Source organism: Furipterus horrens, unplaced genomic scaffold (assembly GCF_987537825.1).
Source record: "Furipterus horrens unplaced genomic scaffold, mFurHor1.1.pri manual_scaffold_3, whole genome shotgun sequence".
NCBI classification, from domain to species: domain Eukaryota; kingdom Metazoa; phylum Chordata; class Mammalia; order Chiroptera; family Furipteridae; genus Furipterus; species Furipterus horrens.
Genome location: NW_028327173.1, coordinates 35230378 through 35360038, shown reverse-complemented (window position 1 = coordinate 35360038; position 129661 = coordinate 35230378). Strand labels below are relative to the sequence as shown.

At 43.3% G+C, this 129661-nt stretch overlaps 2 protein-coding genes and 1 non-coding gene across 5 annotated transcripts; 2 read left to right on the top strand and 1 right to left on the bottom strand.

Annotated features, from left to right (window-relative positions):
* Positions 1–9823: 9823 nt before the first annotated feature.
* TTC39A (tetratricopeptide repeat domain 39A) lies at positions 9824–57491 on the top strand. Of its 3 annotated transcripts, XM_090269438.1 has the most exons (18): positions 18149–18283; positions 27335–27439; positions 34738–34869; positions 35729–35805; positions 37059–37126; positions 38819–38883; positions 40834–40933; positions 42507–42572; positions 44388–44496; positions 45354–45421; positions 45502–45561; positions 46413–46574; positions 51257–51348; positions 53248–53368; positions 54891–55002; positions 55400–55514; positions 56597–56713; positions 57235–57491. In XM_090269438.1, exons 1-18 carry the CDS (start codon positions 18246–18248, stop codon positions 57356–57358), a joined length of 1731 nt encoding a protein of 576 aa, XP_090125564.1. In that variant the 5' UTR covers positions 18149–18245; the 3' UTR covers positions 57359–57491. The 3 variants fall into 3 exon arrangements, with proteins under 3 accessions (XP_090125562.1, XP_090125563.1, XP_090125564.1); XM_090269436.1 differs by lacking the exons at positions 18149–18283; positions 57235–57491 and adding an exon at positions 9824–9915 and having other exon boundaries at positions 42504–42572; positions 56597–56749; XM_090269437.1 differs by lacking the exons at positions 18149–18283; positions 42507–42572; positions 57235–57491 and adding an exon at positions 9824–9915 and having other exon boundaries at positions 56597–56749.
* Positions 21607–21770, top strand: LOC150014885 (U1 spliceosomal RNA). Its single transcript, XR_016510255.1, has one exon. It is a non-coding gene; the product is annotated as a U1 spliceosomal RNA (small nuclear RNA).
* Positions 57492–68318: 10827 nt separating the features above from the next.
* On the bottom strand, positions 68319–113285 carry RNF11 (ring finger protein 11). The gene is made up of 3 exons (XM_090269435.1): positions 112890–113285; positions 70820–70989; positions 68319–69189 (listed from the first exon to the last, which is right to left on the bottom strand). The coding sequence occupies exons 1-3, from the start codon at positions 113010–113012 to the stop codon at positions 69018–69020; spliced, it is 465 nt and encodes a 154-aa protein (XP_090125561.1). The 5' UTR covers positions 113013–113285; the 3' UTR covers positions 68319–69017.
* Between the last annotated feature and the right edge of the window lie 16376 nt (positions 113286–129661).

Genomic DNA, 129661 nt, shown 5'->3' with positions numbered 1-129661 from the left:
TGCTGTCCCACATACACAGAAAACAGGGATACTTGGTGTATCTGCGCTGCTGACCAAGAAGGAAGCAGACTATTTTAAGGTCAACACAGATGATCCAATTGTGCTTGTGATATTGCAACAGATCGATGACTCTCTTTATGTCTTCATATTCTTGTCGAAAACAAACTGAATGGGCAATTGGGACTTCACCAAATAAATTGCCTTTGTGGAGGAGGACACACTTCAAGTTCCACTTTGAGCTATCGATGAACAGTCGCCATTCAGTTGTGCTCTAGATTAGAATTCCCAGTTCCTCCATTAAACCATTTATGTTACGGCAATACAAAAGCCACCATCACTTTGAAAGTACTGTGGAAATGCACTTTCTCTTGATCGAAAGTAGGATACCTTTGCTGCTTTTTCAAGCAAATTTTTCTCATGCCATCTTGATGCTAGGAGTTCTGAAGCCTCTTTGGATAGTCCCAAATCTCATGCCAAATCATTCAACTCATGCTGATCAAATCCCTTATAAACTGAGTCATCTTCAATTTCAAAATCTTCATCGTTGCTGTCAGTTCTTCACCATACTGCTGTTTTTCGAAAGAGGGTAGTTCAGTGAACACTGGCGCTGGGATTTCAGCTGAATGAGGCACTGGATGTATAGCTGATGGTAGACTAGGATACTCTATTTTACATTTATTTTTCTTGTTTTATCCTGACGTTTTCACTATACAAAAGTAACAGTCACTTGAATAATCTCTGGGCTCTCGCCTAACCATAGGTATACCAAATGGCAATTTATCACGTGTTCCCTTTGTCCACATCCGTAAACTCAAAACACTGCTTGCACACCTTGTGAGGGGCCCAAGACTTTCTCGATCACCAAGTTTTACTTTAAAAAATATGCAAAATAGGGTTGCCTGACAAATGCGCTGATGTTTGTCCTTTGACTGGGAATGGTGAAACTGCCACAGCTACAACAAAATGAATCAGGGTTGTTTAGGCACTTACGACGAGAAATAGCAGAGGCAGACATGATCTGAAGGAAAGGAAATAAGTATGTAAATAAAAAAGTAAATTTGCTAACTCCTTGTATACAGACAAGAACTCGGACTACACTTTGGAATATGATTCACTATATAGAGCGGCATACAACCTCTCACCACACTCTCATGTGTAACTGAATAGACAAGTATGAACCTGTCACTGGTCTCCAAGGTCGTCCCCTACTCCTCCCCACTCAAGGGAGGTTTGCTCTCAGCCAGTAGGAGAGCACTAGTGCTTCCCTCTATCCAGGCTGGATCCAGCCTAGAGTGGTTGCATTAAGATAAGCTGGAGAGAAAAACTTGATGTGATAGAAGAAAACTAACTGCAGTTTTGAAATCAGCATGCCTATTTAAAACAGCTGAAAATCGAACTCAACAGGAATTATGTTAAAAATTGTTCTCCTGTGTATTTCTCTTCCTCTCTTTCTCCCTTCCCCTCTCTCTGATAATAAATAAATAAAATCTTTAAAATAAATTAAAAATCTTAAAAAAAAGAAAAAAAGATCTGGTAGAGTAATAGAAAGTTCCATTGGCCAGGTGGCCCATTGAAATTTATTAGGAATTACAGAAGGCACTGAGTATGGGCAAGTCTTTTAAGACAGTATGGTTCTTGGCCCTGGGAAGCCTAGAAACCCTTTTAGAATACCCTGAGGTGAAAAATTAAAACTATTGTGTCACAGCCTTTTTCACCCTCGAAGTAGGTTTTCTGACTACATAGCTAAATGAACAGAATTAGGAGCCCATGAGAACCTAGATGCCTTTTATTAAAGTTCCATTTCTAATGTATTCATGAACTACAATAAAGATGACTCTATACAAAAAATATGTAAAAAGGTAGACAAAGAGTAGATTTTAAAGAGTTTGCCTCAGGCATTCTAGGCAGAGGGCAGGGTTGTGTACAGACAAATGGGTAGGACAGGGATTGTGTGCTAGCAAAGCAGCAAGAATTTAGTGTGTGGCAAAAGAGTACAGTATCTGTGTTTGTGTGTGTAAGAAAGATCTCATTGGTAGTGATTTGGAGGATTGCTTTAGGAGGAAACCAGGTAAGGCAGGGAGAGCAGATGAAGGGTCTTGCATTAATTCAGGTGAGATGGTAAGGCCCAAAGTCACTGTGGCTGGGGCCTGCGGCTGATTTAGGAGAGTTACCAGCCCATGGAGTGATGTAGGTGGTGAGGGGGAAGAAGTGGATTGCAGACTGGAGCAAACATCAGGATCACCTGGAGGGCTTCTTAAAATACAGATTTTGGGTCCCATCCCCCAAGTTTCTGATTTCAGTAGGTATAGAGTGGGACAGAAAAAAGTGAGTTTCTAACAAGTTCTCAGATGATGGTACAGTTGCTAGCCCAGGGATCTCACTTTGAGAACCAAGTCTCTTTTTTTCTTCTGTGAGTTTTATTAAATCTACTCCTTTAGTTTGCAGGGCTGTTGATCTGCTTGTTCTATACTTGACTTGTGGGTTCTGCCTCATAGTGTAAAGCACTTCTAATCTTTTTTGTGAATAGAATTTTAAAAATAATAATTGCAAGCTAAAAGCCCTTTCTGTGTGCCAGTACTATTTGAAACATTTTTATATAGTGATTCATTTAAATCTTTATAACAGTCCTTTAAGTTAGGTATTGTTATTATTATCAGTTTACAAATGAGAAAGCTGATGTACAAAAAGTTTAAATAATTTCTCCAAGATCACAGAGCTAAAAATTGCCAGAGCTAGGATTCAAACCCAGGCAGCTGGCTCCAGAACCTATGCTCAGTCACTCTGGCTGAAAACAAAAACAAAAACAAAAAACTTACATTAAAAATACTTCTGATGCATGGATCTACAGTACACCTGTTACTCTCAGAAAGCTCTATACTGTGAGCACAGTGAGAAAATCATTGTTATTCCTGTTCCCCTTTGCTACAGTGTATGGTGTCCCGGGTACTGGGCTGGGCCGGGAACAAGGGAAGACTCATTTAACGGCCTTGCCGACAGCTGTGTGGAGGGGAGCTAGAATCTGCTTACGGTTAACTTCACAACATTGCTCACTGAGGATTATGGTAGGGGTGCTGTGACACTGGGAGGAAGGAGAGAACAGTTCTTGCCTAGAGGATTGGGGAAGGCTTCCCAGAGGATGTTTCCAGGACACATTTTTCTGCTCCTAGCGTTAGTAAAAGCATGGATGGTGACTGTCGAAATAAAAATAAAAAGCACAGTGCTCACAGGCCACCGTTTGATGCCAGGGCTCTGTTAACTGAGAAAGGCAGACAGGCTCCCAGGAAGCCTCATTTAGGGATTCAGTCCTTTAGTGAATCCAGCTGGGTCCAAGGTCTGACCTTCAAGTTTAGAAACCTAATTTCCATCAGTAAAACAGAGGTCCCATTAAGGAAGTTCACAGGGACTAATGTAGAGACCAGAAAGTCAGTTTCTAGTCAAAGTTGCCACAGGGTTTGGAGCTCCCACAATGGGTTGAAGGAGACATACACCTTCTCCCTTGCCAGGGCCTGGATGCCTCCTGCCTGAGGCACCTCGCTCTCTGCAGCCAGCGCTGCCTGGGTCCCTGGATGAACACAGCTTTTAGATTAATATGCTTAATCAGGTTACAATCTGGTTCAGCTGGTTGTGTAGCTGTAACTTCTCTTTGGAGTCATTTTGCTTATCTTTGCTTTTATCCACCGTACGTGAACTCCAGCATTTAACTCCTTCTAAGGCAGACTTTCCTCAGTTTCTGAGTTCTTAGTGAAGCATCTCAGCTGCTGGGCTCTGATTCCACCCTTTCATTGATTGTATTGTTCACTGAGTATATATGTGCCGGGCTTTTTCCCTCCCTCATCCTCCCCCAATGATCAATGTCTTAGCAGTTCTGCCTTGAAATCTCTCTCAAATTGGCTTTTTTATATCCAGTCAGTGCCACTGGCCCAGTTCCGGTCTTCATCGTCTTTTTTTCTTTTTTCTTTTTTTAGGCTTTGGCCAATCTTTCTAGTCTCCTCGCCACGATCTCTGTTCTTCTCTCTGCTTCCAAACCATCCTCCATGCTGCAGTCAGATTCTTCTAGAATCAAAATCTATCCCTGTCATTCCTACAATAAATATGCCACTGATACCCATCACACTCAGGTTAAAATCCTAACCCCTTAGAAGGTTTTCCCTTTATAGCTTTAATTTGTGATTGGTGTTTAATCAGTAATGGCTTGACCATGCAAATTGGTTTTATTCCCTTTAAACAAATATGAGAAAATGCCACTTGAAGGAAATAAAGGTACCCCTAATCTGATTGTAGAATATGAAATCCTTTTAAAATGTCCAAAACTTGACTCTTTATCTTGATATTTTTCAAACTGCAGGTTGTAACACATTAGTTGGGTCATGAAATCAGTTCAGTGAATAAGCAGCATGGAAAAAAATAAAAATAACAGTATAGCAGAATGAACTCCTGTGTACCAATAATCAGTTTCGATAATTACCAGTCTGTAGTCAATGTTATATAATCTGTAGTCCTACTCACTTAACTTTCTCAGCATTTTAATGAGTAGCATTTTCAAAATCATGAAGTAGAATTTGTTATTGGATATGTTTTGGCCACAAGATAAAATGTTTGAAAGATGCTGATTTTTTAAACATCCCTTTTCAAGTAAGAAATGTTACATATCCAGGGCCTAATGTTATATGTCTAGGTTAATATCATGAAAAATTATCTCATGGAGGGGAAGGCCGTGTCTTTGCCAAATACCCCGGCCCATATTTCTTTCCCACCTCACATTAAGTGTGCGGAATGTGTTCAGCTGCCCAAGACGTGAGGGCTTGGTTTCAGCCTCTCCTTTCTATTCTCTGGACTCAGAACTTGGGAGGACTGAGTTAGTCATGAGCCACTTAATGACAGGGATACACTCTAAGAAACACATCATTGCATGATTTCATCATTGCACGAACTTTGTAGAATGCATTTACACAAGCCTAGATGGTACAGCTTCCTGCACAGCGAGGCTCTATGCTATAGCTTATTGATACTAAGCTACAAACCTGAACTGTATACTGTAGGCAATTGTACCAAAATGGTAAGTATTTAAATGTGTTTAAACATAGAAAAGGTACAGTAAAACTTTGGTATAAAAGAGTAAAAATGGTGCACTGTGTAGGGTGCTTACCGTGAATGGAGCTTGCAGGACAGAAAGTTGCTCGGGTGAGTCAGTGAGTGAGTGCCGCGTGAGTGTGAAGGCCCAGGACATCACTGTATATGACTGCAGACTATAAATACAGTCCCACAAGCCCTCTCCCTTCTTCTGACAGGGTCAGCAACAGAACATCAGAGCTCTTAGTGCTGTTCCATGAATAGGGATGTTGGCTGGACTCATTGGAAATAATGAGGAGAAACCAGCTGTGTAAGGCATAGATAGATCATCATAATAGTGACTGACAGGAGGGAGTGAAAGGCAGCCTGAGGACCAGTAGGAATAAGAAATCAGAATGGAGGCCCTGGCTGGGTAGGTCAGTTGGTTAGAGCATTGTCCTGATACACCAAGGTTGCAGGTTCAATCCCCAGTCAGGGCACATACAAGCGTCAACCAATGAATGAAGAAAGTGATATTTCTCTCTCTCTCTCCCCCACTCCTTCCTCTCTCTTTCTCTAGAATCAATAAATTTAAAAAAAAAAATTTTTTTTTAAGAAATCAGAATGGAGGGAGCCCAGGCTGGTGTGGCTCAGTGGACTGAGCACCGGACTATGAACCAAAGGTTGCCAGTTCAATTCCCAGTCAGGGCACATGCCTGGGTTGCAGGCCAGGTCCCAGGTTGGGGGCATGTGAGTGGCAACCACACTCACTAAATATAAATAAATTCTAAAGGAAAATAAAAGAAATCAGGATGGGGAGATAAAGGAACATAGGGATGGTCATGGCAATGTGATTTTGGCTAGTACATGTTGGTGCAGTGATCAGATTAAGAAACTTAAAAAAAAGAGGGTGTTTAACATGGAGAGGGTATAGAACTGAAAGCTCAGTGTTTTGACATTGGAAATTTGTTTTTGGTTCCATTGACCCTATCCAGCACAAAAGACTGACATTGAGTCAGTGGAAGAAATAAAACTCACCTGTGCTTTACGTCATTACAATCTGAAAATATTTCCAAATTAAGTGACAAGCTGGGTCCACATGACCATAGAAGGCTTTTACTAAAGTGGCTGTGGCATTTACTACCTGTTAGGGTAGCTCCTGTGGACCTGTGTCCTTGTATAGGACCTTAGGTCCTCCACAAAGAATGTACAGCAATGTACTCTGAAGATCATCAAGCTAGATCTAGGAGGGCTGCAGCACCCTCTGAATATGTAGTATTCAGGGGAGCAGGCTCCTTTGTGCTGAACAGGTCAGTGACTGATTAGTATATAATGTGTGCACTCAAAATTGAGGTGCTATAAGTGACAGAGATTCTGTTGCCAAGCCCCATAGATACGCTCCCATCAGATAAAAAAAAATTCCCCCTGAACTACATACACTTCCCTTTCTTACAGGAAATTCAGCTCCATTATTATGGGATCATTGCCATATATGCAGCATTGACCAAAACATCAGTGAGTGGTGCATGATTGTATTTTGTGGAAAGGAAGCGACAAGGAAAAGTAGCTGACACTTACTGAGGAAATTCTCTGAGCCTGGCTCTAAGGCTCTTGATATACCCCATTTAATCCTCACAACACTGAAAACAGAAAACATGGTGTATAAAGATGGAAGTGATTTGGCGAGGACCCTCCAACCTAGTAGAGATCAAGCCAGTTTCCAGCCCAGCTGCCTCAGCCCTGAGACCTGCTTGTCCACCACACCAGGCTGCCTTTTGCACACCCTAAAGAGACGAAGAGCAACAGAGATCAAACACAACCACCCTGGGCCCTAAGCCAGAACTGATGTTCTCAAGGAAAACCCTGGTTCATCGCAGCTTCTTGAGAAGGTTTCCTACCTCATAGAAAGAGCCCAGACCTTGGAGTCTGATAAACAGGGGTCTGAATTCTGGCCTTACCATTTTCTAGCTATGTGACTTTGGTTTTGGTCTTCAGTGGGGATCACAGTTACTTCACAGGGTTGTGAAGATTAAAGATGATAGATATAAAGTCTTTGTTCCTGTTACATGGCAGATAGTCACTAAGAGCTGTCACGTCTGTGTTTAAGAAGACAGAAACCTAAAAATACATTTTAGGAAAATGTCTATTATTAAAGGGAATCAACATTGGTCATCTTGAAAGCTGATTGATGCAGAACACTTCATTACCCACTGATAGTGGATAAAACTATCACATAGTAGGAGGTGCACATAACACATTATGTGTCCAGCATTGTTCTGTGTTGTTTACATTAACTCATTTAGTTCTCACAACAGCCCTTTTGATAGGTGCTATTATTCCCATTATAAAGATGGGAAAGCAGAGGTTACATAATGCCTAAAGTCACACACAGCTATCAAGTGGTGAGGCCAAGATTCCAACCAAGGCAGTCTGCTTCGAGAGCAAGGGCAAAAATAAAGCCTTGGTGTTGACATGACATTCAAAATAAGATAAGCTTTGGTAAAGTGACTCATAAATGCTCTATGCATTCTGAGAGCTTTTGTGGCAGACAGACTGGGGCTGGGGTTAAACTACAAACTCGAGAGTCTGGCTACTTGGGTTGAGTCCTAGCCCTGCCTCTTACCTAGCTTTTGTGATCTTAAGCAAATTACTAAATCCTCTGCCTTGCTTTCTCAACTATAGAAATTGGGATTGTAAAAAGAAATACCTGATAGAGTTGTTCTGTGGATGAAACACATGCAAAGGGTTACCATAATGCCTAACGTAGTTTTAAACAAATGATGGTGATAATGAAGAAGATAAAGGAAAAAGGGGGAGGAAGAACAGGAAACAAGCTTTGAAGTTTGAAATCCTTGGGACAAAATCCCAGCTCCTAATCTGATCTCAGGAACATTTCTAAACTTCTGACTCAAATAGTCTCAAAACAGAGTTCAGATTAGAGGTAGTATATATGAAGGCCCTCAGTGCAGTGCCTGCCACTGAGTAGAAATGGTAAATCTTAGTTCCCTCTTTACTACTCAACACTGAGCACCTGCTATCTGCAGCAATGGTGCTAGGGTCCATGGAAGACACAGATATGAGACAGCAATGAAGAGTGAGACTAATATGGTCATTAATAACTAATATAAGGATTAAAAAATGTATTGCTAAATCCTGTGTGAAAGATAAAAATGTAACCTCCAAAGAGTGATTCTTCTACTGGGGAGATACAGGAGGGCTTCCTAGAAGAAATTGTGTTGGCTGTGGGCTTACAGGTTGGTTAGGACTTTAATCCCACCTTGGGTAAGACTGGGCTCTGGGCCTTTAAGAGGCCAGGCGTCTGAGGCCCTGTGGTATTCGTGCCTGTGATCTGGCTTTCTGCAGTGCCCAGTGCTGGACAAGGTTCCGGACTGAGGGGTTTGGGCCCGTGGGTGCACTGTAACTGGAATTTCCAGATCTGGAAGCTCTAGGTTTGTGGTCAGATAGGCAGCATTCTTGGGCCCTTGTTGATCCAAGACTATGACATGAGTGCTCAGAGAAAGGGGGAAAGGTTGTATTTTCTCTGCTGACTACCAAGGAAAAGGGAGAGATGCTGCGCTGATGATCTTTGTGGCTTCTGCCCTCTGCTCTGCCCAGGCCTCCCACTCCACGCCCAACCCACCTGTGGGTGGCAGGCAGGGCCTGGGGAAGAACCAGATGGTGCAGACAGACCTGGGTGTAAGACCCACGTAACTTGGTCTTGGGGAAATCGGTTAAGCCCCCTGAACTTTAGTTTCATCAACTGTAAAAACGAGGTATTTCATAAGATGAAATTAACAATTTGGGCAAAACACCTGGCTTGGGGCTTGGTGCATTAGAAAATGTCTCCTACTTGTCAGAATCAGTCACCATTTATTAGACACACGATTTGTACCTAGGATACAGACCCAGCCCAAAAAGGAGACAGAAACGGTCCCTGCCTGGTGTTCAGCCCCCCATCCCTCTCTCACTGAGGCAAGTCTCCAGGGGTCTCTAAATCCATCCTTTATGCTAGGCTGGAGTGATCCTTCTCACATCCCTCCTCAAGGTGCTCTCCTGCTCCTTGTCCTTAATTGAGCCTCCCACGGAAGCGGGCTGGACCGAACTGGCAGGGGCTCACCTTACTCCAGAGCTGATTCTTCTACTTGTTAGCAGTTATTTAAATTACAAATTTTAAATGCATATAACCTAAGACAAAATATGGGATTTCAAAGAAAGTTTGTACTGGACACCAGTTGTGGCTCCTTCTCCTCTGACCACCAGCTCCCCCGGGGGTCCGTGAACAGGGACATGACCCAGTGCCCAGACAGCAGCCTCCACTCTGGGCGCCTGCCCGCCCCGCCACTCCTGCTCTGTACCCGGCACCTGCAGCAGCTCCAAGACCCTGACTCTTCAGGTGCAGCCCTGGCAAGCAGGTTCTGTACTTAGGCAGAAGGAAAAGGCATTGGTGACATCATCGTTCATCTGTATAAGGGACAAGCTCTAGACTGGGAATGGAGAGGCCTGGGGTAGTCCTGGCGCTTCCCCCACAGACCCTCTCTGTGACCTTGAGCAAATCCATGGCCGTCCTGGGCCTCATTTTTTTCTTGTGACTAATGACGGGTCTTGATGGCTCTCGATGGAAGTGGTCTTGCCCTGGGACCCCAGGCCTGCGCGTGGGAGGGGACACTGACTCCCTTGCCAGCAGGAAGGCGCGGGGCCGGACCAGGGAGGAGCCTCCGCGCAGACGCCGCCCGCCCCGTCCAGGAGCGGCTGCCGGAGCGCAAGGGCAGCCACGAGGGGCCGCCAGCGTCCCCGCTGAGTCCGGCCTCTGTCCATGGCCTTTCTGACCGCCTGGAAGGGAGCGGCCTCTGGGAAAAGCGACCGCAGGTACCAGGCGGGGCGGGGACTCGGCGAGAGGCGAGGATGGGACCGAGGGGCGGGAGGGACAGCTGAGGGGGCACAGCTGGAGACAGGTGTGGGGGCTGCTGGGCTCAGGTAAGGGCCCGCGGGCCCGGGGTGGGGCAGTGCAGCCCCTCTCACCCCTCCACGTGCCCGCTGCTTGCGTGTTACGGCCCCCATCCCGATCCCACTCCAGCCGGGCTTCCCCTGCTCAGCCTGTGGGCCACCTGCAAGGGCAGCTCAAGTGAGCTGGACCTCGGGCGGGCTGGGAGCCAGGCTCGGCGCCGCGGAGCCGCTCAGGGGCGCCCCTCACGCACCTGGTTCTCCCCACAGAAGCCTGAGTGGAGATGTGGGGTCCCTGTGTGCCCAGACAGGTGAGAGCAGGCACACTATCCCCCTGAGGGATTGTTCACATCTGGGGGTAGCAGAGTGGGGGAAAATCCTGGGTCCCAGTTCTGGTACCTGGTGGAAATACAGGCACCACAGGTACCTCAAGGTCAACTCTTCAGAGATCTGTCAATGCCTCCTGTGTGTCACCTCCCCCTCCCCAGTCGACCCCACCTCCGGAATGAGTTGGTGTCTCTAGATGTGTTCCCATGAAAGAGGGAAGAGGGGACCGCCTGACTTGTGTTGACCCCCACTTCCTTTCCTTCACATATTTAAAGTTTGCTTGGAGAAAGACAGTCTGATTGCCCCTCACCGATGCCTCCATCTGACTATCGTATGAACACCTCAAACTCGGCAAGCCCTAAATCACTCTTTGCCTCTTGGGCCCCAAACCTGTTCCTCCTCCTGTTTTCCCATCTCAGAAAATGGCACAGTCATCCACCCAGTTGCCCAAGCCTGGAACCTGGGAGTGATCCCTCTCCTCCCTCATCTCCACCCCAGTCTCCAAGTTCTGCTGGTTTTACCTCCTGGGTGTCCCTCAAAGATGTTCATTGCCCGTGGACTGTTGCATCCGCCCCTAACTTTCCCACCTCCTCCAGACTCCTCCTCCCCATGCATCCTTCAGACCGGTCTCTTCTAAAACACAAACCAGCCCATGTCACTCTTCTCCTTTAAACCCCTTCCATAGCTCTCTATCACCTAGAGGTTCAAGTTCAAGGTTCTCAAGGTGGAAGGCTGTGGCCTGCCCAGGCCCATTTCCCATCACTGCCTGACCCTCACTCTGTCCTGCAACGCCAGCGGGCTTTGTAGTCCTGCCGGGAATGCTGTCCTCTGCCCCTGACTTTCACCAAGTAAGACTCAGCTTTAGCTGACTTTTTTTTAGAGAGGCTTTCTGACTCCGCCCCTGAGTCAGGCTCAGGGACTTTCAGGGCTCCAGCATCTCTGCTTCCCTCTCATGGCTCCCATTCAGTCTTTCGACAAACATTGTTGAGCATTTTCCATGTTCCAGGCGATTGTACGAGGTGCTGCAGATATGATATTATTTCACATATACAAGTCCTTACTCTCAGGAGACCATGTCCTAGTGGGAAAGCCAGACTAACTAGTAGGCAAATAAACAAGTGAACATCAGATAGATGCTGTGTAAGGCTTAAAATGGGGTGATGTGGGTAAAATCAACCATGCCCAGAGCATTCCTGGCAGAGGGGACAGCTCATGTCAAAGCCTGAGGGGCGTCTGAGGAGCAGAAAAAGGGGGTGGATTGTTGAGGATCAGTGCCTGATGGGATCCTGGAAGCAGGCTGCCCAGAACAAGCAGAAATCTCATGGTGTGTTGGAAAAGCCACTAGAGGGCGGTAGGGAGGGGATTTACATATTTAAGGATGACCCTGATGCACCACGGAGGAAGGATTTTGTGCACAGACGATTTCAACACTGAGTCACAGTCACCCTTTTCTGTCTCCCCATTATTCATGGAGAGAGGACAGTGTTCATCTGTCCCCATGTCCCAGGACCCCAGCACAGAACGGGGCTTAGAGTATCCTTCAGCTTTGCTGAGGACATGGGGGAATGATTTTTGAGGATGAGTTTCCCTGACTACGGTGGTGAGGAGTGGCTGCGTCCAGAGGGATTTCTTGCCCAGGGCCTCTCCTGCCTGTAAGAATCCAGTTGTGCTCTGTCCTGTAGGCACCAGGGAGTCTTGTGGATTTCAAATGTATATATCCTGCTGAGGTCACAGTGTGGTTGGAGGCAGGGAGATCAGAGGGGAGGCTGGTGTGATGATCCAGGATAGACGTGGGGTGTGGATTAGTAGAATAGAGGGAATGGGGGGAGAGAAACTAAGAAGGAGGAAGTGAGAAGTGGTGAATGGACAAGCTGGGGGGTGAGATCCAGAATCACTAGGGTTGGGAGGGAGGTGAGAGACAGTGAGGAAGAGGGGGAGGAGAGGGACTGTGGCCAAGTAGAGTCTGCTACATCCCTCCAAGGGCCTGTGTAAGGAAGATGCATGGAGGCCTAAACACATGTGCCTTTAAACTTCAAGAAACTGGCTGGACACAAATGCTCAGAAAATTATTTGCTCCCAGTTGCCCCCACAAGGACTCACACATGAGGCACTAACCCAGGTGCCCATTCTCCCAGCTTAGGACCTGTGACTTCTCCACCTCACTCCTCAGCCACCATGCTGCCTTGTCTCCCACAGCCAGGCCAAAGGGTGGAGAGCTTGGAAGAGTATTCAGACCCTATTCTGGTACTTACTTATTGGCTCTCTGACCTTGATCCAGTTACTTGACCTGTAAGAACCTCAGTTTACTGAGCTGAAAAATAATAGCTACTCATTGAGTAGTGGGAAGACTTGGTGAAGTCATTTTGGTAAAAGACCTAATAGACAGCCACTGGGAAATATTTGGTTAGTGTTCTATAAATGCAAGTTCACTACCTTCTTGCACTGATATGAGGAAAACTTTCTCAGAGATATTTGCATTGAACAGAGGGGATTCTGAGAGGTTTGGGAGCCTATCATGGGATTCCTGGCACCAGGATTAGGTGGTGGGAACTGAAGGTTGTTGGCATCAATTTGACACCAACAGGAATCCCCCAACTGGGGTGTGGTGAAAAAGGAAACTTCATTCAGGGCCAATAGCTCACTTGCGAAAACAGCACCGCCCTGAAAAACAGCACGATGTCAGATATCAACTGCTATGGAAAAAATAATGCAGGAGAAAGAAATTCAAAGTATGAGGGCAACAGTTCCATTTTCAATAGAATGGTCAGGGAAGGCCTTACAGAGAAGGTGAAATTTGAGCTGAGGTCTGGAGGAGGTGAGGGGGTAATCATGTGAGTATTTGGGGGAAGAACATTTTAGTGCCAAGGACCTGAGGTGGGAGCATGCTGGCTATTTAGAGAAGAGCAAGGAGGCCAGCCTTGCTGAATAAGAGAGAGAAAAAAGGGAGGTGATATCAGGGAGAGGTGTGGGGTGCAGGTCACGCAGGGCCTCATGGTCACGTGAAGACTTTAGCTTTTGTACTAAGAAACATAGCGAGCAGGGTTTTGAACAGAAGAGTGACATGATCTGATCAAATGGGTCTGGTGCTGTGTGGAGAAAGGACAATAATGGGACAGGGCCAGGAGCAGAGAAACTAGTTAGGAGACAGTGTAGTAATCCAGGCAAATAAATTATCTATAAACAAAATTTAAATATCTGTAAGTAGTTCAACCGACAAATTCACTATAATCCATTAAACTAATTCTTTATGGATGGGCATTTTGGTTATTTCCAGCTGTGTCTTTATTATAAAAAACACTCTGATGAATATCTTTGTGCCACAAATCTTTGTGTCAGACACATTTGGTGTCGACATGTTAGTAGATCATCTTTCTAAGGCTTGCTTTCTCCGTAGTTCTCGTTGCCCATAGAAAGAGGGTGCCACTTCCTGCTGCCACAGGAAGTGTGTGATACATCACATCTGCCCTGAACGTATATAATAGGTGTCCAAGGAGTGTTGCTCCATCCTCGTGGTCCTAGCCAGGTCTGGATACACATCTTGGGGGAAATCCCTCTTTTTTGGACAGACTTACATGGTTCCAAAGCTCTTTCGAGTCCACTTATTTATTTAATGCTCACAGCAGTCCTGTTGTCCCTGCTCTATAGGTCAGGAAACTAAAGCTCAAAGAATAATGATAAGGCCCTATTCCAAGTACCTTATGGATATCACCTCATTTAATCCTTGCAACAACCCAGTGAGGTGGGTGCCATCAATATCCTCATTTCAGAGATGAAGCCACTGAGCCAGAGTGTCAGAGCGAGGGTGTGAGCCCTGGCTTGCCAACCTGCTGTCCGAACCACTCCCTGCCCTGCTTCGAGCTAGCAGGGTGACTTGCTTGGGGCTGCACAGGTAGACATGGCGGGCCAGGAACCAGCCAGATCTTCCTGGCTCTGGAGCCCAAGTTCTAACCCCCGACAAGATGCCACTCAATGTCAGAAATCCCTCGTTAGAGCTCTGCTTCTTTTTCCCACCAAAACTGTTCTTGGTCCCTTGTGTCTGACTGGGTCTCCTTCCTTAAACCCACCGTTGGCAGCTCCTGGAGACAGGACTTTGGTAGAAGAGCTCAGATACCAGAATGGAGAACATCAGAGCAGAGAGGGCCCTTGAGCTCCTGGTTCAGGCTCCTTTCCTCTCTATACTGAACAGGAAGAGGCAAACTAAGGGCCAGAGAGGGGTGGTCACTTGCCCAAGGTTACACACCTAGGGGGAGTCCGAGTCCATGGGGTGAGAGGGGGCCAGCCCAAGGAGCAGGCCTAGGTCCTCCCCGAAGGTCCCTCTCCAGGGGATGTTTAAGAGCCGTGACTGGTACATCCCTCTTCAGGAGCCCTTGTTGGCGAGCCTGTTTACTTGTGAATTATTAATGAGACCAAACCTGTAACCTGCTGGGTGGGACTCACTCACTTTAAGACAAACCAGTTTAATAGTCACCCTGTCCTCTGGAGTCTGAGGGCTCTGGGGGTTCTGAGCTGGTAGGGACAGCGGGGTGGGGGCAAGAAGGTGGGGATAATGGTGTGTCAGGCCAGGGAAAGCCTTGAAGGAAGGGACTGTGAAGGGGAAAGGGGCCAAGAGGTCACCCACATCATGCTCAAGTAAGCCTTGCAGTATCCCTGAGAGGCTGGGACATTTGTTCCAGGTTTACAGATGGGAAGACTGAGGTTCAGAGAGGGGAGGCAGGGCTGAGTGCACAGCTTAAGCTCTTTCTACAACAATGGCGCCACTGTTCACCTGCTCGTGCCCCCATTTCTGTGACTGTCATTTCCAGACACTCTCCCCACAGGATAAATTGTCAAGACCGGAGTTGATGCTATGGCTAGACCTGAGTCCAAGTCCCACTTGGTCTAAGCCTCCAGTGGGATGGGACAGAGCTTTCTGGAGCATTCTGAGGAGGTTTCACTAAACAAATGTTTATGAAGGGCCTTCTTAAGCTGAGAGATGGTATAGGTGAAAGCAGTCCATGCAAGGTCCTCAGGGCCATCAAAAAGTGCGGTGGTTTGCTCTTGCAGGTTGGGGAGAAAATGAGGGAGGAAAGCAGGCCTCGTGTCTCCCAGGCACAGAGCACCAGGAAACAGGTCCCCTGGCAGGAAAGGAAGGGACTCAGGACATTCTCCTGGTCCCAAGGGCTTGGCTGTCAGCCCAAGTTGGGGATGGGCAGGTGACCTGAGCAGGGCCACCTGGGTTGGGAGGTGGAAGTAATGGTGACTCACAGGCTCCTTCCTCAGTGTTGGAACTGGGCTAGAGTTCCTGGGCAGAGCCCTCCCGAGGGGTGGACCACTCTGATGCTCTGAGTCACCAGGTGAGTGGCTCTAGTATCACTGTCATTGCCGCGGTGTGGGGAGAGTTACAGCTCCAAAGGCAGCTTGGCTGCTCATCTTTCTGAGCCTCAGCTATCACCTGTAGAAGGGGGAGAATAACAGCATCTACCGTACCACCACTGCCACCTCATCAGAGTCCCTACACAGCACTGTGCTACAGGCCAGGCACTATTCTGCACATTTTATAAACATGAATCTTGATCCTCGCCGTGCCCCTTTGCGGTAGGCAGTGTTAGTGTTTTCATTTTACTGATGAGGTAACTGAGGCTCAGAGAGGTGGGTAAAAGTGAGCATTAAATGAGATAATCTTTGTTATACACTTAACTAATGTGTGACACACAATAAGCCTCTGATGAACGTCAGTGATTATTATAATCATTATTACCTCAGAGGGAAATGGTCAAGTGCTGGACCCAATATTAGTGTTTAGTGATCCATCAGGCACTGACACAGCTGCCTGTCCAGGCCTGAGTCTCCAGAAGCTCCCAGTCTGATGGTAGAGATGGTCACATACAAACCTCACTCCACCACCACCACACACAGACTTTGTCAGCCCAGGGTGAGTAGGGCAGGTCAGAGGGGATTAGGCCAGTGTGTGCCCAGGAAGCCTCCGAACCACTCAGGGAGAAGGGGCCTCCTGGAAGAGGCAGTTTGTGAACTAAAACCTGCAGGGCAAGCAGGAGTTTTGGAATACGGCAGGTTCTTAATAAACATTAATTGAATACAGTGAAAATTTACCTTGAAGTTAATGTAGCATAAGGAACCTCTCTCAATCACCTGGTCCCTCCCAAAGCTCTGGAGGAAACCTTTCCATTGTAAACTTGTGGACTGACCCATGGTTAAATGAATGAATAATAAGTGTCAAGGGAGGAAGGTGTGTTCCAGGCAGAGGGAACAGCATGTGCAAATGCCTAGAGATTTGAAAGTGCGTGGCATGTGATAGCCTCCACCGACCCACCCCCGCCAGCCACATCCCCCAGGCCCCTCTTACACATGTTGCTGGTCTTCTCACCAGCTTGGTAAACTCCAGCTGTCACCCATGTGCCTTTGCCCAACCTCCATGCTTTCATCCACGCTGTTCTCCCCTCTGGTGCACCCTTGCCATGACTTAACTGTATATAAATAATCTAAACTTCAAGGGTCAGTTCTGTGCCCACCTTTTCCCGGAAGCCACCCAGACCCTTCCAGCCTATGTAGCACTTCCCTTATCTGGACTTCTAGAGCCCATGGTGGTCATCATAGTCTGCTTCTTGTAGTAGTTAATTATCTTTTCGTGCCTGTGTCTGAGAAACCCAGAGGGGCATAGAACCTTGCAGGTGAGCATCCAGCCTCTGCTCATATGTGGGCAGGATTGGAGCTCGCTCCCTTTGCACATAGCCTGCTTAGATTTAAACAGCACTCCGCTCTGTGAACCTCTCCCCTCTGAGACCAGGCCCTATCAGCCTGGCTTTCCCTGGACTGCATCCAAGCCCTTCTCTCACCACAGCTGCTTCTGCAAGCTCCTCCTTTTCCTCTTCTGACATCCTAGAGCTCAGGGCTGATCCACGGGTGCTAGAGTCCCTCCTCCTTCTGTCCCCTGCCTCTGTAAAGGGACAGCTCTAATAGCAGCCACATTGTCTGATGAGTCATGGTTAAGAGCATCTGAGGCCCGGGTGGTGGAGGGTGGTTAACTCCTCATGGGCCAGTGGTTCTTTCTGCCAGGAGACTAGGTGGGCTTCAACCCTGGCCCTAGACATATACCTCAGGGCTGGGCACACAGTGGGCATCTGAGGAGTTATAGGTGACCTCCCATATGCACAGGGGATTCAGAGGAGGAGGACCCACGGGGGCAGGAGGCAAGAATGTGAACTTTGTAGTCAGGAGGACTGGTTAGAATTACAACTTGCCATTTATTAGGCGAGTGGCCTTGAGCTAGTCACATGAACTCTGTGCCTCGGTTTCCCCATCTGTAAAATGGCAGTTATGGGAGTTACTTGAGAAGGCAGGTGTGACCTGTTGGCTAGCAGTGAGCGCTAGACCACATTATTTTCCGCCTTCTTGTCTCCTTGAACACAGTCACCAGTGGGCAAATGGGTGGGATCGAAATCCAGGCCTGATTCTGGAGCACGGGACTTTCTCTGCATGAATGTCCCCCAGTCAATGCAATGGGATGATGAAGGTCTCAGGTCCCGGAGCTTTGAGGCGGAAGCTGTGGAGAAAAGAAGAGTGGCAGATCTAGGTGAAGAACTTTCTGGTGCCTAATAAGTGGGTCTGCGTGAGGAAGGGGTGAGCTCTCGGTCCCTGGGGGCTGCGCACAGAGGGCACCCGAACATGGGCCTTGCAAGCCGCGGGCGCTCGGGGCTCTCACCTTCGGAGCCGGAGGGAGGGGTGCACGCAGCAGGCGAGCCGCGGCCCCACTGCGCCGGTGGGCAGCCCGAGGCCCAGCCCGGCCCCGCCGCCTTCCCCGCCCCCGGCGCGCCCCTCCCCGGCTGCCGCGTCCGTGGCTCCGCGGCACAGCGCCCGGCTCGGAGTTCCGGCGGCAACACCTGGGCCGCAGCTGGCGTCCGGCGGGGGCACGCTGCCTGCCCCCCTCCGCGATGACCACAGCCGGCGCCCCGGGCGACCTGCCCGCCGGGTAAGTGCGCGGCGGGGATGGCTTGGGGGGGCGCGGGCCAGTCTGGGCCCGGGCGTGGGGCGAGCGCCTGGCTGGCCTCCCCGGCGGCCCCTACCCGGCGGCCCGCACTGCACTGCGGCTTCGAGCCCCTGCCTGGCGGCACCTAGCCCCCACACCGTCGGCCTCTGGGTGCTGCCGCTGCCAGGAGGAGGGGGGGGGGGGCTGCGGAAACTCGCGCGAGGAGACTGGAGACGCGGACGATGCTGGCTTGTCACTCCTCTCTGGGTCCCAACTTTCTCATCAGTAGTAACAGGCCATTACTACATTCAAAGCTGCCCTTCCTCCCCTAGTGGCGTTTACACCTGTGGGTGGACAGATTATCTCCTCCATTACAGAGGAGGAAACTGAGGCACGGCTCTTAAGTAACTTGTCTTAGGTCACCCAGGAGCTGAGGGGTGGGTCTGGGTTTTGAACCCAGCTGCATTTGATGCCAGAGCCCCCACCCGCAGGCCACACTAGCTCATCTTCAGAGCGTTTTGGTGGAGTTAAAAGGCTACGAAATGAACCAGCCGAGCCCATTGGGTGTAGCAGGAACCGGGGTAGTAAAGGTGCATGTTGTCACTTTCAACGTGGCTCTCCTGTCCAGCCCACTGAGAAACCCTGTAGGACCCCTACTCTGCCCCTGGAGCAGTGACAGCTATTAACTGCTGGGAGATAAGGAGCAGCTCTGCCTTTCCTGGGCACCAGTGGTTAGGGGGCTGCTGCTGGGAGCCTGGAGTGCTGGGAGGTTGCTGGGTGGAGATCCGGCCCAGGTGAGCTGGGAGGGGTGCCGCCCTGCCTGGAGCCTCACCACCCGGGACAATATTTGCCAAGGACCTCAGGACTAACACATGAACAGGGAGGTGACAAGGCTGGTGCCAGCAGTCAGCTGGGATCCTCTACAGGGCCTAAGTGTGTTCCTCATTGAGGGCTTGGAGATTGGGTGGCTGGGGGACACCCAGGACTGTGGGAGGGTTGACTGGTGAGTCTTGAGTTTTTGTATGACTTTGGCCAAGTCCTTTATCCTCCCTTGACTTCTTTTTCTTTCTTTTTTTCTTTCTTCCTCCATCCCATCCTCTCTCTCTCCCTCCTGCCCTCCTTTCCTTCCTTCCTCTTTCTTTTTTCTTTCTTTTCTTTCTTTCTTTCTTTCTTTCTTCCTTCCTTTCTTTCTTTCTTTCTTTCTTTCTTTCTTTCTTTCTTTCTTTCTTTCTTATATTATTGGGGTGACACTGGTTAATAAAATTATATAGGTTTTAGGTGTACAATTCTATAATACAGCACCTGTATATTGTATTGTGTTCACCACCCCAAGTGAAGACCCCTTCCATCACCATTTATTCCCCCTATACACTCTCCTATCTCTCCCCACCCCACTTCCACTCTGGTAATCCATGCTGTTACCTATGAGATTTTTGTTTTTGTTTTGCTTACTCCCTCCACCTTTTTCACCCAAGGCCCCAACCCTCTTCCTCTGACAGCTGTCAGTCTGTTCTCTGTGTCTATGAGTCTGTTACTATTTTGTTTGTTAGTTTATTTTGTTCATTAGATTTAACATATAAGTGAAATCATATGGTATTTGTCTTTCTCTGACTGGCTTATTTCATTTAGCATAATACTCTGCAGGTCTATACTACCCGAAGCAATCTATAAATTCAATGTAATTCCTATCAAGATACCAATGGCATATTTCACAGAAGTAGAACAAATATTCCAAAATTTTACATGGAACCACCAAAGACCTCTAATAGCCACAGCAATCTTGGAGGAATCACACTGCCTGATATCAAACTATGCTACATGGCCATTGTAATCAAAACAGCATGGTACTGGCATAAAAACAGACACAGAGATCAGTGGAACAACATAGAGATCCCAGAAATAAGCCCATGCCTTTATGGTCAATTAATACTTGACAAAGGAGGCAAGAACATACAATAGGATAACGATAGTCTATTCAATAAATGGTGTTGGGAAGATTGGACAGATATCTGCAAAAAATGAAACTAGATCACCTTCTTACACCATACACAAGAATAAAATCAAAATGGATTAAAGACTTAAATGTTAGATTTGAAACCATAAATATCCTAGAAAAGAACATAGGCAGTAAAATCTCAGACATTTCTCATAGCAATATTTTGTAATATGTCTCCTTGACAAGAGAAACAAAAGAAATAAACAAATGAGACTACATCAAACTGAAAAGTTTTTGCACAGCAAAGGAAACCATCAGTAAGATGAAAAGACAACTCACTAAATGGGAGAACACATTTGCAGGAAATATATCTGGTAAGGAGTCAATATCCAAAATTTATTAAAAAACTCATACAACTCAACATGAAAAAGACAAATAATCCTATTAAAATGGGCAAAGGACCTGAGTAGACACTTCTCCAAAGAGGACATACAGGTGGCCAGTAGACATATGAAAAGATGCTCAATGTCACTAATCATCAGAGAGATGCAAAGTAAAACCACAATGAGGTATCACCTCACACCTGTCAGAATAGCTATTATCACTGAATCAACAAACAAGTGTTGGAGAGGATGTGAAGAAAAAGGAAACCCTAGTGAGCGGTTGGTGGGAATGTAGGTTGGTGCAGCCACTGTGGAAGGCAGTATGGAGTTACCTCAAAAGATTAAAAATGGAACTGTCTTATGACCCAGCGATTCCACTTCTGGGACTTTATCCAAAGAAGCTTGAAACACTGATTCAAAAGAATACATGCATCCTAACATTCATTGCTCCCTAGACTCCTTGTCCCTCCTTTGGAAAATATAGGGAGGCTGGGCAGCTGCTGCCTTCCTGCTCTGGGCCGATCTTTGTAAATCTGCAGAGTTCCTTCTGCTGAGCCCTGACTGAGTACAGCCCCACTGGGTTCAAAAAAGTGGTTTCCAGATCAGAAGGCAGCCAGAACGGGGCACCTATCAGAGAGTTCTGAACTCCCTCTTCCTTGCACACTCAGATTCTAGCCTGTACCCTCTCTGCAACTCCAGGCTCCCCGGGCCCCTCATGCACCTCCAGGTCAGTGAGCTCACTCTTCTAGCACTGGTGGGTCTTCCTCATACTGAAGTATACCTGACCTCTGTATGCCCTCCAGGTCCCACTTTTCTTTGAGGCTACATAGGTCCATGGGCTTCTGTCCCTTCCTCTGGTCAGTGTCATCCTGGTGGGGTCTGAGCAGAGCAGACCTTCACTATAGACGCTCATTCAGTCATTCAACAAACACCTCTGAGGCCTGTTCTGGGAGTGGAGAACAAACGAAGCTTTCAATCTGCACCACTTTAAAAATCTTGAAATATATATACTTACCTGGCAGGGGAGACAGCATGATCACGAAGGTGGTTTTCCCAGGGCGAGGCTTATCCATTGCACTCCGGATGTACTGACCCGTGCAATTTCCCCAAGTGTGGGAAACTCGACTGCATAATTTGTGGTAGCGGGGGACTGTGTTCGTGATCTCCCCTGCCCACCCCCCAAATCATGAAATATTTTTAAGCATTCAGGAAAACATAGCAAATAGTAAAGAAAACTCCATGCCCTTGCCACCCAGCTTTTCTAGATAACTTAATGCCCCATTTATTTCATAGCCTTCTTTTTAAGAAAGGAACTGTGGCAGAGACTGTGGAAGCCTCTTGTGGACCTCTTCCCCACCTACCTCTACAGAGATAATTGCCATTCTGAGTTTTGGTTTTATAATTTTTTAAATCTGTTTTTATCCTTTTGCTGAGTGTGTGTAAGTCTAAAAAAATACATAGTTCTTTGACATTTTTATACAAATGGAGTCACACAGTGTGAATCATTCTGTGGCTTGCTTTTTCTCACTCAGCTTCAGGGTTCTGAGATTTAGCCTTCTAAATCCTTGTGGCTCTGGTCCCCACTTGCCCTGAAGTGTGATGCACCCCTCCCTGTGACCCCCCTATTGGCTTATTTATCCAGCCTTCTTGATAATCATTGAGGTGGTCCCCAGTGTCTTGGTATTCAAACAATGAATATTCTCATACGATTGTCCTTTGCATGTACGGTACGCAAGTGTCCTTCTAGGTTGCCCTGTAAGAGTAGAATCACAGGGTCATAGGATGTGTATACTCAATCTTTTAAAGTTATCTGGTTTCATTATAAAAGCAGAGCTGTTCAATAAGAGAAACGATGGAAATACACAATCTTAGGAAAAGTATCAACCACTGACATGTCCTGAGCACTGCTTCTTGTGCTTTACACTGTCCCAGTTGTTCTTCACAGCAACCCTGGGAGGGAGGGGTGTTCCTCACCTCCCATTTCATTGATGGGAACACTGAGGCTCGTAGAGGTTAAAGCACTTTACATGGTTTCTTCAGCAAGTAATTGCTGAGCTGCAGCTTGAGTCCAGGGTTGTCTGCTTTCAAAACTCTCGAAGGCCGAGGTGCACTAGGCCATGCCACCTCATGCCGTGCCACACGATACTTGCTTTATGCAGCGCTAAGGGGGATTCTTTGGAAGTAGAGTCACAATCACATTTGCAATTTAGAAAGGTCACTTTGGAAGGGCTAGGTCTCTATAGACACATTGTTTTACCCTCTGAGCCAAGTTCCCCCTGAATGGTGAAGCAGGAAGAAAAAAGCCAGCTCAGACCCCGATCTGCTCCCTAAATAATGTCCTTGCCCTTCCTCCACTGTCCCACACCCACTTCACCCTGAAAGGGGTCAGGGAAGGGGAGTTTTCTGTCCCCTGCAGGGCTTAGGGTCCCCCCAGCTGTACCTAGCCCTGCCCATCAGGCACTAAGGTGGCAGCTTCCAGGGAGACTAAAGCAGGGAGGTGGGAGGCGAAGGAAGAGTGGGACGGCTCCAGCTCCCTTCTCACCTTGAACTCCAGCGCCCGCCCCGCCCCACCATGCCAACGCTCCTGGCATTGGTCACCATCCAGCTTAGTGCCCCCTCCAATCCTCGGCTTCCCCAAGGCCCAGTGGAGAGGCCACCATCACCACTTGGGAGCTCAAGAATATTTTGCCTGGTGGCTTGGAGCAGAAAGACCTTTCCAGTGGGAAAGCTGGTGGACAAGTGGGGACCTCAGTCATCCAGGAGAGGAGAAAAGTTTGGCGACATTGCTTTTGCAGAAAGCATTTCTGTCCTTCCAGGCTCCTGGGAGCAGCAGACTAGGTTCCAGTTTCCACTTCCTTATCTTTCAAATGGAGATAAGAGCCTGCCTGCCTCTCCAGGCTGGTGGGAGGATTGAGTGAACAAATTAGTCATCAATTTAGATAACTCGAAGTGATAATTTGGTGGTGGTGATGGGGTGGTTGTTAATGCTGTTATTAAGTCAGTGGGCCCAATGTCCCTGACCTTCCTGAGCTCCCCAGCCCCTCCTTCCCCCAGCAGGCCTTCCAGAGCCTGACTCCCTGCCCTGCTCTGTTGCTTGGGCCACCTCCTAACTATGGATGGTGTCCTGCCTCCAGCCCTTTGCTCACACTCTTTCCCCTTCTTGGACTTCTTTCTCCATCTTGTCCTCAATTCAGTGCCATCTTTTACAGAAAGCTTCCTTGCATGCCCCGTCCTCACTCTGGGGCTCCTCATCCCCAGCGATTCCCGTGAGGGCTCTGGCTGTCCTTGCCTCTGCCCACATCTGTTGCATCTGTCCTTCCGCAAACACAGGCCCAGGCCTGGGTCTGCTTGTGTCCCCAGGCCTGGCCTGGAGCTGGAGATTAAGGGTATTTTTGGGAGGGAAGGTGGGAGGGGTCCCCTCAGACCCACCTCACTATAGTTAAGTGGAAGAGGTGCTGGGGCTGCTTGGGGAGGGAATCTGTGTCTCGGTGTTGTGTGTCCATCTGTCTGTGCCTCCTCCTCTCCAGGTTATCCAAACAGGTAGAACCTCTTCCTTGGTCGGGGGTGAAGCTAGTGGTTGTTGGTGGGGGAGAGGGGAGTTTCACAGACTTGGGAGGCAGGCTCTTGGCTCTGGAATTGTGTAGAGATGGGCTTAGCCAGGACAATGGACTTGACTCCTTTGGGCTGAGCTGGTGGGCATGGGCTCAGGCAGAAACTTGAGTTAGAACCCATGTTTGGACATGCGACCTTGGCCAAGTCACTTCTCCTCTGTGCCTCAGTCTCCTCTGCAGTGTGGTAATGACTCACTTCACAGGGCTTGGTGAGGGCTCAAGGAGAGAACACCAGTTAAATACCTGGGGCCGTGAGTACTCACTGCCTCTTCATTGATTCGTCCAACTGAGATGCATGGACAGAATATCAGGCTCAGTCCTGGGCACAGAGGAAGACACTGTTCCTGCCTCATGAAGAGAAGGACAGGGCTGCTTCTGGTGGGACCTTTTTGGCTATGGAAAGGAACTTGGTCTTTATCATAAGAGTAGTGAGAAGGCAGTGAAGGAGTGCAAGTCTGAAAGTGTGACATTGTTATATTTGGATTAAAAAAATAATAACTGGCTATTATGAAAGGGACAGATTAGAGAGAATAACACTTCTAACATTCTCCTTTTTAAACAACAATTTTATTTATTTATTTTCACAGAGAGGGTAAGGGAGGGAGAAAAAGAGAGAGAGAAACATCAATTGGTTGCCTCTCTCACACCCCCAACTGGGGACCTGGCCTGCAACCCAGGCATGTGCCCTGACAGGGAATCAAACCAGCGACCTTTCAGTTTGCAGGCTGGCACTTAATCCACTGAGCCACACCGGCCAAAGATCTAACATTCTCCTTAAAAAAAAACAACAACAACATAAAAACCACCTAGCGTCTGAATGAGTTAAAACAAACATCCTTTGAAATACATTCCTGAGCTTCCACAGAAGTAACAGAAATCCTCTCAAGCCAAGAATAAAGAGAACGCTGTAATTAGGCTGGTAAGTGAGATGTAGCCACAGCAACCTGGGGGTATTTACAAATTCCAGAAACTCAGAGCCTTGAGTTTTCATAGTCACTCAAGGGATGGGAAATAAGGTCCTGGGCCTGAGGCCACAGAGTGAGGAGTTGGAACATAGCGTCCCTGCACCAACCACATGAATCTTGGACCTTCCAAGGTCTTTAGCAAATAGGGACATCGACTAGAGAAAAAAACCTACCCACCTGCAAAGGGAGACAGTAGTTCTGGTAGGGACAGAAAGGTTCCTTAGACAATTATATTCCCCTCACACAAATTTTGGGTTTGAATACATACTGTCTTGGTCACCCCAAAAATGCTAAACTAAAAAAGTAACTAAAGTGGTCTCAGGGCAGCAGTGACCCAGCAAACCTGGTGAAGTGAATGAACATCCTTCCTGGAGGAACGTGTCCTCATCCCAAGGGGTCCCATCAAATAGGAGCTCAGGATAAAATTACAAAACACATGAGGAAGCAAGTTACTCCACAAGTTCTGGAGCGAAAGGCACCAGAAGCAAGAAATAGCACAATTAGTTTTTCTGGGAGTCTAAGATGCTAGAATTATGATGTACAGAATATAAATAGTTGTGTTTTAAATGTGTAAAAAAAAAATGGACTTGAAACAATAAGCAGGGAAGCAAATACTGCCCAAAATGGCCAACCAGAGTTCTAAAAGAGCAAAATTGAATTTCTGGATGTGATAAGTGTAACTATTGAAATGAAGAGAATTAGTGAAATGGAAGAGTGGAAGAAATTACTCAGACTCTTAACAGGGAGAGTCAAAGAGGTAGCAAAGAAGGGAGTAAAGAGACATGAAATATAGAATAAAATGATCTAACAGAGAGAGAGAGAGAGAGAGAGAGAGAGAGAGAGAGAGAGAAGGAGTGAGGGGGTAGGGAGTAGAAGGGGTAGTCTCCCATCAGACCTGGCTAAAGATGCTAGTGGCCTGCACTGGAGGGCAGGGGCATTGAAGGGAGTGGGTTAAGAGATGTTCAGGAGGAAGATACTGATAGGTCTTGGTGACGGAGTAGATGACAGAGGCCAGACAGAGGAATGTGTTAAGGATGACTGAAATTTTGGGCTTGAGGAGCTGGGTAGAGGAGTGTCATTTATTAAAGACTTGGGGAGAACAGATTTGGGAGAACAAGCAAGAGTCCACTTTTGAACGAGACATGTTTCACTTTGCCTGGGAAGATCTGCTGATGCATCACAGAGTAGGAAACATTAGAGCTGGGCCTTGAGGTTTATGTAGGAGAAGGGACTTTTTCTTAACTTTTGGGGGAAAGGATCTCCTTTAAGCAAGATCACGGAGGCCTGTTTTGAAACCTTGTCCCGCTCTAAAAAGACCCCTTGAGAAAAGACATTCTCAAAATTATCAGATAGGACTTTGAGATCTTCCAATTTCATCTCTCAATTTTCAAATGGGGAAGGTGAGGCCCAGAAAGGCCAGAGATTTGCTCTCTGAGCCTTGCTCTTCATTCACTCACTTACGTAGCAGATATTTATCAAAAACTCATTTTGTATCAGATATTAGATGCTGGGGATATAGCAGGAAACAAAACAAAGATTCCTGCCCTCAGGAGGCGTATACTTTAGTGGAGAGAGATAAACTATAAACAGAAAAATGAGTAAATATTATCTGTCTGAAGGTGGATATGGAGACGCGTACGGACTGGAAAATAGTGGCGATGCTATTGGGAAGGTGAGCCTTGAGTGTAAAAGGCCCTGGGCAGCTCTTACAGGTCCGCTGCCCGTTCAGCCCATTGTGACAGTGTCCCTGGGGTTCTAGAGTGCAGGCCTGAGGGGGGCAGAAGAAGGCCTATGGAAGGAGGAAGAAAAGGACTGAAGTGGAATTTAGTGGGTGGGCTGCGCCCCCCCCAGGGGGCGCAGAAAAGCCCAATGGGTCAGAAGGGCCACAAAGATTCCCTTTACACTTGTGAGGGGTAAGATCAGTTTCTGAGTCCTCCTTGCCCCCCTGTCCTCAACCCCACTCAACCCTCCCCACCACCTCTCAGATGTCCCCCATTCCACCCTCCTCCCACCTTTAAGAACATTTAGAAGTGGGTCGCCTGGAGGAGCTCGGGACAGGCATCCAAAGCCCACCAGGGAGGTCAGGTGGGTGCTGCGGGGCTGTCTGGCCAGGGGTGGGGTTGAAGTCTCCCTTATCACACCCGCGTGTCTCTCCTCAGGACTCCTGCAAGCAACCTCCATGAGGCCCTGGACCAGTGCATGATCGCCCTGGACCTCTTCCTCACCAACCAGTTCTCAGAAGCACTCAGCTACCTCAAGCCCAGGTGAGTCTTAAGCCCAGGTCGGGGGTAGGAGGTGTGCATGTATGTGCACTTGTGTGAGCCCACATGTGAGTGTATGGATGGGAGTTGTGGGTCATGGAAAACCAGAGGCCTTCTGTGAGAGGATCCCTAGTAACTGAATGCCTTCAGCCTTCTGGGTCACAACGACCCCCGAAGAGTCCCATAAAAATGGCTCAGGCTCCCCATTCCGCAGCTGTGTGCAGCCAGGCCCTCCCCAAGGTCACTGTGACTTCTTTTCTCTTGGATTCTTCTGTTCTTTTCTACTTCCATTTCTTGTTCTGACTGAATCCACTGGGGGTTTCTCCCCCATCAGTTAACACAGCCCCTTTTCTTTGTTGTTTTCCAAAGTGCTAAAGACTAGAGTTGCCTTTACTCAAGCCTTTTAGGGTAATAATGAGAGTCATTTAGCTAATTCTTCTAGTGTTTACTGCCTTATTTCTAAATAATATGTTTATACTGTTCTTTTTTACTTACTTATTTGCAGTTTTTCAGAAACTGAAATTGAGATAAAATTCAGATACCATAAAATTCTCTCTTTTGTTACTTTTTACTTTTAAACATTGTCTATTGGTAAACAAGAAGTGAGCTTTCCTGCACCTCTGCCCCACCTCCCTCTTCTCATTATATCACACTATTTGGCTAAATCAACAATATGTTTACATTATTATAACTATGTAGTTAATGCTCACCACAGAGACAAGTCACACATTGTAAGACTACGTTTCCTTTCTGAAGTTAATAATTGCCTCACTTTTTCATTTGCCTACTTTACTATACATTGCTCCTGAACTCACTATAACCACTCCATCAGATCATACTCTTAGGAGTTTCCTGCTAAATGCTCAGACACATCAGATAGGCACTCAGGCCCTCCTTTTCTGGAAACCCGTCCCCTGCCACCTCCCAGCTGTCTCTTGGAACGCCTTGTGCTTGATCCTGGCTTTTGTCTCTCTTGTATCCTCCCTCGTTTTACCAGAGCATGTCCTCTAGAAGTTTCCTAAGAAATTGTTGCGTGAATTTAATTTTTCCTCACCAGAATATCCAAGCTATTGTGCCTTGTGTCCTAGTCTCAGCTATAGCTGTGAGGTCCTTCATTCTTCTCACTTTGCCTGGGACCTGTATTCCCTGCGAGTTGGCAATCTCACCATGACGTGCTGGAATGTAGGTTGTTTTTATTTGGTACATTTAATTTGAGACTCTGTGTTTCAGTTCTAGGAAATCCTCTGGTATGATCTCTCTATGTTCTATTTCTCTTTCCTGAGCTTCTTTTAAGTAAGATATTAGAGTTCCTGGATAAGTCCTCTTCTAAGCTTCTTGTCTTCCCCTGCCCCCAGTTCAAAATTCTTTATCTTTTTCTTTTTTCTCTGATTTGTGGGAGATCTGTTCAATCTTATCATTAAGTACTTCTATTGGCTTTTCTGTATCTTGTAGTCATATTATTTCCTAGCACTCCTCATTGTTCTCTGAATGTCCTCTATTCTTTGTGTCTACATGTGGAATATGAGAGTCCTTAGTACAGAGTCCGGCATGTAGCAAGCACTCGAATAAGTACTTATTGTTGTTATTATCTGTTTTTTAAATGTTTTATTCTTTTCCTGCATAATCGTAGCCTTCTCTAGGTTCCCTATTTCTGTTTAATAGGAGGAATCCTCTTCTTGTGGGGGGCTTGCTTAATGCCTGCTGTTCCCTGGCTGTCTATTTGGTCATATTTAGGAACAAGTTTCTCAAAAGGCCAACTATAAAGTTCAGGCCAAGCAGCATTATGACTGGTGGCATCGACTTCAGATGACCTGGCCAAGAGCTGGCCCCAGATTTTAGCTTCTCCAGAGAAGACTCCTCCATTCCTCGGCCTGGACAGAGAACCCCTGCCTGCCTGCCCGCTAGGATTGGGGTGGGTGGGGGTGAGGGATCTAATCATGTCTACGACCAGCTTACATTTAATGCCCCCTTTTCAGCTCTAGGCTGTCTTCCACCACACCTGGTTCCCCAAGTTCCTAGGAAAAGCAAAGAGTGAGGCAAGGGGACTCCCTTTCCTAAGTCTCCAAGCCTGACCTGTTCAATTTCTCTAGTCTTGAATGACCCATTCACTGTTCTGCTGAGGTCAATGGCTCAGATTCTGCGGGGCAGGGGTTCCAAGGTGTGATGATCATGATGAGTCTGACAACAGTGGCTCTGGGAGCAGCGCCCCCTCCTCATCCCCAGCCTCTGAGGGGCTCTGGGCCTGAGGTGGGGCAGGTTTAGGCAGGCAGGGTCTACAGCAAGTATGGTCATCATGTGAGTCAGGGCAAGCCTCTTCCTGCTCCACCACCAAACATCCAGGCTCCCCTTCCAGTGTTTTGGGAAGGCTTCCAACTTTACTTCCATCCTGGTCCTTACCTGTCCCTTACTCGGCCCTGAACCCCAGACTATGGCTACCTTCCCTCACTGGCCAGGCTGCCCAGGGCACAGCTGCTCAGCCTGTCCTACTCCATTTCAGGCTCAGTTACTGGCCTGTATCTTTAGCCCCTAAAGTCCAGCGAAGACCAGCCCATAACTTGGTCTCACCCTAAACTGTCTTGCAGACATGGGGTCAACAGGAGAGGGTCAGAGCCCAGAGGAAACGGTTAAAACCAGATGCCGTGCTTTACCCAGTCCCTCAAGCTGTACCCACCACAGAGTCCCTAAGTGACCCCGGCCCCCCATAGCCTCTCCTCATTGAGCACCTGCCTCACCTTCCCTCATCCTAAAGTTGGCACCACAGAGAAACAGTCTTCCCATGAGACCATGTTTTACCACACATGGAAGACAGTGGAGCTTCTCTTTATCTTAAATCCTCCCCATTCCAGAAAAGGATCTTTCCTTTCTTTTTGAATTTAAGAGTTTTCCCCCTAAACAGTGATGTCAGTAGCACACTCCCCATGCCCCTTGGGACAACCAGAAAATGTTTCCAGATATAGCCAAATGTGTAGGGACAGCAAAAATACCTCTCCACCTTTGATGAGAACCACTGGTCTACAGAAAACAACTCTTTCTCAAAATAGCCTCCCCTCCCCAGTCATAGCCACTGAAGCTTGAAAAGATGTTGGGGTTCAGTTTCATTCATTGTTGTATACCAAGTGTCTCATTTAATTGTCCCAATCCCATGCAGTGGGGACGTTACCCCCCTTTTGCCTTCAGAGAGCTCCTGCTTCCCCCGCTCCTTCTGTTTGTCACCTGTTTGAGTAGTGTTATCTTGGCTTCAAGTTTATTTCACTTGAACACTGTCTCTGGAACATGATAGCTACTCCGTCCCGGTCTTCTTGATGAAAAAATGATCACGGCTGATAAGCTTCGGAGTCAGGATTCAAATCCAGGCCCACGAAGCTTGCAACCCCCGGCCTCTGGGGCAGTCTCACTCAGATCTCCAGCAGGTGGAGGAGTTTACTTTGGATGGGAGGCCTCCTGCCTGCCTCCTCCACCGTGAGGGAGGGAGGCAGAGCTGGTGTGTGCTGGGTGCGGGAAGTTCAGAGCGTGTCCAGGCCATGCCCTGGGGTCCCGCTGAGGAAAGAGGCAAAGCCCCTTGCTGAGAGTGAGGGGGCAGGCTGCTGTTGGGGGTGAGGGGAGAGGGGAAAAGTTTCTGTGTGACATGCCTGGCTGGGGTGAGTGGCCTCCACTCAGGGTCCCTGTGTGTGTGGCTGGTGGCTTCCCTCCGGGTTGGTTGGGGGCATAGTGGGCAGTTGCGTGGCCATGGCTCCCACCCAGGTGCAGTAGGAGGTTGGGAGGCTCAGCAGTGACTATGTCATGAGAAAGTGGCTGGTATGAAGAAGTAAGCTGAGACATCAGGAAGAGAAGACAGGTTGGAGGTGGGGGAGGGGCAGGGGGCGTTCTGAGCCAAAGTGGGAAGGTGGGGAAGTTGTGGGGAGGGTAGGTGGCATCATTTAAGACTCCAGAGGTAGACCATTCTGTGGGGTGATGATGAGGTCAGGGTGTAATCCCTAGGGAGGGGTGATTAGGCACCTGTTCCTGGTTCATTCAGCAAAACCTCATGGGTGCTCCCATGTGCCCAGAAGCATGATGGGTTCTGGGGCTGCAGTACTGAGCAAGGCATGGACTGTTCTCAGTGAGACAAGCAATAAGGGATGCCAGGAGTTATACCTGGACCCCAAACTCATGTAGGAAAGGACTAGTCAGGAAGGCTTTAGGACTGGCCACATAATTTCTGGGGCTCATTGCAAGATGAAAATATGGGGTCCTATTAAGAAATTATTAAGGATTTCAAGACAGCAATAGCAGAACATTAAACCAAGCAAGCATAGGGCCTTTTCAGCACAGGGCCCATCATAACTGCACAGATCCCACCATGAAGCCAGTCCTGGATGGCTTCCTGGAGGAAGTGAAATTTAAGCTGAGATGGGCTGGATGAGAAGGAGTCAGTCAGATGAAGAACATTTCTAGGCAGAGGGAACAGATTGTGCAAAGGCCTGACTGTGGTGGAGGGAAGGTCTAGTGTATTTGAGGAACAGACACTTGGCCTGGTTGGAGTGAGGAGAGCTGAATGAAGCAGGTCCCAGAAGGGAGGGGGCTGGGCAATGGAAGGTGGGCTGGGGGTATGAGTCCTCTAGAAGGTGCTTGGCTGGAGAGGTGGGGTCTGAGAGGACCAGGAAGGACAGTGGGGTGGGGGGAGGCTTTAATGATGGCGAAGTAAATAGAGAGGCTTGGAAGCAAGGGGCAGCTTCTGCCTTCCATCCTAGAGCAGCGTGCCAGAGAGGCCCTCGGAAGCGGCACCTTGGGCTGGGACCGAGTGGGTGCCCAGGAAGGATCAGTGGGGGTTGGCTCAGAGTTGGGAGACCCAGATGATGGGGACAAGGATGGCTGACGAGTAGCTGACAAGGACCTGAGCCTTGGCCACTGCGGAGGAGGGAAGGGCCAGAGGCCACAGGGCATAGCTGACCTCCAGGTGCCGTGGAGTCCCTGGTTGCAACACCAGCTCTTCTGAGGGCTCTTCCAGTGCCCTCTCCCGTCTTGATAGTTGGTCCAAGCCCAGAAGGTGAGACCCCAGTGGGCATCATGTTCCGTAACTGGGTCTAGCTCAGAGGTGAGGGGGCTGTTGCTCCCAGGGGCCTGGACGCTGTATGTGCAGGCAAGAACTTTGTGGTGTACAAACTAAACTTGGAGTGTTTGAGGTCAGGGAGGTTGTCATCCCTCTGTCTCCCAAAGCCCAGTACATACATAGTTGGGGAGCTTCCAGGGGCCTGGGGAAGAGCCAGGAGCATGCTGTGGCCTTGGACCTCAGACTGGAAATTCCACTTTGCCTGCCAGCTGCTGGGGTGGGGGTGGGGGTGGGCAGCCTATGCTTCCCTGTGGGCCCAGCACCAGACTGGGCTCAGTAGAGGGGGTTGAGTGGGTGGAGCTGAGTCCCTGGCCTCAGTCTGGTGGAGTGGGGGTTCGGGGAGAGAGGAGGAGAAAGGCAGGGGTTTGAGAATTAAAGAGGCCTGGTGGTGGTGGTGGGGATTATCTGTGTGTGCTACAGAAGAGACCCTTCTCCAAGGAGAAAGCTTTTATCCAGGGTAATGACTCAACCCCGGGAGGACACAAAGGGATTCACATTTATGGATCTTTCGCTGTATGGCATCCTATTTAAGCCACCCAAAGTCTTGGGAGACAAGGTTTATTGTATCCATTTTACAGAGTAGAAACTTGAGGTTCAGAGAGGCTACAAGACTCACCAGAAACCACACAGCTGGTAACTAGCAAAGCCAAGATTCCAATCTGTGTCCGAGGGACTCTGAAGCAGGAATTCTGCCCCCTCCTTTCCACAGGCCACTGCCCTCAGATTAAACAGTTCTAGCAAAGTACTGGGAGGTGTCCCAACAGGGCTGGTGAGGGGTGGACCAGCCATTGATTTCCTTCCAAAACCTTTGACTTCCAAGGATAATATTACTGAGGGTTACCCAGAATTTTAAAAAGGCAGCTTAATTTACTGAGGTATTTTGTGAATGAGAGAAACAAGAAAATGGGTAAAGTCATATGATTTTACAATAGAAAACAGTCTATAAAGCCTAGTCATCTGTTTTTGCTCTGAAGTTAGGAGTTTCATAAATAATTAATGAGGGGGTGTAGAGAAGGAAGCGAAACCACTGCCGCACCTGCTGTGTGCCAGGTAGCGGTACTCCGAAGCCAACCCCATAAGGAGCTGGGCAGGCAGCATTCTTGTCCCCATTTTGCAAAAGCATAAATCAAGGCCCAGACACATTATGACTTCCTCAAGTACAGAGAGGGCCTGGCATTGTTCTCGTCCCTCCCTGCTTGCTGCTGTTTTCATGTGTTAGACTAAATATCCCCCAGCCCCAACACACCCTTTAGCTGAGGAGGCTGGAGGGGAAGGCCTCGTGCCTGAGGTAGGCTCTTTTGGTTCTATACATTGGTGCTGAGGACAGAGAGGTGTCCCATACAAGCTCTGTCCCTGAGCTGCCCACAGTCTGGGGAGAGAGCTGTGCTTCTGCTGATGTAAGTTCAGTGTGAGCCTTGCTGCAGTTACAGACACGTCCTCCCCGAGGAGGGTGCCCTGGATGCCCAGTGGCCTTTGAGGTATTTGAAGGCCTTGACATGAGGGTGGGGGAAGGGCATTTCAAGCTGAGGAAACAGCATGTGCAAAGACCTGGGAGGAGGGAGAGCGTGGGATTTTCTTGAGGAGAGCATGTGTGGTTCAGTCTTGAGTGTGACCAGATCACAGTGCAGAAGCAGAAGGGACAAGAGGGCCAGGCTGGAAAGGTGGGCAGGGCCCGCATTGTGTGGAGCCTCCGACCCAAGTGTTACCTCACGGGATGTGGAAGCTACAACGAGTTTAACCAGAGAGAGACAGGATCAGATTGATGGTGAAATGGGAAGAGGCAGGAGGTGGGAGGCCAGTGAGGAGGTCGAGGAAGTAAGCACCGGACAAGCCCAGAGGCGGGGCTCGAGGACAGAAGCGCCCTCACAGACAGGACCTGGGCTCAGCCTCTGGGAGGCAGGGTGGAAGGCTGGAGGCAGGTCCTGGCTGAGTGCAGGGAAGTGCGGCCCTCAGGCCAGTTTGGAGTCTTCACAGCAGCCTTGTGGCTGCTATCTGTAGGGAATAGAAGAGAAACCGAGGCTCAGATTGGGAAAGCCACTTAAAGCCACTCAGCTGGGATTTGAGGTCTTTAGACCCTGGGCAAGTCTCTTCCCCTCCCTGGGTCCCCTCTGTCCCCATGCAGAACGGGAGAGGGATTGGTGGGTGGTTGACACAGCTAGCTGTCTCTGCAGTTCTAGGAACTGGGGGCTCTCATGTCCTTTCTCTCTGGCAGAATCAAGGAGAGCATGTACCACTCGCTGACATATGCCACCATCCTGGAGATGCAGGCCATGATGACCTTTGACCCTCAGGACATCCTGTTTGCTGGCAACATGATGAAGGAGGCGCAGTTGCTGTGTCAGAGGTCGGGCCATGGGGCAGGCAGGGCTGAGGGGTCATGAGGCCCACCCTTCCGTCACGCTGGCCTGTCCCAGCGCCTACAATGCCATGATGAATGCTGCTCCTTTTGGCTAAAAGGATGTGTCCCCAAGTGCTAACACTGTCCCTGTCAGCACTGCCTCAGAAACCTGTTGTCTGAGCCACTTGCTGAGAGGCTCCCAGGGACCAGGCCTGACTGGGAGGAGATGAATTCTGGCTGTCATGTAATAACTCTGGCCTTGGGCAATCCCTCTGGGGACTCAGCTTTCCCTGTCTATAAAGTGGGTGTGATGATAGGATTGTCATGGGGGCTGAATGAAAATACCAGTCACAGGACCTGGTGTTCAGTATATGTTAACTGCTTAAATTAATAAACAGATAGACCCCGAGGGAGCACCTGTGGTCAGCATTCCGTGGGCACACACTCATGCTTGCCCCAGGCTGGGCCCTGTGCTGGGTCCTGGCCACCCAGGGAATCATCAGACCTGCCTTATTTGACACTCACACTGCCTGGTAGGAAGACAGGCATAAACAGTGACATCCCAGCACGATGTTCAAGGGGTTGTGGGGTTCAGCAGGAGGAGCAGGAAAGGCTTCCTGAAGGAGGTGATGCCAGAGCTGGTCGGTGAAGGATGGCTAGGAGCAGAGAGGGAGGGAGGGGGCGGGGCTCCAAGCAGAGGTAAGAGCAGGGGCACCAGTATGAGAAAGCCCTAGATTTGGGGGAATTGCCAGGAGTTCAGTGAGTGTGTGTGGGGGCCCTATGGGAGGGGCAGATGTGGTCAGAGCCCAGCTGGGACCCACACTCACCTTCCCTGAATGATCAGAGGCCCCTTTTTTCTCTTTAGGTACCGGAAGAAGTCCTCTGTAACAGACTCTTTCAGCAACCTTGTGCACCGCCCCACTATGGATCAGTTCACGGAAGGTGTGGCATCCAGGATGTCCTCAAGCCCGCTGGCCCCAGGCAGCCGGTTCCAGGCTGGGAGGGGCAGGAAGGGACAGTTATCCTCCCAGTCTCACTGAGGGGGCGGGGCCCGGTCTGGCCTGTGCTGGGACACACATGGGTCAACCCTGGGCCACCTGAGGAGTGGCTCTCCGGTGAAGGGAGAGCAAATAAGACTCACTTCCCTGACAGCATTACCTGCTAAGGGCCTGGGATCCAGGAAAGAAAATGCTGTCATAAAGTCTACATGCTTTGCTCCTCGGGCCAGGGTGGGCTTAGCGTCGCATGTGCAGTAGGGTTACTGCTTTAATTGCAGGAGCGACGGATCTCACGTGCCCCAGGGGGAGTGTGGTTTTAGGAGCTGGCATGTGGGAGGCGAGAGCTGAAAGCAGTGGGGAGGTGGTCTGGGCTGCCAGCGCCTATGCGGCGTCTTTGTGCCACACGTGGTCGTTCTGCAGGTCCCAGCAGCCACCCACGAGCCACTTGGGCTCTTCAGTTTAGGGGCAAATGTCCTTCCCCACCTCGAGAGCTCTAGAAGATTCCAGCAAGAAACAGTGCATGTGACAGTGCTGTTCCCTCCTTCATGCTGTCCATGGCTCCCTGCCGCCCACAGGACCACACCTGTAACCCTCCAGCAGGGTTCAGAGCCCTCGTGGCACATGGTCCGCTGCCCCTCCCCGCTTTCTTTCCTCACCTCACCCCATTTTAACCTTCTGTGCCACAGCTGTCCCCCAACATCTCAGTTGTTTGGCTCTCCTGGGCCTCTTCCTAGAAAGCTTTTCCTGCTTCATTTTTCATTCCTTTTTCAACTCCAATGCCCTTGCTTCTGGAAATCTTCCCTGGCTCCTGGGCTGTGCTGGGTCTCCTTCCCTTACTCTCATGGCTTCTTTGTCCATCACTCAGCCAGTGCCTTCTCCTCGCCGACACCGAGAGGGTATTAGTGCATGGCTACCTTGATGCTTGGGGAACAGGGAGCAGGCTGAGGGCCCTGTGCTGCTGCTCCAGCTGGTGGGGTGGGGGACCCAGGGGCAAGACAAGGCGGCAGGAACTGTAAGCTAATTCAGAACAGTGGTGAGGATTGAACAGCCTGACCTGGGTGATGGGGTGGAAGAGGGCAGGGAGAGTGCTGACTCAGGCTCCCTTTGCTTTCTGGGACGTGGGGGTGGGGAGAACTTGGCCTATGCCCCCTGCCAAGAGTCCCAGGAAGCCACAGGGCTTTGGTTTTCTCCCTGCAGAGGAAATCCACGCTGAGGTCTGCTACGCAGAGTGCCTGCTGCAGAGAGCAGCCCTGACTTTCCTGCAGGTAGGAGCCTTCTACTTGTACAAGCAGCCTGGGGATTTCAGAAGATGGATCAGCATGTCCAGTACAGAAGGGTCTATAGCAGCCAGGAGCAGCCCCCTTGTGTTTGAAGCGGCACTCCCAGCCCTGGCCAGGCCCAGTGGCAGAATCACCTGCTCCACACTGAGCACATGAGTTCCATCCACTATCAGGATGTGCTTCCACCTTGTGACTGCTGCTTTCCTGCTAAGGGTCACATGGGATACAGGCATTGTCACAAAGCCTGCTTTACACCTGATTTATTCAACCAACAAGTTGATACGTAGTGTCTATGACATACCAGACTTTGTGCATACATTACAGGTGTGTAGTTTTTACATACCTTACACATGCTGCATGTTTGTGTTGATGTACATTTACATATATTTTTTAATCTTCATCTCACAGGCCTGCCACGGGGAGGCCCTGAAGGGAGGAGCCACTTTCCAAAGGTCACATGGTTAGCAAACAGCGGAGCTGGGATATGGACCCAGCTCTGGCCATGAGGAGCCTATGCTCTGTACCACACAGTGGTAGCTTTGAGAACCATCACCTCATGATTTTACCAAAAAGTTGGGTTATAATGATCACATATAATCATCATGTAAATATGTATATTAGGGTGGAAAAGCACATATAAAATTTATTGTTGGGGTGCTATTTATTTTTGTTTGCTATTTTTCTATATTTTTGGATCTCTGGTGATTAGAATTGGATTAATCCTAATCCTTCATTAGGATCACTGTAATAATTGCACCATGAATGGTCTTTTAATTTCTTTTTTTATTCTAATATTACACATAATAACTAAACAAATGTTCACGTCCCCCCCTCTCCCAATCAGAGAACGGAACATTGCCAGCAAGTCTCCTTGCTCTCTGGGCCCCTCTGCACCCTGTTCCCTGCCTCCCTCCACAGGGGGAAACCACTGGCTAGAGTTTATGTTTATCATCCCCCACTCTATTTTTTAAAAATAGCTTTTTCATTTTCTGATTCATGTCTGAGCAGCATATTATGTTTTCATTGGCTTCAAGCTATTTGGGACTTGCTTTCTTCTCCAGTCCTATGTGGCTGTGTAATGTGCCTCCTGTGAATATACCAGTTTGTTTATTCATTCTCCTGCTGAAGGGTATTTGGGTTGTTTCTGGTTCTTGGCTGCTGTGAACATTCCTGAAGGTGACTTCTGCAGCCCATGTTCATCACTTCTCTTGGGTGTAAACTCAGGAGTGGAACTGCTGGGGGCGCTGTAAGTGTTAGTGCTTTAAATTAACAAATGTGATAAATACCAGCTTGTAAAAAACAAACAATCTAAAACTGGGCGTCCCTCTTCCTTTCCACATCCTGTCCTCCATCTAGAGGAGGCACCGTGAAGCACGGGGGAGTTGTGGGGAGTGTCTCCTCCAGGCCTTTCTCCAAGCCCATGGTACCTGTGCAAAACTGGTGAAGAGGGTGGTGGTCAAACTCGGGGCATTTTGGAGGTCCTGTTTGGTTAGCAAGACCCTCATCTCAAGTCCCAAACGTAGGAGCCTAGTTTGGCTGACCTCTGACCCCATGCCTCCAGGGCCCCTCAAGAGCTGGACCCCGGAGGGAAAGGCAGAGCCCAGAGCCTTGTATGATCTTTCTTAAGCCTCTGGCTACCCACCTAGACCCAGCTCTTGGCATCTCTCCCTTCTGCAGGATGAGAACATGGTGAGCTTCTTCAAGGGCGGCATCAAAGTCCGAAACAGCTATCAGACCTACAAGTGAGTGGGGCTGGCCTGGCGGGCTGGGGGGCCCTGGGGCACAGCATGGGCTACCCTGTGCCTCTTGGGCTGCTTTGTGGGAGCTGGAGAGCACTGGCTGGAGGCAGGACGCCTAGAATGCTGGGTGACCTCAGGCAGCTTTCTGCACCCTCAGGACCTCAGTTTTCTGGAATATTAGTCCCCTGGTTTTCCTGGGGGTGTCTGTTGGTTCCCCTGAGTGCTTATTCTGTGCTTGACCTTGAAACTGCGGAATGCAAGACACAGATTCTGCACATACTGCTTGGGCTGGTGGGGGTAACGGGAAGGAGGTGGGAGTTTTGAGAGTAGCGGCAGAACTCCTACCCATCCCTTAAGGCCCAGTCCAAATGCCACCTTCCCCATGAAGCCTTCCTTGACCTCTCCAGGGCATAGGGATGGGGTCCACACACACCCCAGCCCCTGCCCCCCAATATGGGAGCTACCCGAGGGCCAGATCATTTCTGTGCCATTTCAGCACTGGGCAAGGCGTAAGCTATGTTTATGGATGAAAGAATGAAGACTCCACACAGAGCACTTTTATCTAATATGGTACCGCAAACATCTACTATTCCAAAACCAAAAAAGATCTGAAAGCACACCTCCCTTCCACCCCACTGCCTCCTTCCTATCTGGCATTGAAAAATCATTTTCTATTACAAGTCGACTTGACTTGACTTGAGGCTATTTATCATCTCTAATTCCCCCATTTAATGTGACTGTTTCCCTGCAGAGCTATTCTGAGTTTGGTTGCAAGGTATTGCTGGTATGACACACCATGCAGTTGGTGGGTGCCATGTGCTCTGTGGGTCTGTCTGGGGCTGTGTGAGGGAAACCAGACAAGTGCGCTGGCTCCTCCGTCTCCCCGCCGGCTGCCACAGTGATGTTTCCAAAGCACAAACCTTGTCAGATCGCCCTCTGCCAAGTCATTTCTGAGAGCCCCCTGCCCTCCCTGCCACTTCTCCCACCTCACTGCGCCTCAGACAGTCAGGCACTCCTTCAGCTCCTCAAACCTGCCAAGTTCATTCCTACCTCACAGACTTTGGACATGTTGTCCTCTCTACCAGGAACATTCCTTCTGTGCCAGTCTTATCCCTCCTCATCCCTCAGTTTTCAGCTCGAATATCAGCGCCCCAAGGTTCTCCTTTGAGGCCTTCCTTATCTTCACAGATGACTCGATGGGGGTCTGTCCTCTAGAGAGGGAGACTCGTGAGGGCAGCAGGTTGGTGGCTTTGCTCCCTGCTGTCCTTCAGTGTCTGGCACAGAGAGGCTGCAGTCAGTGTTTGCTGATTAAAGACCCTCAAGGTGCTCATGACCAGGAAAAAGGCAGACACATTTTCAAAGCCTCTGTCCTGTCCCAGGCAGGCTGGGACATGGACTTTGTCCAGTTGGTGGCCAAGGGAAAGAGGGTTGGATTCTAACCAAGAGACTCCAGGAGACTTCCTGAAAGAGCAGATAATAGAATTAGCCTAGTGGTTCTCAATGGGGGGTAATTTTGCCCCCTGCCCCACAAGACATTTGACAATGTCTGGAGGCATTTTGGTTGTCACAACTGGCATCTAGTGGGTGGAGGCCAGGGATGCTGCTAAACATCCTATGATGCACATTCCCCCCAAAAGGATTACCCAGCCTAAAATGTCAGTAGGGCCGAGGTTGAGAAAGTGTTTCAGACAAAATGCAGAGCACAAGCAAATGCCTAGATGTTGGACAAGGGAGGTGTGCTATGGCTGATATGGCTGAAATCTAGGGGCAAGGAGTGTGTTATTACAGTGGGAGATGTGGTGGGAGACCCCTTGGGTATCAGCTTTCTGGATTGCCAGAACTGATATAAATCTACCACCAGTGAGTTCTGAGGTCATCTGGGAACAGGGGCAAAATTAGGCCCGGCTGGAATGAGCCCCAGTCCCCACGGTGTGACTCTTCTTCCCTCTGCAGGGAGCTGGACAGCCTCATGCAGTCCTCACAATACTGCAAGGGAGAGAACCACAGGCACTTTGTAGGGGGCGTGAAGCTTGGCATGGGTGCCTTCAACCTGGTGAGTGGGGTGCCCTCCCCATGCCCAAGTGTCTGGGCTCCAGAGGAACCTCCCCTGCACATCCCAGCCACACACCTCTTCTTTGCTGGGCTCCTGTGCGGGGCCCTGTGCCTAGGACCCAGCGATATGCAGATGTATTGCAGCCTGGGGGTTCACAGCTGGGGTGGGGGTGGAGGTGGGTGCTGGCACTGGCTCCAGAGTCCCTTCTGTGCATTCCTTCCCAGGTCAAGTTGAAAGTTTGAAATCTTTTCACAGTGGCAGTATTTATAGCACCAAAAATTAACAAACAGTAAGTCAGGGCCTTTTCAGCCCTGGAGAGCTGGTGGTTCTACCTTGTCCAGTGGCAGGGAAGGAGACAGGCCCAGAACCAGTGAATGACCTGCAGGGACTGGAGAGCCACACTCCTTTCTTGAGGAGTTGGAGAAGGCTTCCTTCCTGGAGGGGTAGTATTTGAGCTGGATCTTGGATGACCCATAGGTGTGGGAAGTTTTCTAGGCAGAAGGAACAGTGTGAGTTGAGGCAGGGAGGATCAGAGAGCTGTGCCTGCCCCTGGGAGGAACTGCTCATGGAAAATTTAGGCTCTTGTCCTGGGGACCATTCCAGAAGAGAAGAGAGAGAGAGAGAGAGAGAGAGATCGAGTGGGGGTAGTGGTAGCAGATAGGGTGTGGGAGCGGCTCTTTCCACTTCAGGTCAGGCAAAGCCTGTTCCAAGGGCAGGATCCCCGCCCCACTCTGAGCTCGTTTCCTCATATGTAAAACGGGAGCAGTGATCCTAGGCCAAGTGCTGAGAAATACAAGCTGCAAAATGCACTGGATGCAGGTTATAACTAGATTATCCTGGGTTCAAGGACTGGCTCCACCTCTGATGAGCTTTGGGGCCTTGGACATGTCCTGTCACTTACCTGTGCCTCTGTAGCCCCATCTGTCAAAAGGGGCAGTAATCTCTTCTGTGCAGGACTGTTTTAAGGGTCAAATGCAATGACAGAGCCCCTGATACCAAGTAGGGATTCAGTGTAGTAACAGCTACAGTAGCTAATTATTATGTGCAGGCCCCCCTTGTATGTGCTTTACACGTATTAATTTGACCCATCTGCACAGTACCCCTATGAGGTAGGGGCTGTTATTGTTCCCGTTTTACAGATGAGGAAACTGAGGCATAGAGAGGATGTGTAATTTACCCAAGGTGACCCAGCTGGGAGTGGCGAGACTGGCATTTGGGTGCAGGCTGCTACTGTCACGCTGTAATACTTCTCTGGGGAAGCTAGCTTTCCAGGGAATCGAGGGGCGTTACAGACACAGGGCTGGCACCCCCAGGGTTACAGACACAGGACCGATACCCCCAGGGTTACAGACACAGGACCGATACCCCCAGGGTTACAGGCACAGGACCGATACCCCCAGGGTTACAGGCACAGGACCGATACCCCCAGGGTTACAGGCACAGGACCGATACCCCCAGGGTTACAGGCACAGGACCGATACCCCCAGGGTTACAGGCACAGGACCGATACCCCCAGGGTTACAGGCACAGGGCCTGCACCCCTGCATGTGCCTACCTGCCTCTGTACCAGCAGATGCTGTCCATGCTTCCTACTAGGATCCTGCGACTGCTGGAGTTTGTGGGATTTTCAGGGAACAAGGTAACTACCTGCTTTCTGGGACCCCTGACCCACTTAGCCCCAGGACTAGAACTCAGCTGGATGAGGTGGGACTGAGGGCCTGCAGGGCCTGGGTGCTGGTTCTGGCTCATCTACCCTTAGTGTGTGGCCTTAGACAAGGCCCAAACCTCTCTGGGCCTCAGTCTACCCTCTAGTAAAGTGGGGCCAGTGAGCCCTGCCTGGTTCCTCACAGGGTAGGGGCTCTGGGGTGGGTGTGGGTGTGAAGGGCAGCTCTGGGCAGGGGCCTGGGGTCATGTTCTCTGAGCCTCACAGGTGTCAGGAACTTGGTTCTTCTCCTCCCCAAAGACATGGAGCAACTCCTTTCCCCTGGGACCATCTTCTGGTCTGGGACATGCCCTAGGGAAGCCCTACTATGCATCAGGCCTAGAGGGCAGAAACCTGAATACCAGGTAGCAGATCAGTGAGGGCTTCCTGGTGGAGGAGGCCTGGTGTGATGGAAGGAGCATTGGCCTAGAAGGCATCCCCTTCTCCTGGTGACTCTGAGCCTCTTTTCAGTAAAATAAGGGGCTTTTTTTTTTTTTTTAAAAACCAGGTCAATGTTTCTCAAACCTGAACTTTTTCTGGCCCTTGTTGATTTTTGCCATGTCCATGGACCTCTATATAATTATTATTTATATATTATTTTTCTCAAAAGTGGCTCATAATTTTTACTTAAATTTATTTAAAGATAAATAAACTACACAGAACACCTATATTATTTGGCATGATAAGAGCATAATCATAACAATAAATACTACGAGGCCCAAATAATCTTACGAGAGCGCAGCCAGGCTGTGTGGTCTGCCAAGGCTGTTGGAGAAAGGGAGTTTAGAGAGCGAGTGATGTTGCACACACACACCAGCACGGGGCCTCGGTTCTCCTGGATGCCATCAGACGGACACACAGTGAACTGAGAACTTGCATGCGACTCTGCTTCCGTGCCTGCCCACGGACCTCTGACATCTTGGTTGCCACCTGGGGTCCATGCCCCATGTGGGGAAACACTGACCGGAGGCTCTGAAGGTCCCTTTCAGTTTTGTTTTCTTAAGGAGGCGCTTGGGTCATGAGTAGGCTTTCAGAATGCTGATGGGAAGGAAGAGCATGAGAAAGACTGAGAGGTGGGACAGTGTGGCTGCCTGGCTAGGAAGAGAGGGTGACCAGGCCAGAACGGAGAGATGCCCAGCACAGTGCCAGCTCCGTCTTTATCCTGAAAGCAGGGGAGCCATGGAGGGTTTGAGGCGGGGAGAGGCAGGTCAGATTTGTATATTAGAAAGAACAAGAACACCCTGGAGGATAGACTAAGAGGCAGAAACTGCAGACAGGGATACAAGTGGGGTCTGGCTTCTTGCTCCTCCCCAGTCAGGCCCTGGAGACTTCTCCTCCAGGAAGGCTTCCCATACCACAGTCCTCGTGGTCCCATCTGTGCCCTGAGCCTGTGGTTGGGATTATCTGCCTCCTTGACATTCCTTTGTCAGATCTGGGGCTGCTCAGGGCCTCAGCACCCACCACAGGCCAAGCAGGTGAATAAAGGGAGGAATGGGTGAGAGGCTGTGGAGGAGGCGGCCTTGGCAGCAGTGTACACTGCCCCCAGCAAGCAGCTAAGACTCCAAGAGGGGCAACCCCTTGTCCAGGGTTGCATAGCCTGGGAGTCTAGTGCTCTCCCACCCTCCCCCGAGCTCCAGCAGCAGCCTTCACAGCTGTCTGGTGACCTCCAGACCCCTGTCCCTCCTTGGGTCCCACGGTGGGCCCAGGGGAGCTTGGGCTTTGCTGGCTTCAGCCTGTCCCCTTGTCCTCCAGGACTATGGGCTGCTGGAGCTGAAGGAGGGCGCCTCAGGGCACAGCTTCCGGGCTGTGCTCTGCGTCATGCTGTTGCTGTGCTACCACACCTTCCTCACCTTTGTGCTAGGTAGGAGGGCCCTTGGGGCCAGTGCGGGCAGGGGTGGGGTGGGGTTGGAGCTGGTGGGGAGGGGTGAGGGCAGGGTGGCTCTGGCGTGTGGTTGGCTCTAAGGCAGTGGTTCTCAACCTTCCTAATGCCGCGACCCTTTAATACAGTTCTTCATGTTGTGGTGACCCCCAACCATAAAATTATTTTCGTTTCTACTTAATAATTATAATTTTGCTACTGTTATGAATCGTAATGTAAATATCTGATATGCAGGATGTATTTTCATTGTTACAAATTGAACATAATTAAAGCACAGTGATTAATCAGAAAAACAATATGTAATTATATTTGTGTTTTTCGATGGTCTTAGGTGACCCCTGTGAAAGGGTTGTTTGACCCCCAAAGGAGTCGCGACCCACAGGTTGAGAACCGCTGCTCTAAGGGAAGGGGTCAAGAGGGTGAAGGGCTACATGCTCTGGTTGGACCCAAGACTGGGGATGGGGCACTAAAACCACAGACAACAGAGCTACATCACCTGTCTGGGGCCTGGCCCCCTGACCACTCACTTCCTCATAGTTTGATTGGGTTCTGCCTCTGTTTTCTCATCTGTGAAATGGCGATGCTCTTGCTCCCCTTGTAGAGGGTGTGAGGACACTGGAGGCAGCTCCTTGGGACTCTGGGAGCGACCTTGGTGGGCATTGACTCTTGGTTATTGAGACCTGTGATATGCTGGGGATGACATCTGTGCTATCTTATTTACTCCTCGTATCACTTGGAGATAGAATATTATCCCCATTTCACAGAGGGGAAAACAGAGGCTGGGGGATCACAAGAGCCTGTGGTGGTGGTGACATGTATTATACCTCTACCTCCTTCAGGCACTGGGAATGTCAACATTGAGGAAGCAGAGAGGCTCTTGAAGCCTTACCTGAAGCGATATCCTAAGGTGAGCTCCACCTCCTGCCAGATACCCCAGCCCACGTGTGCCACATGGGCCCACCTGGACCCACATGTGTGTGTTTGCAGGGCGCTATCTTCCTGTTCTTTGCTGGGCGGATTGAAGCAATTAAAGGCAATGTTGACACAGTGAGTAATGGCATCCAGCCTGGTGCTGAGGACCCCTTGGGGACTCCCAGGCCAGCAAGAAGTCAGACACACAGAGATAATATACTCAGGGACAGGGCCCACTGGGAGGAGTGCCCCCCAGAGAGAACCAACAAGTGAGCAGGAGTGGGAGAGGCACTTTCAAGGCAGTCTGGGAAGCTAAGGGAGGAGGAGGTGGCACTTGTGGGGTAGGGTTTTGACAGGGAAATTAGGACTTCAGCATTCCTGAAGAGGGAGATGCTTGAGTAAGGCAGGGACAGGAGTAAACGTACTTATTCAGGGCACGGGGATAGGCTGGAACCTGGTGAGTGCAGGGGCAGTGGTGAGGGAGCCATCACAGGGGTTAGAGAGGGGAGATCGCAGTCCCGGCGGAGACCCCAGCACTAAGCCAAGGCCTGGGATGAACTCTGCAGTGTGGACTTCTGGGGTCTCCCGCTGGCCCTGGCTATGAGTCTTCAGGCATCAGGACAGATGGCCCCAGTCCAGGTCACTTCATAGGAGCTATAGAAATCTTTGGTGTTTGCTCTGAGGCACAGATATTATTCTATCACTTTCATATTGGCACTGTCCTCTGCCTGTTATCCCTCCATTATAGCTGTATCCTGTCCTTTCACTTTATGACTTATAGAGCCCCAGGAAGGGGCAGTCACTGGGTCTAAGGTCATGTAAGGCTCAGGGGTTATGATCAGGACCGGAGGCCAGTCTCCTGGCACGGGGCTGGACCGCCGTGTGCTGGAGGAGTCTGGGCCTACAGTGGAGTCGGGTAGGTGCAGAGGGTGGGGTGGGCTTGGCCCGGGGGCCCCAGCCGAGGCTGACCGGCAGGTACCCCACAGGCTATCCGGCGGTTCGAGGAGTGTTGCGAGGCCCAGCAGCACTGGAAGCAGTTCCACCACATGTGCTACTGGGAGCTCATGTGGTGCTTCACCTACAAGGGCCAGTGGAAGATGGCCTACTTCTACGCCGACCTGCTCAGCAAGGAGAACTCCTGGTCCAAGGTGGGCTCTCACCAAGTGCTGGGGGGCATTGGGGACCCAGACCAGCCCTGATTAGCCATGTGCCTCCAGGCCAAGGGTGAAACAACCAAACACAGATGTCTCAGCTGGAACTTAAACAGAACCATAACTTCTAATAGGACTCAGGGCTGGAAGGAACTAAAGACCATGAGGACCTACAGAACTATAATGAGTCAGTCAAAATTTTTATTTGCAAGGAACAGAAACATGGCTTCCACTGTCTAGGTGAGTGCTGGCCAGTTGTGGTGGAAATGTTCTCTCCCTGCACCATCCACTGTGGGGGCACCAGCCACGTGTACACACTGAGCACCTGAATATTCCTAGTGCACTGGGAAACTGGATGTTTTTTATTTTATTTATTTTTAATTCAAGTTTAAATTTAAAAGTCACATGGACTAGTGTCCACTGTATTGGACTATGTGGGTCTAAAACACACAAGGCTCATTAATTCATATAAAAAAATTCTAGGCAAACTGACTTCAGGTAGGTTTGGACCCAGGAATTCAAATTATGTCATCTGGGCTTGGATTTTCCATCTGTGGCTGTGCTCTGCTCTATGACATCTTTGTTGTGTAGGCAGGTTCTCTCCATGTGACAGGCAGGGTGGCCGTGGGCTGCCTGCCCCGAACTCACATCTTCCCTTTGGTTTCAGCCGCAGTCCCACAGCTGAGTCTCATTAGTCTGGCACTGAGACTGTCAGTGCCTGGAAAGAGAGGGGTGGGAAGACTAATGGATGGGGAGTAGAAAAGGGCTGATGCCCCATAAGAAAAGTGAGGTGATGTCCTCCAAAGCAGCATTGCAGGGCATTAAAGAGGTGCCGTGTAGGCAAAACAAAGCAAAACAGGTGCCCACTATAGGTGAAAACTTAGAACATCAAGATAAGGGGTGAAATAAGTATTAGGCATTATCATTGTGGTAATGATAGCACAAAATTCTGAACAAAGAGTTTAAGAATCATTTAGATCATCAGAGAGCATAATACACATCACTGTGTCTCAGTGACTTTAAAGTCCCTGTCGCTCGTTCCTCCCCACCTCTATGTGGAAGTCCTTTTCCAGTAGCCCTGCCTGGGGACCAAGCTGGAAGGGAATTCTCTGGGTCTGGGCAGGTGGGGCTGGGAGAAAGGCGGGCTTCCACTGAGCTTTCAGTGTGCGCCCAGCACTTGCATTTCCTCTACACTACATCCAATGAGGCAGGAGTTATCTCCATAGGCACACAAGGGCCACTGAGGCTAAGAGAAGGTATGTGACTTTGCTTGCCCACATAGCTGTTGGTGCCGACACTGGATGTGAAGACAGCTCTGTGGGACTCAAAGGCCTCTGCTTTTCCCAGCTTGCCCTGAGGCCACCCTGCTGTTACAGGTGCTTCCTCAGGCCCATCCCCTTTGGGCCTGGCATTCATTCTTTATCACTTCCCACTCCCAGTAAGAGCAGAGACTTGGGGAACTTACCGAACCAGTGACCCAGAAGCCTTCCCGTGGAGTAAGCCGAGCAGCTGGGTCCACTGCCATGGGGAAGGAGAGGCGTGGGGGGTGCACACAGCTGCTGTGAGGAGCAGGGGCAGGAAATCTGGCTGTGAGTCAGCTCAGTCTCCAGCTCTCCCTGTGACTTTGGGGTGGTTAACCTCCCCCCCTCCAGGGCTTTCCTCAGAAGGGTTTCCTGTGAAAGTGGGGGTTCTAGCACCTGAGTTCTGGAGCCTCATTTATTCCTAACCTCCAGTCCTTGGCCACCACGGAGTCTACCAACTTTCAGCTCTAGGGATTTGGCCTGTGGCCATTGCACCTCTCTCTGCCTGGACTGCACATCCCTGTGGGGCCTTCATGTTTCCCTCAGCTTCAGATGGCCAGAAACTAGGTGGTGAACTGTGTGTTTAGCGCTGTAACAGGGGAAACTGAGGAGAGCTCAGAGGCAGTATTGGCAGCCCAGCCAAGAAGACAAGGGAAGCTTCTGCAACAGGAGACATCTGAGCTGAGTTTTGAAGGAGGAGAAATGTGGGGGAGAGTGGAGGAGGTGAGAGGACACTCCAAGCCAAGAGAACAGCAAGGACAAAGGCTTGAAAGCCAGGGTGCTGCTAGGAGGTTCTGTGTCGCCAGGTGAAGGGTTGTGGGTAGAAGTGTGGGGGACTATGGGGAGACCACCCCCGTTGTCAGTTGCTGTAGCTTCTTGAGGACAAGGACTATATCTGACTGCACAGACCCTGGTAGAGTACAGGAAAACAAGTGGAATCAATGGGCAAACAGTCAGATAACTCAGGGGAGACGGGACTCCCATCAGAGAAGGAGACTGCTGCTTTCCAGCAATGTGGCCCCATAATATCCCTTGATAACTTGATGTCCATGGGTGTCACAACTCTAGGTCACTGCATCCACCCTGCCTCCTGGTGACTCAAGGGGGTGAGCTATCCAGAGGGGAGTAGGACAGGAGGCTCCTAGAGGAAGCCATTGGTAAGCCTGGCAGAAAAGGAACAACAACATCCTAGGCAGAGGAAAGACACAGGCAAAGGCCAGGGGTGAGTTTAAAGAGTGATGGGGAATAACTGGCAGAAGAGGAGCCAGAAAAGCAGGTCACGAAGCCCTGAGTGGCTGTTTGGGTTTTAGTCTGACAGGGAAGGAGCCCTTGATGCTTGTGGCTTAGATTTGAGCTGTAAGAAACCTCTCCTGCAGTTGCTGGGCAGCACTACCCAGCAGAGTGCCTCCGATGCATTCTGGGAAGGGCCCGGAGGCCAGTGTGGTTAGAATGACAGGAGGGAGGGGGAACAGTGGGAGATGACATTGGAGAGGAAACCGAGGGAAACTGGATGGGGTCTTGCAGGCCATGAGAGGGGGTCTGGGTTTTACCCTAAGTGTGGTGGGATATCATGAGAACATTTTAAGGACAAACTGATGTAATTTGACCTAAAAAGATCTGCCTGGGATGGTGTGGGAAATAGCTTGTGACGGGAGTGGGAGCAGGAAGATTAGTTAGGAGACCGTATGATCTAGGGCAGCAGAAAGACATCCCTGGTGGCCTGGAGCAGGGAGCTGGTGTATAGGCTGGTGCAATAACAGGTGAGTGAAAGGGTCAGTGGGATTCAAGAACTAGATGGGAGGTAAAATCATGAGGACCTAGTGACTCAGTGCCAGGATGGGGAAGAGGGCAAAGGAAAGGGTGACACCAGGAAGCTGAAGATGGGATAGGGAACATGTTTCAGCAAGGGGAGATTTTTCCCACCACACCCCACAAAAACCAGCTTTTCCTCATTTTGTGAAGGGCAGCCTGAGGTGCTTCAGCATGGGTGGGGCTGCCAGGTGGAGGCTGCTTTCCGCCTTCTCCAGAGACTAGACTCCAGGATGTCCTGCTCCCTTCCTCCTCCACCCACTTCTGGGCTAATGGCAGGTAGTTCCTTGGCAGCAGCCCCAGGTGGCAGGAGCTGTGGTTCAAGCCTCGACCACTGGAGGGCAGCACAGAGCCAGGCTCCCCGGGCACTGGACTTAAGGGGAAGGGGCTCAGCTTACAGGATGGATATCTGGGAGGAGGAAGGGGGGTCTGCACAGCCGCACCTTCCCTCCCTGTGGACAAGGCCCTTAAAACCACACAAATCTGGCGTCACTCCAAGCTCTGCCTCCAGCAGCGCTGAGGTCCTAGGAAGCCGAAGGTGGGTACAGGTTCCCTTCTGCATTGTCTTTGGGATCAAGTGAGGTGACGTATGTAAAGTGCCTCGCACACAGTAAGGCAGGTGCACCAAAGGATCCTGGACTGAGCCGTGACCCAGGGTCATGCTCACTCTTCTGGCTTCACACCTCTTCTTTTATGCTGCCTGTATTTTATGCTACCTATTTATATCTTTGCCATACACCAGTGGTTCTCAACCTTCCTAATGCCGTGACCCTTTAATACAGTTCCTCATGTTGTGGTGACCCCCAACCATAAAATTATTTTTGTTGCTACTTCATAACTGTAATTTTGCTACTGTTATGAATCGTAATGTAAATATCTGATATGCAGGATGTATTTTCATTGTCACAAATTGAACATAAAGCATAGTGATTAATCACAAAAACAATATGTAATTATATATATGTTTTCCGATGGTCTTAGGCGACCCCTGTGAAAGGGTCATTCGACCCCCAAAGGAGTCGTGACCCACAGGTTGAGAACCGCCGCTATACACAGTCTGCTCAGGCTGTTCCCCTTGCTTGGAAGGTCCATTCTCGGCATCTCTATGAATTTCCCTATTGGCCTTCAAGGGCCCAGTCTGAAGTAACTGCTTCCCAGAACCCCCTGCTGCCCTGTCTTCATGTCTCCATCCTAGCTTCAGGACTGCCTGTGCATCCCCTAGTTGCTGGAGCTGTTCTCTCCATTGTTTCACAGTGGAGAAGTGGCAGCAGCTTTGACATGGGCCCATCCCTGATTTAACTCCCAGCTCAAGTCCTCAAATTGCTTCAGCTCCCTCAGTTTTTCCCCTGGGGCTTGGGGATAATGTTAGCTATTAAGTGAGATATTTGCACCAAATGAGGTCCCAATGAGTTGCCATGGGAGCTGTGCCCTCCTCAGCCGTTTCCAAGGGCAGAGTAAAATGTGGTATGCAACTGGCGAGCCTCCACAGCTGGGGCCTCACCCACGCAGCCTGCAGCTGTGGCTGGAAGATGGGTTGCTCACACCTGACTCTTGCTCTGCCTCTCACAGGCTACCTACATCTACATGAAGGCTGCCTACCTCAGCATGTTTGGGAAGGACGACTACAAGCCGTTTGGGGATGACGAAGTGGAGTTGTTTAGGTGAGCCCTACCACTGCGCCCCCATTGTAGGCCTCAGCCAGGCTCTGTCCAGGGGACCAGGAGGAGGTGCTGGGGTTGTCATCACCCCTGGCCCTCCCCAAGGATTGCCCCACATGCCTGTCATTCCCGTCCATCACCACCTTCTCCTGCTGCTGCTTTTAGAGCCAGTTGAATCTGTTCAGAGGCTTTTTTTCACCAATGTGGTTTTGTCAACATCCTTTCTACTGAGCCTTTTTCATCAGGTCAGCAGGACAGATGTGGACACTGAGGTCGAGAAGTCCCTTCTGCTGGATTAACCTGATATACTCAGAGAAGCACAGTAGAGAGCCAAAGAGTCAGATCAAATAAACAGGATTAAATCCAGCCTTTGCCATTTCTTAGCTGTGCCACTGTGGACAATTTCAGCATCTATAAAATGGGAATAACCTCTGCCTTGCAGCATTGTGTTGTGAATCAAATAGAGGATATATTTATAGAGTCTGGAGCCACTAAACTGTGGCGGTTTTTATTAGTATTTGTAGGGCCCTGTTTGCCTTTGCAAAGGCTCTAGAGCAGGGCTCAGCCGTGGCAGGTTGTGATTTGAGCCCAGGGCCTTCCTCCAGTTGTAGTGAGGGTTGGCCTTGAGGTGGGGGTAACCTAGCTTCCTGAGCTACCAATGCCTGAGTCATAGGGCGTTCATCATTTACTGAGTGCCTCTGCCCCTACATTTCACGTAACTCTCAGAGAAAGCCTTTAAGGGAAAGTGTCTGAGGGGGAGGAAGATAATTTTCCCTCTATTCTTCTAGGTTTTTGGCTGAGGGCTCCACATTCCCCGTAAGAAAAGATTAACAGGAGAAAAACAAAGAGAAGTTTAATAACGTATGCCTCCTATATTACCTTAAATACCATCTCCAACGAAAGACAGAACATGTTGGGTGGGGAGCCAGTTACAGGTTTTCAAAGCACAGTAAAGGAGGGTATGATTGTTATGCAAATTTAAGTCTCTACCTTCTCTATGGTAAGAGTTTCTAGAGATTTTTGTCACCCTCCTCTTCCTATTATAGAGAGGGAGATACCCTTATAAATATAAATGTCTCTCACAAAAGGTAACTTCTAGGTTTTCAAGAGTTTTTCCTGTGCCTGCTATTTCTTAAAAATAACTTGCCTAAAATAATCTTTATGCCAAGGAAGCAGGTTGTGGGGTGACAAATTCTACTCCCCTTCATATCATTATCTCCATTTTAGGAATGAGGAAACAGGCCCAGAGAGGTTTCACAGTGAATAAGCAGGGGAGGCTTCTGGTTGCGGGACCTCACAACTAGGTCCAGTTGTTTCCTGGGTTTGGGCGGCTCAGGTTTGAGGGTCACAGCCACACCCTGTGAATGTGGCAGAAATCAGAGGGTAGGATGGAGCTGGGTGGGTGAGGCCCCAGCTGTGGAGGCTCACCCAGTTGAATACCACATTTTACTCTGACCTTGGAAACAGCTGAGGAGGCCCCAACTCCCTCCGCATGAGGTAATTAAAGGTTCCAGCTGTGAGGTCTTAGGCAGGTCCCTCCCTCCCTTTCTCCAGGTGCTTGTTTCCCCTGTGAAATGGGGTCAGACTTCCACTGGGCCTTTTGGAAATGGGGTGTGGGCGTGGAGGAGAGACAGCCTGGGGTGTCTGTGTGTAGCCTCACCTCTGCCGGCTGGAGAGGAGGAGCCCCTTGCCTAGCCACAGGAAGTGGTCAGGTCTGGGGACAGGGCCTGTGAAGTAAGGCCATAGCCATAGGCTATGAATCCAACACTGTTCTCATATAGAGGAGGAAACTGAAGCCCAGAGAGGTGCCCAGCAGACACTAGGCAGTCTGGGGACTCTCAGTTCTCTCCCGCTTTTTCTCACCCTGCCCCCCTCCTCCACCCCCGCCCCAATCTCTTGCAGAGCCGTGCCAGGCCTGAAACTCAAGATTGCTGGGAAATCACTACCCACGGAGAAGTTTGCTATCCGGAAGTCCAGGCGCTACCTCTCCCCCAAACCTGTTTCATTGCCAATCCCTGCTCTGGTGGGTAGGAGAGTCTTGACTGGCTCTGCACGCCAGTTTGGAATTGTAGGGGTTAGCTGAAAGCCAGGGATACAACCAAGGACTCAGGGAAGTGGGTGAGGGAGAAAGACCTTCATGCCTCAAGGGCCTGGAGAGGATTTCACAATTCACCTGGGGCTGGGGGGTGAGCAGATGAGTCTGAGCCAGCCCTTGCCTTGAGAAAGTGCTGGTCTACTTCGGTGGGGATGGGAGGGGGGAGACAAAAGAGCAGCCCTCCTAGACAGCTCCACACACCTGTCCCCAGGCAGAAGCATCACTCAGCTGTTTGTGTTCCTACCCTGATTGTTTCAGTCTTGTCACATGATTGTAATCGTTGTTTACACTATTCCCTTCAAGGGCCCTAGCTTTTCTGAGGCCTGGGACCCTGTAGTATTCAACTCTGAAATAACAATAATAGCTGACATTATTATTGGGCACTTGATGTGTTTAAGGTTCCTTATGCCTGTTGCCTATGGCCTCATTTGATCCTCACAATAACCCTGTGAGCAGGTACTGATGGTATTTCCATTTTACAGATACGGATACAAAGTCCTAATAGATAAGTGATAAAAGTAGAAAGATATCTAATAAGTGGATAAAATATAAGTAGGAAGATAAAATAATGTGTCCTGGTCACACAGCTTGTGAGTTAGTCAGAATTTGAACCCAAATAGTCTGGTTCCAGAGACCATATTCTGAACCACTGTTTTGATACTTATTCCATGTATGATTTTAGCAGGCATCAGAGAAGGTTCCACCAGTTTTTTAGGAGTCCTTGTTATTCAAATAGTAAGGCAGCTGAAAAGTAAAAGGGTTTTCAAAGACCTTTCATTGGATCTGGTTCTGCCATTCACTAATTGTATGACCTTGGATAGGGTCTATCTTCCCTTAATGTAAAATGGGATAATATATACCTTGCCCATTTCATAGCATAGTTATGAGAATCAGCTGATAAAATGTGTTACTTTATAAATAAAAAAGCTCTATATTTTAAAAAATATTTGAGAGATTGATTTGTTGTTCCATTTATTTATGCATTCATTGGTTGCTTCTTGTATGTGCCCTGACTGGAGATTGAACTTGCAACGTTAGTGCATTGGCATGAGCAACCTGGCCAAGGCCAAAAAGTTCAATACTTTCAGAATTTATTTAGAAATTGTATCCTGAATATCTCTAAACAAATTTTAAATATTTTATAAAGTAAAGCTATTATCATCAAATGGGGGGGGGTGTTGTAAAGAAGGGAGGAAGGGCAGGGGAAGCACCTATACAAAAAACTTAGGAGAGAATTTCTCAACCTATAACCTGAATAATGCCATTTATGCATAAAATGATTTGTGATTAAATATATTGGGTAAGATTGTTCTAAACAAATTATTTCTCCAGTATTTAGGAGCTTGAAAGGGCCTTTAGTGATCTTCTGATCTGAGCTGCCCATTTTACAGATGGGGAAACTGAGGCCCCATTGAGAAAACCTAAGACTGATTTGCTCCCCTGCCCTCAGGAAATGATGTACATTTGGAATGGCTACGCTGTGATTGGGAAGCAGCCAGAACTCACAGACGGGATACTTGAGATTATCACCAAGGCTGAAGAGATGCTGGAAAAGGGGCCAGGTGACTACCCCCAGGCCCTTGAACCTGCCAGGCTGGGTCATACCACAGGACTTTCAGTTGAAGCTTCCTCTACCAAAAATGTCCTTCTTACTTCTCTACCCTGGTAACTGACCTTTGCCTTTCTAGACTGAGCTTTGAGGACAGCTCCTCCAAGCTGTCCCTTTGTCTCCAAGGTAGAGTCAAGGCCTCTCATAGGCTCCCACAGCCCCTGGGCTTCTTTCAGTCAGCCTTGATTTTACTCTGTTGTCATTGTCTCAATATGTCTTTCCTCCCCAGTGTGAGTTCCTTGAGGATAGGGACCATGTGTGAGTCACCTCTGTGTCCCCAGGGCCCAGCACAGAGCAGGGACCCCAGAAACAGACATGCCTGTTTTCTTCTCTCTCTGCCCTGTCCTCAGAGAATGAGTACTCAGTGGATGATGAGTGCTTGGTGAAGCTGCTCAAAGGCCTGTGTCTCAAATACCTGGGCCGTGTCCAGGAGGCTGAGGAGAATTTCAGGAGCATCACTGTCAAGTAAGTGCCTCTGTGGCTGCTTCCAATCCACATGGCCTACTGCTGGGCCCGGTTCTCCTGGGTAGGCTTTTCAGGTATATTTCTCCCTCATGTGCGCTCATACTCCAGTGCCTTGCCCTACCTCTGTGCACTCTGCAGTACTAGCCTCTACTGTGCCAGGACCCTTGCTGGGCACTGATCATTAAGACCTCATCCTCCAGGGCCACCAGATTGCTCAACTACAGTAGCCCATCCACACCAAGAGTTCATGTGAATGGTGCCCCCTGAAGTGTGAAATTCACCAACTCTGCCCTTGCCCTCGTCCTTGGAGATCACCGGTGTTACAGATAGCTACAGGCAACTCAATCTGGTATGATCAGTGCTAGAGGGAAGCAGAGAAGACAGCAGGTGTCCTGAGGAGGAACCTAAACCTAATGTAAGATGCCAGGAAAGGCGTTCCAAGGATGCTGTTTAAATTATCAGGCAGAGAAAGCAATGGAAGAGGGGTTTTAAGTGGAGTAGGTAAAGCAGGGGTGCTTGGGTACAGAGATGCCTTAGGCTGGAGGGACAATGATTAGGCTTTCCCTGCCTGCATGAAGTTATAGAGGGAAGGGCTGCAGACAAAATAAGGGGGGGGGGGTGTATACTGGCTGTGTTGTTTACAAGACTGAACTTTATCCTGCAGACATAAAAAAGCTAGGGAAGACACCAGACATGGCAGATCTGGGTTCTAAAAGGGTGTTTCTGGGGCAGCATAGTGGCTAGGTCAGAGGGGCCAAATTGGAGACAGGACACTTCCAATATAATAAACCATTCAACTTGGAAAGGGGGTTGGGGACTGAGGTGGGAGTGGGCTAAGGATATATGAGCCATATGGTGTTGGGAAGGTGGGTCCCAGGTGCAGGGGCTTGGAAGGCTCTGCTGTGGATCCTAAGCCTTTCTAGGGCTAGGTGGTGGGAACCTTCCCGAATTGTAATTCAGAGCTGATAACTCCACTCGGGGGCATGGGTTGGATCCTCCCACTTGGAGAAGGTTCTGGAGGAGAAGCCTGAAAGATGTCTCAAGGGCAGGGCCTGTAAGCCATGTCTTCTTCTGTCTCACAGTGAAAAGAAGATTAAATATGACCACTACTTGATCCCAAATGCCCTGCTGGAGTTGGCCCTGCTGTTTATGGAGCAAGGCAGAAACGAAGAGGCTGTCAAACTCTTGGAAAATGCCAAGTAAGGCTGAATTAGCTGATGAGTACTTTGCTCCCCATGAGCTCAGGAGCTTCACCTGGCTGGGGGCAGAGGAGCCCAGGCATCAGTGAGAGAGGGTGTGGGCAACGCAGGATGGCAGTCCAGAGGCCAGACCTGTGTCCCTGGGAACCCAGCTCCACCTAGCGTGCAAAGGCTTCCTTCTCAATTTACCAGTGAGGAACTGGAATTGCAGAAGTAGGGAGTGAGTCACCCAGGGTCACACATGTTAGCCACAGGGCTGTGTGAAGACTCAGGTCTCTTGCCTTCTAGCCCATAGATCTACCTCTTGAAACCTCAAGCTTGGGGACCATTGGGAACAAGAGGGGCTCCAGAGGGCATGAGATCTTGGTGAGGAGCTACACAGCCTTTCTGCTAATCCCTATTGGGCAGGCCCAACTTCCTTTAGACAGGGATTTAAGCCTCTGCAACTCTTCCTTGGCTGATGGGCTCCCACAGCTCAGGCTAGAGCAGCCTCATATGTATAATTCTCTGGTCTCTTCCAGGCAAAACTACAAGAATTACTCCATGGAATCAAGGACACATTTTCGAATCCAGGCAGCCACACTCCAAGCCAAGTCTTCTCTAGAGAATGGCAATAGATCCGTGATCTCACCAGTGTCCTTGTAGTTTTGTGCAGCACTCCCAAGCTGGAAGACAGAGGCAGCTGGACAGAGCTCCTGGAAACATTTCAGAACTGATCCCCAGCCCCTGCCCTGCCTTTGGGGTCCACCGGTGCTCCAGTGAGATGGCACGACCCAAGTATCCGCGAAGAAGCCAAGCTGGCACTGTTACCAGTGTGGCCAAGGTCCTTTGCAAGGACAGAGCAGGTGGAGCCTTCTGCCTGCCCTATCATATACGGGTACTTGTTTTTCACTGTGATGTTTAAGAGAATGTATGAACAGTTTACATTTTCCATAGAAATATAATTATGGGATCATAGTTGGCTTTTTAAAAAACCACCAACCAACCATCTGTATATCTTTGCTTTAACCCATACCGATCTGGAGGTAAATCTGTATGCCAAAGGCGAAACTGCTTTTCAGACTTCAGCAAGGTCTCAGCTTTCAGGGCTGGAAGGACCCTCAGGAGGGTCTGCACTTCAGGCTTCAAAATTTCTGGGGGTTGCACAAAGACACCCCTATCTTACTTCTTACACTTTATTTTCACTCCCTTTGTATCCTTCCAATTTAAAAAAAAAGAAAATCAAACCTGTCTTTTTAGTGAGATAATGCTCACTTGAGTTGATCTGTGGGGAAAAAAATCAATCTCTACCAGTAAGGAATGGGGATGCTGAGGCCGGACAGAAGGGGAGCTGTGTGGCTCTTTCTGTGCTAAGAAGTTGGGTAGGTGGTTGTCAAATTGAAACCGCTCGGAATAATGTATGAAATCTTCTGTACTTCACTCCAAGGTACATTTATTTACCAACAGCATTTTTCTTAGAAAAATGGTTGTTATTGGCCTATTGTACATGTTTGAATTTTTTCAGTTAAAAGTAGATATTTAAGTAATAAAACTTACATACTTAAAAGAGATCATGCAACATCAATTTAAATGAAATATGTGTTGCTTGAATCCGTAGGCAGCGCAGAAGGTCTGGATCAGAAACTTGTTTTATTAACATGATATTCTAAAATTTTTAGAATAAGTTACCAACATTTAAAAATGGGGAGGTTTCACCAATAAATCTGGTCTATTAAAAAAAAAAAATCTGGTAACCTTAGGCCTTATTACCATAAGGCAACAAGGCAAGAATCAGTCAGAGCTGAGCAGAGGTGTTTTTAAACACTTATACTACCCTCTGGTCCCTAAAATCACCTGCATTTGCAACCTCTGGGACTGTTAAAAGGAGAACTCAAGTTCAGTGATCAAGGTTTACCATTCAGAATCTCATGACAGCATACTTCAATTATAATAATTTCCATAGAAAACTCATGTACACAGTAAAAATATTCATCTGTGAACATGTCACTCCTTAAATACATGAATGCAATTTCTCTAAGGGAAGAACTGCAGACAACTTTCTAATCATCCAGCATTGCTGTATTTAGCAAACACTTCTGAGCATTTGCCAGTGGTTAGGTGTGTTAATCTACTAATATACAGTCAACCAGTTTCTGGTGACAGATACTGAATGGGTTTTAGGTAAAGCATATTCTCATTGGGGAAGGAAAGCAAAACAGAAAACTCTCACCCAAGGTCCTCTTTCACAGTTGGTACTGTCAGAGCAGAGCTGCTATGAAATTTTTTTTCCTTGTTAGAACTAGATAAAAGACTGCTCTCCATAGAGCAGCCCTCTGCAAGCTCTATCTCCTCCAAAGCCTGGATGCTGGGAGGCCAGCCTGTTTCTAGGCTGCTGGGCAGGGCGGGGGTGAGAGGGCGACTACAGCCAGGCTGCTGAGAGGACAGCTTTCCATGGCTCGCCCACTTATTAGAACCCTATCGCTGTAAAAAGCAGCACTGGACATAGGAGACCAAACATAATTTGCACAGTAGTTTATTTTTAAAAAATCCCTTTTACTTCAACATTTATTTTAGGTACTTTTGCTTGTATTTTAAACATTTATGCCAGATGGTTTCCTTGTTTGTTGCTTCTTTCTTGCTAGGCTTCATTAATTAAGCCTACATCACCTTCACCTCTGTCTGCTGCCCTGGCTGCAGTCTGGCTGATAAGAGAAATCAGTGGGTTTTGTCTCCTTAAGCCCATCTGCAGCTTGAGATAGTCTGTGAAAAACATGCATGTGAAGGAGGGTGGAGGGTGAACACATATCCTTGTGCAGAGGGTGAAAATTATTATGAGCTAATTCCTGTGTCTGCTTTGAGCCATTTCTGGTTACTTCTCTTACAGATCTTTCCAGCACATCCGCCCCAGATAGGCAGCTGATCAGGTGGAGAGTTTTGGCCTAGAAATAAGACTTCAATTCTAGTCCCTGCTTCACTCTTGATTTTCAGAGTAACCTTGGGAAAGTCACAGACCCTCTAAAAACTAGCAACTTGGACTAGATTACACTCTTTCCTGTCAATAATTCTGATTCTAACTCTGGTCAAGTCTGTTGGTGTGTTACCAATCTACTCAACCAAAAATGACAGGATTCCTCAATCTGGTGCCTTAATAGGAGCCCAGAATTTATCTTCATTTGGGGCAAGTCTAAATCCTGCGCCACACACAGGTACTCAGTTGTGAGGAAGTAGCAACTGTGTAACCTGACCAGAACAGGCCCTTGACAACGGAAAGTCTACCTCTGCCTCTCACTGGTTACAGGCCCTTGCGCTTTCAGCAGTATGCTGGCCCCTATCAGTTCTCCCATGTGTTGGCAGGATTCCCTATTCCTTATCTCTCAAGTCAGAATGGGAGTATTTCCAAAATAGCTATGGTCATTCACAGCAAAAGCCATGACCTGACAACAAAGCCAGGACCCTAAAAGGTCAACACCAACCCAAGACTTGGCTGAGGTGCTGATGGGAGATTCCCAGCAACTGAACAATAGCACCCAGGAGATTTTTAGAAAGCCCTGGCCTGTAAGTACTCAACAAATATAAAATCCAAAGACAATTTTCTCCGGAGTTACTCCCAGATTTATTTCTCCTAAAACGATGGGAAACAGACAACTTATCCTTGTTTGCTTCAAAATTAAAGCTTCACAGTGTACTTTTTCAGTAATTGTTTCCTTATGTCCTTAATACCATCACACTAATTCAGTAATAATGGGAGGTGCCTGGATTCCAAAAACCATGCAGCAAATGGGAACTTGTTTCCAATGTTGGAAAGTGCCTTTCTGCTTAGGTTAGCACAGCTCCTGGGAAATCCGGTACAAAGCTCAACAGGGTAAGTTCACAGACAAGGAGCCTCATTTGGGGCTTGAAAAATTCATTTATAAATTAGCAATCTATGAATTGCCTCCACTGCATAAAATCAACTTTCAAATGACAAAATGTAATAAAGCCCCTCCTTTGTGGAGACATACAATTATTGAAGGTCACAATGGACTTCTAAAAGTTGACATTCAAGTTTAATTAGACATGTTACAGCTAATACCTCACAAATGGCTGGACTGGGTTGTCTTGTTTTTCAGATCATTAACAAACACTTCTGAACACCAGACACTATATGTTCTGGGTGGGAAAAAATAGCTAATATCAAGTGCTCATTATTTACCAGTTGCTACTCTGAACACTTTACATGGTTCTAATCCTCACAACCATATTGTGAAGTAGGGACTACTATTGCCATTTTACAGATGAGCAAACTGAAACAGATTAAATAGCTTGCCTAATATCACATAGTTACTATGCAGTATAAAGATCTGAAGCAAAGCAGTTCAACTCTAAAGCCCACGCTTATCTAAATTGCTGGTTGAACTTAAAATGATCATTTTAAAGTCGGATCTGACTGCAGTGACCTGGCCACTGTTAAGGTAGAAGCTAAAAACTCAAACACTAGAAATCCTTGGTCTGGAACACATAGAAAATACACATTTGTGTGGCAGTTCCCCCAGGCCACTTGGCTTCATGAAGTAGGGATAGGTTCTAACTTGGACAAAGCCAAAATAAATAAAAGGCAACCCTTAAGCAACAGTATTTGCTCATAAAATCAATGAGGGATACTGGAGGAAAAGGCATGATCTGATCTCCAGATGGATAGGTAGAGTTCTGGTCAGCTACTCCAGAGACAAGAAATGAAGCCTGAACAGATGCAGAGGCTCAGGCCCGGATTGAGGCGTGAGGGGTAGCAAACCATGTGCTAGAATAGATTTGGTATAAGACAATAAAAGGCAGGAACATTTGACAAGTGGGGAGCATATGCTAAAGGCACACAATTTTAAGTTTGGCTGGCTGGCCAAACACATCACATCTGTGGGTCAAAGTAGTCCATGGGCCAGAAATCTGTCACCCTTGGACTGTAGCTTTCAGATAACTATCTATGAAAAGAGGTCATGAGCAAATTCACAGTAAGAGAAAAGCTTGATCTCCTAAAAATATCAATGTTAAGTTCTATTAATTACATGGGATAGTGGGAAAAAAGCACAGACTGGATTCAAACTTAGTTGGAATTAGTTCACTGCTTTGAGAATCAATTTATATTTCCATAAAATGAGGCTAATGCCAACTGCTTCACAGGATTGCTGAGAATAAAAAGAAACCATGATGGAACTGCCTTTTGAACCAGCAATTCCATTTCTAGGATTATATCTGAAGAATCCTGAAACACCAATTCAAAAGAACTTGTGCACCCCTATGTTCATAGCAGCGCTGTTTACAATAGCCAAGTGCTGGAAACAGCTTAAGTGCCCATCTGTAGATGAGTGGATCAAAAAACTGGTACATTTACACAATGGAGTACTATGTAGCAGAAAGAAAGAAGGAACTTCTGCCATTTGTGACAACATGGATGGAACCAGAGAGAATTATGCTTAGTGAAATAAGCCAGGCAATGAAAGAAAAATACCATATGATATGTATGACCTGATACAGGAGACTAATGAACAACACAAACAAATGAGGAAAACTGAACCAGAGGCATGTAAACAAGGAGCTGACTAACAGTGACAAGGGGGGAGGGGGGAGGGAGAGACAAGGTGGGTAAGAAGGGGAAGGTTCTGGTCAAAGATCATGTATAAATGACCCATGGACATGGACAACTGGGTGGGGACTGACTGTGGGAGAAGGGGTGGGCAGGGTGTGGGGAAGCAATGGGGAAAAAAGTGGGACAACTGTAACAGAAAAACAAACAAAAATTTTTAGTGGGGGAAAAAAAATGAAAGCAAAATAATAAGTGAGCCAGCAAATCCCCCCTGCCAAAAAGAAGAAGAAGAAGAAGAAGAAGAAGAAATCATGAAAACACCCTTCAGTGTATTAAGGTGGTAAATTTATTGGGCCTCATATACCGTGGGAAGACAGCGGTGGGGTTGGCCTTGGTGATGACTGATTCAAGGGCTCTAGTGCTTCTCCATCTCTTGGCTTTGCTCCTGTCTTAGATGGGGTACTGGGCAGACAAAAACAACATGTATCCACTGTATGTCCTTTTATTCAAAGTTCATATGCAGGAACTATGGTCTGCCACATTCCAAGGTGAAGGGAAGGATGAGGACAGTGGGTGTAATCTATGGTACTGGTTAATGACAAGACATCAGAAAGTTGCCTTTGCCCTTCTTGCCACCCTCAAAAATCCTGTTTATAAGATCTCTATTTTCCACCTGGCGTATCTGGCCACACCATGCTCCTCTCTCTTCTTCAAGAGTGAATAAAAACTTTATTCTCTTAAAAAAAATCCTATTTTCCTATGGGAACTTCTTTGATGATGGCTCCCTCTTCACCAGAAATGATTAAGATTCCCTAGCACCTGTCTTCTTCCCCCTTCTCCTTCCCTTCACTTAATAAATAACTATTAACACCAATTGTCTTGATCTCATGGAACTTGGTCTGACGAGGAAGACATACAAGTAAACACAGAATCACAGCCATGGCGTAAATAACCAGGGCATGTGTTCAGTTCAGGGGATAAGCCAGCCCTTGGAACAATCTGGGTAAGTGAACTACAGGGCAGAAACTATAATTTCAAAAAATCTAAGACAGAACTGAGCTTGACATTTTAGGAAGAACAAAAAGAAAGTCTATGAGGCTAGAAGGTAGAGTACTATGAAAGAAAAGAGGCAGAAAGCCAACTGTCTCCATGAAGTTTGGATTTTACTCTCAGCACAGTGGGAGGCTATACATGTTCTAAGTGGAGGAATGACATCATCTAATTTACTCAAAATTATTTTAGCTGCGCTGTGAAGGATGGATTACATAGGGTTAAACATGGAATTTTGGAGGCTGGTGCCCATACCAAAGGTTTCCAGCACCAGCTGCCTTTGCTTTGTGTAAAATTGCTGATAAAAATACATCTTCCCTTCACCAGCTACAAGACTTATGGAAAAAAAACAAACGACTTTCAATATGCTAAGTGACAGGCTCTAAGATGTAAGTTGGCATTTCATATCCTTTGCTTGTCAGGAAAATCAGAAACCCAGTTTATCAAAATCTGCACTTCAAAGATATCTTCAAAGCCATTAACTCAAAGTTTAAGAAATATAGTCCTGAGAACAGTACTTGCAATAACAATCTCAAAGTGCCCTCCTAGATACAGTACCTGCTCACAAAGAAGAATGTTTATAAATGATTCTTCCTCATGTCAAAATAACATTATATTGATTATCAGTGTAAGCAAGGGCAATGAAGACAAATAGTTTGTGAAAAACAATTTCCCTTCCCCCTATACACTACACACTATAAAATGGTAGCTTTTTAATCTATGTTCTGTCTGCTGAGTTCAGCTACCCTCAGAGACAGAAGGTCAGGATTCTGCAGTGTCAAAGCTCAAGGATTGGCTCTGATTGTGGAATTAGCATATGCAGCCTATTCTCCCAACTCTAGCATGGAGAGTGCTGGAAGCCAATCTCAATGTCTTTCTGATAGCATAATGCAGGCTTCCCGTTTTGCACAATACTTTGGGATCCTGAATGACTAAATTAACTATGTGGCCCCCAGAGAAAAGCTGGGCTTATCACTTTTCAAAACCAACCCTGACCTATGTGGCTCAGTTGGTTGGGTGTCCTCCCACAAAGCAAAAGTTTGCCAGTTTGAGTCCCAGCCGGGGTACATATGAGAAGCAACAGATCAATGTTTCTCACCCTTTCTCCTTCCTTTCCCTCTCTCTAAAAATAAATAAAATCTTAAAAAAAAAAAAAAAAAAAAGCCAACCAAATATTGCAAGCATTCAGAATTCACCACTATGACCAGATTCTTGAGGCAAACCCTCAGTTACCGAGTTCAACTTCTTTTTTTCAGTGCCAAGCAATGTGGAGCCTGTAAGCACTGATGCTACAGAAGGGGTTCAAAGCAAACAGGTGCTGCTCATCCTTTGAACACAATCAAGTCTTAGATGTCTAAAATGTGTACCTTATTCATAACGCTGCTTTGTTCTTCATTCATATGCAGAGGAAAACAAACTTTCTGTGCAAAGCATCCAAAGATGACTAAATCTTCCAGTGGACAGTAACTTTTAGTTAGTATTTCTCCTAAAGTTTCCTTTAAAACTTTATGAACTGGTAAGTGGGTTTAGTCTATCAGTAACAGTAATCAGATGGTTCCAGTTATTGTCCTGAGTGATAAAGCAAACAAGAACAATGTGGACAATTAAAATGTGCAGACAAGTCCAAACCTCTTTTGGAAAATTTCACTAATGCCTCTAACGGAAACTTTATGAACTAGTTAATGGGTTGTAAAGGGACTCATCGGGATTTTCTATTTCCATGCTAAAGAGTAAGAAAATAACCAAAGGACAAATGGAAAAGCAAAGTCTAGGTACTCTTACCTGAACAATCAAACTGAATAATCCACAAGCACCCAACACTGTTGTCCCCTTTTAAACTATCCTGTGTGGTTTAAAAAGGACTGGTCAGAATTAAATAGGCTAATCAATTTTTTATGGGATGCTTAGAGAGGTCCTCATAAAAGGAATTATAAGAGTATTTTAAAATTAATATTCTGCAAATACATGTGCTTCATCCATTTACTACCCTCCATATGTTGTTTTAATATAAATCTCAATGTGTTGTAATGTAACTCCTAGGAGCTAAATAAATAGATGGAGGTTATTTTTCTCTAGCTAAAAATACTATATGTGCAGATCTAACAAAAAGTCCAGCAAGTTTTCCCTAAATTTATAAAATTAACTCACTGTATCTTTTAAACCACTTAGGAAAAGTACTATTTTAAGATGTTTATATAATGCAATTCAACCAAACATTTACAGTTACTTGATTAAACCCTTATGTTTTACTTAAATCATAACAAACTAAAGCCCTGTCTAAATCTCAATTGTGAACATTAAACCACTACCTCGGCATAGGTAAATACATATTTTGATGTATACAGAAGTGAGAAAAAATTCTTTCAGAAACTACTTTTGATAGCTCTTAGAAAAATCTCACTTAACAGTGGGTCAACCAGTAATTATATTCAATGCAATGATGAAAACTTTGTAGTTGGACCTTTTTTACTCTATTTAACAAGCATTTATTAAGCACTCAAGTTTTGAGTATATCTCCCTAAGGGAAAAAATATATTTAAAGAGATAAATGGGTGGATCCAAACTTTTAACAGGCCCTCATGCTGATGCCTCCCATGATGGGGACGTCCTGAACCAGGCTTGTGTCTCATGAAAGTCCAGCTGAGTATACAACTAGAGCAGGGAAGCTATGTAGAGAGGGTACAGAGACAGGGCTAACAAACTATCTCCTCTGGCTTCCTCCCCACCCAATAAAAGAGTAGATGATCTTTAAATTCAGGTGAGTAAATTTAATATTTCAGGAGCTACAAACGTAAAATCCAACTTTTTGCATGTTCACTAATTTCAAAGTTATAGGCTTAAAAAATTAGTTGAGGTTATTATGTCAGTTATGAAGCACTTACATGCAAGTGAATGAGTTGACTCAGAAACTGACTACTAGACACCAAACTGTACACATTTCTGAATTATGCCAATGAAACTTACCTTCTTTTCCTGTTTCCCATTTTCAGGCTCAGGACCATAGGCAGCTCTACTTTTGACTATTTTATTGTTATTCCTTTTTAAAAATGCATGCTTCCTTACGAAGGAGCTTTGTACACAGAGAATCTGCTACTTCAGTGTTCACTGTATTCTGTGAAAGCATACTGTTTTAATACCACACGGTATACTGAGAGTAGGGGGAGACTCTTATAATACCTGATTTAAGAGGTTTTCTACAAGAACACTCATAGTATTGAAAAGATTTGTGTGAACCAAACTACAAGTATCTAAAAGTATTTCAATTTGCTGGGTTTATATTTAAAAAAATAAGGTTCTTTTATTTTTTCCTCATTAGGCTTTTCAGACATATTAAGGCCTATAGCCAAGCATGAACACATCTTGCTCAAAGCTAAATATGTCAAACCCATCATTTGGCTTTAGAATATTGAAGCTATCAAGTTTCCAAATTTATCATTAGATGGTATTAAATGCCAATCCATAAAAAATACTTTCCCAAAAGTATATATACCTAGAGATTTAAAAGTAATTAATTAAATCTATATATATCTATTTTAGAGAGTATTAGATAACGTGGGGAATACTGTCATGTAATCAACTCTAACTTTAGCCCTTTACAACTGTATTGTAACTTTATTTAACTTAGTAAAAGCCAAAACTGATGGTTCTTAACATGGTATGTGAAAATCAAAATCAAAAATACAAAGTACCTTAAAAAAAAGCATTCAGCTCAACACTGGTTCCTTCACTATCACTGTGAAACTTCTGTGAAGGAAGCCTTGTATAAAGAAAAAACTAATAGCAGCATAGAAAATGATTTTTTTTGAAAGTTCATTTACCATATTTAACGATCTAGAAAAAAAAGTCTGACTATAACACTTGATGACACAGACATCATATTTGAGCAGAAATACAAGAATTTAAAGGAGTAATCTCACTAAAAATATTACACAACTTCAGGTGTTTCCTGCAAATTTGCTTTATGTAATTGGGTGGATATAAATTAAAGAACAAAAACTTAAGCAAGATACATGTAACAATTTAACAGAACCTGACAATCTAATTTCTTTCATTTTTTTTTTTTTTTCTCAAATTCATCTTGTGGTCTTTCCATCATGGGGCTCATAAGAAAATAAACCAACATACAGATACTAGAATCAAATGTCAAATCTTTAAGAAGTACTTATGATATACTAAATTCCTCTATAATGCAGTTATGAAGAACCTTTAAGATACTCGTGTTTTTTATGTAGAAAAGTGTTAAGAGTCAAATATTCAACTCAATATAAAATAATAAGAAACATTTCTGATTTGTTAGGTTGAAATTGTTTCTCCTTTTGCTAATGAATTTTTTCTTTTTAGCTGTAATATCACTGAGCTGAACAAATAAATCACCTTCGAGTACATAAGGAAAAATAAACACATGCTAAGTGGATAAAACATTACAACTACATCTTTACTAGACCATCTCTACCTCTAACACATCAGAAGCTTAGAGATTCAGTGTTCTTACATTAACTGCAAGAAAAAGATAAAGGAGAAATTCCTTCTTTTTTGAGATCACAACTATGAAGTCATGTGGTTATACAAATTCTGCATTTGTGTGCAAAACATTAAATACATTTATCTTAATTCTCCTTGCTTACTAGACTTGTCAGTCAGCTAGCAGGACTTTCCAAGAGACAAGAGACTGAGATGCGTTTTGTATAACTTCAATAACCTCAGCACTACAATAATAAGAGATGCAGTATCCTTTTGCTATGGTTCAAGACAACAGGGAAGGAGGTCACAAGAAAAGAATAAATCAAAATTGTTAAAACTGAGAAACTTTTCTCAGTTCCACTATGGTGCCACTTCTATTTTTACATAAGCATTGTGGCATAATTCAAGCTCAATAAATCAGAAATCTTAATATTTAAAATTTACCTTGACTTTTATAACCATATTAATCAAAATAATTAGATAAAACACATAGGAAAGGGTAATATTAAACCCCACTTTATTAGAGTTGATTTCTTGAAACATTAACTCATTTTTTTTTTTTTTAATAGAAAAGGGATAGTGCATCTCAGTTTGCTTACAAGCTAGGAGATCACTTTGAATTCTGCATTTCCTAACTGCAAACAGATATAGCACTTATAACAGGTTATAAATAAACTGGTTTTCAAGCATAGAGCCAGCCCCAACGATAATAATACACTATTAAAAAAGACCTAAGGCAATGAATTCCATTTCCAATGGAAAAAAAGAACTGTGCAAACAAGCTTAGAACTACTTTTTTTGTGCCAGTGTTATAAAATGTAGCTTTTAATAAAACCTTGACCCAAATGCCAGCAACTTGAGAAAAGAATTTGGGTGGGGGAAAGAAGAAAGTTATTTCATTTAGGAAAAACAATCACTATCTTTTTCCTAATCTTCAACACACACAATTTAAACATATACAGCTGCTGTAACACTTTACACAATTCCTATGTACTGGAGCAATAACAAGATCTAAATACAATTATATATTTTTAAACACTGGGTCAAGGCTTTACATAAAAATACCATCCTACTTTTCCCCCTAAGTTTCTAAAATATGACATACTTTTTTCCCCAACATCCACAGCCATTCAGAAATCTTTAGGAAACTTTTGTGCATGATCTTAACTCCTAATCCCTGGCTCTTTGGGCTCAGTGACAAAAGATCAAAACCACCAAAAACGATGGTTCACTTGAAGTCAGATGAGAGATCCTGGCTCAATTTGTCTCATAGGACGAAAGCAGTGCTGCATCAACTGGCTCCATGCAGGACGGGCACGTGAAGGATCTCATCAACCAGTCGTCTATACAGTCCAGATGATAGATGTGCATGCACGGCAGAAATCGAATTGGGTCCCCATAAACAAAGTCCATCATACAGATCACACACCTGTTGGGAGTGAGGAAAAGAAATCAGAAAGCATTTTTAGAGAAGTGATCTACCTAGAATACTCTTTAAAATCCCATTACAGTGTTAAGCTGACAGATAAAAAAATGGCTTGCCAGTCATCCTATCACCACAGCAAATTGAATTTTTTTTCCTATAAGTGTTAAACCATCCACAATCTCTTACTTCAATTCTCATGGAAATATGTAGAGTTTGAGAGCAATCAACAGAACAAACAAAAATGGACCACATGGGGATCAAGTCCATTGCTAGAACTGTGCTTGTAACACAGCTACATAGAAGAGAGCGAAAGGAGAATGTGATGCTTTAGGCAGGAAACTATCAGCTAGATAAACCTCGTTCGTTTACTTGAACTGAGTTTTCAGCGTAAGTCCAGGAGTAAGATAGTTTTAATTTTAATAACTATATATAAAAACAGAACACTAATGTCAGCCTAGTGACTGGGCTGCGGTAGGCTGGAATTCTCTTTATTAACCTCAGTTTCAAGTTGACCGCACTTTTCTTCAGGCTCAAAAAGCAACCAAATTCTGCACTGTTTCAAAAGTCAGTATTCTAGACAGGCTATGATCTTAAATGCTAGCACTAAATGGTGCTATGGCTCAGACAGTCAAACATCAACACAATACGTAAATCACATTATGCCTGTATTGGCAAGACCATTCTCAACCTAAAATGAATATGGCTGTTTTCATTAGAAACTCTCAGACAATGGCCCTGGCTGGAGTGGCTCAGTGGACAGAGTACTGGCCTGCAAACCAAACTGCTGGCTCGATTCCCAGTCAGGGCCTATGCCTAGGTTACGGGCCAGTCCCCAGTTAGGGGTGCGCAGCAGGCAACCACACATTGATGTTTCTCTCTTTCTCCCTCCCTTCCCCTCTCTCTAGAAATAAATAAAATCTTCAAAAAAAAAAAAGAAAGTAAAGAAAAGGTACTCCCAGACAATGACTTTGAGGAGAAAAACTCCCCAGAAGTAAGATTTTATATCAAACTCATCAGGCTTAATAAAATTATTGCACAAGCTAAGAAACTGATATAAGATTTTCCTCATATTACTAAAAACCCTTAGTAAACAATTAATTTTTTCAGTCTGATGGCATGTATTCATTCATTCATTCGAATAAGCCAGTTGACTATGGCTACATAATCTACCAAAGTATTCCTATACCACAATTTACTACTTAACTATACCTCTACTGTTGTTTTTCACTAAATATCTTCATGCATAAAGCTAAAGGAACTAGAGTGAAGTACACACTTTGGGGTAGATCTCCAGAATTAACTGTCTCCAACGGTATACACCTGAAGGTCCTTGACACATTGCCAAATTGCTTTCCCAGCTGACAAGGTAATGTTGGTACTAGTTCATACACAGATGGATCATTTTTAACTGACATCAACTTTCATTCGAATGGACACAAACAACATATAAAATGGTCGGAATACATACCATTATTTAAGCTCTTTTTATACAAAAATTTTTCTTACATTGCTACAACTAAATATTCTCTTGCATTAACTGATTATATTTTCTGACTTCTAAAATGCAGAATATTTTTCAAAAGAAAATCTCTTACGATAGACCTCTGAAACATGTAAATTTGTTAAAACTTACTCTCGGATCTTTTTTTCCGATCCATCTCTTCCAGGGTCATAAACTCCTTTAGGCAGATGTTGTATAAGGCCTATTCTTTGAGCTATCCTAATTTGTTCCTCTTCAGTCAGCTGAGTTGCTAGGCGAGTCTGGCTAGGTGTTGGATGATAGACTGGAACTGGAACTTGTTCCTAAATTTTAAGAAACAGAGAAAAGGGTTATTTTATTAAAAATCTGTTTTTATATTTTCCTTTTTTTTTTTTTTTTTTGGAAGGGGCAAGGGAGTTTGGGGAGAGGTAGGCTGAGCTAGTGTACAGTAGTATGAGATTCTGTTTTACTCTGCTTTAACTTTAGCATACTGGACCTACTTTGAGGGATATAAACACAAGCTTCCCTAAAAAACCAGCATGAAATGTTACACAAAGTACTTCTCCATGAAGACCATAAAATCCAGATATATTCATTTCTGATATACAAATAGATAAATCAATATTATTACTTAATCTAATAAATTGTATGCAATATTCTGGAGGTCACAATGGAGTTTTGTTGCCTCAGTATACCATTATATTATTTACATTAGAATTGGCCAGAACATCCAGGCAAGACGGAGGCGAAGGTAAACACACTCCCCTCCTTGCACAACCACATCAAAATTACAACTAAACTGTAGAACAATCATCACTCAGAACCATCAGATATTGAGTTGAATGGAAGTCTGACCACTACAGAATTAAAGAAACCAAATCCATCCAGACTGGTAGGAGGACCAGAGATGCAGAATGGGCTGGTCCCCATCCACATGTGGTGGATAAAAATTCAGGTGGGGTATCTTGGGAGTGAGGAGTCCCAGCCCCACACCAGGCCCCCCAGCCCAGGGTTCCAGTGCCAGAAAGATAGGTCCCTATAATTTCTGGCTACAAAAACCAGTGGGGACTGAGTCAGTGGAAGAAACTTCTGGAGTCCCAAGCAGTTCCCCTTAAAGAACCCACACACAAACTTACTCAGACTCACTCCCTCTGAGCTCCAGCACCAAGGTAGCAGCTTGAAAGATACCAGTGGCATATAGGAGGAACTGAAGGGTCTGGCATCAAGGCAAGAACTAGGACAGAGCTTTCTCTCAGACTGTCATACAGAAAGCTGAATCCTCCCCCTACAGAGCCACACAGCTGGCAGGTAAGTACCATATCTGAGACTCCATCAACCTGGCTAACACTGCCGCACCCTGCAGATCCTCTGAGGCACTGACCCACCCAACTTACAGACCCACCCAAGTTGTTAACAGTCACTTTTCCATATGAATGGCTGGATTTAATTCACACTTCTCTACTTCCTAAATCCTCTCAAACAAGCAATGGCTGGCTTCAGTGAGCCCCCAACCCCTGTACCCATTGCTAAGTGGCTCTAGGACTGGCACTAGCAGCAGCCAGTCTAGGATCACAGCTTGGTTTTGCCTGGGAGACTCCAAGCCCAGCACAAGTAGCAGCCACCTCAGATTGCTTTGTAGCTCATGCTGGGTGGCCCGGGTAGAACACAGGTTGGGCCTGCAACACCCGGGAAAGCCCAGATCCTGTGCACCCTGTAAACAGCCACAAACCACATCAGAGCACCACTACCCTGTCCCTGCACAGCGGATCCTCTACGGAGGTCAAAGGTTGGTGGTCACTGGTCACAGCCAGTTCTTGCAGCTGATTGGCCTGGGTAAATCTCTCCCACTGATCTGTCAACAGCAATCAAGGCTCAACTTCAAGAGGAGGGTGTACTCAGCCCACATGAAGGGCAGACCTCAAGTACCCAGTTGGGTGATAGGGGAGGCTGTGTCACTGGACCCCACCAGACACCGACTACATGAGGCCACGCTACCAAGACAGGGAGTCACAGCAGCTCCACCTAATACATAGAAACAAACACAGGGAGGATGCCAAAACAAAGAGACAAAGAAACATGGCCCAAATGAAAAAATAGATCAAAACTCCAGAAAAAGTGCTAAATGAAATGGAGATAAGCAGAGATGCAGAGATGAAATGGAGATGCAGAGTTTAGTTTTTGAAAACACTGGTTATGAGGATGCTCAAGGTACTTAGTGAGGACCTCAATAGCATAAAAAAGATCCAATGAGACATGAAGGATACACTAATTAAAATAAAGAACAATTTACAGGAAAGAGTAGAGTGGATGAAGCTGAGAATCAAATAAATGATTTGGAACATAAGGAAACAAAAAACCCATTAGAACAAGAAAAAAAAATCCAAAATAACGAGGATATTGTAAGCAGCTTCTGGGACAACTTCACGCATTCCAACATTCGCATCACAGGAATGCCACAAAGAGAAGAGAAAGAGTAAGAAACTGGAAATCTATTTGAAAAAATAATGAAAGAAAACTTCCCTAATTTGGTGAAGGAAATAGACATACAAGTCCACAAAGCACAGAGTCCAAAACAAGATGGATGCAAAGAGGCCCATTCCAAGACACATCATAAATAAAATGCCAAAGGTTAAAGAATAAAACAGAATCTTAAAACCAGCAAGAGAAAAGCAGTTAGTTACCTACAGGGGAGTTCCCATAGACTGTCAGCTGATTTCTCAAAAGAAACTTTGCAGGCTAGAAGGGACTGGCGAGAAATATTCAGTCATGAAAAGCAGGGATCCTTAGCCAAGATTGCTCTATCCAGCAAAACTATCATTCAGAATTGAAGGACAGAGAAAAAGTGTTTCCCAGGCAAGAAAAACTAAAGGAGTTCATTATTACCAAACCATTATTATATGAAACATTAAAGGGACTTATTTAAGAAAAAGAAGATCTAAACTATGAACAATAAAATGGCAAGGTTCTGGGTTCAAACTCCTGTCAGGACACATATAAGAATTAACAAACTGATGTTTCTCTTTCTCCCTTTCTGCCTTCCTCTCTCTCTAAAAATCAATAAAAAATGGCAATAAATACAAATCTATCAACTGAATCTATAAAACAAACTAAGCAAACAAGAAGAGAGAGAGAATCATGTATACAGAGAACATTTTGATGGTTGCCAGAGAGGAGTGAGGTGTTGGGAACGGCTGAAGAGGTGAGGGGATTAAGAAGTACAAACTGGTAGTTACAGAATAGCAATGGAGATGTAAAGTATAGTTTAGAAAATGGAGTAGGCAAAGTATTTATAGGCATGACCCATGGACATGAAGAATGGTGTGTGGATTGTCTGAGGTAGTGGGGGGTGCTGGCTGTAGAGGGGAAAAATTGGGAGAACTGTAACAGCATAATCAATAAAAGATAATTAATAAATAAAAGACATGGAAAATGGAGGGGAAAAAAGAACTGGCCATTATACACTCTTATTTGCAAACTTATTTTTTCTTTCCATATAGACAACAACCCTAAAATTAATTTATTATTTACTTGAAAAGACTGATTGGAATTTGCTGCAATAAACTTTTGTAAAATTTTTTTTAGGTTTTTAGACACATATTTGGATATGATAACTGAGTGAAATAAAATAAGCCCACCTTTCCTCTCAAATGGAATACATACAATGCTTTTAGGGATATATATTAAATAGCCAAATATCTGCTTACAATATTCATTTATATGCATATATTACTATACATGTATTAATTTAGACATATTGCCATATTCAGAGAAGGAAAACTCTGACTCCAAAAAACCTCCGCTGCCTTGCGGCATACCTCTTCAGGGGAAAGGCTAAGGGAGTAAACCCCGACAGAAAATCCGGAGCCGGAGTCCCTAAGGCGGTTTGACGTTGTAGTCAACACCGGCAACTCCTGCGGCGCACCTGAACCCAAGCTGTATCGACTCCGTCTTTCCCTTGGACCCTTCAGCTGCGAAGAGAGGGGGGGGTCTGCTGCATGGGCAACAGCAGACCCTCCATATTACCCTGCCCAGGCTCTGTAGCTTCAGCGTCATCACAAGATGTCGATTCAACACGGGAGGAGACAGATACCATGTCACTCCCGAGTCGGACTGCACAGCCATTCTCGGCGGTGCAGATAGACTCTTAAGAAGCTACACCATCGTCTCTCGAGACGGACGGCTGCCGACGACGACGACGACGATGCCATATTGCTTTTTTCTACTCACATGTGTAAAATGATTATATTCATACTCTTCATAAATTCTCTCAACAGATATTCACTGAGTGCTATTTATTATGTGTCAGGTGACAGGGAGTTGAGAATAAACAAAAATAAAGTTCCTGGAGTGGTGGAAAATGCTACTTTAGATAGGATGCTTAGGGAACACCTCTCTGATGAGACATTCGAGAAGACACCTCAATGAAGTATGAGTAAGATGGTGCATCTCTGACCTAATAATTTCATTGTGGTGAGAACTATTGGAGCCATTTAATATGTTTTAAAAAAAACATCTCTACTGAATAAACTGAGACTGAACACTTTGCATCCATGTATAAAACTTTCAGAGGAAATATAAAGTATAATCACAACTGCTTACATTACATTAGAAAATGCTATTTCCATTCATCCTGTAGTATCACTCACGAGCTCTACAATTTAAGCACTTGTTTACATCCACAGCCAACATTTGTAACTGTGAGATTTTGCCTCCAGGAATAACTGCTAAATTTGTGTTAAGCTTTAAAGAAAAATTCTGTGAAAAGACCTCCATAATCATCCAGAGCTAGAATCAGTTGAGGCTGTTTTGAGCTAATGGCTTCTATGGTTCAAAATAAAATAACTGAGAGACAACCTACAATGAGAATTTATAAAGGCCCAGTATTCAATATAAATACTCTTTTTGAAAAGAAATTTTAGAGGAAAGTCTCAGACAGATATAAATTACGCTCAAATACTGAAATATTTAATTCAGGAAGAGAAAACCTTCACCACAATGTCTCCTAAAGATACAATTATGTCCCTTTAAATGAGCTTTATCCTTATAAGCTCCTGTTCTAACAGTAGTTACTGAGTTTCTTGTCAAAGACAGTTCAATATAAGACTTTAAATATTCCTCTTCTCTGAGATTCAGAACAAATGTAAATCTGTTATCAAATAATTGAGAGTGTATTCTCTGGTACAAGTAAAATACCAGTAGTTCAAAGTTTCATGTTTTATAAATTTCCATATAAATTCATTAAGAGTTACGTTAAGTACTCTCATACTTCTATCTCATCGTTTAGGAAATAATAATCAAGCATGTGAATGCTTATCAAAGCTATTTTCTTTATCCAAATTTTTATTTCATGCATATTACATGCAAAGCAGACATTATTAAGTATGGCTCTTGGATCCTGATAACCCTGAGCTTAAGCTACTTCTTTGCCACTTAACAGAGTGACCATGTTAAGCTATTTAACCTATCTGGATTAGATCCTACCTTACTTATAGGGTTGTTATAAGGCTTAAATGAGAAAGCTGGTGAACCTTGGAATTGCAGAAACTCAATAACTGGCAGTTATTATAGTCATTAAAATTGCATTCAAAGAGCTATATCTATTATTGCAGCCAAACTAGCTGTTTTTTGTAAGTTCCATGCTTTTCCATCTTACTATCTTTGCTCTTATTATTTCATCTATCTGCACGTCTATTGGTATAAATTCTACCCTGTCCAGTAGGTTGTTGACATGAATGAAGCCTTCCCCAATCCTCCTCCCTGAGGCCCAATATTGACAGACTCTGCCTCTAGCCTCAGCTTAACTACATAGGTGTTGTCTACCTAAATGAGAAATAGGAAGGTTACACAGTACAGGAAACTTCAGTTACAAGTACTGTCATCAAGTAAGAAACATGTCAATTGTTCTAGCTTTAGCAGAAGAAGGTAAGTACCAAAATGACTGCATTTCTCTGGTAGAGCTTGAAAACTTTCTTTCAGCCCAATATATCTACAACACTATGACTACAGGCAATTTTTTGCTTTATAAAGTTATTTTTTTTAAATTAGTATTTTCTTTTAAATGAGCTTTGTACCTATACAAAATTTTTCAGTTTGTAGCTCAAATTCAGAATATTTTATATGCAACATGTATATTAAAGCCCTATTTTATGCACTAGAAAAATAACTTGGCTTAACTAGGCTTCACAGTGCATATAAAAGTGACTTCAATTACTAATGATCATAAATATGGCCACTGCATCTCTGGTTTAGCTAGTCACCCCTTCAATGTTTTATAAGTGGTAGGCAAACTTTCAACACAGAAGTTTCATGGTTCAGAGCCAAAAAGACTGACTTTGCTCTGCGACTTATTAGCTTTAAGACCTTCACCAAGTTTAACCTCTATGAGCCTCAGTTTCTTCATGTGTAAAGCGCTAAGACCACTGTTAAATTAAAAGGGAATCTCAAGTGTCTGGTACAACATGAGACAAACATATGAAGGCTCCTTAAATAAACGTTACCTATTATTATCACAGTTCTAATATTACATGACTATAGAACAGTGCCCTAGTATTTACTTTAAGAAATGAATTGGGCCCTGGCTGGTGTCGCTCAGTAAATTGAGTGCCAGCCTGCAAACCAAAAGGTCTCCAGTTCGATTCCCACTCAGGGCATGATCTGGGTTGCAGGCCAGGTCTCCAGTTGGGGGTGTGCAAGAGGCAACAATTAATGTATGTCTTCACACATTGCTGTTTCTCAGGGTCCCCCTCTTTCTCCCTCTCTTCCCTTCTCTCTAAAAAATACAGCCTTGGCTAGTGTGGCTCAGTGGATTGAGTGCTGAACTGTGGACTGAAGGGTTGCCAGTTCAATTCCCAGTCAGGGCACATGCCTGGGCTGCCGGCCAGGTTGCCAGTTGGGGGTGAGCGAGAGGCAGCTGATCTATGTTTCTCTCTTATATCAATGTTTCTCTCCCTCTTTCTCCCTCCTTTCCCCTCTCTCTAAAATAAATAAATAAAATCTTTAAAAATATATAAAATCTTTAAAAAATTGAAAAATAAATGAATTAGATTTACTATTTTTTATGCCAATCATACCTTAATGAAGCAGAAATTCAAACAAATAAAAAATTTAATTTATAAAAAGAAATGGGCCCTGGCTGGGTAGCTAAGTTGGTTAAAGCATCGTCTGGATACTCCAAGATTTGTTCCCTCCCTGGTCAAGGCACATACAAGAATCAAATATGAATGCATAGATGAGTGAATAAGATGGATTCCCTTTCATGTGCTCATGCTCTCTCTCTCCCCCTGGCCTCTAAAAATCAATAATAAATAAATGGATTGACAGAGGTAAGCAAAACTTTCCAAAAAAGAATCTTAAGAGTTCACCTAGAGTCACATAACTACTGACAATGTTGGAATTAAAATTCTGGTCTCCCTTTAAGCCAATAATTTCCACTACACTATGCTTGGTTGATGGACAGCTAGAAGATTCACAAGTTACAAGGAACTAGTATAAATGACCCATGAACATGGACAATGGTGTGGGGAGACTGTGGAGAAGGGGTGGACAGGGTGAGGGGGGAGAATGGGGGAAAATGTGGGACAATTGTAATAGAAAAACAATTAAAAATTAAAAAATAAAAGATTCACAAATTAAATGATTTGGGTTTTGTCCATTTATATCACTTTGAAGAACAGTAAGTACATTGAAATGACATTTCAGGAAAGCCATCAACATAAGGCATTTCTAATAAATGGTTCTATAAAGGTTTTTCACCTGCAATAAAAGTTTTATAATTTCAGTAACATATAGAATTTAAGAATTTCAAAGAACATCAAATCCATCTATAAGTTGCCCCTGTCATATTTTATTACTGGTAGAAAAATAAATTCTAAAGTCCAGTCATACCTTCTCTGTCTGTCCTTTGATTAAAACTCCTTGGGCTACTTCAGGTAGTTCTTACTGTAAGGTTGGGGGAAGGCCAAATTCTGCTCCTACCTAAGCAAGAAAGTTGTTTTAAAACACTAGAAGACAGTGTGTTCACTTTGGGGATTTCTATTATCCAATGTCACTTTCATAAACTACGTGGCTTAAAAAGGTAACACAGCCTACTAATTCATTGTGTTTTTTAAGCATCAAAACTATTTTGATCAAGGGAATTTCATTTATCATCACAGTACTTAAAACTGAGCTACTCTGGTGGAATGCAGCTGGGATGGAATGTCACCTAGGAGGGATGAGCACCCTCATCTCCCACCCCACCCCTACCTGGGGTACCTTGGTAGAATCCTATAAATCAAAGGAATACAATTAAAAAAAACACTTTTATCTAAGACTATGAGATTTTCAGTCTGAAAATTAAAAGAGTGGAGTCTCTGCTATTTACCCTGGTCACTTGAGCCAAGTTGTTTCATATTTTTGAATATAGGAAACAATAGCGGTGTTTTAAAGGGTGATGATATACTTGTCTATAAGATAGCATCAAAGAGTTCTGTAAATGTCAACATTTGTAAGCTATTATGACCCTTAGTTTTCTCCCCATCATCAATGACTGGTTTGCAGGCTTTAAGCTAACTGCTCTTGTCCCTGGCTTTGGTCCTGGTTTTTCGCCTTACCCCTGAATACAAGAAACATTTTGGCCCCTGTTATGACCCCTGCCAACTCTTTGCGTTTTTCAACTCTTGGATTACCATTTCTAGTCCACAGTTCCAGTCCAGATGACCAGTCTTGATGAGCTGCCATCCATCCGAGATATGACGCCTCTGAAGTCACACTAGTACTGGTATAAATAAGACTATGGGTAATAAGGGACTCCAAAATCCTTGAACACACTTACTACAAACAAAAAGAACTAAATTGTTCAACAAGTAGTATCTCTAAGCATGTGCTTTTTAAGAGGCTAGATTTCTTTGGTCTTATGGTTCACTTTTGTGTAAAGGGAACACAGAAAGCACAACAGAATAGGAAAGCTCTGTTTTATGAAGAAATATACTAATAGATATTGAAATTAAAACTCTATCTTTTAATTATTCACATTATGGATGCATTTTCTTATTTGGTATTTTTTGTTAAACAAAGAAACCCTCTAAGTACCACCTAGAGGTTTTAAATGATTTAACATTCTAATTTCAGTTTACATGCAACTTTTCAGAAAGCCATAAAGGAAAGAAAATGACTAAGAACTCCTGATATTTAAAGATGGGTGTGGCCTCACCCTTTTTACCACACACAACTAATTTTAATTGCCAGCACATCTGTTAAAAATGGCCTGATATATGAGTTATTGTTTAGTTAGCTAGAGATCCAATGGTATTTTCTAGGTGGCAAAATGGAACCTTAGACAGGGATATAAAAGCAACAATTTTTTAAGATTTAGATTTCAGGACAGTTCTCACCATTTCCTAACTGATGGCTCACAGTGCCTAAACTCTTTGTGTAAACAATACGATTTATGCTGAATACCTGCTTTCCTTCTGTGAGTTGTGGAATTTTGGTGTGTGCAAGGCAGTCAGTGCCTACTCAGGACCTTGTGCTTCTCTAGTAGATAACTGTTCATACATATTGGTACCATTCAATGAGGGAGGAATTAAGTGCATTCTGTTCGACACCACTAGGAGAGCACTCTTAGAAGCTTGTGCCTGTTTCCTATGAACACAGCCACCTTTTCCCTTTGCTGATTTTGATTTGTATTCTTTGCTATAATAAATCATAGTTATGATTACAATTATAGTCAAATCTCAGTTCTTGAACATCTCCCATCTTGAACAATTCGGTTCTCAAACAGCCTTCAGAATGAATTAAGTTAAAGAACCGAGGTCCACTGTATATGTTAAGTCCCATGAGTCCTTCTATGGAACTGATGAATATTCTAGATAATATTTATAATGAAGACTACTCCTGCACTGACTCCTTTGTTTCCGAATAGTTTGTGTGGAGACATTCATTAGAAATGCTCTTTGGGAAAAAGAAGTATTGTGACAACAGTAATTACACAGTACTTGTGTTTTATTCCTTTTCTCAAAGTAAATTTAAAGATACCCTTGAAGAAACTAATATTTTGAACATTTATTATTTAGCACAGAGAAAAACACTTTTGAAATAGAGATGTTGTTATGGGCTAATCTGTCTCCCAAAATCTATATGTTGAAGTCCTAATCCCCAATACCTCAGAACGTGACTATCAGGAGTCACAAATGTGACTGGCTTCGTCCTGGGTTCTTCTGTCCTATACTCTTCCCCTAATAACTATGTCCATGTTAACAGCTAAAATTACCAATTACATATAAATGATTCACAAATATAAATTCCAGTCTAAATCCCCCTTTTGACAGTTTCAATTCAGTGTCCCAAAAATACCTCAAATTTAACGTGTCCAAAAAGGAACTTGCCTCCAAAATCTGGTCCTCTTTAAGGCTTCACTGTCTCAGTGAATGACATTTTCTTTCTAGTTCCTTCCTGATCTGAATTCAGAGACATCCTTAGTACCTCCATTTATCCCCTTACCCTCCCATATTCAACACTCCACCAAGTTCTAGTGAATTCATTTTCTATCGAAATACTGACAGAATCTGTTCTTTTCTTTCCATATCTATTGCCAACACTCTAGTCTAAGTTCCAATTTCTTCCCTAGTGTAAAATATTAGCTACAAAATCTTAATTTGTTCTCTACCTGGAAGTTAGAGCAATCCTTTCAAAACAAATCCAACCCTATGCCTTCCTCACTCACATCTTAAAACTATTTCAAATAGATTTCCATTGCTGTTAGGATGCAGGCGAAAATCCTTAATGAGTTCTCCAAAGTCTGGTAACCTACCTACCTACCTCTCCTTCCTCATCTAACAATTCATTCACTGCTGTCTAGACCCAGTGTCCTTTCAGATCCTTTGAAGAACCATGGTCTATATGAAGTCATAGCACCTGCTGTACTCTCTGCATGAAACACTCTTCTCCATCACCACTCTGCTAAAATACCTCCTCTTCTTCCTTCAGAGCTCAGTTGAATAACCACTTGCTCCAAAACCTTCCCTAACTAACCATTCTCCTGGTATAGGTTCTTATACACTAAGTTACTTTCCTTCACAGCTTTTGTCATGGATGTAATTTCACATTTACATAGTTATAATTTGAATGTTTGTCTTCCCTACCAGACTGTTAAGATCCATGACAAGGATTGTCTGTTTTTGCTCCTCACTGAATGGATAGATGAATAAACAAGCTACTAAAAATGTCACCTACAAATGCTAAATAGTCACCCATTAACTTACTCCAGTGTCTCTTTTCATTTCAGTGTTTCTTTACATTTCCTGGAACCCCTTGCCAATTGTTAAATACTTAATAATGTTAGTGAAGATGCCATAACATTGGGGTTATAGAGTTGTTTTTGCTTTACTAAGTATATTTCTATAAGAATGACTGAAAGTAATGATACCTACCTCCACCACTGCCCCCAAATAAGAACCCTAAATATGATTTTGAACACCTGTGCAAAACAATGTTTTGTTTTGTTTTTTAATCCTCACCCAAGGATGTCTTTTTTCCATTGCTTTTTACAGAGTGAGGAAGGGACAGAGGAAGGGAGAGAGAAACATCAATTGCTTACCTCTTGTTTGTGTGGACTGGGGATTGGACCTGCAACCTAGGTATATATTCCCAAACCCTCAACCCTACTGTTACGGAAAAGTGTTCCAACTGAGTCACACTGGCCAGGGCCAAAATAGTGTTTAAAAATGAATCATTTCCGATGTACAAGGGCCCTTAGTTCAAAAAGGAATACTATAAATCAGTTTATAAATGCTGGCACCTTCAAGGGTAGTTCAATTGGTTGCCCTCATTACTATGTCTATGAATATAATTCATGAGGTATTTGGTATTTGGGTTAAAAAGGTGTGTAACTGTGCAATTAGTTGATTAACATATTTCCTTACCAGTAGACTACAAGCTTAATAAAGGTAGGGACTGTGTTTGTTTGCTTACCAATGTATACTATTTACTCAGCACAATATCTGACACATAGTAGGGACTCAATAAACCTACTAGATAACTAAATGTTTTAAACCAAAGCATTTGTCATGTTCCTGTAATCCATGTCATATAGTCATAACAGGATTTTGTAATGCTATGAAAAAATTGCTAATGATTTGGATTAAGCCACCAAGAAGGAAAACGATACAAATTATAACCAAGATTGTTTTTCTTGGTTCAAAATTCTTCCAATCTATCCCACAGGAACTTCAAGATGTCTAAAACCAAACTAATTATCTCTTTCTACTTCCACAATCCTTCTCAAACTCAGAATATTCATGCCCACTATCTAGGTCAGTGATAGAGAAGTAGAGTGGAAAGAGCAGACACATTTCATGGAATTTCAGCTCTGGCATTTACCAGACATGCAAAGGTAAAACCTCTAAGCATAAGGTTCCTTATAAGAAAAATGAACAGAATACCTATCTTCAAAGAGTGCTATAAGGAACAATTAAGAAAATGTAAGTAAACTACCTACCGAGATAGGGGCTCAATATCTGGGCCTTCCTGTAATAACATCACTAGTCATTCTTCCTGATTCCTCTCTTTCTTCCCCGCTTTCCTTTATCCCTATCAACTACTTACATGTCTTATAATCTTATTTATCATTTCCTCAATATTGATAGAAAACACACATGTACTTGTCTTTTGAGTTTAAATTTTGAGAAGGTGAATTCTTAAGAGAAGCTAAGATGTTTCAAATAAATTTGAGCATTTTTTTCTTAATGCTTTCTTTAATTCTCCATGTAAACAACAAATCAAGAGAATCCATTTACTTAACTAAAATTATTAATTTAAAATTATTATAAAATATGTGTTAGGAAAAGAAATGCAGCATCACAGAAAGGGGTAGAACAATAAATAGGCTGAGGCAGAGCAAAGGAAAAGGCAGGGTCAGTCATACAAAAAAGCAAAATCTGACCTTCTCATGAGAAAAATCTCTGAAGCATTCCAGTTGCTTGTTAATACATAATAAAGCACCTATAAAATGATGAATGTTGTGAAAAAATATAATGAGCCCCATCTTAGGGAGTTTACAAGCCAAGAAAGAAGGGTCAAAGTGTAAATGTGTCTATCTGAAAGGTACTGCATTAAAAGTTGGACCAAATTTAGAGAATATGATACAATTTCAGAAACTAAAACAATGAATGCAGTGGGGAAGTGCCTAAATAATGTGCTGAGGCTGGAAATAGTACAAGTCTGGTTTGTGGTGAAGGAAAAATAGAGTCACTGCTAAAGAATGCAGCTTGTCACCAAAAGCTGTATCCTTTCCTCCAGTAGGAAATAAGAGTCAGCTCTTCTGATTTTCTCCTTACAGCCTTACAAGCTGCTGCTGGCACCACCCCCTCCCCAGCTGCAGTCTCCCACTGGGAATGTTTTCTTTGAATTGTGCCAGACTGAAACTCAAGGCCATAAAATGGAGGATTTGGAATAGATGGTCTCTGAGCATATTCTAACTGCTGTTCAATGAATCTTGACCAAAAAAACCCCAACCAACCAACCAAAAAACCCAAAGATTAGCACTAATGCACTTCCTGAATCATAAAGGATAATTTCAACATAAATTACACAATTATACATAAAGAGGGGGAAAAAGCCAGCGTTCCATCTATGATAGCGACAAATGATAGGATGTTATATTTAATGAGAAAATATACAAACCAGAGTGATCTGCATGGAAATAAACACTGTTTTCTGGGAGGTGGTTTGGCATTTGTTTGCTTTCTTTTTAAATAAATGAAGTCTGTTTCTTTCATTCATTACATAAATATTCACTGACCACTTATCATACAGGGTTATAAACAGTATCCTAATTGGAGGAGAGTTGGTAGGCATTATCACCACAGGCACTCAGCATTAGCAAGCCATTAGATAAGCTTATTCATCCATCTAAATCTCAAGGCTACTGAAATCCAGGTCACATTTTGAGCCCAGGCACCTCCAATCACATTTCAGATGCTGCTTTAGGCAAAAGAGAAAGATGTTGACCTAGACAGATAAGATCTCTGTCTTTATGAAACCTAAATTCCCTATAGTAAAGGGAGACTAAGGGATAGCAAGTAAAGAGAAGATAACTACCTCACCCACAACTGCTCCATCCTTAAATTGCCCCTTGTCCAGCAACTTCTGGGACAGGCATACATATTAGTTGACCCCACAGGCTAGCCAACATTTGATGACTTGCATCTCCTGACTGGTGAAGAGAGGTTGAACCAATCAGATTTTTTCTTCTTTTAGAGTAAGAATTGGAAAACTAAGTTAACTGACCTGAAAGGTCATCAGGCAGCAAATAAGAGGCAAGTGTAAATTGAGGTTATGAGGAAACTAATAGTATTAAAGATATATTAGACATGCTGAGTGAAGCAGACATTAGGAGAGCCCACAAATGAAAAATCCTGAAGTCCCTAAGTAAGAGAGATGGGTCTTGGTTCCTTGACAGTTTCCTAATTATAATCCATGTGTACCATTAAAATAAAGCACCTCAGAGTTCATTTTGTTTAAGACATGAGTCTCCTAAGCACCATCACTATTTTCTTTCTTAAGACTACCTTTTCCTTCTTCCCAAGCAAACTGGTTTCCAGATGGGAAATAGCACCCACTTAATGAAGAATTGCTTACCAGTGGGGCAGATCTCCAGCATAGTTGTAAACCAAGAGCTGACTTAGTGCATTAGTTATTGTTGGAACTACTTCTTGGCTACAGCCAAAAAACACTGAAATTTTACACATTTAAGCATCCTATCTTTGAATTTTACCAGCGAAAGGAATAAGAATATGGATTTCAATAATTTGTCTTTCATCCTTAAACAGAAGATGCAAGTATAATATTCTTATTTGAAAGCCAAGAATAATAAGCCCAAGAATTCTTTGCAAAACCAACCAGAGTGAGCATATATGTACCCTTTAAGGAGTTAAAAGATGCAAGCTTAAAAGTGGGTATTAATTCCAAAAAGAGTATGTCTGTAGCAGCCAAGGGTTGGCTTTGGAGCTCAGTAAGTCTGGTATTACATTTACTGCACTAAGTTCTCTAACAGACACACACCCCCTTCTCCACCCTTTTAAAGTTATTTTTTGAAGGGTCTGGGCTAACATCACCAATAAAAATTGATTTCCTCCAAAGACTGCTGAACTTAGGTTGAAAGAATTTTGCAAAATAATGCTTTAGGAAGCATATTTCTTGGATTCTAAAAGTTTTTGAGGCTAAATGGAAAACCATTTCAACCCATTGTATATACCAATTAAAATATACATTTAGATTTCAAAAAGTTTTAAAAAGTACATCTCAGCACTGGAGAAATATGATAAAAGGTAAATATAAGGTAAAAGGCCTATACAGTATTCCCTCACTTATTGTGGGTATTACGTTCTAGACCCCCCCATGAAATAGGAACCTTACATTTATTCTACACTCTTAAACCTATGTAACTTTAACAACATACATATACAGTATCACAAAATCCCAAGATATAGTGAAAAATCCGTAATAATTAAATATAATATTTTACAAAATCCTGCGATACAGTGAGGCCGCAATAAGTGAATCGCGATATAGAGGGACTACTGTATTTAATATAATACCTTTATTGACATATAATTCATACAACTTAATTAACACATTCAGTGATTTTTAGTATGTTAAAAATTATGGCCCTGGTTGGTGTGGCTCAGTGGATTGAGTGCCGGCCTGAGAACCAAAGGGTCACCAGTTCGATTCCCAGTTAGGGCACCTGCCTGGGTTGTGGGCAGGGTCCCCAGTTGGGGGCGTACGAGTGGCAACCAATCAGTGTATCTCTTGCACATTGCTGTTTCTCTCCCTCTCTTTCTCCTTCTCTTCCCCTCTCTCTAAAAATAAGTAAATAAAATCTTTAATTAAAAAAAATCATGTATCGTTATTAGAATTTTAGAACATTTTCATCATCCTCCAAAAGAAACTCCATATACCCATTAGCAGTCATTCCCCTTTTCCCCGCAAATTCCCAGCCTTAGGCAACCATTAATTTGCTGTCTCTATAGATTTGTCTATTTTGGGTATTTCATATAAATGGAATCATGTTTTCAAATCTCACCCATGTTGTAGCATGTATCAGAACTTCGTCCCTTTTTCTTGCTGAATAATCTTGTGTCCTATGTACATACCATATTTTGTTTAGCCATTCGCCAGGTGATGGACATGTGGATTGTTTCCACTTTACGGCTATTATGAATACACTGCTATAAGAACTGTGCACAAATTTCTAGGTGGATATGTTTTCATTTATCTTGGATATATAGCTAGAAGCAAAACTTCAGGATCATATGGTAACTCTATATTCAATCTTTTGAGGAACTAACAAAACTTTTCCAAAGCACCTGTATCATTTTACATTCCTATGAATGAGGGTTCTCTCCAGTTTCTCTAAATCACTGCCAAACCCTAGTGGTTTTGATTTGCATTTCCTGAAAACAAATGATGTTAAGCATCTTTTCACATGCTGATTGGCCATTTATATCTTTTTTCCAGAAATGTCTATTCAGATCCTTTTACACTTTTAAAATTTGAGTTTTGTTTTTATTGAGCTGTAGGAGTTATTTATAAATTCTAGACATCAGTCCCTTATCAGAAAAATAATTTGCAGTTATTTTCTTGCATTCTATGGGCTGTCTTTTCCCTCTCCTGATGAAGCACTCTTCTACCGAAGCACAAGTTTTTAATTCTGATGATGTCTACCTTATTTATTTTTTGGTCACCTGTGCTTTTGGTATTATATCGAAGAAGGCTTTGCCTAATCCAAGGTCATGAAACTCACTCCAATATTTTCTAAGAGTTTTAGCTCTTACACTTAGGGATACAAACCACTTGAGTTAATTTTTGTATATGGTGTGAGAAAGAGGTCTTTGTACTATGTGGATAGCAGGTGTCCCAGTACCATTTGTTGAAAACTGTTTTGCAAAAAGCCTATATTTTAACATGAGATTTTTTCCTAGAAGCCTAGTGAAATACATGTATTTTGGCTGGAGGTGAAAGGAGTAAGGATCTTCTAAGACTGCTTCTCTGAGACAACCAGGGTTTCTTGAGGAGGCCTAAAATTAGTTATGACCAAGTAGGTTTTCTACATCCTCTAGTCGGATCAGTTGTTGCAGCTTTTACACAGGTGGTTTATTTTTTCTTTTTAATGCACTATTTGTTCAATACCATATCCCTAATACTTGCCTTCTGATTGTTCACGTTGTTTCATGTAACATATCCTAACACAGAAAACAAGAAAACTTAGGAGTTATTTTATGATGATGCTTTTTAAGACACAGATACCAAGGATGCCCTGGATCTCAACGTTAAGCCTGTACTAAATGAGTGGTGAGATGCTGATATTTGTCTACTAGACTACTCAGTTGTGTTGAGTGTCAGCACCTACACATCTGGAAGTAGAAAATCAGGTTTAGTCTTTAGATTCTTCCTCAAGCTCAATTCCAGGATTAGGTCATCAGGAAACTGTTTAACTAGTAATGGAAACTAGCAGAAGAAGGAATACCAAGTGCTTAAGTCCTTTTGATAATACACCTCAAAAAGGGGGGAAAAAAAAAGCTTTCTAAACTGACCTCAATAGGACAAGTGTAAGTAAAGCAAAAGTTAAAATTACTGGAGAGTAATTAATCTTAGAACCCACATACAAAGTTGTTCTAAACAAGGCTATCTACCTACCAGCCAGCTATTTATAAGTTATTTTCAAACTGGAACTGTTAGCACACTACTTTTTCATAACCTGGTCACTGGCACAATTTCCAGACGATAAATACATCTTACTATCTCCTCTACCTCTAGCACTACCAGAAATCAAGAAATTTACCTTGGATTACCAAGAAACAGCCTAAATAGAAATACAGGAGAGTAACACAGACTTAATGGAATATTTATGACTTTTAAAAATTAGAGTTCTAAAGACATCAGTAACAAAAAATACTTATAAAATGACATTAAGTAACAATGAAAAGGATGCAAAATATTATACAGTACTACTGCACACATATTTAAGTATTTGCATTTGGGGAAAAACAAATATACGATGAAATGTTAACTGCAGTTACATTAGACCACTGGAAAGATGAGTTATAATTATGTCTATGTAATTCTATTTAATTTGCAACTTATAAAAAGGAAAGAGAACCTTGTAAAGTTGATATCACTAAGTAAATATGTAATTTTAAAAGTTACCTTAAGAAAATCCAATTTATAAGCTGAACAAGAGTTAAAGATTTTAGCCTTGGCTGATAGGCTTAAATGATTAAAGCTGTAATTCAAAGAGTTAAAGATTTTAGCCTTAGATGATAGACTTAAGTGATTAATGCATGTGGAAACTGTAACTGGAAGAGTTAAAAGATTTTAGCCTTAGCTGATAGGCTTAGGTGACTAATGTATGTGGAAAGCTGTTATTCTAGGAACTGGAATGCAAGACCACCTGATTCCAGGAGCTATTCAACCTTTGTACCCCAGGGGGCCTGCAAGCCAAGGAGACAGTATCTCAGCCACTCTGTTCCAGGGATGGATGCTGGTGATGCAGGTAAAGAATTGTTTATCAACAGATAAAGAAGTACTAGGAAAATCACTGTTGGACTGCAATTTTTATCCTATTAACCTCCCCCCCTTCAAACCTCTTATCTACTGTTCTATCCAAATAACCTTTTCCAAACCCCTCACCCACCCTTTCTTCTCCTTATAAAAAGGTTGGCTTGAAAAGAGATGTTAAGATAATTTTTGAGGGTACATAACCCGTTATCTTCTCAGACTGCCAGCCATCGGAAGAAAGTGCCCATAAAGATTTAATTCTTGTCTCTATTATTGGTCTGGCAGTGACAGACAGCATGAATGCCAACTACTGCAGTTCTGATTTGATCAAGAAACGTTCCATATATCAGTTCTTTTAACCTAAATATTCAGGTTTATTGTTCTGTTTTAGTTGTAATTCCAGTTTGGTCCTGGGAGGAGGTCTAAACTAAATATTCAGCTTCCACTGGACAGCCCCAAAATGGACCTCCTAGCTTTCTAAACCCAGACCATTGGAGTCCTTTTACTTCTACTACAGTTAAACATACAGCCCTGCCTTCAGTTTTTTTCATCTTGTTAAGATATGGGCACTATCAAAAGAATGGTAACAACCTAAATGTGCATCAAATAGGGGACTGGTTCAATAAATAATGGTATACACAAGAAATACTATGTACAGCCCTAGAGAAGAATGAAGCTTTTTTGTACTGATGGGAAACAGCTTCAAGATATAATAAGTGGAAAAAAGAAAAAGGTGCAGAATTGTGGATATAGTGGGCTACGTTCGGTATAGATAGGCATTTTGTTTGCATGTGTGTAAAATCTCTTAAAGGATACACAAATACATTAACATTTGTTGTCTATAGGATGTGGAATTCAGTGGCTGGGGAACAGAAGATGTTTCATCTCTGTACTCTTGTAGAATTTGACCTCATGAATGTACTATTTCTTAATACTTAATGATTTAAAAAATAATTTTAAAGATTTTTTTTTCTTTTATGTAAGCCAATCTTACTAAGTCTGGATACTACCAGCTTCCACCTTCTCAGACATCTTAGACTATAGACTTCTGGTCAAGATGGAGGCATAGGTAGATATGCTTCACCTCTTCACACAACCATAAAAAGAATTATAACCAGATCTCAAAAACAAATAACAACCAAAACCATCAGAAAATCGAGTTACACGGAAGTATGACAACCAAGAATTTAAAGAAGCCACATTCATGCAGATGGGTAGGAGAGGTGGAGCCACGGAGATGGGGCAGAGGGGCAGTGTGGCTCGGACAAGTGGCAGTAAAGGCTGCACAACAGATGGTCCCACATTCACATGTAGTGGGTGGGTCAAAATTGCGAGGGATACCCTGGGAGTGAGTGATTCCAGCCTCCAGCCAGACTGCACAGTCCCAGATTCCAGCACCAGGAACATAAACCTCCAGGGCCATTGGCTATAAAAACCAGTAGGGGTTGGGGTGGTAGAAGAGACTGCCCTCAAAAGGTGGTAGAAGAAACTGTTGGATTTTCCCTGCTTACAGGGCCCACGTGGTCTTAGAACGTATGCACTCCAAGGCAGCAACTGGAAAGGTGTCAACTGCATACGGGAAGCAAATGAAGTGACTGGAAAAGGGGCGAGCGCCAGGCAAATCGCCAGAAACCAGGCAGCAACACTGTCCTCTCTCCAAGTGTCCCACCACGAACAGAGCCACAAAGTGGTGAAGCAGGTAGCCTTGCCCTGGCAATTACCTAAGGCTCCGCCCCACACAATTTACAGGTACCTTTGCTACATATATCACACTACTAAGACAGGGAGTAAAAGCAACTCTACCTAATACACAGAAACAAACACAGGGAGGCTGCCAAATTGAGGAGGCAAAAAAATATGGTCCAAATGAAGGAACAGAACAAAACCCCAGAAAAAGAACTAAACAAAACAGAGATAGCCAACCTATCAGATGTGGAGTTCAAAACACTAGTGATAAGAATGCTCAGAGAACTCATAGAAGTATGGCAAACAAATAAAGAAATGAAGGTGCACAAAGTGAAATAAAGAACAATATACATGGAACCAACAGTGAAGGGTAGGAAGCCGGGATTCAAATCAACGATTTGGAACATAAGGAAGAAATAAACATTCAACCAGAACAAAAAGAATAAACAAGAATGCAATAAAACAGGAGAGGCTTAGCAACCTCTGGGACAACTTTGAATGTATCAACATCTGAATCATAGGGGTGCCAGAAGAAGAAGAGGAAGAGCAAGAAATTGAAAACTTATTTGAAAAAACAATGAAAGAAAAATTCCCTAATTTGGCGAAGAAAACAGACATACAAGTTCAGGAAGCACAGAGTCCCAAATAAGTTGGACCCAAAGAGGACCATACTAAGACACATCTTAATTAAAATGCCAAAGGTTAAGGATAAAGAGAGAATCTTAAAAGCTTCAAGAGAAAAGCAGAGTTACCTACAAAGGAGCTAAACGAAATTCTGCAGGTAAGAAGGGGCTGGCAAGAAGCATTCAAACTGATGAAAAGCAAGGACCTACAACCAAGATTACTCTGTCCAGCAAAGTTATCATTTAGAATGGAAGGGCAGATAAAGTGCTTCCCAGACAAAGTAAAGCTAAAGAAATTCATCATCACCTAGCCATTATTAGATAAATGGTAAAGGGACTTATTTCAGAAAAAGAAGATCAACACTATGAACATTAAAATGACAACAAACTCACAACTATCAACAATTGAATCTAAACAAGAAAAACAAAAACAAACTAAGCAAACCAGAACAGGAACAGAATCATAGGTATGGAGATCATTTGAAGGGTTATCAGCTGGAAAGGGGAAGGGGGAGAATGGGGGAAATGGTGCAGGAATAAGAAGCATAATTGGTAGGGAACGGATAGACAGGGGGATTTTAAGAATAGTACAGGAAAGGGAGAAGCCGAAGAATTTAAACACATGACCCATGGACATGAACAAAGGGGAGGGGTTGTTGGCGGGAAGAGGGGTACCGGGTGGAGGGGGGGCAAAGGGGAAAGAAATTGTGACAACTATAACAGCATAATCAATAAAATATACTTAAAAAAAAAATCTTACACTACAGAGTTTTGCTGCTGGCCCATTCTACCTCTTCTTTTCACTAGATCCTTCCCATCAGTTTGTAAACATGATCAATTTTTTTCATTAAAATAAATTAAGCCACCTTCAATTCCACATCCCATTATTGCCCTTATTCCTATACCCCTCTACAGCTAGTCAATGTTCTCCCAAAACAATCTGTCCTTGAGGTTTCTATATCCTACTCTTCTGGACACATACTTTCCATACAATTCATTACTACGTTCTGCTGTTTTTCTCTCTGAAATATCAACAGAATTCATCCGTAACTCCTTTTTTTTTTTAAGTATATTTTATTGATTATATTGTTACAATAGTTCCAATTTTTTCCCCTTTGCTCCCCTCCGCCCAGCAACCCCCTTCCCCAACAATCCCCTCCCCAAGTCCATGCCCATGGGTCGTACATCCAAGCTCTCCTGCCTCACCCTTTCATATATTCTTCTTCTTTTTTAAAAATAATTAATTAATTAGTTAAATATTTTAACAATAAAAAATAACAATCCCTCCCTCTCAGACTTAAGACCCTTTACAGTCTTATGAAGGACAATGGACGAAGGTCTCGAGCTCCTCTAGCTGCTTCAAGCTTCATCCGTAACTCTTAATCTCTATTGCCAACACCCTAGCTAACATGCTACAGCTTTTCTAACTAGTCTTCCCAAATTCACTATCCCCATTCAATCTGTTTTCAAAGATCTCTTTTTAAAATACAAATCTAATTTATGCCCCCAAATCCTTTAATGGCTAGCTTTCTACTGCTCTAGGATAAAGTCCAAAATCCTTAATAAATAAAATGAATATAAAGGATCTGGCACAAGTATCTTACTGACTATTCCCAGGGTACAAGCATGTACCCACTTCCCTAAAATGCTTTTATAGAGAGACAAGTTTGGATTTCTAAGAGATTTTGTTTGAGTTGTGAGACATACAATCACTTTAAATATATTTCATAATCTTATCGTTTTGGCTCTGTATCATGAAGTGTTTTCTAAACTGCAAGTCATGAACCTACCACTGTGGGTTGTGAAATCACTTTTAGAAGGTCGCAGCTAGGAGTTTATAAAAAATAAAAGAGAATATACAGAATATAGAATATGGGTCAACATTGTTGTATGAAATATCCATTTTTATAGACTGAAGATGGTGTAAATATATTTTTTATTTTGAGTTTTAAAAAATGTTTGAAAGTTTTAACAATTTTTTTGAGATTGTGATACAAAATTTTTTCATCTATGACTAAGAAATTATACAAGTTAATTTTCTCAATAGCTATCAGTATTTCAGCCATTTCAAAATGACCCCATTTCATGATACCTAATCTTAAATGAGGTCTGACAATTTACCTAATAGTGTTGCAACAGCAAAATTTAACTGAATTTCTGTACCACACACCTTCATCAGAACTCTGTGGCTCAAACCCCAAGGGCTTTGTGGTTTCTGGCAGCATTGATATTAGCTCATGACCTGCAACTCAGAGACTGCCTCTGAGGGATTCTTAACCTTCACTGTGGCATAGAAACCTCTGGTAATCTGATGAAAATTAGGACCCCTTCTTGGATATTGTTTTGAATGAATATATAAGATTACCAAGGAAATCGGTTATATTAAAATGCAGTTCTATCCCTGACCCTATAGGGATCTGTGAACCTAAAGGTTAAGTATTCATCAACCTAAAGATTACATTGAGCTTAAGAACTGAGATCTTATAAGGAATCCAAGCTAATTAAAGCATGCTTTAAGGAATAAATAAAAAGTATCTTGAGCCCTGACTTGTGTGGCTCACTGGGCTGGGCATTGTCCTGCAAACCTAAAAATTACTGGTTCAATTCTTACTCACAGCACATGCTTGGGTGGTTGGGCCAAGCCCCTGGTTGGGGGTGTGCAAGAGGCAACCAATCAGTGTTTCTCTCACACATTGATGTTTCTCTCCCTTTCTCCCTCCCCCTCTAAATAAATAAATAATTCCTGATAAGGAAACAGCGGGGGAGAGGAAGGGTATGTGAAAAATGAAGCACTGATAAGCTTACCTCAATATTAAAGAAAGTTCTTTTTCTTTATCTTTTTCTACTCTCACATGCATGTGGATTTCCTGCTAAGTTTGACTTTATTTACTTAAGCAAATTTGTGCCAAGGAAACTTTAAAAATAAATTTTTTTAAACCTAAAAAGAAAAACGAGAAGCTCGTGTATGAATCCCAAAACAGTTTATTCACAAATAAAAATGTTTCTTTAGTCATAGGTGTTGCCTTTGGGATCTCTCTATTAGCAGCTGGTAGAAAATATCATGACAAGCTTGATGATCTGATTTTCCAATATGCAGAATTTTAGAAGTACTGCAAGAGCAGACACATTAATAGCAGATGAAGAACCATCTGACAGTGAGAAAGACAATGAGAAAGATTAAAACCAGGTACAAGAATTAAAAACAGAACAGACTTCTCTCAATAACACAAATAGTCCTACATAATCCAAGACTCTATTACCTTCCAAGTATAATAACCAATCTAATAATTTTGAATTTAAAAAATGAGATAAAAATGTGCTCATTAGTCAATATTTCTGTGATTTATGGGAGAAGGAATCAGAATAAAGTGTTTTGAAGTTTGAAAAAAGACCCAGTTAAGAGTCAGTCTTATAAGACACTGTTACCCAACGCAGTATATTGGAAACAAAAATGTTGACAAATGTGTTGTAAAAATTTAGATTTTAGAAGATTTTTAATCCAAAATAAATCCTGTTTAAACTGAAAATTTTCACTTAAATCTAATTGCAGTTGTACTTTCTATAATTAGATCCATTAGATTCTCTACATGATTTAAACAACCCTTCCTCCTTTTTTACCTTTACTTAAGAGTCCTGGTTTTGTTTTATTTTTGACATCCTTGATCATCCGTTACCCTGAGTGGACTATTTATCAGTACCTACAGCTTCGGGCCTCTTAGCTCCAAATCTACTAATGTTACTTTCTACATTAAAAAAAAAAAAAAAAATTGCAGTAAAAGGCAAGAAATGAGGATACAAATGACCAGTGGAGATAATGCTAAGTAAAGCATATGCACACCATAATGTCCTCTGTAGGTTCTGGGAAGCTGCAACTTTAAATGAAATAATGTAGTATAAAAAGAATTTACCATAGGTTAATTGATATAAACAAGAACTTAATTCCTATGGCATATTTTTGGTCACAGAAACATTTTCAAACTTCTAAATAAAGACCCAAAACACCTGTAATATTAAACAGTGAAATGTGAGCTATCCATATATTTAAAAAGATTAATAAAAACAAGTAAGATAATTCTTTTCCAATCCACTTATTCTGGTTCAGGGTCAAGGGTGGACAGAGTCCATCCCAGCAGCTCAGGGTATAAGGCAGGAACCTACCCTAGACAAGGCGTCCTTTCATCACAGGGCACACTCACACTCACCCACATTCACTCAGACCAGGACAGCTGAGACACATCAGTTCACCCAAAATGCACTTCTCTGGATATGGGAGGAAACCAGAGCACCTGCAGAAAACCACGTGGACGTGAGAAAGTGCCAATTTTACACAGACAGTGGCCACAGCCAGAAACCCTTTTTACTCCCTCATTAATGATATAATGAAACCATGTTGAAGGAAATGACGTTATTTGAGGACCTGCTATACCACAATTAACCTTAATTAATAGACAGAAATTGATGCTTTAATAGCAATAATGATAAATGTACCATATCTTATTTTAATTAGAGAGAGAGAGGTTAGACAGGGAGTCCTGTTCACAAAAGGGAGGGAAAAAAAGGTAAAAGGGGAAATCACCAATTGAGGACAGAAAAAAGGACATGGGAACACCAAAAACACACTTTGCTACTTCAGCATTTTGCTGACTGGCAGCTCTGTTTATCTTCAAATGACAAAATAGATGTTATACACAGGGTATTTTTATAAGTTTAGCAGAACACTGCTGTACAATATGAAACCTACCATTAGATGATTTATGAAATATATTTAGACGACCTACTTCATTATAAAGAAGTCTCATTACCTCAATTATCACTGTATAACCACTTCATTCCAATACCCCATTTTTCTGACAGATTCACTCTACTGGAAATAAGACTCCCATGTTCCCATGACTGCCTTTGAGCCAAATCTAGTGTACCATATATACTTTCATTCTTCTACAATTCCTTTGCCACACTGTACAATTACCTCTACTGTCTAAAACTCAGTTCTCATAAGATGCCCAATTCTACTGCAAAGTCTATTTCCTCATCTATAAGGTGGGAATAACAATAATCACTTTCACAGAATTATTATGAAAATTAAGAACTTCTAGTTTCTGGTCTGGCCCATAAGGAGTTTCCAAGTTGCTATTCCACCATAAATTTTTTTAAAAAAGCTGAACAAACTGAAAAATCAACAACTCTTCTTAGATCAGTCAGAGGAATGAGGTCACAGTGCAGACTACTGATCCAAAAATTAAAGGGAAAGGTGTATACAGAAAATCACAACTTCACCAGAGCAGAAACCATGAGCAGAACCAGTGCTGCGGTAGGAAAATTTGGACAGTAAGTGATGGACTGACTGCTGGGGGCTCAGAGAGGACAAGTGTGAGTTAAAAACTCCAGGGGTATCTCACCCTTTTCTCAGCTTTATCTCCAAGAGCCCTACCAGGTTCTCACAGTGAATACCAGAGAAAAATCCCCTTGTGCTTCCAAAAGGGGGAGGAGAAAAGGAACCATTTTGAAATACACCAAAACATTCTATTCTAATAAGGCCTGCCCTCAGGAGAAACTATTTTGCCAGAGTCAATCTGCTTTAGTTTTATCGTATCCTAACCTGAGGAAAGGGTATCATTCAAATCCAGATGGCTCTAGCCTTCCATGCTGGAGGAATGGAAATGTCCAACCCCATTCACCTTTTGCCATCCTGTCCCACCTAAAAAGGGGGTTAGCACACTTAGAAACATTGGGAATTACAAATGAAAATAAACATAAAAAAATACCATTCTATGCACCTGTTAGAACGGTTAAAATCTCAAACACTGACAACATCACATTCTATTTAGGATGTGGAACAACATGAACCCTCACTCACTGCCACTGGGAGTGCAAAATGGCACAGTCACTGTGAAAGACATTTTGGTGCTTTCTTACAAAACTAAACATACTTTTACCAAATATGATCCAGCAATTGTTTCTTGCTATTTACCCAAAGTAGTTAAAAACTTATGTCCACCCAAAAGTCTTCTCATGTATGTTTTTAGCAGCTTTATTTATAATTGCCAAAACCTAGAAGCAACCGTCGTCGTCGGCAGCCGTCCGTCTCGAGAGACGATGGTGTAGCTTCTCAAGAGTCTATCTGCACCGCCGAGAATGGCTGTGCAGTCCGACTCGGGAGTGACACGGTATCTGTCTCCTCCCGTGTTGAATCGACATCTTGCGATGACGCCGGAGTGTCCTCTCCAGTGAAGCTGAAGCTACAGAGCCTGGGCAGGGTGATATGGAGGGTCTGCTGTTGCCCATGCAGCAGACCCCCCCTCTCTTCGCAGCTGAAGGGTCCAAGGGAAAGACGGAGTCAATACAGCTTGGCTTCAGGTGCGCCGCAGGAGTTGCCGGTGATGACTACAACGTCAAACCGCCTTAGGGACTCCGGCTCCGGATTTTCTGTCGGGGTTTACTCCCTTAGCCTTTCCCCTGAAGAGGTATGCCGCAAGGCAGCGGAGGTTTTTTGGAGTCAGAGTTTTCCTTCTCTGATGTGCCCTGACTGGAAGATCGAACCAGCGACACTTAGCTCGCAGGCCGACGCTCAATCCACTGAGCCAAACCAGCCAGGGCTTAGAAGCAACCAAGATGTTCTTTATTAGGTGAACAGATAAATAAATTGTGGTATATCCAGACAATGAAATACTATTTGGTGCTAAAAAGAAATGAGCTATCAAGCCATGAAAAGACATGGAGTAACCTCAAGTGCAAATTACTACTAAAGGAAACTTAGATGTATATAATTGTACTAAGTGAAAGAAGCCAGGCTAAATACTGTATGACTCTATATGACAGTCTGATAGAGGTAAAACTATGAAGACAGGAAAAGGACCATTGGTTGCCAGGGGGGAGGGGGAGGGATGAGTAGGTGGAGCACGGAAGATTTTTAGGGCAGGGAAACTATTCTATATGATGCTATAATGATGGAAACATGTCATTGTACATTGTCCAAACTCATAAAGTGTATAAAACACCAAGAGTAAACCCTAATGTAATCTATCAACTTTCGGTGATATTGATGTTTTAATGTAGGTTTGTTAAAAAGATTCACCCTGACTACTGTAGCTCAGTGGTTTGGGCGTTGTCCCACAAACTGAAAAGTCACCAGTAAGATTTCCACTCAGGGCACATGGCTGGGTTGAGGGCCAGGTCCACGGTTGGGGGCTTACGAGAGGCAGCTAATCAATGTTTCTCTCCCTTTCTTTCTCCCTACCTTCCCCTTGCTCTAAAAATAAATAAATAAAAAATGTAAAAAATAAAGAAAAATTAAAAATTCAAATGTGACCCTATCAAAATTCCAGCTGGTTTATTTGTATAAATTGACAGCTAATCCTAAAATCCATATGGAATTACAAGAAACTAAGAACAGTGAAAACAATGCTGAATAGTAAAAACAAAGTTGGAAATTCACACTTTCTGATTTCAAAACTGATTATAAAGCAAGTGTAGTACTAGAATTAAGGGTAGATATACAGATCAATGGAACATTACTGAAGTGTCCAGAAACAAACCCTTACACTTATGGACAATTGATTTTGGGCAGGAATGCCAAGACAATGGCAAAAGAATACTATTTTCAACAACTGGTGCTACAGGGACTTCCAGTCCAGATGGCAGCATAGGTAAACACGGCTCACCAGCTCTCACAACCACATCAAAATTACAATGAAACTATAGAACAACCGTCACTCAGAACCGTCAGGAATCGAGTTGAATGGAAGTCCGACAACTATGGAATTAAAGAATCTCCATCCATCCAGACTGGGAGGAAAGGCAGAGACACAGAACAGGCTGGTCCCAAATCAGCATGTGGTGGATTAAAATTTTGGGAGAGATATCTCGGGAGAAAGGAATTTGAGCCCTACACCAGGGCCTACAGCCCAGGGTTCCAGTTCCAGGAAACTAGTCCCCGTAACTCCTGGCTGCAAAAATTAGCAGGGATTGAGAACCAAAAGGTCACCAGTTCGCTTCCCAGTCAGGGCACATGCCTGGGTTGTGGACCAGATTGCCAGCTAGGGGCACGTGAGAGGCAACTGATCTATGCATTTCTCACACATTAATGTTTCTCTCCCTCTCTTTCTCCCTCCCTTCCCCTCTCTCTAAAAATAAATAAAATCTTTTAAAAAATAACATTTAAAACAAAAAGAACTGACACAGAAACCTACTGAAACTCGCTTTTTCTGAGTTCTAGCACCAGGGTAGCAGTTTGAAAGACACTACTGGCATCAAGGTGAGAGCGAGGGTAGGAGGGACAGCTTTCTCCCAGAGAGAAAGGCGGGCAAAGGCCACCACTACCCCTTTTCTGACCCTCTCCATGAAAAGCCACAGAGCTGGCAGGTGGGTAACATATCTGAGACTCCATCAAGAGGCCTAACATTGTTTGGTCTGTCCTAGAAATCCACTGAGGCTCTGACCCACCTAACTTACAGACCCACCCAAGTTGTTAACAGTAACTTTTCCGTATGAATGGCTGATCTTCGCTCCTGCTTAACAACTTCCTAAATCCTCTCAAACAAGCAACAGCTTATATGCAGTGGGTCCCCAACTTGCATACCGATTGCTAAGTGGTCACAGGCCCAGCACTAGCAGCAGCCAGCCTAGGTTCACAGCTTGGCTTCGCCCGGGAATTTCCAAGCCAGCACAAGTAGCAGCCATCTCAGATTTCTTTATAACACTTGTAGGGTACCCCGGGGAAGAACACAGGTGGGGGTTAACTTTGGCCTGCACTACCTTGGAAACCCCAAGGCCAGCGCATCCATGGAGAGCTACAGACCACATTGGAGCACCACCACCCTGCCCCTGCACAGCTGATCCTCTATGGAGGTCAAAGGTTGGTTGTCACTGGTCAAAGCCAGTTCTTGCAGCTGACTGGCCTGGGTAAATCCCTCCCATTGATCTGTCAATAGCAATCAGGCTTCAACTACAAGAAGAGGGTGTACTCAGCCCACACAAAAGGCTGACCTCAAGTACCCAGCTTGGGCCACTGGACCCCACCAGACACCGACTACATTAGGCCACACTATCAAGACAGGGAGTCATAGCAGCTCTACCTAATACATAGAAACAGACACAGGAAGGCTGTGAAAACGAGGAGACAAAGAAACATGGTCCAAATGAAAGAACAGATCAAAACTCCAGAAAAAGTGCTAAATGAAAAGGAGATAAGTAATCTATCAGATGCAGAGTTCAAACACTGGTTATAAGAATGCTCAAGGAACTTAGTGAGGACCTCAACAGCATAAAAAAAGATCCAGTCAGAAATGAAGGATACACAATTTGAAATAAAGAACAATTTACAGGGAAAGAGTTGAGTGGATGAAGCCCAGAATCAAATCAATGATTTGGAACATAAGGAAACAAAAAATAACCAATCACAACAAGGAAAAAAATGAATCCAAAAAAACGATCGTGTAAGCGGCCTCTGGGACAACTTCAAGGGCTCAAACATTTGCATCATAGGAGTGCCAGAAGTAGATGAGAAAGAGCAAGAAATTGGACAGCTATCTGAAAAAATATTGAAAGAAAATTTTCTTAATTTGGTGAAGAAAATAGACATGCAAGTCCTGGAAACAAAGGGAGTCCCAAACAAGATGAATGCAAAGAGACCCTCTCCAAACACATCATAATTAAAATGCCAAAGGCTGAAGATAAAGAGAGAATCTTAAAAAGCAGCAAGAGAAAAGAAGTTAGTTACCTACACAGAAGTTCCCTAAGACTGTCAGCTGATTTCTCAAAAGAAATTTTACAGACTAGAAGGGACTGGCAAGAAATATTTAAAGTCATGAAAAGCAGGGATACTAAGCCAACATTGCTCCGAAGCTACGATTTAGAATCAAAGGGCAGATAAAGAGCTTCCCAGACAAGAAAAAACTAAAGGAGTTCATCATCACCAAACAATTACTATACGAAATGTTAAAGGAAATTATTTAAGAAAAAGAAGATCAGAATTATGAACAACAAAATGGCAAAAAATATATATCAACAACTGAATCTAAAAAACTAAGCAAATAAGAACAGAGACACAATCATGGATATGGAAATTGTTTTGATGATTTCCAGATAGGAGGTGGTGTGGGGAATGGCTGAAGAGGTGAGGGGATTAAGAAGCACAAATTGGTATAGAATAGCAATCGGGATGTAAATTACAGTATAGGAAATGTAATAGCCAAAGACTTATATGTATGACCCACAGACATGAACAATGGTGTGGGGGTTGCCTGAGGGAATGGGGGATACTGGTTGGAGGGGGGCAAAAGGGGGAAAATTAGGACAACAATCGTAGCATAATCAATAAAATATAATTTCATATTTTTTAAGAACCCCCCCCCACAAATAATGCCGTAACAACAGTACAGTCACAAACAAAAGATTAAAATTGGGGTTCTTTAGGCTATATACAAAATTAACTCCAAATGGATCATATACCTAACTGTACTAGTTTAAAATAACTTAGAAGAAAACATAGGAGTAAATTTTTGTGATCTTAGGCAAAACTTAAGACACCACAGCAGAAGCTAAAGCAACAAAAGAGGATGTGAGAGCAATCTGGCTGTGACATTTGTCACCCCATTGATCTCCAGTGTTGAGTCGGCAGATCTGGCTAGCTAGGCAGGTTCCCTTCATCCGTCATTGATCCATGTGCGCCCTCCCGAAGCTGCGCACTTGGTCGAAGAGGATGACCTTCCCCATTAGAGGAGAGAATTGGTTCAGTCGAGGGTATGCAAGTAGCTGCAATCCCCTGCTAGAACCTTCAAATAAGCTCTCAAGGTACATTTGTAGGAAAACGTAGGGCAGTCAAACTTCCAAGACTCCAGGCACATCCAGATGAGGCGCTACATGTGGCAGTCTGCCTTTCTTTAAAATAAAAATAAAAATAAAATAAAGCAACAAAAGAAAAAAATTGGATTTCATCAGCATTAATAACTTTTGTGCTTCAAATAATACCATCAAGAAAGTGAAAGATAACCCACAAAATGGTAGAAAACTTTTGCAAATCATATATCTGACAAGGGATTAGAATATATACAGAACTCTTACAACTCAATAATAGACAACCTAATTAAAAATGGGCAAAGGGTCTCCAAAGAGAATATACAAATGGCCAACAAGTACATGAAAAGATGCTCTATATTATTAGCCTTTAGTGAAATGCAATAAAAATCACAATGAGGTACTTTATAGTCACTAGGATGGTTATTATAATAATAAAAGAAAATAGTAAGTTTTGGCAACAACATGTAGAAACTGGAACCCTTGAATTCTGCTAGTGGGTATGTAAAATGGTACAAGTGCTTTGGAAACAGTTTGGCAGTTGCTCAAAAGGTTAAACATGGAATTATAAGACACAGCAATTCTACTAGTAGATGTACAGCCAAGAGAAATGAAGACATCGTATAAAAACTGGGTACACAAATGTTCATGGCGGCATTCATAAGAGCCCAAAAGTGGAAAATCAAATGTTCACCAGCTGATGAATGGCTAAACAAAATGAGGTAGATCCATACAATGGAATATTTCACAATAAAAATGAATGAAGTCCTGATACATGCTACAACATAGATGAATCTTGAAAACATTATGCTAAGTGAAAGAAGCCAGTCACAAAAAACACATATTAGTATGCGTATCAGGATGAACTTCTCATTGGGGAAATGCAAATTAAAACTACAATAAAACACTTCTACACACTTATCAAAATGTCTAAAATAAGACCAACAGTAGAAGGTGCTGTTAAGGATGTAGTTCAAATAGAACTCTCACACATTGCTGATAGTATAAATTGGTGAAACCACTTTGGAAAACTATTTGGCAATTGATTTTGAAATGCATCAAAAAAGAGGATGGATTGATAGAGGGATGGCTAAGTGTTAAAACAAATATTGCAAAAATGTTAACTGTAGAATCTAAGTGGTAGGAATATGAATGTCCAAACAATTCTGTCAACTTCTCTATATTTTTGAAAAGTACTGTAATAAAATGTTGTAAGAAAAACTAAACATATACCTGCAGTTGAATACTGTACAGCAATGAAAAAATATGAACTACTATCACATACATATAAGACCACAAATGAATTTCAGAATGCTGAACAAATTGTTCTCTTTAACGTCAAAGCTAGGCAAAACAAAATTATGGTTATAAGAGGTCAAAACAGTGGTTACCTTTGGGGGAAGAGGTACTGACTGTTGGTTGGGGTGTGAGGGAGCCTTTTAGGGGGGATAGAAATAGGCTATATTTTGATAGTGGTTCTACTATGTAAAAGTTCTTAGGCTATATAGTTAAGATAGTTACACTGTTAAAAGATATACTGTTTATTGTATATAAACAATAAAAATGTTTACACATACATATATGGGGTTGGCAAAACAAGGTTTACAGTTGTGAGTATGCAAAACAGTTTATTCTTGCATTATTTATTAATTATTGTAGTATTTATTACAACTGTAAACCTACTTTTGCCTATCCTTGTATATTACACTTGAACTACTGAGATTATATAACTCTTTCTAAATTCATGCTCACTACCTACTCATTATTCTTTTGGCTCCACGCTCCCCAACTCAGTCTCATAGTGTAATAACGGTAGCTCTTTTGCTTTTATTCATTTTGGTCACTGATGTTCACATAAACTTCATTTGAAATCTTCAGAAGCTAAAAAGTAAATTTGTGAGTCATTGGCTTATCACACAACTAGATCCTCTAACTTCAAAGTCTACATCAAACAATGTAATACTTGATTATATACTATTTCACACTGAACTAATAAATGCTTTGTGTATATACATTAATCTTGTCCCCTTAACTAAAATGGCTGCTCCTCATGGGTAAAGGACTCATTTCTCCTTTCCCCTTGGGTGCCTAACACATAATTGCTGACTGATAGAAAATAGGTATTGAATGTCCTGTTTTTTTATCCTTAAAGCCTTGTTACTCAGTTTATGGTCAACTGCTTCCTCCTGCCCCACAAATATAAGAATTAAATAATTATACAAAATTATATGTAATTTTAACTAGTTAGGTCAGTTATAAAAGTCTCACTCTTCTTAAAGTCATTCTGCTTCATAAGAAATTCAGAAAACTTTAATAAATTTAGAAACAAATATATCTGGACAATTGCTTTCTTTCCCACACTTTCAGATCCCTTAGTGCCCTTACTGTATGCTCTCTGGATTAAGTAAAAAGCTAATTACTCAACTGGCCCCTGGGAGCACACTCCAGACTGGCTATTTAATTAAAAGACAGGTATATGATAAAGTCTGTCCAGGAGGTATCCAGCCATGCACTATAAAAACTAGAGACATTTATTGAAGAAAATACAAGATACAAGAAACATTGTACATAGGGCAATGACAACTGAGCCCCCTTCAAAGCAGGCACCTTAGAACTTCACACAGTTCTCCCAGATGCCATCAGCTGCCCCACCATATTTTCCTGAATATCTTCGATGGTCTGAAATCTCTTCTCTTTCAAAGGTGATTTTAGTTTTGGGAAAACCCAGAAGTTACAGGACGCCAAATCTGGGCTGTAGGAGGCGCTGAGTCACCTGGTTGATTTGATGTTTTGACCAAAAAACTCTACACGAGATGTGATGCATGAGTGGGCATATTGCTGTGATGAAGCTGCTAATCACCAGTTGCCCATTGCTGCAGCCTTCCAAATCATCGGAATAGTTTCCGCATAAGAACGGTCAAGCTTAAAGCAAAATTTGATGAGGATTCATTGTTCTACTCGCTTAGTCATTTTGAATGCAACAGCCACACAGTACACACGCTCACTTAATGGTGTCTACCACCCCCACTGACTAGTACAGTTAAGTCATCATTGTTCACACATGTGCATTCCAGTCCACTCTCCTTGGCTGCCAGGTTACATGGATGTCACACAAAACCGTTCTCATTATATTAACAATGGCTGAACTTTTTCCAGATAGACCTTTTATGTGCATTCATATTAAACTGACCTCAAAGTATTATTTTTTTTATTTACTGATTTTTTTGAGAGAGAGAGAGAGGAAGGGGGGGAGATAAACATTGATTTGTTTTCCATTTATTCATTCATTCATTTTTGAGTCTTGTATGTACCTTGACCAAAGATGGAATATTTGGCATATCAGGACTATGCTCTAACCAACTAAGCTACCCAGCCAGGACAAAGTATCCTTAATTAGTTAAAATAAAGGAATTTGAAGACTTCAAAAGTAACATACCATAAAGCCAAATTGAATGTCAAAATCAAAAGGTCAGGCAGCTTCTCCAAGAGCAGAAAATATATTTAGTTCTCCCTTATCACTTTACTTCTCAACTGCACATTAAAAACACACACTTTGGCTGTCTTCAAGCCAGCTTTGCCTTACATCTTTTGCTCATATTTATACTTTCTGTGAGTCTTTTGTATCTTTATCATTTTACTCTTAATTTCATTATATCACAATTGCAAAAATCCTGAATTCTGAGCATGTGAGCAATATCATAAGTGTTTGTTAAATTCATTATTAAAAGTTACTGGTAAAGAACCAACTTCTGAAAATTTGTTACAGTCTATTTTTTAAATAGCCTATTTGAATGAATGACAGAAATAACTCTTTGTTTGAAGGAAGGTAATACATAGAATATACTTACATTCAAAAAAGGCTTGAGACAAGATGACAAAGAAATATAACATTGAATTCCAATTATATTTACAATCATCCTCTTTTCAATCTCTTCCTCATTTCCAGATTTTAACTTGCTTAGGACACAATAAAGACAGAAGGCAGAAAGAAAGGGTGCAAGTTGAATTAAAAAAAAAAAAAGTCAAGGAGAACCTATAGTAGCCATTCTGTGACAATTTTTCTGTTTATAAGAAACCAAATAAAATTAAGGCCTTTAAAAAAAAAAGGATCCCATTCTAAAGTATTATATTAAGATTTTAAAACATCTGAATTTTACAATAAAATATAAAGGTTTCCAGACAGTATTAACTAAAAAATATTTTAAGAAAGTCAAGTTTTTGGATCTTATGTACCAAGTAATTCATTACCTCATCCTCTCAAGTTACCCTATAATTAGCTCTAGAACTAAAGTGACACACACAGACTGCCCTACTCTTAAAGGTGCATACATTCTTAATGGCAAAGAATCAGCCTTAATTAAAGGACATCCGGAGTGGGAGATCAAGCATAAACAAACAAAAACCCTACAACAAAAATTATAAGTAAGCAAACAAATAATCTTTGCTTATTTATTTAAAAAAAGACCAACAAGGCAAGATGAACTACATAGAACACAAATCAAACTCAAATGAAAAAGATATAGAAATACTAACTTTCCCAAACCTCATGACCTTATAAATTAGAAGTGACAGGACAAAACTGAATACAGTCAGATAAAAATAGTTAATGTGGGAGAGAAAAGTAGCAGAACCCTTTGAAGTACAAAGGGCAAACACTAAAGCACATGAGTCTGGGAACAATTTACACAGAAACAAACAAGCATAAAATTTCACACTCTTACCGAAAAACAATAATTGACTTTCACATTTGCTCAAGTATTTGAGTGCCTGCTATGTGAAAAGTGTAGTTCTATCTAGCAATGCTAAGATAAATCATCAGACTTGGATTCTAACAGAGGAGATGTAACATTGTCACAATTAAAATCAAATAGGAAGAATAAAGAAAGTGTCTTAAGAATGGTAAATGAACTCCTAAAGTAGTTCAGATTAAGAAGTTAGCCATGTTGGGGGAGATCAAAAAAGGATTCATGGCATTTGAGCTGGACCTTGAAAGCTAGGATTTACATTGGAATTTAAGAGAAGAGCATTCCTGGCAATGAGAATAGAATGAGTAAAGGCAGAGGATGGAAAGCAGAAGGCATATATAGACTACAGCAAGCTGTTCAGTCTCACTAGATTCAGACTCAAAAAGGTGGAAAAGTATACAAGGAGCCAGATTGTGACTTTGACAGAGATCTAAAACAGAGATCTTCAGTGATGAGTCATGAAGAATCATTATGGATTAAGAGGCAAGAGATCTGATTTGGATAGAATTGGTCTAGCGACAAGGAATGAAATGAATGGGGAGGAAAGATGTCAATTAGATTACTGTGAGAGGTAATGAGGACCTCAATTATGGTGGTGACAGCATAAGAGGGAGATGGCACAATTCTAAGTTAGTCACTGGGTGTCTACAATGTGTGAAGTACCATTCCACTTCACCAAGAAAATTTGAAATCTTACATCATCCTAATTTTTAAGGAAATTGTAATCTAAAAAAATAATAATTGTTAAAGCACCAGAGCTAACTTATAAGGTAATATGTGATTTCCTGAAAAATACAGTACTCCCTCACTTATCGCGGGTATTACGTTCTAGACCCCCCTGCGATAGGTGAAAATCCACGAAGTAGGAACCTTACATTTATTTTAGTATTTATATATATTTTAGGGCTTTATAAACCCTTCCCACACACTTATAAACCGTTCCCAGCCCCTTATTAACCTTATAGTGAAGAATTCACGGTAAATAATTAAATATAATATTTCTTAAAATCCCGCGATACAGTGAGGCCGGTAATACAAACAATATCAGGAGTGAGAGGGGGAACAACAGTCAGGGAAGGCTTTATTAAAGAGGTTGGAATTGATCTGAACCTCAATGAAAAGGCAGAACTTCCAGAGGAGAAGGATAAAATAGGCATTTTTAAAAGTTAAATAATTTGTTCATTAAGACAAAAATATGTTAAATATATTTTGTGTGCTGAGCTACCATTTCTACCAAAATGTCAAACAAAATGCTAAAACATAAAAATATTTCAATTACTTAAATTCAACTTCATAAAGTATTAGAAAAACAAGATATTAATATGTTATAGCTCCAAATGCTTAAAAGTAATCATTTTATTGTATTATAGTCTAGATTTTTAAAGGAGAAGGGTTACTTTTAATGGGTTCTATAGGAGAGACAAAGCATTAAAAAAAAAAAAAATCTCAAAGAAAGCATTATTCAGCCTTGGCTGGTATGGCTCAGTAGACTGAGCACTGGCCTGTGAACCAAAGGGTTGCCAGTTCGATTCCCAGTCAGGGCACATGCCTGGGTTGCAGTCCAGGTCCCCATTTGGGGGCATGCAAGAGGCAACCACACATTAATGTTTCTCTCCTCTTTCTCCCTCCCTTCTTTTCCTCTAAAAATAAAGAAAATCTTTTAAAAAAAGAAGCATTATTCAGTCACAATTTGCAATATCCAAAATGTTGTGATTTGTTAATTGTGAAAGAAGCTCCTCAAAATAAACATAATCTAATAAACTTCCCTCATATTTTGCATGTAAGTGATAACCAGAATTTGAATTCAGATCCATCAGACTCCAAAACCAGAGCTATGCTTGCATTCACTCCTGTATTCACAATTACTGATTTTATTTCTGATTTAAAAATCTCAAATGTAATAAAAAATATTTGTTATCCTCACCTGAGGACATTTTTTTTTCATTGCTTTTAAAGAGAGAATAAGGGAGAGAGAAACATTGATATGAGAGACCCATTGGTTCTTTCCCCTCCCCACCCAGACTGGGGGATCATCATTCAGCAACCCTTCATTACCCACTCTTTCATGACTCACCCACCCTCTCATACCCTTCTAAGACTGCCCTCAATGGGCTGATTTCCTTTGTATTATTTCTAAACACTCAGGAAGGAGAGAATAGAGAGCATGTCAAATTTCTTTGTTTTTACCTTCTAATTCAAGAAAAGCTCTAACTTCTTCCCTCCCATTTTTAAGGGCAAGGATTCAAGTACTTGCTCATAAAATAAATGTTTTGTTACAGAATATATACAAGGTGAAAAAAAACCCTAAATTATTTTATCAATAATGATTTTAAACCAATTTCTATATTTAATATTTAAATATTTGCTTTTTAGAATTGATTCCTTAAAAACGATCCATAATAAAGGGAAAAAGGCACTAAGAATAGAAATAGTTCTTGTAAGACATTCAAATGCACTTGCCTCAAAATAAATACATTAATTCATTTAAAAGAAATGCATTCATTCAACCAATAATTGAGTGCCTATTGTATGCCAGGCACTGACCTAGGTACTTGTAAAACAATTTTTTATAAAATCCCCTTTCCTCAGGGAGCTTACCACTTAGTGGGAGGAGACAGAAAATAAATAAACGTAAGTAAAGACAGTGTATTAGAAAGCAATAAATGTTATCAGGGACAAAACAGAAAAGAGTAGGGAAGAATTCCAGGATGTTGTGGCAGGCTGCAATTTTAAACAGGGTGGTCAGAGAGGGTTTAAGATGTCGTTTGAGTAAAGACTTAAAGAAGGTGACAGAGTCATGGGATACCTGGGGTAAGAGCACTCCAGCAAGGAAATCAGGGCAAAGGTCTTGGAATACCCTAGGAACTAGGAAACTGGAAAGGTTAAGGGGAAGTTAGCAGAGGGGAGAGTAGTACAGGTGTCAAGAGAGGTATGTGTGGGGCAGAGGGTATAGATTATATTGGGTTTATGAGACACTGTAAGGAATTTGGCTTTTACATTGAATGAAATGGGGATCCATCCATAGAAGGTTGAGCAGAGTGTCATGATCTGTTTTACCAGAAACACTCTGGCTGCTGAGTTAAGGACAGACTATTGGGAAGGCAAGAGACCAGTTAGGAGGCTACTAAAGAAACCCAGGAGAGAAATAATGTACTTCCTATAAATTTTGACTTTAACGGTGCAGTGCTTACTTTTAAGCAAAATAAAAAATCTGTCAGATCCTGCAAACAGGAAATAACTGGAACTTATTTAAAAAGTTTACTATATAGAGTTCTTGGCATATATTTACATTGTGCAACACAAACACAAAAATCTCTTTTAACTACTTATTACAGAAGAATACCAGTGTGTTCCTTTATAATTAGCTATTTCCTTTACTAAAACTTTTTTTTAATCCTATTGCAGCTGAAACTATTCTTTAAAGAAATTAGCCAATATTTCGTAACTCTGTTAATTATATACTATTTAAGGAAAAAAATAAGTTACTTCTGTCCACTGAAAATATAAATCATTTACCTTGAATTGGTGTTTCTTAGATCATCTAAATAAACCGTTCCTAAAAACCTTACTTCTCTCAGGGGAGACAAATTTTTTCCAACAGTTTCTCTTTTTATGCTCCCGTTTTTCAAAGAAATAATTTCTTTTCAATTGTCAACAAATTTGCATAACAGCATTTCGGTCACTCATTTCAGGAAAGGACAACCACAAAAAACTCCTATCACAAAAATGTTCCTCCATGATAAAAAAAAAAAAAACCTCTAATTATCATCTAGTCCTTCTGGAAAAGGCAAAAACAATTTTCTCAACACTATGTTATCATAAGAATAAGAGAAAAAGGGTAATAAGTCAAAACACTCAATTTGCTTACAAAAGGGGCTAGGGAAGATGAAAGGAGATTTTGAAATAAAAATTCATACCTCTACAAAAATTTGTTCATGAAACTGAAATAAGCACATACGTAGTCTCATAGTATTTTGAGGGAAGGAAAAAGTAAAATATAAACAATTTACCTGCCTCAAAGATTCAGAAAGACATCCAGATTAAGCTTGGATTTTTTTAAGAGACTTCCCCTGTGACAATTCTTTGGAAGAAATGGGTGTGTGATTACAAAACATAATACTGAATTCAAATTTATTAATTCATTCAATATTTAAGTGCTTCTTTTTGTGCCAGAAATTGCACAAGGCATTGGGGACATATGTCACATTCTCAAGGCTTATAGTCTTCTTTATCCCACAGATACTGAGTATCTACTATGAGCCAGATGCTGGGGGATCCAACAGCAAACAGGAGACAGACACAGGGTTCCTACCTGCATGAAGTTTACACTGTGGGAGGAGGGAAATGCCTCAAGGATGAGACACATATCTAACTAAACAAGGATATTAACACTCAAGTGTTCTATGTGCTGTTTATGGAAATGTAGAGGGTGCAGGGGGACACAAACAAGGGAGCGAAGGATTCAGGATAGTGCGTAGGGAAATGAGAGGACAGGAGAGCCAAGTGCTCAAAGAGGATTATGTGTTCACCTGGCCGACCTTGGGGGAAGGGCTCTAAGCAGAAGCAGCAACTGGAGCAGAGACAGAGAGGTATGAACAGGCTGGTGTATGTGGTAAATCTGGAACACAGAACTGAGGTAAGTAATGGAGGCTTCTGTACGCCACTACTAAGACTGGACTTCACTGATATTTATGAAAGGCCCCTGAAGGCTTTTAGTCAGAAAACCAGCTTGTGTGATCAGGTTTTTCTGGTGTCATGAGACACTGGTTTACACAGGAATGAGAAAAGAATAACACTAGATAATGATGTCACCGTGAAACAACAAAGGAGACTGCCCAATTAGAAAACTAAACCAGCTCAGGAAAAAAATGAAGCCACTTAACTATGCAAGCTCTTCTGGAAAAAAAATTTTTTTTAACCAAGATCATTTAAAACTGAAGATGTAGAAGAAAGGTTTGTATATACTATGGATTATAACATCCACATATCTTGAGTTTTCTCAAGAGGGCCTAGCTCTGTATTAATTGTGTAAACACATGCTGATTGCTGTACAAAAAGCAATGAAACTATTTAGGAGAAACTCTTTGATACAAGAGCAGAAACACAAGTAACAGAAGGTTTAATTTCTAAAGTCAGGTTTAAAGGTGTCCAAAGTTCAAGATAATCAAGTTTTATTAAGTCGGAGCGTTTAAAAGGTGTGTCATGGGGTGGAGTAAAGAAGGAGGGGTTTAAAAATTAGTATACACATATATAAACAAGTAACTCTCTTTCTTTTTAAACAACTAACTCTTGACATGATGGGACTAAGATCACCACTTGAAGATCTTATCCCAAGTGGAAAAAATGAACACCTACCAGGTCCAGTAATACAAACAGGGAAGGGGAGAGGAGGGAGGGAGAAGAGGACGATCATACATGAAAATATAAATGGGGTCGGGGCAACCACCCATCCAGAACCCCTAATCCAGCTGGTTGTTAGATAAGAAAATCTCCAAACCTCACAGCTCAGACTCCACGATTCAGACATAATGGCAGGAAAATGTCACTCCCAACTCCACAAGCAAACCACCAGCCGCTGGCCATGAGGATATGATCACATACTCAGATTTCAGAACTCAAGGACGGAGTCCCATCCCCACACCGTGCTTAAGAGCTGAAGGATAGCCCCAATTTTGGGAATGGGGAGCAATCACCCTCAGCCCAGCCCTAAGGGGGTCAACGCCCCCCAAGCCAGGCCTTGCGGAGGCCAGGAGTAGTGACAGCCTCGAAGCCCCCTCAATCTCGGCCGGAGGTGCCTCTACTCGCACCCTGTCTTCTCCAACATACACCCTCTCCTACCTGATATGGCGGCGGAGGCTCCTGATCCGGCTCCGTCCCCTCGCCAAAACTAGCCCGGTCAGACTGAGACTCGTGAAGCAGGGAGATGTCATCCGAAGTGGGGGATTTGAGGCAGTTCCCCATCTTCCGGGGCTAGGGTGTGGGATATGGAGGGTTGGGGGAGAAAGCAGTAGCAGTGTCTTTCGTAAGCTCCCCGGTCAGCCTCAGTCAGTGAGGTGGGGTCGTGCGGCAGGCCGGGGCTCAAGCGGCAGCGGCTCCTCCGCCCCCCGGCGCCGCTGAAGGGTCGCTCATGCCAGCCCCCGGGGGTGGGAGCTCAAGGCTGGGCCGCGGGCTCCTCTGGGGTCGCGGCAGAAGCCTCCTGCGAGGCAGCGGGGGGGGGGGGGGCGGGCGGGGAGACGAAACACTTCCCCACCCCGCCCCCCCGCGGGGCGGCGGCGGCCACGGAGTTGCTGGGCCTAATCCAGGTCAGGAGGGGGGGGCGCGGCCGTCGCGGCTGCCTCAGCTGCTACCTCAGCTGCTGCTGCCCTTGCAGACGCCGAAGCGGCGGCCGCGGGCCTCATCCTACTCCGCCTCAAAGCGGCGGCGGCGGCGGCCAAAACGAGGCCAGCTGCGGCCTCGCGTCACACCGCCGTGCGTGCTCTGGTCCCGCCCTCGGCGCCAGGAGGCGTGGGCAGCACCGGCTGCGCCCCCCTGACCCCCCCCTCGCCGCCCCACGCCTCGGTCAGCTGGTGCTGGGGTTGCGAATGTTTCTGTTTAGTCTGTTCTGTACCTGACTCCGAAACCTCTCTGAAGTTTCCGGTGGTTCCCCACAGCCACTACTCCCTCCCCGCTTGTCTCAGCGCTTGCTTGTGCACTGCTCTGCCGAGAGATCTATTTATAAACCTATATCTGAATGCATCACTCCCACGGTTAAAGTATTAAATGGCTTTTCCCTTATCCCTTAAAGATAAAAGTCCAAGCTCACTAATGAACCTTCGCTGTCTATCCAGTCACTTCCTTATTCTACTACATCACAGCCAGAGAGATTCTTCTTCCAGTCGTGTATCTCAGATTGTTCTATTTCTTTGCGTTCGGACAGCCTTAGTCCAAGCCACCACCATTTCTCGTCCGCACTATTGCGATACTCTTACAACTGTTCTCTCGGCGTTCACCCTTGCCTGGTCGAACTGAGACTCGTGAACAATTGACTTATCTTTTTAAAATGTAAACCTGATCATGGCATTCTGTTTAAAACCTTCAAAACCTTTCCAAGCTGTTATGACTAAGTATTCTTAAATGGTTTACAAATCTGCCTACCTCCCTAACCTCATTTAGTAGCATTTTCTCCTCACATATTTTAAACTCCAGGCTGTCTAAATGCGGTCGGTTATCTAGAAAACTGTTCCCTCTGGCTGAGACCTTTACCTATACTGTTTCTTTAACAGAAACTCACTCCAGACTGTCTACTTCCCTCAGGCTGACCATTATTCCCACTCGGCCTTCCTGGACTCAACTTCATTCTCCTGGGAAGCCTCTCTGACCCTGCAGTCTGGGTTAGTCACCTCCTTTATGATTTCTGTCCCTTTTCTCTGTCACAGTCTGATCAAGCTGAATCATCTGTGTCTCCCCTGAGCAAGGCCTGGGCCATTGCCTGAGGTAGACTAGGCTCTCTTCTTGGTGGAATGAACAAACAACTCAAAAAGCGATGTGTACAAAGGAAAGCAACAAGAAAGATGGGAATGCTCCTAAAATTCATTCAACAAGAAGACAAGAAGTGAGTCTTGACTCCCTTTCTTTTAGTCACTATTTACTGATTTTATTTATTTAAAAATTTTTATTTATTTAGGTTTCAGATCCTATGTTAAGCACTGGGAAAACTGATTTACCAGATCTGGTTTGTTCCTGATGGAGCCCAGAATCTAGCTGGGAAGATAAAACAGATGAGGCCTCAGCCTCACCCACAAAAGGTTTTTAGAGGTCCCTGAGGAGAGTGATAGACTATTTGGGTAAGGATCTGAAAGGATTCTTGAAGTCCCTATTCTACAAAATCACTCTTACTTAAATGCACTATATCCCATATTAAATGTAATTTTTTTGCTATATATCCTTTTCTCCAAGACTTGCCTTCCTTACCATTAATAAGCTCTCACCTAAACAGGTGTATAGCTTATGTCACATATGTATCAGAATCTTTCAAACAGCCCACAAAGTGATTTTTTAAAAATTCTCTCTAGCTTGGAAAAGTGAAATTACTGAATCATTTGGGGAAAAAATTTCAAACATATGCCTCTTTTTTTTCCATTGCCATTCTCCTTGTAGTCTCTAAACTATGCAACAGCCTCTTTTTTTTTAAAGTACATTTTCTTGATTATGCTATTATAGTTGTCCCAATTTTTTCCCCTTTGCCCTTCTCTACCCAGTACCTTTCTTCCCTCCAGCAATCCCCCGCCTCCCGTAGGTCATGTCCATGGGTCATGCATATAAGTTCTTTGGCTTCTCCATTTCTTAAACAATTCTTAGCATCCCCCTGTTTATTTTGTACCTACCAGTTATCCTTCTTGATCCCTGCACCTTTTCCCCCATTCTCCCCATTCCCCCTCCTCACTGACAACCCTCCATATGATCTCCATATCTATGGTTCTGTTCCTGTCTAGTTGTTTGCTTAGTTTGTTTTTGTTTTTAAATTCATTGTTGATAGTTATGAGTTTGTTGTCATTTTACTGTTCATAGTTTTGATCTTCTTCTTTTTCTTAAATGTGTCCCTTTAACATTTCATATAATAAGGGCTTGGTGATGATGAAATCCTTTAGCTTTACCTTGTCTGGGAAGCACTTTATCTGCCCTTCCATTCTAAATGATAGCTTTGCTGGATAGAGTAATCTCAGTTGTATGTTCTTGCTTTTCATCACTTTGAATACTTCTTGCTAGTCCCTTCTTGCCTGCAAAGTTTCTTTTAAGAAATCAGCTGACACAGTCTTATGGGAACTCCTTTGTAGATAACTCTCTTCTCTGGCTGCTTTTAAGATTCTCTCTTTATCTTTAACCTTTGCTATTTTAATTATGATGTGTCTTGGTGTGGGCCTCTGAGTCCAGCTTGTTTGGGACTCTCTGTGTTTCCTGGACTTGTGTGTCTATTTCCTTTGCCAAATTAGGGGAGTTTTCCTTCATTATTTTTTCACATAAGTTTAGAATTTTTTTGCTCCTCCTCTTCTCCTTCTGGCACTCTTATTATTCAGATGTTGGTACATTTAAAGTTGTCCCAGAGGTTCCTAAGGCTCTTCTCATTTCTTTTCAGTTCTTGTTTCTTCATTCTATACTGGTTGACTGTTTATTTCTTCCTTATGTTCCAAATTGTTGACTTGAACCCTGGCTTCCTTCCCTTCACCATTGGTTTCATGTGGATCTTTCTTTATTTCACTTAGTATAGCCTTCACTTCTTCCCTTATGCGTTTGCTCTGCTCAATCATGTCTGTCAAGTCTGTGAGCATCGTTATCACCAGTGTTTTGAATTCTGCATCTGTTAGATTGACTATCATCTCCTTGCGTAGTTCTCCCACTGGAGCCTTAATCTGCTCCTTCTTTTGGGCCGCACTTCTCTGTCTCCTCAACTTGACAGGTTCCTGTGTTTGCCTCTGTGTCTTAGGTAGAGCTGTCGCACCTGTTACATTATAAGGGGCAGAGCCTTAGGTATTCGTGAATGCAGGGCAACTCGTTTCACCACGTTGTGGTGCTGTATGTGGGGAGGGGTCAGAGAGGGAACAATGCCACTTGCTCAGCAGTCGCCCTCTTTCCCATCACTTCACCTGCTTCCTGTATGTGACTGTCATGCTTCTAGCTGTTGCCTTGGTGATGGTTCCCAGAGTGGGTAGGTTTGTGAACATTCTAGGATTGGGGAGCCTCTAAACAGACTCTCATGAGAGACAGGTATTTTCTTCCACTGCCCTAGCCCCCACTGGTTTTCACAGCCAGAAACAATGAAGCCCTATCTTCCTGGCACTAGAACCATGAGCTGCGCAGTCTAGCCTGCGAGTGGGATCACTCCCCAGGTGTCCCCCTGGCTTTTATAATGTGTGAGTTCTCTTTCTGGTGGTCAGCCGGCCACAGCCACTGCCTTGCTGCCACAGCAGCCACACCGCGTCCTCTTTTCCCTGGCTCAGCCCCTCTTACCTGTCTAGATGAGTACTGCTTCTTTATATCATTGTTGGACTTCTATGCAATTTGATTTTCTGGTCCTTCTGGTTGTTTTTATTTTGAGGCAATCTTTCTTATGGTTGTGGAAGAAGGCAAAGCATGTCTATTCTACCTACACCTCCATCTTGGCCAGAAGTCTGCAACAGCTCCTTAATGAAGCCTTTGTCTCTAAATCATCAGTCTATTCTCCACACTACTGCCACGAAAAAATGTGTTTAGAGAGAGTTCATAGACTTGTGTTAATAAATTTTGCATGGCATTAAGGCCTTGCACCATTTGGTCCCATCCTTATCTCCAGCTCCAACTAGGCATCCTTACATTCCAGCCACATCACACTACTTGCCATGCCCTCAATTTTCACTATGCTTTTCCACCTCAGACTTTTTGACATGCTATCCCTTCTGTTGAAATTCAGCCATCTTTTAAGACCACTTCCTTTACAGAGCTGTTCTTGATTTCACTTAGTTGGAAAGTATGTAACAATGTAAAATAAATGGGATCTGTTGTATTATATTGTGTATATCTATAATATATATCATATATGAATATTTCAATGTAATTTTTTAAAGCTTTTTTAAAATTTATTTTATTTTTAGAGAGAGGGGAAGGGAGGGAGAATGAGAGGGAGAGAAACATCAAAGTGTGGTTGCCTCTTGCACACCTCCAGCCAGGGACTCGGCTTGCAACCCAAACACATGCCCCAACTGGGAACTGAACCGGTGATGCTTTGGTTTGGAGTTCTGCGCTCCACCAGCCAGGGCTCAATGTAATTTTTAGCACATGTACTGATAACTGCCATTTATTAGCCTGAGCTGGACACATGAGAGCCCTGAAAGAAATATATTGATATTCTTGTTTTGAAGGAACAGAAATATGGCTTTATATTGAGATAGGCCAGTAAAGAATAGGGAAACTAAGACAGATAAATAGCCAAGCAGTTTACAGCCTTCTAGTAAACTACAAAATCATATCTTCCCTAACCAAAATCACTTAAGAGTAAATGGTTTACAATTCTTCTCCCCAAACAGAGGGTAAAGAGCATAAATCACCCTATCAAGGAGATAAATAGCAGAAATCCAATTATAGTCATACCTCCATAGTCCTCGGCTTCAGAACTTGTCAAACCCTGTACTCGTTGCATTTTGATGAGAAAAAAACTGTTTCAGCACTCAGTGCTTGCTCAGGACTCGTCACACTTGCTAGAATTTATATGAGTCACACCACTGCCCTGCAAGAGAAAATGCTTCATGGTTCGGTACTCATTGGTTTCAGCACTCGTTACAAATTCCAGAATGAATTAACAAGAACTACTGACATACCATTGTAGTGCCATTTGTGCCAACCACACCCAAGGATGAATGAAGTAAAGGGAATAAATCTCATTTTGGTGCATCAGTATAAAGCTGACAAATATTCTATTGAGATCTTTCCCTAAGACCTCCCATAAACTCCTAGCCTTTAAACACCCTCAAAGCTGAAGGACTCAGTGCTTGCTTTCCCTCTCCAGAGCATGCCTACACCTTTCTTCTCTCTCAGGTGTGCATCTTTACTTTTCTCTCCTAAAGTCTAAGAGACCCAATGAGACTTGCAACCAAAGGAGCAATGAGCAATAGCAGCTTGTCCCAGGCTAACCCCCTGAACTTGTCTCCATAGCCCCCTTTTCTCTGACTTTTCAGTAAGCCAACAGCAGCCCCACCTTGGCTCACTTCTTTCCTATGATGTCTTTAGAGAGCCGAAGCAGCCCTGCCTAGGCTCTGTCCTGTTGCTTCTTCTATCCAAAGCCCTTCCTTTTTTCACTGGCCCCAGTTTTAATAAATGTACTCTAAAAATCACTTATACTCATGTTGTGAAATCTTTCCTGCATGAAGCCAAGGACCCACATACTACAGGCTGGCTTGAGACAGACCCACTCCAAGCCTGGTTTCTGTCCTGTAACAACATGGCTATTCAGAGATAAAGCCAGGATTTGAATCATATACCAGTTGCCTTTATTACGCTGTGGGAAAAGACTTGTATTTTTTCACCATGGTATGCCTTCTTCATTGTGTAAAAACAAGGGAATTGGGGAAGACTTATCTTGAATGCCTTTGGCATCCACGTGCACCTTTGTAAGGCAGAAGCTATTCAGTGATCTCTCTTCCTAACCCTCTTTAGAAAGGAGCCCTTGGGAAGTGCCCTGTAGACCAGAGTGTGACCTAATCACAAAACATAACTTAAAATTGGAAATAGTAACAAGGACTATTGCAGTGACAGACTCTGCTTGACCTAACTCTGGCAGGCTCCTCTCAGCCTTAAAGGCCCTAACCTTGGGTTCTGTGTTTGGCCCACTTAGTCCAGTTTTAGCAAGAATCTAGGTGAGTCAGGTTAGTCAGAGTCCCCCACCCTAGGTATCTGACCATCTTGACCATCCTTGAGCAAAAATCCTATCAAGTGGATTTAGCTAGAGTTTCTCTTATCCCTGATTTTTCCTTTCAGTAATTTTGTAATAATTCCTTTCACTGACTCCCTACCTTGTTCTTGGCTCACAAATTCCCATTTGTCCTTTTTGTGTTCAGAATGGAGTGCTGTTCTATTCTGAGGTTTCCCTTTCCATATTGCAATAGTTCTTGTATAAAATTTACCTTCACCACTTTAACTTCTGTCTGGCTCTGGTTTTCTCTGACAGCAGAAGATCTAATGCAGAAGCAGATATGAGAGCCAGATTTTTTAAAACATAGGCTTTATTTTTTTAGAGAAGTTTACATTCACGCCACTTTTAAGCTGAAGGTACAGAGAGTTACCTTGTACAGCCTGCCCTCACATATGCATAGCCTCCCCATTATCAACATTCCGCATCAGAATGGTGCATTTGTTACAATAGCGGCACATCACTATCACCAAATGCTTGGTGTTGTACATTCTATGGGTTTGAACAAATTTATGATGACACGTATCAACCATTATAGCATCATACAGAATAATTCACTGCCCTAAAAACTTCTGTGTTCTGTCTATTCATCCCTCTCTCACGCCTAACCCCTGGCAACCTCTGATTTCTTTACTGTTGACATGATATTACCTTTTCCAGAATGTCATATAGTTGGAATCATGCGGCATGTAGCCATATCAGACAGTCTTTTTTAACTTAGTAATATGCAATTAACATTCCTCCACGTCACCCTGGCCAATGTGGCTCAGTTAGTTGGAATGTCTTCCCATAACTAAAAGGTTGTGGGTTCGATTCCCAATCAGGGCACATGCCTGGGTTGTGGGTTTGATGCCTGGTCAGAGTGCAACCAATTGATGTTTCTCTCTCACATCAATGTTCTCTCCCCCTTCCACTCTCTCTAAAAGCAATGAAAAAATGTCCTCAGGTGAGGATAAAAGCTGTTGTAAAATCAAAGCACAGGCTTTTTCCCTCAATTTTTAAATTGTGATAAAATACACTTAACATAAAACTTACCACCCTAACCATTTAAAACACTAAAAAAAAAAAAAAAAAAAACCTCACCAAGGATATGTTTATTGATTTCAGAGAGAGAGGAAGGGGGAGAGAGAGATGAAAACATCAATGTGAGAAAGACACATTGATCGGCTGCCTCCCACACGTGCCCCAACTGAGGATCAAATCCAGAATCCAGGTATGTGCCCTGAACGGAATGGAACCCATAACCTTCTAGTGTATGACTCGATACTCCAACCAACTGAGCCACCTGGCCAGGGCCACCCTAACCATTTTCAAGTGTACAGTTCAGTGGTGTTAAATACATTCATAATATTGTGCAGCCATCACCACCATCCATCTCCAGGACTCTTTTCATCATGTAAAACCAACACTACTCATTATACAGTAACTTCCCATCCTCCTCCAGCCTTCCTATTTGTACGCTGTGCCTTTTATAGTTGTTTGCATTATTTCTACCTCTAAGACAGAACTTCAGCTGCATTTTAAGAAAAAGCAAATTTCTGAGATTTTAAAATGTCCACCAAAGTTTACAGAACTTGACTTGGACCAAATAAAACAGAACAAAGGCTGGGGGAAATCCCACATTCTGCACATTCTGCCTTCCAGACTTAACAAAAGTGACAAAGGAAACTTGCTGACACCTCCAACCCTTTTCACATCAATTCCTTTCACCTGGGAAAGCTCTGCCTTGCATTGTTCCCCTCTGTGATGCAGCTCAGATCTACCTCTCTCAAGGCAAAGTCAGATATGTACTCCTTTCTGGTCCTATAATGCCCTCCATATTTCTCTATTATAGCACTTATCATGTTTAATAACTACTTGATTACTTATCTTTCTTTCTCATCTGTACCGAGAGCTATTTAAGGTTAAAGATTTAATTCTGCTCATTTATTTACCTCCTTTGCCAGGCAAGACACCTAACATATACATAAATATTTGTTAAAGTAACTTGCAGTCAGCAGATAAACACATGATAAAACTCTTCAATTAACGGGGGGGAGCAAAAGGGGAAAAAATGGAACTATTGTGACAATACAATCTATAAAATGTAATAAAAAAACTCTTCAATTAAGAAAATTCAAATGAAAATGATGAGTTTAAATATATAAAGTTAAAAAGTAACCAAAATAATATATTCACATTTTTAGAATTGATTTTAGAGAGCAAGAGAAGGGAGAGAGGGGAAGAAAGGGAGAGAGAGAGAAAAAAAGAGAGATAAACATTGATCTGTTGTTTCACTTATTTATGCATTCATTAGTTGCTTCTTTTTTTGTTTTGTTTTAAAAAATATTTTTTAAACTAAATAGGTTTTGAATTCATCTTAAAAAAAATTTTTTTTTTTAAATTTTAGACAAGTGTTTTGTTTCTCTTTTTTTTAGGATTTTTTTATTGTTCTATTACAGTTGTCCCAATTTTTCCCCTTTGCCCTTCTCTGCCCAGCCTGCCCCCAACACCCCCTCCACAGTTAATCCCTACACTGTTGTGTGCCCTGACTGGGATGGAACTTAAAATCTTTTTTTTAAAGTATATTTTATTGATTATGCTGTTACAACTGTCCCAACTTCTTTTCCCTTTGCTCCCCTCTGCCTAGTACGCACCTTCCCTCCTTAGTTCATGGGTCATGCATAGAAGTTTTTTGGCTTCACCCTTTCCTATATTATTCTTAACTTCCCCCTGTCTATTTTGTACCTACCAATTATGATTCTTAATCCCTGTACCATTTCCCCATTTCTCCTCCTTTCCCCTCCCAGCTGATAATCCTCTTAATGATCCCCATACCTATGATTCTGTTCCTATTCTGGTTGTTTGCTTAGTTTGTTTTTGTTTTTATTTTTTTAGGTTCTGTTGTTGATAGTTGTGAGTTTGTTGTCATTTTAATATTCATAGTTTTGGTCCTCTTTTTCTTAAATAAGTCCCTTTAACATTTCATAAAATAAGGGCTTGGTGATGATGAACTCTTTTAGCTTTGCCTTGTCTGGGAAGCACTTTATCTGCCCTTCCATTCTAAATGATAGCTTTGCTGGATAGAGTAATCTTGATTGTAGGCCCTTGCTTTTCGTCACTTTGAATACTTCTTGCCAATCCCTTTTGCAGGCAAATTTTCTTTAGAGAAATCAGCTAGTAGTCTTATAGGAACCCCTTTGTTGGTAACTCTCTGCTCTTCTCCTGCTGCTTTTAAGATTCTCTCTTTATCTTGAACCTTTGGCATTTTAATTAGAATGTGTCTTAGTGTGTTCCTCTTTGGGTCTAGCTTGTTTGGGACTCTGTGCTTCCAAACTTGTATATCTATTTCCTTCGTTAAATGTGGGGAGTTTTCCTTCATTATGTTTTCACATAAGTTTTCAATTTCTTGCTCTTCCTCTTCTCCTTCTGGCACCCGTATGATTCAGATGTTGGCACATTTAAAGTTGTTCCAGAGGTTCCATGAGCTGTGTGGTCTGGTCTGGTGCTGGGAGTGGTCCCCAGATGTCCCTCCCTACTTTTAAAAACATATGACTGCACTTTCCGCTGGCCTGCCACTGCGCCGCTGCTGCTGCCACCACACAGCATTCTCTCCACCCCGGCTCAACCCTTTCTACCTTTCTGGATGAGTATTCCTTCTTTATATCTTTGTTTGTTGGACTTCCATGCAGCTTGATTTTCTGGAACTTCCGGTTGTCTCCGGTTTTGAGGTATACTCCTTCTTAGTTGTGGAGGGAGATGCAGTGTGTCTACCTATGCCTCCATCTTGGCCATAAGTCAAACTCGCAATCTTGACATATTTGGGTGACTCTCTAACCAACTGAGCTATGAGCCTCTCCTTCAGGGCCAATTCACATTCTTTTTATAACATCAAACTATATTATAAGGCTATAATCTCCAGCTTCACCCATTTTTAATATCTAACCCCTCCCCAAACTTTTTTTTTGAAAGAAAAGGAAAATAGAATTTTTATTTACATATATATATATTTCTTGATGCCCAATCCTGCCCCCACTACCAGAGGAGCGAGTATGCTGCTAGTGAGGGGGGATCCCCAAAGTTTTAAAGCTATTTCTTCTTGTATTTATTTCCTTTTAAAGATAATATGCTTATAGTTCTTTTTTATTTATCCATTTTAGCCATTACCTTTTGAGTTCCTATTTTCAAAGATGAAGATTCAGACTTCTTCCATCACTCTAGGACCCAATTTCTTCTCCCTAATGTAATGAAAAATATAATTTTTGACTAAATCAACATTAATTCTTTTAATTATTATAAGTATTATTTACTGATAAGCTAAATAGTATACTATATTTCCTTTCTTGTACATACTTTTCTTACTGAGGATATTAATTTACTTTTTACTTGTTTAGTTCTCTGTCACAATTTTCTACATTATCAGATAATTTATCTATTTCATTTATTTTCCTGAAGATGTAAGTCTTAGAGCCCTCCATTCTCCTGTTCCAATCTTTATACATGTTAAACAGTTGTCATCCTAGGCTTCTCTTTTATAATTATTGTGGGGATTCTCTTCACCTCTCTCCTGTGTTTTATCTCTTGTTTACCAATCCCATGGCTATCTTCTTCTCTCCTTTTCTTCCTCTCTCTTTCCTTCTCTCTTTCTCCCCACCCCCTCTTTTTTCTTAACTCTCTCATTTTGGTGGCACATAACCTGCAGTAGCTCCCTGGAAAAGAGGTGTGAGAAGTAATTCTTTTTGGAGACTTCGCAAGTCTCAATATGTCTTAATTTTACCTTCATAGTTGATTGGTAGTTCTCTGTATACAGAATTCTAGGTTGAAAATAATTTTTACCCAGAACTTTTAAGGCATTGCTATTTTGTATTCTAGTGTCTAGTGTTTGTTGTTGAGACATTTCATGTCATTTCAATCCCCTCTCTACCCCTTGTGATACCATTATTTTCCCCTGGAAACTTGAGCATAGTACTTTTTATCTCCTAGTGTTCTGAAGTTTCTTTCTTTTTAAAGATTTTATTTATTTATTTTTAGAAAAAGGGGAAGGGAGATAGAAAGAGAGGGAGAGAAACATCAATGTGTGGTTGTCTCTCACACACCCACAACTGGGGACCTGGCCCACAACCCAGGCATGTGCCCTGACTGGGAATTGAACCAGTGATGCTTTGGTTAGCAGACCAGCACTCAATCCACTGAGCCACACCAGCCAGTGCTGAAGTTTCTTAATAAATCATCTTGACATAGTTTTTTGTTTGTTTGTTTTTCCTTTACTGTGCTCAGCCTTCACAAAGTAGAAACACCTGAGGTCTGTCCAGAAGGTATCCAGCCATGTAATATGAAAAATAGAGGAGGCTTAGATGGACACGCTCGGTCTCCCTCTACAACTAAAAACGAATACAAGTACCTCAAAACAAAAGATAACCAGAAATTCCAGAAAATAAAACTACATGGAAGCCCAGCGTATAAAATTATAAACCAGCGGTACTTGTCTGGACGGGTAGGAGGGACAAAAAATGGCGGTCCTGTCTGTGGTAGCAGTGGGGATAGCAGCAGGGGGAGCAATCCCGGCTGCAGTCGACTCCCGGCAGCTCTCGATCCCAATGCTGGGGAAGGCAGCCACCCCATTGCCTCCGACGGTGAGACCCAGAGGGCAGGGGGACAGATCCCGGTCTCTCAGTGGTGAGTAACGGCAGGAATCCATCTTGGACCCACGCCCCCACACAAAGTGCCACAGTGTGGTGAAAAAGGTCACTGATCGCTGCCAGTCACCGGGTAGTGATGAGTGCATGGGGCTCCGCCCCCTATAGCTTGCCCAGGAAGCAAAGCTAAACACAAGTCTATCAGAATGAAGCAGATAATGATTGAAATCCTGGTGATGCAGCTCACCAGGCAGCAGATGCGGAACCTGACAGACGAACAAATAGAAAACCTTTCTGAGGCTATAGCTATAAGGTGGCTTACAGAATTAACAAAAGATTTGGAACAAGACAGGGAAGGAATGAAAGCTACTCATACTGAAACGAATGAAAACACTACAAGTGGTGAGGAAATAAAATCCAGAAATCAAATCAACAAACCAGAACATAGGGAAGGAACTAACAGTCAACCAGTGCAGAAAGAGGAAACAAAAAATAAGGAAAGTGAGGAGAGGATCAGGAACCTCTGGGACAGCTATAAGCGAACGAACATTCGAATTATAGGATTGCCAGAGGGCGAAGAAGAAGAACTAGAAATTGAAAAATTATGTGAAAAAATAATGAAGCAGAACTTCCCTAACCTGGGGAAGGAAATAGACTTACAGGTCCAGGGAGCACAGAGAGTTCCAGAAAAACTGGACCCAGGGAGAACCACTTCAAGACACATTATAATCAAAATGTCAAAAATTAAAGATAAAGAGAGAATCTTAAAAGCAGCAAGAGAGAAGAAAAGAATCATGTACAAAGGGGTCCCAATTAGACTATCAACTGATCTCTCAAAGGAGACCCTGCAGGCAAGAAGGGACTGGCAAGAAATATTCAAAGTAATGAAAATCCAAAACCTACAGCCACGAATACTCTCTCCAGCGAAACTGTCATTCAGAATAGAAGCGCAGAGAAAGTGCTTCCAGGACAAAGTAAAACTGAAGGAGTTCATTAGATCCAAACCACTATTATATGAGATATTAAAGGGACTGGTTTAGAAGAAGGAGGATCAAATCTATGAACATTAAAATGAAAACTGCCTCACAAGAACCAACAACAGAAGCTAGGGAATCAAAACAAAGGCAAACTAAATAGGCAAGGAGAGTGGAAAAAGAACTATAGGTATGGGGAATATATTGGGGGGAGGTCAGCAGGGAGGGGGAAGGGAGAAGGCAAGGAAATAGTAGGAGGGAATGGAGTAGACAGGAAGAGGTTGAGAAGAACTATATGCACAACCAATGGACATGGACTCCCAACTGGAGGGAGCGGGGCCACCGGGTGGAGGGGAGCAGAGGGAAAAGAAATTGGGACAACTGTAACAGCATAATCAATAAACATATTTTTTTTAAAAAGTAAGAAAGAATTCTTACTCTTTGCGAAAGCATGGATTGACCTGGAGAGTATTATGCTAAGTGAAATACGCCAGTCAGAGAAAGACAAATGTCATATGATCTCACATGTGGAAACTAATGAACAAAATAAACTGAAAAACAAACAAACAAACAAAAAAATAGAGACATTTATTGAAGATACGAGATACAAGAAATATTCTGCATAGGACAATGACCACTCAGTCTCCTTCAAAGTAGATACCTTAGGACCTCACACAGTTTTCCCAATTGCCATCAGCTGTCCCATCATATTTTCCTGAATCTCATTGATGGTCTGAAATCTCTTCCCTTTCAAAGGTGATTTTAGTTTTGGGAAAAGTCAGAAGTCATAGGGCACCAAATCTGGGTTGTAAGGACGCTGTGTCACCTGGGTATTTTGCCAAAAAACACTACACTAGATGTGATGCATGAGTTTACACAGAGGAATGTTCAAGCTTATGGTAAAATTTTCTTTTTTAAAAAAATAATTTTATTTATTTATTTATTATAATTTATTTATTTGTTTATTTTATTTTTAGAGATGAGGGAAAGGAAAAAGAGAGGGAGAGAAACATCACCGTGTGGTTGCCTCTCACTCGCACCCCCAGCTGGGGACCTGATGTGCAACCTAGTGATGTGCCCTGACTGGGAATCGAACCAGCGATACTTGGCTCGCAGGCCGACGCTCGATCCACTGAGCCACAGCAGCCAGGTATAGTAAAATCTGATGCACATTCGTGCTCTACTAGCTCAGTCATTTTGAATGCAACAGACACACAGTACACATGCTCACCCAACAGCATCTACTGCCCCCACTAACTAGTACAGTGAAGTCGTCATTGTTCAGGCATATGCATTCCAGATCACTCTCCTTGGCCGCCAGGTTACATTGATGTTGCACAAACCGTTCTCATTATATTAATCATGGTTTGACTTTTTCTGGATAGACCTCATATATTCTTCAGTTCCGGAAATTCTTCTTGTGTTCTTTCTATAATTTCTTTTACTCTGTCTTTTTGCTTTCTCTTTTGAAACTCATATTGTTTAGATGTTGGATCTTCTGAACTGATCTTCTAGTCTTCTCTTTTATTGTCATACTCTGTCTTTTTGTTCTTTTTTGGGGAGGAAGGGGATGTTCCTTCAATTTTAATTTCCAAACCTTCTATTTATTTTTTAAGTTTCTGCTGTCATGTTTTTAATTTTTATGAGTTCTTATTTTCTTCTTCTTATTTTTTTAAAGGAAAGCATCCTAGTCTTGTTCCATTAATGTAATAGTTGTTCTTATCTAAGTACATTGATGATCATTTAACATTTTTCTTCTGTTCCCTGATTTGTCTCTTTTCTTTGAGTTCCATTTTTCTGTTTGTTTCTTTTGGCTTCTTTCATTTTGGAATCTTTTTCAAATATTTGGTGAATTTTTGATGCCCTTCATTTTTAGTAGTAAGTACTAAGAAATCATTTACAAGCTCTGTGGGAATAGATAGGACTAGTTGTTTGGTGGCTTCATGGTAAGGCAGTGATTTTCAACCAGTGTATCACAAGTATTTTAAAAAATATTTTGAAACAAAATGACTTATTTGTAACAGCCCAGTTCCTCTCACTTCAATACAGCATAGGAGTAGAAAAGAGTTATGATGCAAGCACCACATAGTCCAAGGTAGATTTCCATGCCTCCCAAGACAACAAGCCCATCTCCTCCAGGGACCCATGCCCAACCTTGCACAAACAAACAAGCCCAGAATAAAGTCATCCCCAGACCTCAACACAGTGTATCCTTTCTCTACAGCAACAATGTTTAAAACATGCAATACCTGACTATTCAATCAGGGGCACTAACCTCTTTTCCCTTAGATAGTCAAATAAAAAAGAAATGACAACAGTCAATACAACAATAGCCATCTGGTATGAATCAAAATTATACTATTTTTTTGTCACATTGGCAAAAAACATAATATATTTTTAGTGTGTCACAGTATTTTAGTAATTTGTTTATCTCATGTGCCATGAAATCAAAAAGGTTGAAAATTGCTGTAGGGTGATAAGGTGGTTACCTAACCCCAATATGTCTATTTATAGTTCTTTTTTCCCCCTGAAACTTGTCAGTGTCTGCAGTTTCTTCCCTGGGGTAGAAGAGATGAGTATGGCTGTCTGGCTTTCCAAGTAGTCTAAGCTGAGTAGAATAAGGGGGCCAGAAGACTCACCACTTACTAAGCAGAAATTCACTTGATTCCTTTGTTTTCAGTTGGTACTTCTATCTCCCTATTACAGTGCTTAATTTCTCTGGGCTTTAGCCTCTCAGATGCAATTTTTCCATAGATCAAATCTCCTTCCAAAACCTGCAAGTCTAGCTTCTCTCTCTCCACAGACTTTCAACCAATCTTCAGATCTTACTCCTGCCTTCCACAATGCTCTGTGCCTCAAATTACTGAGCCTGTCTTAAGAGGCAGTACAAGCCTGGACTTGTAATTTGGCTGTGTGACCTTGGACAAGTATTTGACCTCATGCTTCAGTTTCCTCACTTGTAAAATGGTGAAAATAATAATACTTACCTCAAAAGATGTGGTGAGGATTAAATGAATTTATACACTGTATGTGAAATGCTTAGGACAATGCCTGACATCACTAAGATATATAATAATATAATATTATTCTTATTTTTATTAGTTTTTAGAGCATCCCACTGGAATCTCCTCTTAGCATACACTTCAGCTTTCTCAACTCTGCTAACTTTTCACTCTTCTAAAACTACATCCACTGACACTTTTTACATTCTCTTTCACATGAGTTGACACCTTTAAAACAATCATTTGTACTCCTTTTATTTACTTATTTTTGTTCTCTTGTTATTAATTTTTGGGAAAGGAGAAGAGATAAGGACATATATAGATTATATTATATATAAAACATATATTTATGTTATATATAATACATAATGCATGTTATATATTATAACATATTATATATATATACATATATATATAATATGTTATTATGTTAAAAGTGGCCAAAATTTAAAGCACTGAGATTATAACATCGATGTTGATAAAGCTGTGGTGAAATAAGGAATTCACTTATTGTTATCACTGCAAATTAATATAATTACTTTGGGATATATAAATCTATTTTGAGCCATAAAACTACTTTGACCTTTTACTGATTGTCCTATGA

What these genes read in the sequence shown, in the direction of transcription:
- TTC39A (XM_090269438.1), top strand. Translation starts at nt 18,246, where the DNA reads ATGACCACAGCCGGCGCCCCGGGCGACCTGCCCGCCGG. An exon ending in GCGCAGTTGCTGTGTCAGAG is followed by an intron (nt 34,870 to 35,728) that starts GTCGGGCCATGG and finishes TTTTCTCTTTAG; the next exon opens with GTACCGGAAGAAGTCCTCTG. An exon ending in TATGGATCAGTTCACGGAAG is followed by an intron (nt 35,806 to 37,058) that starts GTGTGGCATCCA and finishes TTCTCCCTGCAG; the next exon opens with AGGAAATCCACGCTGAGGTC.
- RNF11 (XM_090269435.1), bottom strand. Translation starts at nt 113,012, where the DNA reads ATGGGGAACTGCCTCAAATCCCCCACTTCGGATGACATCTCCCTGCTT. An exon ending in AGCCTCCGCCGCCATATCAG is followed by an intron (nt 70,990 to 112,889) that starts GTAGGAGAGGGT and finishes CTTAAAATTTAG; the next exon opens with GAACAAGTTCCAGTTCCAGT. An exon ending in TCGGAAAAAAAGATCCGAGA is followed by an intron (nt 69,190 to 70,819) that starts GTAAGTTTTAAC and finishes CACTCCCAACAG; the next exon opens with GTGTGTGATCTGTATGATGG.